Source organism: Candoia aspera, chromosome 4 (assembly GCF_035149785.1).
Source record: "Candoia aspera isolate rCanAsp1 chromosome 4, rCanAsp1.hap2, whole genome shotgun sequence".
Taxonomy (NCBI): domain Eukaryota; kingdom Metazoa; phylum Chordata; class Lepidosauria; order Squamata; family Boidae; genus Candoia; species Candoia aspera.
The window spans coordinates 43,803,009-43,905,840 of record NC_086156.1 but is presented as its reverse complement, the minus strand read 5'-3'; the positions used below and the strand labels follow the sequence as shown (position 1 = coordinate 43,905,840).

Sequence of the window (102,832 nt, the reverse complement as noted above, 5' to 3'; positions counted from 1 at the left end):
TGTGGCTTCTGTTTCAGCACTGAGAAGCTGACCTAATGGCCCTGTTGCAATAAGTAAACTGTGATTATATCTGCCTGTAACTATTACTCAATGAGTGGGTTGTCTATGCATTTACATTCTGCCAACCTCACATGTGCAACATTAAGCTTTCCCTTTTCCCTCTGCTGCTTATGCCTCCTCGGCACCTTTATCCATTATGAAGGTAAGAGTTTTTAGAAGCGTTGCACTCTTTAAATGACATTGTATTTTGAGATTTGTCCTTATTTTTAACAGAACTAAAAAGACAAAGTAAAGTGTTCCTCTTGTGAACTGTGTTTATTTTTGTTTTCTTCAGTGCTGCAAGTCTTTAACAATACAAAATAGGTTTGAAACTGCTCAAATGACATTCCTTTTGTGTCACCTACCTTGGAGAAGACTGTGATGCACCTGCATTCAGTTTACTAGCAAACCATATCCAAAGCCCAAATGATAGGTCTTTTATTTATTATGGGATTATGCAATAGCCACAGATGTGGGAGGGGAAAGTGCATATAAACTAAATTTTGGATGAAATACACCTAGTAAAGCAATTATTATTGTATTAATATCACAGAAATAAACAGCTGAAATTTGAAGTGCGGTTTGTAAATACTGATCGTGGTTTTAAAAAGTGCAAGGAAAAGAATTTGCTAATAGTTTAAAATGTCTGTATTTCATCAGATTTGGTCAGGTGATAAATGATGTACTGACAGAAGCAATTGTGTTAGTCATGTAATCAGAAAAGCAACTCATTTAACATCCTGAAGCAGCAGCTGCTGCAAAGAAGAAAAGGGGGTAGTGGTGGTGAAAGTCCTTTTGATCTATCCTTGCTGAAACAGTTTGGACCTCTAGTGTTAATAGTGTATTTTTTAATTAGGAAAGAGTCTACTCCATGCACGCTTTCCAAAACATATTTACTGCTCCAAACAATACTGCAGAAGTGTATTCCTAGCTTATCTGTCCATAATTCAAACTTTTGACCTCAGCCCCCAAAACAGCCAGTGACATTTGTTCTGGTTCTTGACCCTTTGAAACACCTTGAACAAAACAAAATAAGCTCTTTAATGGCATACCACCTGAAGAGATCCTCCTTTTTAAATGCTGGCAATGTATGTATGTGGTGTATGAAATGCTGATTGGCAATAGTTAACTCTTGAGAGTATTATATAGTAGTCTGCTCAGACTTTCTCATTTATTGCCTTTAGCATTCCAGCATGTGAAAATAAAGGTTGGCAAAGTGAGAGTCCACATATTGCAAGCTGTTCATTGCATTTATTGTGAATAGCAGTCATGTTCACAGAATGTGCATTTCACAAGCATACATATGAGCTGACACTGGAAAGCTCTCCTCTAAGGCAGTTTTAAATGTCAAGGGAACCCTTCCCTTTATAAAACCTCACATCTGGTATTCTTTTGCTGCCATAGCACTAACAGTCTGGGGAATTGCCAATTCCACCTTGTAGCATAGTGTGATTATGTGCCCCAACTACCTCTTTGTTTATATGAAGGTTCAATGGAAACTTCAAGCTTAGGAAAAAGGTAACTAGCTTCCATACTTGATTATGCCCTTGCTGTCCTATATGTATGGGTTAAAATAGGTGAAGCTTCTATAAATACTCTATTTCAATTATGGAATACTCTTGCTGTAGAATACAGTAAAGGACAACTTGTTCTTGCCAATGTACAATGGTGTCTAGATTTATTGAAGACTGAACTTTATACCAAATAATATATGGTATTATTTGGTATAACAATTCTCAATGAAGATTAATAGGGAAGCCTCAAAATAAGAGTTGCCTTCTCTTCTACAGTCTTTGGCTGCTCCTCTTGAATAATGCCCACATCTGGAAATCGATTTAACTGAGAATACTATATAGAAAGCTTTATTCCCAGTGGGGGTCCTGATACTACAATGACTTAAACAGCAGCAGTACATATATATTTAGGAGGAGGAAGGAGTATTAGGCATGTTTGCTGCCTTGAGCTATTAATAAAAAAAATAAAGGGATAAAAATAAAATATTTAAAGTTCAGCAATGATGCAGATTCTGAGAAGTTAGTCATGACAGTAAATGGATCTTTGCCTTCATATAATTTGAAAATACAAAGAGCAGTGAGAAATGTAGTCATTTTCTGAAATAAGGGAGGTGGTTTAACGTTTCCACTCGTGTTTCTAGTAAGAACTCCACTGATTCTGTTATCTGTATAGGAAAGAAATCCAACACTGGTGCCTGTAACACTTCTAAGATCAAGTCGTACTGTAACTGTACTCAGATTTGACTCCTTCCTGCTGCTATCGCTGAGCTGCTCTGCCCAAATTAACCCTCCTCCCCTGCAAAGTTACATTTCCCTATTTCATAGGATTTGTGGTAGTGAAATATGCAGAGGTAGTTTTCAGCAATAAATAAGCTTTCTTGGAGACATCCCACTATCTGGGATTATCATTTATTCCACTCAAAATGAGGCATTCAACTGCAGTTGGTTCTTTTGCCTTAAGTTCTGTTTACTACCATTAAGTTCCTTGTTTCCTATTCAGACTCCTCCTGTTAATTTCTCCACTCCAGGACTAGTCAACCTCATATGTTTTATAAAACTACTCTCCTTTACTTCCTCAACTTCCTCTCCTTTACTCTCCTCAACTTCCTCCAAGTGATTCTCTATCATTGCCAGCTGGTTTTTGATTTAAAAAAATGCTGCACTTCTATTGTTTTCAGTGATACAAACACATTTGTAAGCTAGTTATCCAATTAGACATTTCCTGTCAATGGAGAACACAGATTCAGGGCAGCATTTTCAATAGGTGTACAGCATGAAAGGAAAATGTTAAATCTTCCTGCTTCCCAATAACATCTATTTATTTTAAAACTATACACAATTACATGTGTAAATCATATAAGAATAGTTTTTTCCCCAATTCCAGTTAAACATTCACGGAGAATTAATGCAGAATTACATACGGAATGATGTCTAGAAATAAAACAGCTGCATTGGCTTTGTTTTAAGATGCTTCAAGTAAAATTGTGCTATTTGAAGTCTTACACAATTCACTTCATTTCAATTGCCCAAATTACAAATCTACAATGTCAGAAAACACCTATTTCTAATGATACGTAATTAAATTTCCTGTATGGTAGGAAGTTTGGCCTATTGTACTGGATTTGTTAAATCTAAAGTGTAATTTATTTATTTTATATCCTGCCTTTTTTTTTTTATAAATGTGAACATACCTAATACTCCTTCCTCCTCCTATTTTCCCCACAACAGCAACCCTCTGAGGTGAGTTGGGCTGAGAGAGACTGACTGGCCCAAGGTCACCCAGCCAGCTTTCATGCCTAAGGTAGGACTAGAATTCACAGACTCCTGGTTTCTAGCCCAGCACCTTAACCACTAGACCAAACTGGCTCTATTATCATGAACCTGTAGTATGCTTGGCATAATTAAATCAATTATCTGGTAGGTTCCATTTCTTTTTTTCTGAGCTCAATTTCTTGTACATTTTAGATGCATCAAACTGTCAGGATGTATTCATTTAATTTCTAGTTAAACTTAGGTATGTGTGTGTGTGCATGAGTGAAAAAATCCTTCTCACCCCTATGGGTGGTGTGCATCTTCCTTAACCTTGGCTCCTCTACCAGAGGCCTGGGAGTTTGAGGGTTCTGCGCAGTATCTTAGCTGTTCGCATTGCACTCTTCTGGACAGAGAGCTTTGTTGTTTTTCCTGGAATCTGTTGGAGCCACTCTCCCAGCTTGGGAGTCACAAGTGCTCCTACCACCACTGGGACCACTTTGGCCTTCACTTTCCACATTCTCTCTAGTTCCTCCTTCAGGCCCTGGTACTTCTCCAGCTTCTCATACTCCTTCTTCCTGATGTTGCTGTCACTTGGCACTGCTACCTCTATTACCATCACTGTCTTCTGGTCCTTGTCTACTACAATGACTGGTTGATTGGCCAGTACCTGCCTGTCTGTCTGGATCTGAAGTCCCACAGGATCTTATATATATATATTCGTTATAAGCTTTTACCATTTTCATCCCTCTTAACATGTTTCTTCTATATGTACAAGGACTGTATATAATTGTAACAAAAAAGCCTCATGTTCTTGTTTAACGTGAAAAGTGGAAATAGCCAATAAGTCTGTTGATAATAGATTTAGGAAGCGTAATTGTACATGCTGAAATGGGGTTTTCCACTCTTCATCGTGATCTGTAAAAATGCAGTACTGTTTTACTGTATGATTCCACATACGTAGAATTGCCATATCTTATCTGCAAAAATCCAGTCTATTAGTTGGCAGCAAAATATTTAAACTACCCCTTATAGCATTTAGTTAACCTTAAAATGATTCTCCCCATTTTAAAGATAAATTGGAAAATCTTTCATCTGTTTAAGTATGCTTCCTACAGTGTGGTTTGCCTAGCGCTCCAAGATGTATCAACTTGCTGCATTAAAAAAAAATGCAATTTTTTAAAAAAATGTGGGGAAACACTACTTGCTGTCTTCTTTTCTGCCAGAGGACATTGCATAACATTCTGAAGCAGTGAATTAATTGAATCAAATCCTCTTTCCATCTTACTTAAATGGGGTCATTTTAACTATAATCTGAAGATGGTTGAGAGGAACTATGAGACCTCTGGAAGTACATTGCTCAGGATGTCTTGAATATGATATAGAGAAGAGCATATACTGTACAGGAAAGCACAAACCTGTGTATATAATATTATCTCTGATAAAAGCCCTATAGTGACATACTGTATATGCACATTCTAATATATAAAATACAAGAAATAAAACAAGCAGTAAAAATGAGAAAAATAAAGCTGGTCTCCAGACCTATGTGGTGTTTCATTACTTCCTGATCAAATGCAAAAACAGAGCAAAAATAGGTTCTAAGGGTATGAGAACCTGATTGTTTTACGCCAGCAAATTTAGCAGAAGAGGACAAATCCTCAGGGAATTCTTACATTGGGAATCAGCTAAAATTGGTGAAACATCTTGCAATGTGATGTGTTCATGGTATTTTCAGTAGTCATACCATAAAAAAAAATTAGATCTCACTGTAACATGGTCTTAATTAGGGTTGTGGTGTTGGGAGTTTAGGAAACTAAAATTCCATTTTTCCCCCACATTTACTGTTTTTACAGTGGATGATATGTATCCACCACCCTACTCTCCTTCTTTAAAAGTTAATGTAAGTTTTGTGCCTTTGATTTAGTCTTGACTCCTGGTGACTACATGGATAAGTCCATGCAAGATTTTTTGGCAACTACGAAGTTTAAAAAACAAATCCATAATCTCTTTTCTCCACATTAAGAAAACCGTGTGGTTAACACAGAACTGTTGGCAGGAGAAATTGGTATATTATATTGGGCTTTGATCATTATTAATACTGTACAGACTTTTCTCAGAGATGGAAGGAAATGTTAATAACTGTTGAGCTAGTTTGTTTACAAAAAGTTTTACAGAAAAGGAAGTTCTGTCTCAACTGTGGGCCATATCATAGTGCTGGAAAAAAAAATAGCTGTTTAAAAGTTGCTCTAAATTAAAAAAGCATTTGGGACAGACAAATGTGCCAGTAAACACAAGGGGAAAATGGGATTTACAACAAGCAGTTTGCTATAACTGCTGGGCAGATGAAATTATTCTTTACCACAGCCTACCTTTAATGACCCAGTAAAATAGATGCTGAGTAAAAAGAATATACAAGCAGGGTGTATCCTGAGAGTGAATCAAGTTAACTAAGCTTCATGCCAAATGGACTGTTTTCCAGCTCCTTGAAATTAGTAAGTTTAATAGGTAATAATAGTTCAAGTTAAAACAGCATATACTGTCTCATACATTTTACAGTACACATTTCTTCATGAAGCACCCATGCTTTGTATGGATCCTAAACTGGCAATTTCTGTATTATATTTTACAGAAGACAAAATTAATTTCTTTTTAAATGCAGATCATGTAGTGAGCTTTCTACAAAAAGAGACCAAATAGTCTTAATATGAAGATGCCACAGGAATATGACCTTATATATCACTGTTACCTTCCAAAGCTGCAGCTCAGATTTATAGTTATGCTTATTAAATTAGCATAAGCATCTTAAGAAATTGCAGATTAAGATGGTGTCTATGGGTTCTAACAAGATTTAAGAACAGCTTTAATCAGTTTCTATGGGCTGTATTGTAATATGCAAAAAAATTACAGCAACAAGGTTTTGTGATGAAGATAAAATTGATCATACAGTTCAAAATCATATGAGAGTATCAGGCATTTCTTGTTCTTAATACTGTATATTCTTCTTCAGCTGTTCTATTTATCATCCTAGGATTCTTTCAGAGACTCTGCTGCCAATTTCATTTGCTGAAAGGAAATCATAAGGCATAAACATTAGAAAAGTTATGCAGACACTGTCCATTTATAGATAAAGAGAAAAAATAGTCATTTCATCAATATTGCCTCAAATTATTCTTTGAGGTCACTGAAAAAAAATTAAAGCATCATGGTTTATAGGAATAATTTATGTATATGGAACATGCTCTTACCAGCCTCTTCCCAACATCAGGAATAATTTGATTTTTGTTTGAACCACTAAGTATCTGTTTCTTGTTTTCAGTAAGGACAATTTTAATTGTAAAATCCCCTTCCCACATGTGGACTATCAAGTATTAATAAAAGTAGGCTGATTGATAAACTGAAAGAAACTATTTCTCACTATGAACATATCATAATTAATAGAGGGCTCAACACAAAGGTGATGGAAAGCAGATGTTGTGAGTGTTCTCAGCTGCTATTTTATGCTATTTATGTTATTGACAATTTGGTTATTGTTTTTGTTATCTGCCCAGAGTCATGTATATGGGATGGGCGGCCATATAAACTTATTAAATAAATAAATGATATTAACTGCTTCATATAAAGCAGAGAGTTGATAAAAACCACAAGTCTCTGTATATGTATGAATGTAATTCAATTGCTGTGAAAGGGACAATTAAAACTAAATTCCAGAAGACTGTAAGGTTGCAAAGTGGCCAAGGTGCTTTTCTACTTCTCCTCTTGCTTGTTACTGAGTAACTGATTCATGGGAGGAAAAGAAAACTAGTTACTTAGGATGTTCCAAGTTTAAACAGCTGTCTGCCCAGCTTTGAATAATGATACCTCATCTAAAGATCTTTGTTAATGTTTGTAGGTATACTGCAGTTCTATAGTGGAATAAGAACAGGAAGAATGTTCAATTCATTTCTCTCTGCTGAAGTAACCCTCAACCAAAACTCTGGATATTGTGCTTTGAATTTCTTCAAAATTAGTAAGACCAAGTCCAAAGTGATAGCATTTGGCAAGAGACACATGAAATATGGAGTCCTTGGTGCTCTCAGAGCCTTGTTGTTTTCTTGCAGATGTTTCACTGCCAGACTAGGCAACATCTTCAGTGTGACAGTCTAGTCTGGCAATGAAACGTCTATAAGAAAACAGCAAGGCTCAGAGATCACCAAGGACTCCACAGTTCAACCCTGAGCTACAAATATTCTCTTCAATTGGTACATGTGAAATATAATTGGCATCTGGATGGGGAGCTTATAAAACAAATTAAATCCTTTTCACACGTAAGTGTGATACTTCCCAAGATGGGATTGTGGGTAGGCCACTTCAAAAGATGTGCAACGCGGGCTAGGGTAAGCTCTAACATGCTTTTAAAACTGCTCATTTGTAACCAGCCTGGCACATTGTCTCTAAACTTAATTTATTAAATTAATTACCTTTGGGGCAAACCTGTGGGGCCCATTAAAAGCTCCCTACTCATAAAAAAATAAAGTTGTTTATTAAGATCCACCTTGGGAACTGATAAAACACTCCAGCCCCTGTGATCAGAGCCAAATTAGGCATGCATTCTAATCAAAGCCTTTAATTATTGGTGGAGGACCCTACAAATGGATCTACATTCTTATCTATTTTTGGTTGGACAACCAGCCAAGGAAATCAACTGAAGAGTCCTGCATGTCAGTGCTCAAACTTACCCAGAATTACTTATAAGCACTAAATCCCTAAAGTGGCTGGCCAAGAACAAAAGGTCAATTAAAACAGGAAAATATTTAACTATGGGCCTGATACAGGGCCAAAAAACAGTCTTTAACCAGGGCAAGATGTGAACTGCTGAGCTCTATGGTAAAATACAGGCAATTCCAGAAAATACAGTATCAGGAAAGAAAATTAACAGTTATTGGTCTCAATTGTATATTAATCTTTAAAATCCACTGATTAAGATTAAAGATTTTAAAGATTAATATACAATTGAGACCAGAAATCTTCCTCCTGGGACTGATGGACAAACAGTTGGAAAAAGGTCATGGAACTTCGTTTTTGTATATGATAACTGCAGCAAGATCACTGTATGCACAAAGATGGAAAGATCTGGCAATACCTACAATGGAGGAATGGTTGATGAAGATGATGGAACTTGCTGAGGTGGCCAAACTGACTTCTTTGATTACACAAAAGACAGTATCTACGTTTATTGCTGACTGGAAACCCCTTATGGACTTTTTGCATAAGACAGAAAAAAATGAACTTATGATTTATGGTTTTGATGATTGGACAGGATAGATTATAGAAAGAAGAGTTATGCTGTACCCATAGGGTAAGAGATAAATTTACAATTGTACTGATAACTGCTGTAAAGATTCTTTGTATCTTTTTTTCCCTTTCTGTTTTTCTTTTTCTTTCTTTCTTGCACTTTTAGCTTTCTGAAGTTTGTATTTTGTTTGTATTAGTTTGTTTTAGTTTGCATTAGTTTTTACCCTTGTTTTTAAAACTTTTAATAAAATTATTAAAAAAAGGAAAGAAAGTTCAGAGTTATTGAAGGTATTGTGCATGCTCTGTTTGTCATTTATATGTCTCAGTGAGAACCTGGCATCTACATCCTTTACTAGTTAGAAGAGTTTACTGGGACCCAAATATTAGATTGTCTTACCTCCTTTGGGGTGTAAATGTAAATGTAATTAGCAGCATCACCAGTTCATAATTAAGGCTACCTAAATGAGAGACTGTTTTTTAGGGCAGATTGGGGTCGCTTGCAGAGGCGAAGAACTTATTTAAACGTATTTTAAAGTGGTGTAATAATTGTACATACAGTATTCTGTTTTACTGGTTTTGGTATGACATTTTTTTTTTAGTTTGATATGGTCTTTTGACTAATCAATTAAAACCTATTACTACTACTACTACTACTAAGTAGCAAATGAAGGGCCCCAATTCAGATCAGGATATTGGAATGGCATGTGTGAGGAACTGGAGTCTAATGCTTTGCTTTCTGCTGCAGTTCAAATCTAGACTAGCTTTTTCATCCTACTATTTGCACTGGAAAAAAGAGTCTCAATTGAAAGTGGGAACTTTGGGGGATACATACTCCTCTACTTGTACTGTTAAAAAAAAATTGAACTGAATCCTTTCTCCCCAAAGCAAACTGGGGGCACTGGAAAGGAGGCAATAGCAAATAGAGTCAGTGTAGGTAGTGGTTAAGGTGCTGGACTGGCACCAGGAAGGCCCAGGTTCTCATGTGTATACCCCCAACTCTATTTGGCAACCTCTGGAACTCTATTAGTAATTGTCAAAAATCAGCAGCACAGTTGCCCCTTATTTAAAGAGATGGCAAAACTCATTAAAAACAATATCCTAAAAATCTTGAATGCTTAAAAAAAGCAAAGAGGTCCATCCATTTTGTCCCCTTCCAAAATTGGGGCAAACTAGAATACAGACACCCTGCTCGCTTACATGATCTTCCTACCTACTGTGGCCCCTGCATCTCCCTTCCCAGTATTATGTATGGCTTCTGACAACCAAAAAGTTGCCCATGTCTGATTTAGTGTTATTACTATTTCTTGAGCACATTGTGCAGCACTAGAATCACTGACCTGGACAGAGTCACACAAACTATGGCCAGTGTCATGCATACATCTTGCCCACCCAATGTATGTCTAAGTTGCTAATTTCCACCACTATGTTTAATTAACATAGTTGTCAAAGTAAAGAAACTTAATGGGTTCAAAAAATCAGCAGTGAGAAGTTTTTAACTCAACTTTGTATCTGTTTTTCACAAACTCTTTTTGCTCAGTTCCACAGCTGTTCATTAGTTTTAATGAACCATTAAAAATGAATCAACTTGCATCTTTTTTAGGACTCAACTGAAGTTGCAGTACTATACAAATTTCTATCCATATATGGGTTTGGATTTGGCATATGACAACATATTTCTTGCTTTACTTAACATTTACTTAATACTCATCATTATAATCTCACACTGCCACATAACTGAAGCTTAAAAAGCCACTGCACTGAGCTGCTAAATCTCACAGCTTTATGACAGAATAACTATTAAAAGTAGATGATTTCAGGCACTGCTGAGTATTGAAATTTAGATAAAAGTCATGAAAATATGAATATAGATCCAAAATTGGAAGCAATCACCAGTAACTGGTGGACTTCAACTTCTTTCTTGCAATATATAATTGCTTAAAATTAACAAAATGTACTTTGAGAAACCACATTGAATGAAATTCTTGTGCCTACTAGAATGTAGACATAATAATTTGTGAAACAGGCAGTATTATATGTAATATACTGTAATGATCTTCAGCAAAGGATCATTACCTTGTGGTGCTGGAGCTTGAGCACCTCAATGATGCCATGAGCTAAACCGTGAAGGGCCACCCAAGACGGGAAGGTCATGACAGAGAGGTCAGACTAAATGCGATTCCTGGGGAAGGTAATGGCAACCCACCCCAGTATTCTTGCCGTGAAAACTCAATGGATCAGTACAACCAGAGATATATCGGTATACCATCGGAAGATGAGACCCCCAGGTCGGAAGATGGTCAAAATGCTACTGGGGAGGAACAGAGGATGAGTTCAACTAGCCCCAGACGTGATGGCGCAGCTAGCTCAAAGCCAAAAGGACGGCTAGCGGCCGACGGTGCTGGTGGTGAACGGCGAATCCGATGTTCTAAGCATCAACACACCATTGGAACCTGGAATGTAAGATCTATGAGCTAGGGCAAATTGGATGTGGTTATTGGTGAGATGTCAAGATTAAAGATAGACATTTTGGGCATCAGTGAACTGAAATGGACTGGAAGGGGCCACTTCACATCAAATGACCACCAGATCTACTACTGTGGACAAGAAGACCACAGAAGAAATGGAGTAGCCTTCATAACTAATAGTCAAGTGGCTAAAGCTGTGCTTGGATACAATCCAAAAAACGATAGAATGATCTCAATTCGAATTCAGGGCAAGCCATCTAACATCACAGTGATCCAAATATACGCCCCAACCACAGATGCTGAAGAAGGTGAAGTAGAGCAGTTCTATGAGGATCTGCAGCACCTACTGGGCAACACGCCTAAAAGAGATGTTATTTTCATCACGGGAGACTGGAATGCTAAGGTGGGCAGTCAAATGACACCTGGAATTACAGTTAAGCATGGCCTGGGAGAACAAAACGAAGCAGGACATAGGCTGATAGAATTTTGCCAAGACAACTCACTCTGCATAACAAACACTCTCTTCCAACAACCTAAGAGACGGCTTTATACATGGACTTCACCAGATGGACAACACCGAAATCAGATTGACTACATCCTTTGCAGCCAAAGGTGGCGGACATCTATACAGTTGGTAAAAACTAGACCTGGAGCTGACTGTAGTTCCGATCACGAACTTCTTCTTGCACAATTTAGGATCAGACTAAAGAGATTAGGGAAGGCCCACAGGTCAGCTAGATATGAGCTCACTAATATTCCTAAGGAATATGCAGTGGAGGTGAAGAATAGATTTAAGGGTCTGGACTTAGTAGATAGGATCCCAGAAGAACTCTGGACAGAGGTTCGCAACATTGTTCCGGAGGCGGCAACAAAATACATCCCAAAGAAAGAGAAAACCAAGAAGGCAAAATGGCTGTCTGCTGAGACACTAGAAGTAGCCCAAGAAAGAAGGAAAGCAAAAGGCAACAATGATAGGGGGAGATATGCCCAATTAAATGCAAAATTCCAGAGGTTAGCCAGGAGAGATAAGGAATTATTTTTAAACAAGCAATGCGCGGATGTGGAAGAAGACAATAGAATAGGAAGGACAAGAGACCTCTTCCAGAAAATTAGAAACATCGGAGGTAAATTCCAGTCCAAAATGGGTATGATCAAAAACAAAGATGGCAAGGACCTAACAGAAGAAGAGATCAAGAAAAGGTGGCAAGAATATACAGAAGACCTGTATAGGAAGGATAACAATATCGGGGATAGCTTTGGCAGTGTGGTCAGTGAGCTAGAGCCAGACATCCTGAAGAGTGAGGTTGAGTGGGCCTTAAGAAGCATTGCTAATAACAAGGCAGCAGGAGGCAATGGCATCCCAGCTGAACTGTTCAAAATCTTGCGAGATGATGCTGTCAAGGTAATGCATGCTATATGCCAGCAAATTTGGAAAACACAAGAATGGCCATCAGACTGGAAAAAATCAACTTATATCCCCATACCAAAAAAGGGAAACACTAAAGAATGTTCCACTATCGAACAGTGGCACTCGTTTCACATGCCAGTAAGGTAATGCTCAAGAACCTGCAAGGTAGACTTCAGCAATTCATGGAGCGAGAATTGCCAGATGTACAAGCTGGGTTTAGAAAAGGCAGAGGAACTAGGGACCAAATTGCCAATATCTGATGGATAATGGAAAAAGCCAGGGAGTTTCAGAAAAACATCTATTTCTGCTTCATTGACTATTCTAAAGCCTTTGACTGTGTGGACCATAACAAATTGTGGCAAGTTCTTAGTGGTATGGGGATACCAAGTCATCTTGTATGCCTCCTGAAGAATCTGTATAACGACCAAGTAGCAACAGTAAGAACAGACCACGGAACAACGGACTGGTTTAAGATTGGGAAAGGAGTATGGCAGGGCTGTATACTCTCACCCTACCTATTCAACTTGTACGCAGAACACATCATGCAACATGCTGGGCTTGAGGAATCCAAGGCTGGAGTTAATATAACTGGAAGAAACATTAACAATCTCAGATATGCAGATGATACCACTTTGACGGCTGAAAGCGAAGAGGAACTGAGGAGCCTTATGATGAAGGTGAAAGAAGAAAGTGCAATAGCTGGCTTGCAGCTAAACCTGAAAAAAACCAAGACTATGGCAACCCGCTTGATTGAGAACTGGCAAATAGAGGGAGAAAATGTAGAAGCAGTGAAAGACTTTGTATTCCTAGGTGTGAAGATTACTGCATATGCTGACTGCAGTCAGGAAATCAGAAGACGCTTAATCCTTGGGAGAAAAGCAATGACAAATCTCGATAAAATAGTTAAGAGCAGAGACATCACACTGACAACAAAGGTCCGCATAGTTAAAGCAATGGTGTTCCCCGTAGTAACATATGGCTGCGAGAGCTGGACCATAAGGAAGGCTGAGAGAAGGAAGATCGATGCTTTTGAACTGTGGTGTTGGAGGAAAATTCTGAGAGTGCCTTGGACTGCAAGAAGATCAAACCAGTCCATGCTCCAGGAAATAAAGCCAGACTGCTCACTTGAGGGAATGATATTAAAGGCAAAACTGAAATACTTTGGCCACACAATGAGAAGAGAGGACACCCTGGAGAAGATGCTGATGCTAGGGAGAGTGAAAGGCAAAAGGAAGAGGGCCGACCAAGGGCAAGATGGATAGATGATATTCTAGAGGTGATGGATTCGTCCCTGGGGGAGCTGGGGGTGTTGACGACCGACAGGAAGCTCTGGCGTAAGCTGGTCCATGAAGTCACGAAGAGTCAGAAGCAACTAAACAAATAAACAACTGTAATGATAGTGCTTTAGCTTGAACAGTCTTGAATGCTGACTATAATATTAACAGTTTGTGCAAAGTGCAAAGATAGATGGACTCTGTTACAGTGGCAATGGCTGTACCATTGGAAGACCTGAAGGACCAGGTTAGGGGTAGATCATCACGGAGAAAATCTATCTCTGGGGCTGCCAAGAGTCAACACCAACTTGATGGCACATTTATCAGTTAGTAAGCCAATCACGGTGCAAAGTGGATTATCCTCTAACCCTGTAAGTAATCAAACTTTTTACATTTTTAATAGGCAGGTGATTAAACACATTAAGTTTTTAAAGAAATCTACAAAGTCCTACTAAGATATATCTGCTTAAGTTTCCATACTTTCTTTTGAAGGCACATCTCTGGTTTGGCTAGATGGTTGTAGCATAACTCTTGGATGGAAAAATTCAAGTCTTTTGGGGTATGTGTAAGGGGCTGGGCTCTTACCACAATCTATGAAAAACAGATTGGCTGAGACAGATTTATACAAAAGGATAAATTGTAAAAGATCTCTCAAAATATTTTGATGACTCATGCCCCAGTAACCTCATGGCTTGACTACTGCAATGTTCTCTACATGGGGCTGCCCTTGAAGACCACCTGGAAGCTTCAACTGGTCCAGAATGTACAAGTATGTAACGCCCATGTAACACTTGGTATGCCCATGTAACACCTCTGCTTTGTGAGCTACACTGACTACCAGTTTGCTTCTGGGTGCAATTCAAGGTGCTGGTTGTTACCTATAAAGCCCTATGGGGCATAGGGCCTGGTTACTTGAGGGACTGCCTGTCTCCTGTAACATCTACCTGGCTGATTTGATTCTGCCGGGTTGGTCACTCCAGGTTCCTTCAATTAGACAATGCCATCTGTCAGGACCACAGAAATGCACCTTCTTTGTAGCAGTGCCTGCCCTCTGGAACAAGGTTCCCCCTAAGATCTGGACAGCCCCCACTCTGCTGTTTTTTAGAATTGCTGTGAAGACCTGGCTCTTCACCCAAGCCTTCGGCAAGGGAAAGTGAGATCCCTCATTTCATCATACTTGCCATCTTTTATCTTTATTTTTTATTGATTTTATTGTAATTTCTTTACTGTGAGTTGCCTAGAGTCACTGAGAGTTGAGTGGCATACAAGTTGATTATTATTACTATTACTGTTGTTGTTATATGTAATAATCTGGTTGGAAAATGACAATGTAAATTTTAAAAGTGCATACTATTTTATAGCTTACATCTGTAATAAATCTGAAAACATTCACAATTCATACATACACATACATACACACACAGATATTAACTTTGGTCATAGACCAGCATAGAATTAATAATGTAACAGTCACCCTAAAATAGAAATAAAAATAAAAAATCATATTGATAGAATAAAGTAAGATAAAGATAAAATTATTAACGTAAAATTAGAGTACAGGAATTAAAATGCAAGAGAATCCTGTAAAGCTACAATTAATTTTACAATGAATAATCTAAACACTATAGATAACTAAGATAGATAACTATAAAAGGACATAAGTAATACTAGAATGTAAAGCTACATTGGGGGAGAATCCACAATGGCTTAAGGTGGTACCAAGTACTTTTCGCCAAGAAGCCTGGAATTTGTCTTGAAGAGTCACAGAAGCCAGACAACCTGGGTTGAAAATTAATTTGAGCCAGTAACTGACATGTGCTATTTGGGCATAATTTTTAATTGGAACCATTCCAGCTTCAGCCAGAAGGGTTGAGTAAGGAACACAACGGGGAACCAAAAACAGACTTCTTAGGAAGTTTGTCTGTACAGCTTCTAATGGTTCTAGGTTCTTATATGCACATATTTGGAAGCTGTAGGACAGCTGTGGTATTACTTTGGCCTCAAATACTTTTAGTCCATCAGGTATATAATTATCTCCTATCGTATGAAAAGATCTTAGTATGGCAGCTACACTTTTTCTGACTCCTTCTTGGAGGAATCCAAAGAATAATATCGGCCATGGCGACTTACCAAAATTCTCTTCTGATAGTCTTTGAATAAGCATTTTGATAAATTAATTGAATACATGCATTGATAAAAAGATTCCTGAAATCCATAATTATCTCTCTCACATATTACACTTATTGTACAATTGGCTGTTCAAAACAGATTGACCAACAAAATGGATATGAATCAGTTTAACATACATGATGCATCTTATCATTTCGCCCCATTTTATAGAATGGGCATTTCATAAAAGTGTATAGTACAGTTTTGAGAACTTTATTGTAAAACAAATTGATATACAGAACAAGTAAGTTTTAAATCCACCAAAATTATACAGAAAAATTATTATTATATGTCCAGACAATGATGTTAAAAGCTATTTTGCCTGATGCCTGGCAATGTGATCATATATTTCTTTGAAATATAAAATATGGCAGTGTAATCATATTTTAAGGAAATAATCAGGCCTAAGTACTTTTATCAAGAATCTCCCTGAACACAAAACTGTTTCTTTTCCTATAAATGTTGCATTTTATAGGCCCACAATTCTTGTCCATGAGCATGGAGAGGAGGAATGGCACTGTCTACAATTAATATTAGAATAAAATGCCCTTAAACAATGTGATTTTAACAATTAGTCAAAGCCATAATCCATCCATATAATTCTCCATCAGTCCAGAGCATCTGTGCCTGTGTGATATATTTAAAATATTTTGGAAAAACAAATAAACCTAAACAAAATGTACCTTTTTAAAGGTTTGGAATTCCATTATGTGTAATTTGGCTAACTGCAGATGAGTTTATTTACCAAAAAGGAAGGCAATCCTACATTTAAGATGGCTCTCCACCAAACAGAATATTAGACCACAAAAACCTAGCTTCCTCTTTTACAATATGCTCAGAGTATCTAAAACAATCGTCCCATTTTATGGCTATCAAATTGTTTGGGAAAATTTGTTTTCATGTACATAAAGTATTCTAATTTATTTACTATTAGTAAAGTATAAATATTTTTAAACTGACAATTAAAAAATGAATCCAAAGAGACAGCATTTAAGGACATTAGCTTAGTTGGCTGAGCAAGCTGATATTCAAACAAAGGCTTCTGTTAGCCGAAAAGAAAATAACCGATAACAAAAGCTAACAAAGCTATAAAATACAAGGGAAGGTGGCCATTATTATAGTGGTGGGGAAATTCATGATACAGATTAAACATCTAATGAATGGCCAAGATGGCAGCAAGAGTGGTTGGTGGTGTAACTGCAGGCTCTATCAGACCACTTGGATGCTGTTTGGATCCTGTTTGAAGTTGTGAAGACATGTTGGCTGGCTGGAAGGATTGGGATTACCTGACTTTCTTTTAGACTGCCTCAAATTTGATCTGGAGCCTGTGTGTTGGACTCTGTCTTGGGCAGTTGATATTGAAGGGGTAGAGCAGCATGTTTCCCTGGCTCCCGTGGACTTAGATCTACAGAGGGAGCTTTGTGAGGGCCACTGTGAGGAGGTCTGTCAGAGTGAGTTTGCCACCATTTGTCCATCTAGGTTAGCCCCAACTCTGGCATGAAAATAGTACTTTCCTTGAGAAAATGGAAAAAGACTGCCCATCCAGATAATTCTTGGTGCATGGAAGAAAAGGTTTGTGACATAGTTGGGACCATGGGATTGTCAACCCATCCATCTAGAGCAGTGTTTCTCAACCTTAGCAACTTTAAGATGTCTGGACTTCAACTCAGAGGGATGCATGGATTGGATATTTTGGACACATAATGTGAAGGCAAGCGTCTCTGGAGAAGATCTGAATACTTGGAAAATATAAAAAGCGATAAAAAAGGCTGAAAGAAGCAAGATAGCTAGATACTATCTTTGATGGCACAAGCATAAGCTTACAAGAACTCAAAGGCAATTCTGGAAGAATGATGTCCATTGGATCACGAAGTGTCAGAATCCACTTAATAAATGAATAAATGAACAATAAATGTTCATTTTTGTTCAGAATAAATGAACAATAAAAGTCACAGCTTTTTGCAGCTGTATGAAAGCTCTATCCCATCTTATCCAAATGATGGCTGGAATGTGGATTATCATTCGTTTATAAAGAGGTATTGAATTGTGAGAGATCCTGCCACATTATAAAGTTCATAGGAATTCATTGATTTTAACCAATTGTACAGCAACAGTTGGATCTTCTGTTACGGTTTTATTCTGAGTAAATTTCTGAACTACTTCTTACAAGTTATTTCACCTTTGGTTTATGTTTGACCACATGCATCACAGCATCAGACGGCCAAAGCTCAAAGCAATTCTGTAGCTATAATAATATCTTGAATGGCTATGGCCATAAAATGTTTCCATTGCCTGTGTGGTAAAGCTCTCTGCATAAATATAGAAACAAGAATGGAAGTCTGTGATCTCAGGTCATCCTCACTCCTATTTTGACTGTGACTAGACTAGAAAAGTTGGAGTCATTCAATAATTTAAGCATACAATTGTACAGAGATCTAAGATAGGAAACACTTTTGTATCAAAATACCATTTTTACAAACAAGAGTATTATTAACATCAACTTAGAAAAAGAAGTAAAGTATTACAGGAAGAAGGCTCTTTACTCCAAGTGCAAAATGAACTTGACATCAACCCGACATAATTAGAAATAAATGCGAAGGTGCCCTATATTCAGCTCACTACAAGTTTCACTGCTATAGTAGAGCCTAAAAAAATGCACTGACCAGCCCTGCAATTTTCACTGAGAGAAGCTTTCTCTATTTGTTTTAGTGTGCTTTGGGCTTTCCTCCAAGATGCAATGCATTCTCTACCTGTCCATAAAAATCCTTGAGAGCCAGGCATTTTGAGTGTTCCAACTGAAACGTGAGGCATAAAGAAGACAAATTAAACAGTTCAATCTAGTTGGAAGCCCAAATCTTACGTCCACATAAAGAATGATGTTGATTTAAAAAAAATAGCATATTTCAAACAACTTGAATTCTTTATATATTCCCAACAATTAAATCAAACTGAATGTGTTCTCTGATAGGAAGGAGCACTTGTTAAGTCAATTCCTTTATTACATCCTATATTCTAGTACTTATAATAAAAATACATTAGAGTGGCATATAAATTAGGCTTTTGAAATGGTCACCAAATTCACAAATGCTCGTGCACATTTCCATATACATATAGCTGCCCATCTCACATACATGTATGAGACCTGCTTGTGGGTATCTGCTATTCATTCAGGAGGGTAGGAGGTACACAGACTCCGTATTCTGCTCTCCAAAGGTGAGAAGTACTGCCAGTTGTATTTGGGATATTCCTAAACATGATACTAAAGATTATTTATAATTGGAATATGTTCCAATGTATATAGGTTTCGAAAATATTTTTGTTTGGTCCTTTCAACATATTATGAAGTAAGTTTTTAAAACTACTATCAAGGATTATTTGGGGGTTACTGGGTTTGGCTGGAATTTCATATTCAGATTCTATGGTTTCCTGGAAGAACTTTACACATGCATTCTGAACCATACTTTCAAAATGGGAAATCAAAAGGGAACGTCCCAGGCGCTTATCGTAATATTTCATTCTGCAATCTACAGTTTATAACCATAGTAGAATATTTGAACATAACTCATTTCTAATCTCCTCATACAAGCCTTGTATTTGTATTATGGAAAGCATTCTTAGGTACCTTCCAAATGAGGAGATAACAAAGTAAGTAACTGAAACATATCGGAAGCTTATGATTTCCTGCACTGCAGCTAAAGCAGGCTACAACTTTTATTCGAGAAGCAGAAAAACGTTTATATCAGGAGTCATATTTTTTTAATTAATTCTGCACGGGATTGCAACTGTTTGCTCCTCAAGCACTGGATATATTATCCCAAAGGTGAAAATCTTTCTTGACAGCTACGAAACCTTACTCACTGATACCGTATGTGAGAAATGTGCCAGCCCCTTGGAGCTCAGGGAATTCTACTTCTGGAAGATGACTAACTGATATATGTGAAGGTGGCAGTCCAACTGTCAACTCTGCAGAGGGATGGAAAAATTAGGGCTGTCTTTCTAAAAGCTTCTGGCTTGCAGTTGTTCAGAACAACTCTCAGAAACCCAGCTAATAAGAGAAATGGTCAGGGATGATGGGAATCATTAATTCAGCACTTCTGGAGGGCACCAGGTTGGAAAGTTCTGCTTTAAGGCCTTCCACAGAATCACCCTAAGGCCAAACAGGCCAACACTGATCAAGCAGTAGAAACGCCTGCCTTCTCACTGGAACCAGGTCTGTTTATATACGAAATGGCAACAGCATTGCTAAATGCTGCAAAAGTAGTACAAATCAGAAAGAGAGAGAGAGAGAGAGACTGACCGGCCACAGTGTATATAATCCCCTTTTTGTCTCAGTATAGTCAAAAAGCTTTCAAAGGTTTCTAAGCATGAATGCTTTCTACCCATGCAGCTGTAAATTCTCTTTCCCCGTGTTATTATTGCTTTACAGCAATGATCCAAAGACTTAAAAAGCTTCAGCATTCAAACAAGGTCTCAGGAATATCCTTAACGCGAGAGCTATCCTGCATATTTAAGGCTTGCTTGAAATTACTGCACACACACAAGTAGACAAACACTTATTTTAACTGCCTGGGGCAAAATGGCTGTTGATAGTCAGATGAGCTTACTGTGAATAAAAAGAAAGCATTTTGTATGGAAAGAAACAGTTCCAACAGCACAAAGAAATAACACTATTCAGACAGTGTAGGATGCTGTGGTGTGACCACAACAGTGAATATATTATGACATTATGTAAGGGCTGAAGTCATGAAGTGCCAACTGAAGAGACATATAACTCTTCTCTCTAGCATATCCTGAAGTTAAGATTTTGATGTATTACTGAGTCATGCGGAACAGGTGGCCATCACGATTCTTTGTAGGTTTTAAAATTTAAAAGGCCGCCTGGCATGGACACAAGTTAAAGATATTTATCTGAGATCTGTCTAATACAACCACAAAATAGAGAAAACTGTATGCCACCTGTCCTATGCTAAAGTTGTTAAATTCTGATTCACATTTCAACACATGAATTGACTACAGATGGTATGATATCTTTCAATGATCAACTAAAGCCTTGGGAATGAACTTCACTGGAGGCAACAGCTAAGTGGGTTTGCATTAGAGGTCAGCAACAGCCTGACACACACAAATGCAGTTATCTCTCTGTTTTGAATTACTTTCTTCCAAAGTTTAAACAACCAGGGCTCTGGACAGCATTTCTGTAGTTACTCCTTCACTGGATTATGTGAACTAAATGGTTGTAGGCAATCACTTACTGGTTATTTAAATTTTTTAAGCTTCTGAGGTTCACACTGGACGTAGCAGTGCAGTAGTATCTAAATGGAGAACAGGAATAGGGTCTATGGCTTAAACTTGGGTTCTGATTTTTTTTTCTTTATTTTACTAGGGGTGGTGCTGATTAAATAAAAACATTTTGCCTATTATTATTATTATAATACAGGAAATCATGGTGCCTAATTTCAGAAACATGGTCTTATGGGGCTCTGGGGCTGCAACCAAAGTACAGGAGAGTAGTTGTAGTGCACGGGTTGCCCTCCTGCAATTTAGCAATAACAAATTGAAGGGCTTTTTTATGTGAGCACTGTTATTTGAATGACTATGGGCAGAATAGAAAAAGACTTGTATGATCTACCTCTAGAAGGCTCCATGAACTCCAGGATTGTTTGTATACCTTTTTGCTTCCAAATAAAAAAGCAAATATGATAACAAAAGGTTAAGGTTAAGGATAAGCAGAAGAGATTTGGCAGGCTCGTAACCCGGCTTAATAATGCCCACACAACAGTACTGTCTCTCAGAAGAGAAAAATTCACTGACTGATGTCTTCTTGTGAGCTGTCTACTTTTTGACATTGTGCTCTACCTAAGGTAAAGAAACAGTTGCCTCTAAGCTGACTTTGACTCCTGATGACCATGGTCAGTCACTTTGGCAACAATATGGAAGTAGTTTGCCATTGCCTTCCTCCAGGATGTTCTTCAATGTTCCAGATTAGCCTACAGCCCTGGCATCCTCTGGTGGCCTTCCACTGAACTACTAACCATGCCCAACTGTGCCTGGCTTCCAAGCCCAGACAAGATTAGCCATGTTCCGCCATCTAGTGACACCCTCCTTATTAAAAGCAGGTCTCATTTCCCCTGCCCTATGGATATTACCCTCAAACACCCTATGGATACCTGAAGAGCATGGGAGAAAGGCAGGTGAAGATAAAGTCAAAGCTGGATGTAACTAATTGTAATAATAATGAATAATTTCCCTTTGTGGTAGGTGGAACTTACAATACTCAGTGAAGGACTGGCAAACTTTGTACTGCATTATTAAGACCAATGCTCAGAGGATTTCTTGGAGGACTTTCTAGCATTCATCTTTAACACTGAAGGGCAAAGTGTATCATTAGAGTGAAACAACATTGCAGACCATGAAAATACATGATTTTTGTTTGCTTTTTCTCTCTGTTTTTGTAAATCTTGTACTCTGTTTCTACAACAAGCATTAAAGATTGTGCTGTTCTTCAGACTGGATCAGAGCTCTGTCTAGCTTGAAAAAAGAGAAGATGTCTCAAATCAAAATGAATCTCAATCCAGACACATTGGAGGAGGTATTGTTCGTGGGTGGCTCAGTTGCCTGTGTTCAGTATGTTCTAAAAGGTTGTAGTTTATACTGTTCAGTACTTGACAAGAACAGTATAACCAACCTCTACAGCTCAGAATACATATCAACAGCTATGCTGATAGAAACCATAAATCTATCTGTAAGGGATCACTTCAGGACACTCCCATGTAGCCACATGTTCACTCCCCAAACCTTCCAAGATGCTTTTAAGCTGTCCTGCAAGTATCTTCAGTATTCCCACCACAGCAAATCTCCAACCAGTACTCCCTCCAGCTGACTAATGGTGAGTCCGACAAACTGGCATCTAGCACCCTCCCCCTTCCCATGATTCTTCTCTGGGTTTGTCAACCAACTACTTCAACTGGTCACTATGAGGGAAAGCTTGAAACCTATCCTTCTTATCACTGAAAAAATGACTGTATGGGATTTTCTTCAGCAGCCCTTCTCCCAGTGTTCTCACAAGGTGAGGTCTGCTAAATGATTACAGTATTGGTGAAATAGAAACAACTTGTTTCATCTGTATCAGATTTTATATCAGGCAAAGCAACAACTCTCAACTTCCTAGATATTCAACTTCAAATTCAGAAACTTGCTTACAGTGGAAGTTGCACAAACACAACAGATATGCTTTATCGTAGAGAAGCAAGAAGAACTGCCTACTGCAAAATACAGAATCAAGCTCGCTCTCTATATGACTGCTCCAGGGTTTAAATTTCCTTTTCTTCGTATCTTTCAGAGTCACCAGACTTTTTGCTTTGCTTTTCCTGGTCTTGAAAGTCAGAGCCATCTTCCAAACGTTTACATAATGGTTCTGATTGGCCTGAGCCCCAACGGTTCCAGCCTCACCAATTGCAGCATCTTTATCATTTTGCTGTTTTCTGCTCTTCATGTTTTCTACAGCATCACAACTTGTTGTAGCTATTAATTTTAAACTAACTTGAAAATCAAATTCTGCCAGATTCTTATCATCAATCAATCAAAGATGATTATCTGCATATACACACACACACACACACACATACTATACCTACAATGATCTATTTGGCTTCAGTGTGATGAAAATAGCCAAACAATCTAAAAATAATTCCTAATTTTCTTGAAGGCTTTCTTTCCTTCAATTACGTCAACAGCAAATAACTGATTATGTAACATTCTCACCTATTTAATTAAACTTTTATGCATATGATGTTAATACTCAATTATCCCTCATTACAGAGCTACATTTATCATCCTGCAAAATACACTTGGTGTTATCTCACATTTCCTGTTATTACTCACAAGTTGCACAAAGCTCAGAAAAGAAATAGGTTACCTACAGTCACGTGAAAAAGTAAGTAGATCCCATTGAAATTTTTTACTTTTTCAACCTGCAGATATTTGATCTTCATTTCAACAATACTGATACATAAAGGGTCATGATACCAAGTTTTCAAAGATTTCAGTTAATATTAGTGATTGAATCTTCAGCCTTATATATGCTAAGCATGCCTCAACAAATGTACTTCATCTTTTAAAATCTATTAATTTTTGTTAGATGTTAATTATTAGCTTTGCATAAAAAATTATGACAAGCACTTCATTCTATGCAGGATCTCTTCTCCTGCAGTCAAAGAAAGAAGCAATATAAAACTTCTGATCAATATTGGTTGCTTCTTTAATACAAATTATTGTACAATGTTGCAAACGTAATGTATTAATGTAAGACTTAAGGCAAGCATCAAAAACAAATTCCAACTGCAGTGGAGAGTTGTTTGTTCCTTAACAACATTATTTTCCCTACACAGTATTTTAAATGATAAAGAGCTGCTGTATCTTATTAATAGACTGGGAATCTTCCAGATGACCTTGGGCATTATTATTCTTCAGCTACAGTTATTCATCTCTCAGGCATAGATATTAATAGCTTAGGTCAGAGAGCTGTTATGAAAGATTATAAAATACTTGGTGCACTCTACACTGATGACTGAAAATAATGTTGGCACCAGTGGGATGATTCAATATAAGCAGAATGGCAGTATAGTGACAATATAGCAGTCAATAATAGAAATGTAATGGATAACAATATCAGTTTTATATGGAGAAAGAAAAATGTGAGTACATGTCTTTCCATTATGCCCCTTCCTCTGTTTAACCTTCTCTTAATGTTATAAAAAGAATTTTAAAATCTCTGGGGATTTTTCATTTTAATATTGTGGAGTAAGATAACTTCTTCCAAACCAGTGCTGAGACAGTATTATTCCTCTATATGCCATCTATTCATTATTCATTATTCATTAAATCGTAGCAAGGAATAATTTAATATCCAAACATTGTGTTCTTTAAATGCCATGTGACAAGCCAAAATAATCACAAGAATTCAGATGAGAATATGAAACTCCTATGCAATTTTTATTTACAAGTAAACTGATTTTTAATTTGAGGGTTATGCAGACATCATCTAAAAGGGACATGTCTGACATAGTGTTTGTAAGTATCATACTGCTGATCTCTGGATTATGTGAAGGTTTTCAAAAGCTTTTAATTATAAGGGAATGATTCACATATAAGAAAAGACTGTGAAATGTTAATGTAGTCCCAAATTTATTTAAAAGCTTGTACTTAAGATTTAATTGGGGCAAGTTTTTTATGTCTTACCTGTGTGTGTTGTGTATAAGTTTATGTATATGTGCATTTACCTCATTGAATATATACATACATGCACACAAAGTAAAAGGAATTGTTGCAGTGTAGTTAAAATCTTCTCTGTATGGTATGTAAACTGCTGTCTAGTCACTATTTCTTCTCACTAACTGAATATGAGAAAAGCAAAATTCAACTTCAACACATTAGATTCAAGCTTTATTTTGTTGTGATGCTTATATTGTAGAAGACCTGGACAAAAACACACACCAAGAACTGCATACAGATAGCTCAAACAGAATCTTAATATTTGCCATATTATAATAACATTTTTCCCTATAACCAGCCTGACCATATTGGTGAGGGCTGAGATGGAAGAAATGTGTGTATTGTATTAGATGTTTATGATAGTCTTTTGTCCTATATGTCTTGTTGGATTAACCATGCTGTTACAGTTGTGACATACATGGTGCCCAATAAATATTTAATAAAAATAGCTAAGAAAATCAATGGGGCATTGTACAGCTATTAAAAGAAAGGTTAATGGGAAAGACTGTGGCATCAAATGCAGTTTTTATTGAATGTATCTTCATATGGAAAATACCATTCTGTTTTTGACCTAGTAAGGATACATTAAATGCCAAAGTAAGTAAGTTTTCTAAGCAACATCCTTAACGCTCTATATTAATGCATATGAAGGTTATGGTGTAGACACATACATGTAGACCTACAGACAGGCATGAAGACACATATTATAAGTTAAAACTATTATTTAAAAATTAAAAACTGAACAGTAGTGATCACTGTATAATTTTTAAACAAATGAATAATTAAATTTTATATAATGAAATTAAATTAATTATTTAAGAAAAACAACACAGTTCTCAGTGTTTGTCTTGTTCTTACCTGTTGTTTGAGTGCTTCCAGAGATTCAAATTCTAGCTTTGCCAATTTTAGCTCAATATCTTGGGGTTTGTCAGCAATGACATATGACATAAGAAACTTCACTGCTAGTGCTAAATGCTGGGGGGGAAAAAAAGATGAATAAAATGCCATTCAAGAATGAGGACTTAATATCTTGATCAAGCTGTTGTGCCAAAATATTCACTTTATAGTTTAACTGCTGATAATAAGCATAATTGAACCATCATAATTTGAAGAACCATCTTTCTGAGCTACTCCAGATAGTGAGAGAAAAAATCCACTGGGGGGATACCTCTAGATATTCATACAAAATTCTATGTAATTATTAGCAAGGGCAAAATGACCTCTTTTGGTACCGCTTGCATTAAAGAAAAAATATTTTCTACAATAGCAATAATGCTATTGCTCAATTAGACCATGATGACAGCAAATATTACACATAAGGGCAGATCAGCCCAAATAATTATTTTACAACTGTATTTTTAAAAGCAGACAACTTTTAAAGTATATGCATTCAAAACCAAATTGTAGAAGCCTGCAACTTTAGCGCTGGCTTATTGCTTCAAACTACATGAGTCACAGCTCCCTGTCATGGATTTTAGGCCCTCATTGCCCCTTACTATTGCCAGGATACAGTCTACAATCAGATAAACAAGGTGTACTGATACTATGGAAGTCACATTAATTAGGATTGGATTGATTTATTTATGCATTTATTTATTTATTCATTCATTCAATTTGTATAGCTGCCTATCTCAACAAGTGACTCTGGGCGGCAAACAATATTAAATAAAAATAAAAACAATTACAAACATTAAAATTCAGAGAAGCCAAGGAAATATCACAGTCAACAGATGCAAATACAGGCAGAAGACAGGTCTCTTCACACACCCAGGGCCCCAGCCTGAGCACAGAACCAGGTCTTTAAGGCCTTACATAAGGTTTGGGTCCATCCTAATTTCTGCTATAGTAGAGCCTAAAAAAATGCATGTAAGGATATATAACGTTTTGTAATTCACAGCAGTCTCTCCATTACTGCTAGTTGTTTCTAATTCTAAATTCTCTTGATATCTGGACCAAATCCTATTCTAATTCAGATGACCAGTCATGGCTATGATAAGGGAAGCATGTCTCAAAATGTCTAAAACCAGGACATAGCTAGAGATATCATGAAATTCAGAAGTGACAGTTTCACAGTGAACTCTATTAGGACTCTAATTCCTAAATATTTAAAAGTCTATATAAACAGACTAACAAGCATTATTAGCATTGCATGTCAAACTGAGGATAAATATGTATTCAGTCTCAGATATACACTTTGTATCTGCATGATTAAATATTGAAACTACCCCAAACTAAATTGGAGGATGGCAATAAGAAAAAGCAAGGTTGTTCTCTTGATCGGATTCAGCATGCTATTTCCTTCATCTCATCAATGGTGCTACCTTATCAATGATTTTTTTTCATTTTTAAATTATGATATGCAAAAGAATAGGGATAAAGGAAAAACACTCCAAAGCATACATCTCTTACATACTAAACAAAACTTGTTTAGTCTTACATACATGCTCACATCATGTCTCATGTCTTCATGAAAGAGACATAGACTGAATATGTATTCAGTCTCACTTTTGGGGCAATAATTATTTAAATTATTAGTAATACGAAAACAATACCAAAAATGGAAAATTTGGTGTTATGATCTCCTCTGACTCGAAAGAGTCAGAGGCTGAAAAGCCTAATCTAGGAATCTGTCAGTCTCAAGGGTCAGCAAGCCATCAACCACCTGAGGCTGACCCAGCTGACAATCAGCAGGAGTGGGAGGAGTCAGGGGATGTAGGACCCAATCCTGGCAGAACCCCAGTCTTAGGAGGTGTCGGGAGCTTCTGAGAGCCAAGCAGAGGTACTCTGCATGGTTCCTTGAGAGGCTGAGGCATGAACACTTGCAACTGAACCACAGCTGCATTGGGCTATTTAAGAGCAGCCACCAGTAGGCAGCCTCTCTGTGGAGAACAACCGACTTAACCTTGAAGATGTGTTCCTGTGTCCTTGCTTCCTCTTGGCTTCCTGAACCAAGGCTCTTCTACCTGGATCAGTTGACTCACCTCCTTGGTGATTGGATTTCTGGACTATGTATCTCCAAACCCGTGCTCAGTTTTTACTCTGGACTGAACTCTGTAACAGCCAGGCTCTTGGGCAAGGCATTTCCAGAATATGCATGGGATTGCACAGTTGTCTGTTTGTGTGTGACTGTTTGCTACTTTCCAGTAAACTGTTCGAAAATCAAGCCAGTACAGTATGTGCATACTTAGTATGAACTAGGACATTAAGCATGCAAACTGTATATACGATCTAAATCTCTAACCATCCTATAAATAGCACTTCCGGTACATAAATGCTTGCTCAAATGTAGAAAGAGAAATAACTTCCTTAGATCGTGTTACAACTGATGAAGAATGTGTGCCTTTCCATTATTATTACGGTTGTTGCAATCATAAATGCATGCAATATCTATTTTCACTGACCTCCTGTTAACTTCCAGGCCGCTGGTAAATAGTTTAAAAGAGCCTAAGTATCTGCAAAAAACAGTGTTCCAGGGGAAAATTAATATGTGAAATAACAACTGTCCAAAAGGAAGCCACGTTACCAATCATTTGAGCCAATGCTGTATTTTGAGTACCACGTTGCCAACCATTATCTGTACCCTCCAATTTCCTCCTTTAGAGATGCATAATTGTTCAATGGATGTGAAGCAATAATTTTTTATTATTTAATTATTTATTTATATTTCAAATTTCTGTCACTTTATATATCTAAAGAAATGTAACAGATACCAAAATGATCCTCTATTAATGTTTATGTATCAGACATCCCTTACTCCATGCTTCCCTATTACCTTGAACATTTAATTTAATGTATTCTAACAATACTTTTATTAGAGACTTGTTAAATCCTTTAATGCTAGAGAAAGGTTCAAAAATACTTATGGCTGCCAGTCCATACTTTAATGTCAGCAAGTATTTTAAGGGAAAACACTGCACTTTGGAGCAAAAGATACACTGTAGCTCCTCAAATAACAAAAATTCCTTGTTTAATCCTATCAAATTTTCTATACTATATCCTCCACTCAGATTCTCCAACAAAAGAAATGCCTTGCTATTTTCTTCTTCAGTGTTAATTAGCATGATTGGAAGAATTAAATATATTACAAACTGCTTTTCCCTATTAGCTAATGTAAAGAGAAGGGGAATCCTAGATTTGTAATGAGTATCAAACACGCTGATTCCAGGAAGGTCCATGAAGGTAAGTTTCCAGGAGGCAAAAATTGCCATTCATTAACCCAAGAAAGATTATCTGCCTTTCAATATAACCTTAAATCTAGAAAATAAATCTGCCTCTCTAAATAATGTCCTGAAAAGAAAGAAAGAAAGAAAGAAAGAAGGAGGGAGGGAGGGATGCATAAATTTCTAAAATAATGCATTCAACTTCTGAAAATATATTAGCAATGTTTTTTTTTTTCTTTTTTTGCCTTCAAGTCAGTGTTGACTCCTGGTGACTGCCTGGACAAATCCCTGGTTTTCTTGACAAGATTTTTTAAGAAGTGGTTTACCATTGCCTCCTTCCTAGGGCTGAAAGTGACTGGCCCAAGGTCACCCAGATGGCTTCATGCCTAAGATGCCCTAACCACTACACCAAACTGGCTTTTGTGATATAAATCACCTGTTGCAAATATTCATTTTTAAAATATTCATTTTATCCCAAATACTCAATTCAGATGTAGACCAGTTTATATTACATCCAGAGAAAATCCCCAAACCTTCAGTTAATACTAATTTTGTGTTGGAGTTTGCAGAGCATGTGCGGAGTGCTGGAAAGCGTTTGGCACAAGAGATCAGAAAGAAGACACCAGGCGTTTCAGCAAAAAAGTTGTATTCAAACAAAACAAAGAACATAAACAGTTTCTCCTCTAGATCCCTAGAGGGGTTCAAAAGCTCCTTAAATACAAAAAAGCATATTTACAACCTCACACACACGCGAGCACACGCACTCAAACGGAGCAAAAGAGAGAGAGAGGCTGCTGAATTCCAAAAGCAGAAGAAGCAAGCAAGAAAAGGAGCAGGCTCTGGCAGAGCTGGCTTATTTAAATGCAAATCAAGCAAGGAAGCGGAGGATGGTTTCAGTTTCCCATATAAGGTCATTGGACACTTAAACCTTGTTGACCAAATGAGGCCTGACCTTTTGACTCTGCCAAACACTTTAAGACAATGATTTGTTACCATGGATACCTGTCTCTGTGACTTGCTCCTTGTAGCAAAAACAGTAAAATACCAACATTTTGTTATGGAAGATGTAGGACGAACAAGAAATACCAATACATCATCTGCAAACAAAATTACTTTATGGTCTTTATCTGCTTGCATCGCTCCATGAATCTCACTACACTGTTTAAATGCCCACAATAAACACACACACATCGAATTATAAAAGAGAGGACAGTATCACGTTACGTTTCTTTCTAATTAAAATGGTTAGCTAAATTTTCATTAGTCCTCACTTGGGGTTTTTTTGGAGGGGGGGGGGAAATAAGAAACAGATATTGCCAATATTTTTTTTTCTCAAAGCCCTTTTCTGTATCCAAACAAGTTTAGCATCATTTATAACCATATGATTTACTAATAATCCCCAATTTTCAGCCTCTTGTTTATGACAAATGAATCTGGCTTATATTAGGATGTATCAAGCTTGCTAGTACTTTCTGGATTCAGTTCGCAAGAGTAAATTTTTAATATCTACATACCTTAATTAATGAAATGGATCTATAATGTATATATTGTATATGATACTACAATACCAGATGTACCAGATGTCACTAAACCACATCTGGAACGCCATGAACTATTTCTGGTTGGGAAAATTAGCTTCTGGAAAGCCGCCAAGTCAACCCTGGAACAGCATGGACTGGAATAAAAACAAAACATTCTAAAATTCCCCGGAGCAGTAGGCTTTACACATCTCCAATATTTTGTTAACCCGAATCAATGGAATAAAAGCTTTTTTCTGCTTTAAGCTGCTTTAAACAATGTGCCAAAGCTTTTAACTCATTTGTTCTCTAGATCCCCAAAACTTTTGCCGTAATTTTAGCAGAAAGCATTGTATACAATTCCTGCTTATAATTTTGCAATCTGTTGAAAAATCTGGGGAAAAATGAATAACAAGTAGACACAGGAAAAACGTTCTCTTCCTGTTCAATTTTTTCCCCCTGCAATGCCCTTTCTTTTTCATTATGTGCTAAAATACTTTCATTATATGCTAAAATACTTTACAAGTTCAGTAGCCATTTGATTTTTATTATTGTCATCATTTAGCAAGGAAGCATTCAAATGCCATGTTTATTTTATTTTACTTGTCAAATTTATATGGCCGCCCATCTCACACAAAGTTATTCTGGGCATACAACAACAAATGCATTAGGTGCAAAGAAAGCATATCTGGAGTATAGTTGCAAGTATACTTGCATGCAACTATACTTGTATACTTGTATAGTTGCATAAAGTATACTTGCAACTATACTTACATGGCAGTGTGTTACATTCCATTGCAAAATGAAGAAATTAAAGAAAAAATCCAGAGGAATGCATTTTAATGCATGGAAGAAAGTTTTCTGAGATCTTGAATTCACGGAGAATTTTCATCTGAACTTGTAACACTGGATGCATACCACAGTGAGCTTACCTATCACTATCTACCTATTTAAGCATAAAGAAAAACCAGCAACCCAGTGTATGGGGAGGGTGATATCTGCCAGTCGCACTGTCAGCTGTAATTCCACATTAGATACTGTTCCAAAATTCGGCCAGCTTCCAAGAATTTATGTCTAAGAAGGTACCAGAGAAAGCAGAAGGTAAGAAAGCTTTATGTTTTAAACAGAATTCCACAAATTGTTCTTTGGATACAAGATTAGAACTAATATATTACAAAAACTAATGTTGTAGACTTGCTGCAGATAAATCCACAATCAAGTATATAGTGATTATGCATAACTGTAGCAAAAATGAGTATCATACCGAAAACAACTTCCTATAAACTAAATGGGATTTCTCTAAAGAGGTAAGTTTCTAACCATTTATAACTGAAGATGCCTAACAAAATTTCATGAATTGTGTCAGACTTCCGGGGAAGAAATGGCAGACTTAAGATGGCTCTGCAAAAAGTGGAGCTGACAACAGCGACGGAATTAAGAGGCGGCAAGTAGACCGGCTCTTAATAATTCATCTCCAGACAAGGAGAGGAGTTGAGATTGCCCACAAGTGCTCCAGACAGCTGCTCCTCGCGAGAAGACCACAAGACAGCAGTCTCCGGTGGGTTTAGAGCTCTGGAAAATAAGGGAATACCCATCTTGCTCAAACCATGGTCGGCGTCTTTGAAAGGACACTAAGTTTGCATATTTCCTTTTCTAATCACTTTCGGAAATTGCTTGTTAATTGCTTTTCAGCTATTAGGAACCTTTGGATCAAAAGTTTTTATAGCACCAGGTGAGTTTCCTTCCATTCTTAGTGCAAGAAGTTTTAACTACAAGTTAAGAACTTAAAAAAAAATTTTTGGGAATAAGCAGCAAAAGGGTGATTAAAATTTAGAAAGTTACAAATGGACTAAAGGTCCAGATAAATTTGAAATAAGATTTTGGAATTAATGATAAAGAATCCTTCCTGTGGGACACATTTATAAAGGCAGTCAAAGCAATCTATATATTCCAAAAAGCCAAAATTGTGATAAACGAAGATACAACACAAGAATGCGTAATAGAAAAAGGTACCAGGCAGGGTTGTCCACTCTCTCCCTTACTATTCATATTGGTTTTGGAAGTCTTAACAGAGAATATTAGAAAGGAAAATCAGATTGAGGGAATAAAGGTAAAACAAGAAATATATAAATTAAGAGCGTTCGCAGATGATTTAGTTATTACCCTACAAAATCCACTAAAATCTCTTGACTACTTATTAAAAATACTACAAGAATATGGAGAATTAGCTGGTTTCAAAATAAATAAACAAAAAACGAAAATGATAAATATGTCACAAAATATTCAGAATATATTAGAAAATAAATCAGGATTCTCTAGTGTTTAAAAAGTCAGATATTTAGGGATAGAGATTACAGCTAAAACTAACGATCTATACCAAAACAACTATGCAAAAATATGGAAGGAAATTCAACAAGACTTAGGGAAGTGGGAAAAACTAAATTTATCACTTATGGGGTGAATCTCTGTAATCAAAATGAATATCTTGCCAAGGATGTTATTTTTATTTCAAAATATTCCAATATTATTAACTGACAAAACTTTTAAATTATGGCAAAAAGACCTATCAAAGGTCATTTGGCAAAGGAAAAGACCAAGGATTAGACTTAAATTAATGCAGGATGCTAAAGAACAAGGAGGCTGGGGTCTTCCAGATTTTAAATTATATTACGAAGCATGTGGATTATTATGGGTAAAAGAGTGGAATACTTTACAAAATTATAGATTATTAAATCTAGAAGGCCACAACCTGAAATTTGGTTGGCGTGGATTCCTATGGTATAACAAAGTGAAAGTAAATAAAGTATTTAATAATCATTGTATTAGAAAGTCCCTTCTTAGAATTTGGGAAAAATATAAATCTACTCTAACACCCACTCTACCATTATGGATTTCCATGCAAGAAGTGTATAGTAGGAGAGAAAAAACAGGAATTTGCAAATGGCTAAGATATTTGGACCTAATAAAATTTGAAGGGGCTATATATAAAATGAAAAGAAGAGATGAATTGGAAAATGAAGGACATCCATGCCAATGGTTTTTGTATTTTCAATTAAAGGAACAATTTAAAATTGATGCCCAAAGTTACAAATTCACAAAAGATTTCACCTGGTGGGATAATTTAGTTTATGCCAACATTGACTACATGATTTCCAAAATATATAAAATGTTATTACAAATAAGAATGGCAAATGTACAAATTAAACAATGTATGATTAAATGGGAGAGAAATCTTGGACATCACATTGACTATGATGTTTGGGAAAGAATGTGGACCAAAGGGCTGAAATTTACTTTAAATTATAATTTAAAAGAAAATTTTTACAAAATGATGTACATGTGGTACATTACTCTGGACAAAATATCCAAAATGTTTCAGAATACTTCAAATGTCTGCTGGAAGTGTAAAAAAGAAACAGGAACATTTTATCATATGTGGTGGACTTATAAGAAGGTGAAAAAAATTTGGACATCTATACACAATATAATTGTAAAATGTTGACTGAAGAAATTAATAGAACACCGGAACTCTATTTATTGGGCATCATGGACAAGGATTTGGAACATGAACATGGAAAACTTTTACGATATTTGATCACCGCAACTAGAATTACGTATGCATCAAAGTGGAAGAACTGACCCCCTCAATGGAAGAATGGACATTTAAATCCCTGGATCCGGCGCAGATGGCAAAACTTATGGACCAGCTAAATGATAAAAATGTGGAAGATTTTCAAAATGACTGGACTCCCTTCTTCAACTATGTAGAATCGACCCCAAAATTAACGTAAATGTGTAAAACATATGAATATAATACAAGATGTAAATATTATGTATTTGACTTATATAATCTCAATAGAACTGTAGAATTATTGTAACCAAATTAGTGAATTGTGAAAAGAAATTATTTAGTTAAGGTATAAAATTGTATTACTTAGGGAGTTGGAAATCCATTTCCTTTCTTTTAAACCTCTTCTTCTCTTTCTTCTTTATCCTTTCCTTTTTTCTTTCTCTTGTTTTTGCATTTAATGTTTATTGTTGATTTGTCATTTTATGTTTGTATTATTTGTGTAAATAATTTAATAAAGACTATTAAAAAAAAAAGAATCCTTCCTGTGAGAAAATGCTCTTGTTTTGAATTTAAAAAAAAGTAAGACTTTAAAAATTAGACACTAGAGGGAAATAACAATTACAATTAAACTCGACTTACAATTACAGATTGAAGTTAAGTATTTTAACATTGCACATACTGAAATATATTTTTGAACAGTGGACCCAGAAGTTAATGTTAATAGTGTCTGCCTCTATAGACAGACTGTGTCTAAAAGATGTTATGAAAGAACAAGTTCTACCTGACAAGATCGAGATTGAGTTGAAAGTGGATTTAAAAATGGCAGGCTACAAGAAAGACATGGAAAAAGATGTTACACTGGACATACAAAAGAAATAGGTTGATGTCTTAATAATTAAAAGGGATATACAAACCAATAGAGTAATCCAGATAATTGTCCTACATGGATTTACAAAAAAGGCTTAGTAAAGTTTTGAAGAATTTTGTAAGACGGAACAAAGAAAAAATGAAAAGAAATCAAGTTCTATGACATTATTTGAAGTGACTAAGGATTAAGACTGTTAGAAGTAAAAGGAAGGAATATAAAGTTGATTTATTTGATCAAGGTCAAAATAGATATTTTGTTATCTCTGGTAACCCAAATGGACTTTTGCTGACATCAGGACTGAAATGATGAAGCTTTATGGATTTGTTTATAGATAAAAGATAGGATATGGGAAGAAGAGATCATTGGTTGTATTTTAAAAGAAGGTGATAAGTTACTAAAATCGTTTATACTTGTGATGAAGGTGGGAAGTCACTTCTTTATATATTTTTTCTTTTTCTAAACTATATTCTTTTTTCTTCTTCTCTATTTCTATTTCTATTTTTTCCTTTCTTTTCTGTATCTTCTACCCTTTCTTTTTATTCTATTTTTTCAGTTTGTGTTAGTTTTTACTGTTGTAATTATAATCTTTAATAAAATTACTATTTAAAAAAGGAATTACATCAGTCAAATTAGAAATCTGTTAAATATGATAAATGTAATATAAATACTATAATACAAAATAACCCTAATTATCTAGAATAAATTAAGACTATGCTTGTCCTCTTATTTGTGAATGCACAACAACCTTAAAATATATGTAAATAAAGGATAATATGTACTGTATATCATAGGATTTCTTAACAATAAATTTTGTCAAACACCAGTTTAACTGTATAATATAATATACACAATCCCTATTTCCATTTTCAAGTCTTGGCATAATGATTATCTCAGTTTTTGGATGGCATTGCCAGAAGCCAAATTAGCTAGTACATTATCTAATGAAAAGAAATACTCTGATTAAGCTCTGAAAGAGAAAAATGAACATGCAAATCAACTTGACACTGTGATTAATAGCATGCTTAACTGATTGCTGTATTATTCAACAGACCTATATATGAATAGTATACTTTAATGGGAAGTCATTTAACACCCAGAAAATGTGGAGTTGATTTCTTCTATATGTAATACCTGCGATTTCATAATTTTTATGGTGACCAAATCTATACTAAACAATACCTCTGTAATAAAGCTTCCCTTTAATGTAATTCTTCCTTTCATATAAAGCTAAAATGTTCTGAACTTTGCACAAGCATTCATTTTTCCAGCTTGATATAAAACTTGAGTGGTGGGAAGTGGAAACAGATGACTTTGAGAAATAATTGAGTGATTATCTGCATAATTATTTTAATAATCCTAACATGACTGAAGAGCCAGTTTGGTGCAGTGGTTAAGGCATCAGGCTAGAAACTGGGAGACCATGAGTTCTAGTCACACCTTAGGCACAAAGCCAGATGGGTGACCTTGGGCCAGTCCCTCTCTCTCAGCCCTAGGAAGGAGGCAATGGCAAACCACTTCTGAAACACCTTGCCAAGAAAACTGCAGGGACTTCTCCAGGCAGTCTCCGAGAATTGGACACGACTGAGCGGATTAAAAAAAAAAAGACTGAAATACTGATTACACTACAGGGTAGAGGCACACAATTCTTTTTAGGCCAGGAGCTGCTCTTGGCCTTTGAGTGGCATGTTCACATCCCAACAATATACCTCTAACACCACTGCAAGCATTCCTTATAAATTTATACTTACATTAAATAACCAAAGGGACATTAAACATTCTTGTCTTATCTCTGCTCAGTGTCAAACCCTTTGCTAAACATTTTCTCATTCTCACAAATGTTCTACTTCCATCATATAGCATTCTTACCACATTCAGCAACCAACCAGCAATTCCATGTTCACACGAAGTGTTCAAGCTTATTCGTTTTATCATATGCTTTCTAGAAATCAACAAATCTACAATAAAATTTCTCACATTTCTTACTGACCTGCAGAACAGCAAAAATCTGGTTTCCACATCACCTTCCCAGTATAAAGCTGCACTCCACTTCCCAAATTTTGCCCAGTCACATCTTGCACTGTTTCAGTCAACACTCTGCCAATCACTTTCCAGGCACACTCAAACTAATTCCGCTGTAGTTTTAACATTCACCTTTCCCTTTGTATAAGGGAACAAAAGAGGTACTTGTTTTGTAGTGATCAGGTACAGATTCTGTCTCCTCATGTCAAACAAGTGGCACAGTCCTTCACGCATCCGTATTTTAACATTCTTCAGTTATAGTCTCTACATCTGCAGCCTTATTCTTCAACATGCTTAAAACATTTATGACAATCTTTTTCATCATTTTTTTCTTTGACAGCCTTTGTTTCAATTCCTCTTCAACATAATCATTCTCTTAAAAATCTCTAAAATACTCTGTCCAGCATTTGTCCCCTTCAGTTTTATCCCAAATGATTTAATCTTTTATTGTTAATGCCATTCATTCTGCTGGAAGCTCTGCTTTTCCACCTACTTTCAAAAGAGTAATTTCCATCAAAATCACTGCATTTTCTCTGCCCATTTTATATTAACTATTCCATGCTCTCTTTGACATTCTTCACATATTTTTACTTTCTATGCATACTATACAATATCTTTCTCTCGTCCTCATTTTTTTGCAGCAGTTCTCTTTAATGCACTTTTTCCTCATCCACCCCTTTTCACTTCTTTCTTCCATCAAGCATCCTTTTTGAAACTTCTCATTAGTGTAATTCCATATACTTCTGCGGCACTTCGTAACATTGGGTATTTTCATTCTATTCCAAGCAGCTTCCACGTTTTTTCTTACATCTACTTTCTTTTCATTATATCGGGAAATTAATCTATCTTCCAATAACTTCCCATACAGGACTCATACTTCCTCTTCCTGCATTTGTTCTTCTTTTACTCTCATTCTTTTCATTTCTTTCCTTTTCTTCCATGTTTGCTTTTTATAAGATCCAATCCTGACACTACCAAATAACAGCCTGTACCCCACTGACCTCTCATCACTGCTGCAACCTTCACTAATTCTCTCAGTCTTTCATCATACACAAACAAATCACCCATTCTTTTAGATTCATTTCTACATATGGACGGACGTCTGCATAAACCATGTATTCCATACAGCCCAGTTTCTAAGCAGATACTCTCCAAACATTATTCCCGTTCACTATTTTCATTCATTCTTGAGTCAATCATTTTTGTGCTTCTCACTTCTTTCCTTCATATCTACTCCCACTTAGCAGAGTAACTTTCCTCCCAGATCACATTCCTGTAGAATGGTGCACAACTTTTTCCTAATGTATCCCTTTTCTTTCATTATCACCATTCATAGGAATGTAACATGCAACTATCACCAGCCTATAAATTTTGTCACTCCATCACTCATCACAGCTTTGGTCAATCAAGGCTTCCATATAACACTGCATAGTAAGACAGAGAAAGAGTAGACTGAGTTACCACTCTGTCACAGACATGCAGCTTTCCCTGCTAATGGTAAGGACATAATACCAGTTTTGGCACATTTTACCTGCTATCCCACTAGTGCAAGCAAAACCCAGTTTTACTCCAAACATTCTCGCACTATTCTATGCATGCTAGGGTCCCTATTCTAAAGGGCAGCTTATGAGCCAATATATTGTTGCCCACATTCCACCAACTAAGGGGTACCTGTGGTGTCCTGACACACTCAGGGTATGCTGTAATTACAGAAACACTAATCCTGTATTTGCAGTACCAGAAGTTGTAGTCCGTCTCAACTAAATGATACAGCTTTTAAAACATGTGAAGAAATTTTCTTCTATAAATCAACCCCTAAAACAAATTTATTTATACAAATATCCATGGATATTACTTAAAGAGAATTTAGTTATTCTGCTAGCAATCTGAGATATGTAGGAAAATCTGAGGATTGCTTTTAAGCAGTAAGCTATCTAAACCAACAACAACAACAACAAAAAAGAAAAGACTAAATAAATTACATAGACTAAAACTGAGTTATTATTTTGCTGCTAAGCGAAGAGCTTCTCCCAATCGCAACCTTAAATCTTCCCCTGTAGTAAGACTGACCAATACCTTTAAAGAACTGCAGTAACCTCTAAAGTCCACATCAAGCTTTATTTTTCAAAAGTAAGCTACTCTAAATCTGAAAGGAATCAAACGAGACAACTAAATAAATAGCACCACTTTATTAAATCATGATTCTTCTTTACAGTAGCTAAAGAATCCTGAAGTATTAATTTAGATACAAGAGTTTAGCCATGATAAAGCTTCCCATTTTTTTTCAATAGCATTCAAAATATTAAATAATTATGATCATGTTATTAGTTCAAGACTTCAAAAATTATCTTCATAGAGAACAATAATCCCTTTAGGTCAATCAGTGAAAACAACCAATTCTGTTTATAAGTTAAACAGATTTTAAAGCTTATTAAAATATAAAATATATTTTTGCAATGCAATTCTTTATCTACTCAGATCTAAGATCCACTGACACTGAGTGCAATACAGCTAATTTTAAGTAAGCGTGAATTCTAAATCACTTATAGGAGTAGCCCACTGAACTCTATGGGATCTATCTTCAAATGAACTATAAAGGACTATGTTTCTGATTTCCAATCCTCAGTCAAATTTTAAAGCTCAACAAATAATCATAGATTTAAAAAGCTTTACAGTTTGTGGTAAAGATATTTGTACTGTTCTTTTTTCCATATTCTTTTAACTTAAAATTGCTTTATAATAATCTCATTTTGGAACTAACTTAAGAAATCCACCTTTATGGGAACATACTGAAAAATAGTGCCTCTGATTAGTATTCCTTGTAAAGGAGAATATATCCTTAAACACAAAACAAAGAATGGCAATGAAGTTTGAGACAATGCATAATTATTTCCATTTTTTCAGGTACAACCCTTTAGAAGAAGCACATGCTTTTAAACAATGTCTTTATGTACTTGCATATAACAGCTACCTCTAAATATATGATCAAACATCTGACAATATAAACATGGTCAAGTATTTAATTAATATAATGAACATAGAGCTGAATGGATTACAACTACAAGGAAGTTTTTGTGTTAGGACATGCAGCTTTACCCAACATCTACTGAAGTCTCAGGCAAAACTCACAATGGGTATGTAAAGAGGCATATGATTATGGCTGACACAATCACACTCTAAGATTCTTCCTTTCTCTCTTCTCTCTCCTAAGCAGTGCAGCTTTGAGCTACTTGCCCTTGATGTTTTGGGGTATCTGTGTTAGATTGCCATGCCATCTGAATAGTAACAATGGCACCCTCAATCCAAAATAATCCACAGAGCAGAAGGGTGTTTGTCTGACTTGGTCTAGACAAAAGAAGCTATCTTTTGCACGTTGCATCTGGTAACACCTTTGCTTTAAAAACAATCATGGGCAGTTTGTAGCCATACTGCCCATAGGGGAGAAGGCCGCATGAGGTAAACCACAAGCCAGGTTTCCCATATGATCTGGACATGGTCATTCTTTCCATGTCCCTGCACCACTATCACTTTGCTTATCCTCATGCTCTATGCAGCTGAGAAGCAATGTTTCACTATCTTCTCTGTTCAGTTTACTGGTTGTATGCAAACACAGAGATACTTATCTTCATTCTCACTTTTTGACCATTACGAACCTGTATGCTTATAAATCAGGGAAGAAACAAGTTATGGGCAGGCACACTCAATTTCAGATAACTAGGCTGTTTCTCTCCAACCCTATCAGATTACCCCAGTATGTTCTCTCTGGTTTCCTGACTTCATCAGGACACAGCCTATTTGCACATTAATAGAGCGTTCAAGGAGGCTGCCCTAAACTAATTCTTGCCATTTATTTAATTCTGCTTTGGTTCTGTGCAGGTACTGAAATATCACTGTGAAGCATGGGTTTTAAAATATTGTCCTGATTTCAATGCATTTAGCTTTTGTAGTACTGCTTTTAAATTATTTTTGCGTCTTAGAGATACATTTAGTATCCATAAGAGAAATGTGTTATAAATTAATGCAATTACTTGTTTCTGAATACTACATTAACAAATTCAGTTTGTATAAAATTATGTAGCGAGTTTTTCAAACTCTGTAAATACTTTATTTTCCTTACTTGAATGGACACAGGCATCATCTCATGAATTATTTAAATATGTATTACACTACTCTATGATGAATCATTCTGGCAAATACTGAAGTTGAACTTGAAACCAGCTGAAAAACTTTTGTTCTCTCCAATTATTTAAGTTTGTTCAAGAAATTACTGGAAAGTATGAGCCATATTTAAAACAACATATTACTAAGTAACAATTCCCTCTATACTTGAAATAGCAGAAATCTCTTCCACTTTCATTGTCATGTCATGATTTTATTTATTTTATTTTATTTTCTATCCTGCCTTTATTATTTTCATAACTTGGAGTACTACACAGAGCCCAAGTCAGAAGAAGTAATTGTTCTATCCTATTTTGCTCTGATCAAATTCCATCTGGAGTACTGTGTCCTGTTCTGGAGATCACAGTTTAAAAAGGACAGCAAAAACTGGAGCACCTTCAGAAGATGCCTACGAAGGTGATGAAGGATCTGACAACCATCCCAATGAGGAATAGTTAAAGGTTCTGGGTATGTTTAGCCTCCAGAAAAGCCAACTGAAGGGATAGCAGTGTTTGAATATGAAGGACTGTAGCGTAGAAGAGGGACTAGTCTTATTCTCTTTTGCCCCAAAGGGCATGACTAGAATCCATGGATTTAAATTACAAGGAAGCAGATCAAGCCAGGTATCAAAAGGAAATTCCTATATGAGTAGTCAGCCAGTGGAACAGCCTGCTACATGAGGGTTTTTTTTTTAACTTTGACTTTAAAAGATAAATTGGTGAGGTCTCCTTCATTAGAGGTCTTCAAACAGAAGCTGGATGGTCATCAGTAGTGCAGAGATGCACTAATGGATCATGAAAGGACTAGGTGACTTCTAAGATTGTTCTGATTCTGTAATTCTACATGGCTGAAAGAGGAATATTTTGAAGTAGATAGCTGCACACATGAAGAGGTCAACTTCACATAAATTCCAAATGAAGCTGATTCTGACTTAAGTATGCAGCTAATGGTAATAAGAACCCAGTAATCTCTTTCCACATGTCAACTAATCTAATTTGGCTGATAGCAAAATACTGAAGCTTTCTGTAATTTCTTGTCCATGTTTCTTTGTAGGTGGCCTTCCTATCATGATGTATCATTTCTCATAGGAACACTTAATCTAAATGCGACTATCAAGCTTCCAAGTGAAACCAAGTATCTACAAGATACAAATTCCTGCATTTTCCCCCTATCCTAATGCAGCTATCCTGAATCTAATAACTTTCAAATGTGTTGAAACTACAATGTTCAGAATTCACAGCAGGGCTATAGATTTTGGAAACTGTAGTTCCAACATTCTAGAAGTCATAAGGTTCGGGAAGAAGCCCAAAGCAGGAATTCTTACTAGCATCATAGCTTATGTTTTTCAGTAAGAAATACCAGAACCACAACAATAGAGAATAACATTAAAGATTCAAATAATGATTTTTTTTTACTATAGTGAACATATAAATCTAATTCCTTCAAAATATTTTGAATGTCTTTATTGTATTTCCCAATGAAGAAAAATGCAATTTAACATTTATAGCACAGACTTTTAAAAATTCTTGCTTGTGAAAATGAGATGATTTGTTTTCAGTCCACACATTTAAAATCCCCTTACCCTTGCAAAAAACCCTCACAAAGTAAAATACCAGTAATAACATATGAGTAAAATGGAATGCGAGGGACGCGGTGGCGCTGCGGGTTAAACCGCTGAGCTGCCGATCGGAAGGTCGGCGGTTCGAAACCGCGCAGCGGGGTGAGCTCCCGTTGCTAGTCCCAGCTCCTGCTCACCTAGCAGTTCGAAAACATGCAAATGTGAGTAGATCAATAGGTACCGCTTCGGCGGGAAGGTAACGGCGTTCCGTGTCATCATGCTGGCCACATGACCCGGAAAATGTCTACGGACAACGCCGGCTCTAAGGCTTAGAAACGGAGATGAGCACCGCCCCCTAGAGTCGGACATGACTGGACTTTACGTCAAGGAAAACCTTTACCTACCTAAAATGGAATGCATTGTATGTAATTTGTTCTCAGTGTTTGTATTCAGAAAAAAAATAATAAAGTGAAATGTAAATATACTACTTAACATGGGCAAATTATTTTTAAAATGTCATAAAAACTGGAGGAGAAAATGATCAGTATACTTAACCATATACAGTAATTCATTCAAGGTCATTTTGTACTTTCAAAGAAAATATTCTAAAATGTTTATTAGAACTGTATTTTGATGCTCCTGCACCTGCTGAGTATGAAATCTGGAGCAATACTACTGCTACTGTTTCATTACTGCAAAATGACAGCTGAGAATTATATTACTATTGAGAATAAATGGATAAGAAACAAAAATGGCATTTCATGGTAGCTATTGTCAGGAACACACATTCTAAAGGGACACAATCGTTGTTATGTTTTGCATATAGAAGTGCCCAAGGATATGTTACTAAAGGGTAGATTATTTTGTAGCAGGAGATCTATGATTAAAAAATTATGGAAGAAAATATAAAACTATGGAGGGAAAAACATGTTGGACAGTGAATTCTATAAAATGAAGTGTGTATAAAATGCACATACTGTATGTGAAAATCATGTTTACACATAGTGGTATAGTATAATACGATTTCTAAAATGATATAGTTCCAGGGGCAACTGTTTCTTCTTTTGGAGACCTTGTCCAAACAGATAATAGTGTAACACAATATCCTCTGAAATCAACAAGATATTTTAAATACAAAATATAACATGTTAGAAAGGTCTGCACAAAGATCACAAATGTATCTTTTTCTTAATAGTTTGAACCAAAACAGGGCTAATTTACTTATAATCATTGTCTGCAAATCCCTTCTCGTCAGGCCTTTTGAAGATGAAATTTAATTAGCAGAGTTCATTGGACAGAATAAAATTATAGTGAGTAGCTGAAAAGCAAAGCAATACATCAAAACATTTTCTCTGCTTATGTTATATAAATAATGTGATTGACCTGAGTGCTAAGGAAATCTTGAGTAAAGTTAATATACTGTACAATGCCAGCTCTATCCAAAATAAACACAAGATTGGCAAAGTTATTATTTTCTGCATTACTTTTGTATGAATTGTTGAATGGACCAGCTTTAAAAACAGTGGAGTCTCCTTCATTAAAGAGAGTTTGGATGAATATGTAACAGGACTTGGGAAGTATCCTGAGGTTTGGACTAGAGTACCCATCTGGTTCCTTAGTAAGTATATGCAAGGACAGTATATGTGCATCTCCCCAGTATAGCCAAAAATGCTGCCTAGTATTTCTTTATATTCAATACACTACAGAAAAGAGAGTAACGACAGATTAATATTGTGGGAAAATATCACATACTGGAGTTATTTAACCAAACTTCTTCCCACATGGTCATTCCATGATTTTTTAAAAAATCTAATTAAGCCAGGTGTTTACTTCTCTGTATTTCTATTACCCACTGGAATTTGCTTTACTGTTATTGATCTGCAACAAGAACTCCCTCATCTATGACTTAATTATGGATAAGAGCAAACCTGGGCCGTTTTAATGAAACCTGGGGTGGAGAGAGATCCTCTCTCAGAAATCTGTCCACCTGTGTTCCAGGTTTCATGTCAGCCATGGTTCGTGGGCAGAGGGGGGAAAACTGCTGTTGTCATCCCCAAGACTCTGTTGGTATCAAGAGGCGCCATTCTGCAAATAACTGTGAGATTTTGTTTGTGCATATGGATAAGGCAGGGAGGGCAGCTGGGTTTGCTGCTTGTGTACTATTACCCTGCTGGCATTTCTACCAGGGCTACTCAACCTGATTGCTGGGAAGATAATGGGGTTCTCCCAACTGACAGTATTAGGGAACTTGAACTGCCTCCCTTCAGTGAGTAGTCTGGAGCAGCCCAGGATGTCATGGCTGCCATGAGAACCATGGGTCTGACCCCACTTATTGAGGGTCCTATACATGAGAGGCCACACACTAGATCTAATTTCTGCCTTGCAGCAGACATGTGACCTAGAAGTGGGGGGCACTGAATTTTATCTCTTGTTATGGACAGATCACTCCCTTATTGATACGGAGCACTGTGTTTTGCCCTCCCCTCCATAGTGGGGAAGGACCTATTAGATTGGTCCACCCCAGGCACCTGATGGATCTGCTAGTTTCCAGAGGGCTCTTGGGTAGTTTCCCAAGGATCTGCTGGTTAACTTGGCTTAGACTACGGTCACCTACTGGAATAAAGGAGTATCTGTGTTATTGGACTGCATTGTCCTGGAGAGGCTCTATCTGTAGATCCAGTGTAGGCGGTTTAATAAGGAACCCAGGGAGATGAAACAACAAAGGAGATGCCTAAAGCAGTGCTGTATGAAAACCCACCTCTAGTGTGACTGGCCACTGGTATGATCTCATGCTTGAGCCTATACCTGTTGGGCTCATGGGGTAAACCAGATAGGAATCACAACCAGATTAGCTAATTCTACTTTACTGACAAAATCTTGCAAGTATGAAAGCACAATTCTCCCACCCCCAAATACCTTTGCAGCCTGAGAAACTAGGGAGCGTCTCTTCTGAGTCTCTTGCCCCACTGTCATGTTCCCCGTTGCAAGGCATAAGTGCATCACAACGGGGAACATGCACATCAGGAAAGAGGAAGGGATAACCATTATCCTTTAAACACACACATCATCCCTTAAACACCCAAACCCATAAAATCAATCACCAGGACAATAGGAGCGCACCTCGGACAGGACATGGAAACCATTAACAGATCGGGGAAACTCCCACCTGTTACCCCGGGGGACGCACCTGCACCGGACGAAGGCAGAGAGACAAAGGGGAACATCGGAGATTGCCCGAATCGCCCATCGTCAGACCCATACCAACTCTAATCACCCATCCGGACCCGGCTTGGGGGACAATGGGGGGTGGAAGAGGACAAGGTCCACCACCAGGGTATAAACAGAACACCCTGCTACCACACCCGCATTCCTGTCTTTTTTCTCCATATGCATTCTGCTTCAATAAACCCGGAAATCCTTAGACCCTCTAAGTGAGTCCGTGTCTTATTCGAAGTAAGGCTACCCTGACACCCACCCACTATCTAGCTGCGGGCTACACTGTCTTGTATCTGGTTGTTCCCTTGGCAGTGTCACTTTGCCCAATCTCCCAAGGTCTTTCTTACATACCATTACAACACTATGGCAATTCAAGCAGCAAAAAAGAAGCTAATTGTTCTGGATAACAATAGATCTATTTCCACCCTTCCTTCTCCATTAAAATTAAGCTTAATATTTAAGTTACAGTTCAAATCTACATTACACATAATATACAGGATATGACCCAAAGCTACAGAAAGATAATTCACTTAACATTTTACTCAAGCGTTCAGCATATTTCAAGTTTGAATAGGATATTTCTAATACATGCAGTGACACACATACATTTAAGTCATATTCACAATAAAGCCGCTACTTGGTGCTATTTTTTTTTATAGTCACCAATATTTGCATCAATACTATATTATGTTGCCATAAACTATTACCAAAATGGAATCAGTGTTTGTACCTATATCTAAGCCCCCCCTTAAATTGGCAGGATCTACTATTAGTTTCTGCTCTGGACCTTCAGTTTTCTCCCTAGCCTGACACTTGAAGAAGTGATGGGCAGTTGAATCTAGCTACCCAAATAGTCCATAATTCGCTGAACAAGCATTTCTTCAGGGAAAAAGATTTAAAGGCTGGTTAGAGCCAGTTCCTTAGGGCTGCTTGGAATGCCAGCATGGCAGGAATACCCACCAGGGCCTGTTAAGAAAGAAGAAAGCCCATAAGAAAATTATTTTGCCTAGAAGTCCATCAAACCAGGAAGCAGCCCTGAAATGTTTACTAGTTCTGCAAATGTCAGTTACATTAAGAAACACATTGGAAATAGCTGCATTTAATCTTCTGCATATTTCTTGCTTGTATTTAGAGCATGCTAAATTGATTGCAATGTGGCAATCTGTCAGGTAAGAAACACAACAGGCAAGACCTAGGCAATCAGTGCCTTAGTTTGCAAAATGTGAATCCCTGAAACAAGAAAACCAGTCATTAGATAAAAATAGATCAACACTCAGCCAGGAGGCTTCAAGCCTACTTGTTGGTCTGAATAAGCACAGATGAAAGGACGCTGGCACACGCTGCCTATTAAAGTATGTGAAAAAAGTACTAGAAAAAAGTACGTTCAAAGTGAAATGGATGTATGGTGTTCTCATCTGTAAGCACTGTTTTAGAATGAAAGATTATTGTATATAAGACAATTATCACATATTAACCGAAACAGAATCTCCAATTTAAAGATTCAAATATAATTGCTGTATAAATAATCCATCGAATATTTACACTGTTCTTATAGATTTTATGTTTTTAGGACTGGAAATAGGAGGATTTGTGCATGGTTTGACTCTAGCACTGCAGAGAAATGCTTCAGACTCATTCTCCAAGAAGATACTTTAGAATGTGCAGGAATATGAAGTAGCATCCGAGTGAAATAAAGTAACCGTGTCTTTTCTCAGGACCACATGGCTGCCAGCATTACATGGCAGCCACTTTGGGCAGCTGAATCCGAAGTGCGGTGTAGCCTCACACTCTTAACAGAATCATCACTTCTCTGGAGTTTGAAATAACAAAGAATCTTAGCACAAGGTTCTACAGTTAGTTCAGTCAGTGAAATGGTAGAAATGTGAGGCTTTTGATCGACAAGAAGGAAAATTGGAGCAAGCTTCTTTTATATCATATCCAAAAGGAAATGGTGCAGCAAGTGGCAAAAGGACTGATATAAAGTAAGGAAAGGAAATTGGAAAATGAGGCCAGACCTTAACTTGCAACTTGCCAAAAACATTTCATAGAAGGCTTTTTGCCTAAGTTGTAAGATAATTAGAAAGAGGGCAGAAAAACAAAACAAAACCCTATGACACAACAAGAAACTACGTTGGTATAAAAGACTATTTGAAATAGCAAACTTATCAGCTACAAATCAGCTTCACTAATTAAAATAACTCTGTGAGCATCCTGATGGTGCACCACTGCAGGAGCAAGACCCTTTAGCACATGCTTATTGCAAGGTCTCCAGTCTAAAAGATGGGCATGACTGAAGTGTAACAGAGTGAAACATTATTGTTAACATGAAACATGGCTTCCTCTTTCAGAGAAAACCTCTCATATTTATTTTTCATCTCCAGTTGCACCAACTGTACCATATAGAGATATATGTAAAGATAGTGAAGGCTGAAACTAGTGATAACGGGAAAAAGCAGTTGTTAGTATACAGAGATAAAAGTTTAGGTATAATATGACATACAGGCGCAACCTTGGGCTGGAATACTGGGATATGAAAACTGGAAATATGGAAAGCAAGATGGAAAACAAACTGACATGAAATGGGTTGCATGAAGACAGCAAACTCAACAAGTGCCAGTGGAAATCCTAATTATTATGGAAAGAAGGAAAACAGCTGTGAAGAAAAGGATACACAGGAATTACTAAGGACAAAAACAAAAAGCCAAATAAGAATGGGAAGGAGCTAGAGAAATGGAGAATGGATATGACAAGCAATGGACATAAGGGAATAAAGGAACTATGGCTACCGGCATTTCTAAAGGCAGGAATCCTTTACAGAGAAACTACCTTGAAAAAATTGTTTGAAGACCTAAGTGCTGCACTTAGCATATAGCTGACATACAGAAATTTCTATCAGTAACAGCTGGATCCATTTGATTCTTTCTTTTCTACTTTTTCTTTACAAGTACAGTATATATTATGAATTATGAGCCAGTACATTAAATATTTTTTTTTAAAAGTAATCATCAAATTTCCAAAGGGAGTTACATAAGTTTGCTGTTGGCTATGGAAAGTCATTCTAATTTATGATATATTTAGGTTAAATTAGCAATTTATTAATGACTACTAAATGACTCCATATATACTTATGAAACTAAGGTTGGAAATAAGTAAGGTTCATTGAACATAGCAAGAATTACGTCTGAGTAAATATGGACAGGACTGCATTGCTCAATGTTTTTATTAAGTTCTTCTACTTGAGACTATTTTTCTTAATTAATTCTGTTAACATTTTCATTTTGACACTCACAGTATTACCAGATCCTTGGAAGATAAGAATTCAATTAAGTAACAGCTTGTATATTCACATGCCCCCTTGTGGTAGAACTCAATTAGTCAATTGATTAAGATAAATGAACGAGCCAAGCTCAAAGCCTGGTGAGTGCATCCATGAAATTTTCCTATGAAAATATATTGTAACAATAATTATGAAGTGAGGATTAATCACTTTATAACAAACATTTCATAAGAACAATTTATAAACATATTATCTAAACATAACAATAGATCAGTAATTCAATTCAATATAAGTTTTAGAAGAATTTGTGAAATACGTTTAATTAGGCTTTACTCAAGAGGCATATAATTAATGTATTTTGAACCAGGTTTTGAAAAGTAATGCTATTTACCATATGCACCCCACCCCCAAACTAGAAAACTAGTTATTCTCTATCATCACAAACAAAAATCCATGTGAATTTTCTCTAACCAGGGATTTATGTTTGGTGGGTTTGTCTATTTTAATCTTGTAAGCTGCCAAGAGTCACTTGTGTGAGATGGATGGCTATATAAATCATATAAATTAAATTAAATTAAAATAACCTATTTCTATTCATAGCTTATATAATTCATGATCTCATAAAGAAATGCTTTCTGAAGTTTATTTTCATATATACTTTAATTTGAAGGCTCATTTTAGGAATCAGAGGAGAGCCCAGCAACTTCAAAATTTGGAAAAGAAAAGAAAATGTGGCCCCACAACATGACACAAAGTTATATTAGACTGAATCTTGAGAGACCCCTAGTGGGGACCTATGTCTACATGTGTAGCAAAGGAACAAAGACTATTTTATTGCTATTGATAAATGTATTTAAAAATACAACTGGAAAGGATCTCAGTCTTCTTGTCTCAGAGACTGTCATGAGTAAGGATGGCGAGCAGGGGGCTCCCATCCAGACTGTCAAGCGCATGCGTAGCACTGATGAATTGTTCAGCCATTCAAAGAGACACAGATCGGGACCGCCTTAACCCTTGGGGGTTATATGTCTGGGTTTTCCCACACTTCTTCAGTTTGTTAGGATTCCTGTTAAGTACTAGCAATAAATATTAGAGACCAGTTCCTTGTCTCAGTGTGTTTCCTGGTTGTTAGGACATCAATCCTAACAAACTCCTACTCCCATCGAAAGAGGGAGGAACAAGCAATTAAGGAGATACGTTTAGAAATGTCTTCAGAAAACCAAGAAATACTGCTCGCCATCCTTACTCATGACAGAGACTGAGTTAATGAACAAATATTATAATCCACGGACAACCTGTTCCAGTTGTTTTAATGCTAGAATACTAATCCTAGATGATTTTGATGAGAGCTGTTTGTTATTTTGTCACAACAAAGAGAAAAAACTGGGGCCTATTCTAACTAAAAAGACTAATCTGAAGGTGGAAAAGCTGTGTGGATATATCAAACCTTGATTAATCTTATGAGTGATGACTGGCATATACCTCATGGTCAGAAGACTGGTTAAAATGGCCCAATCTAGATGGATACAGATAGCTTCCTCAATGTGCTTGGGAAAGTTCCCACATCATTTATCAGTGATACTATTGACCTGAGGAATATAGACACAACCTGGGTGGTAGACACTATTGTTCCTAAACATTGAATGAAATGCTTTTTCCACTGAATCTGGACCATCTCCATCTGCTGAAATCCCTTGCAGAGTAGAAATAACATTGACAGATTCTAGTAATTCAATTAAACTGTTCACTTGAGCATAGGATATGCTTCACTATCATTATGAAATTCAAACTAATAGAGCTTTTTTAATAATACCACTAGTGAAGCCATGGATTGGACTGGTGGAAGGCCTGATAACTTTTAGTCTGAGCATCTCCACAACCTCTCTCTCTACACTTTCCTGCAATATACAGCAAGATGCTTTATGAGAAGCCTCATATCTTCTACACTCACACATTCACAGGGAAACCTCTCTCTTCACATTCCTTTTGTAAAGCTGCCTTAAATTGACCAAAATTTGGTGCCATATTTATCTGTTTGCCAGCTTTTATGTCAAGAACCTGTTTGTATCCCCATCTTTTCTAATTATAATTGCCAGCTAGGTACTTTTTGATACCCTTTACCTCACAAATTGTTTGATATTACTCACCACTGAGTTATCCTTGTTCCCTGGATAAAGGAGAACCCTAGGAATTACCCCGTGTCCTCCGGATGGCTGGTGGTAGCCAGAAGATCATAAATGGAGTTTATAGATAGAGCGATGAGTGATCAGCTGGGAGGTGGGACTGTTACAAGATGTCAAAGAATGAGGAGGCTAGGTTTGCCTGATTTGAAATTGTATTTTGTTGCCTGCTGTTTGTTACGGATGAAGGATTGGGTGACTTTGAAGGACAAGAAATTATTGGAATTAGAAGGACATGATCTCCGATTTGGGTGGCACACCTACTTGGGGTATGATAAAGCTAAAGTTAATAAAGATTTTAAAAATCATTTTGTTAGGCATGACATAGTGAGGGTTTGGAATAAATATAAACCAATGTATCTATGTGGTTGTCCCCTCAAGAAGCTTTTTTTAGAAGAGAGACAGCAGGCAAACCAAGCTGGTTGAGATATGAAGATTTGCTGAAGTTTGAAGAAGGAACACCTAAACTTAAAACAAGGGAACAACTAGAATTGGAAGCTCATATTTGTCACTGGTTTAATTACGCACAACTGTCAGCATGGTTTAATTTGGATAAGAAGGTATATAATTTTGTTCATGAAAAAACACAATTTGAAATGGAACTTTGTACAAATGATGAGCATCTTATTAGGAAAATGTATAAAATATTGTTGCAATTGAATTTAGAAGATGAATATGTTAAAGACTGTATGATTAAATGGGCTTAGAATTTTGGGTATAATGTTATGCTTGACTGAGCTTTTCCAGCGTTGCTGGCATTTATGCATTTATGCCAACAACACTGGAAAAGCTCGGTCACATCTGTAAAGACACTTCCAGGTGCCAATTGCAGCACAGACCATCAGCTATTAGTGGCCAAAATGAAACTCAAATTGTGCAAAGTAAGGAAAGGTATCATCCCCCAAAAAGTGAGGTAAGGTATCATCCCCAAAAACTTTAATGTAAACAACATTTCATCAATGTATGCCGTGGAAATTAAGAACATGTTTGATCAACTGAATCTAGATGGAAAAGATCCAGATGGACAATGGCGAGAGATCCGAGATAACATTACTGAAATTGCTGAAAAGCATGTGCCGTACCAAAAACCTAAGAGAACAAACAAATGGCTATCTGACAATACCATCAAAATAGCTGATCAGCGAAGGGTGGCCAAAGCCAAAGGCAACAAGGATGAAGTCAAAAAGCTGAATGCAGCTTTTTAACATGAAGCTAGGAAGGACAAAAATAGGCAACTTGAGGAGCAGTGTCAATATCTAGAAGAAGCTAACATAAAGGGGTATACCAAAGCCATATTTGCTGAAGTGAAAATGATGTGATCCAACTTCTCTGCACAAAAAGGAGCAGTCAAGGACTGCAACGGAAAAGTACTAACCAACCAACAGAAGATTAAGAACAGGTGGAAAGAATAACAGAAGAGCTATATGCCAGCTCGACTTACCACTAAGTTGATAATGATGATGGCCCAGTGGACAAAGAACCAAATATTCTGGAAGAAGAAGTAGAATTGGCCACAGCGAAATTGCCAAACAAAAAAGCCCCAGGTATTGCTATGATACCTGCAGAACTACTAAGACCGGTGCCAGCCAACATCATCACCGCCTTGTGTCAAGAGATATGGTCTACTTGCAAATGGCCTTGGGACAGGAAAAGATCAGTTTTTATCCCATTAGCAAAGAAAGGCGATGCCAGAGATTGCTCCAATTATTGCACAATTGCGTTGATTTCTCATGCAAGCAAGATTCTACTAAAGATAATACAACAGCAGCTACAGAGTGTCACCAATCAGGAGCTACCTGACGTTCAAGCTGGCGTTAGAAAGAGGCGGGGCACATTGCCAACATCAGATGGATTATGGAAAAGGCACATGAATACCAAAAGGGTTTCTATGTGTGTTTTGTTGATTACAGCAAAGCTTTTGACTGTGTAGAGCACAATAAGCTATAGGCGGCTCTGCATGACCTTGGTGTCCCACCCCTCCTGATCAGACTTGTCAGATCACTGTACACTGACCAGGAAGCAACAGTGAGAACACTCTACGGTGACACAGATTGGTTCAGGATCAGCAAGGGTGTTAGACAGGGATGCATTTTATCCCCACTCCTTTTCAACCTCTATGCTGAAGTGATCATGAGGAAATTAGACCTAGAGTTGCTCGATATTGGAGTGAAGATTGGTGGAAGAATCATAAACAACTTGAGGTATGCAGATGACACAACATTATTGACTGAAAATAAGGAAGAACTGGAAAAAATGATTTGAAAATCAAGGAAGAAAGTGAAAAAATCGGATTGAACCTTAACATCAGGAAAACAAAGATAATGACAACAGCAGGTGGACGTGACACTTAAAATTAACAATGAGGAAATTGAATCAGTCCAGGATTTTATCTTTCTTAGATCAAAAATTGTTCACGATGGCAAATCCACACCTGAAATTAAACACAGGATAACTTTAGGCTGCACTGCAATGGTCAGCATGAATAAGATCTGGAAGAGCAAAGACATCACCCTAAACACAAAAGGCAGACTAATTAGAGCAATAGTCTTTCCCATAATGATGTATGGGTGTGAGAGTTGGACAGTAAGAATGGACGACCGAAGAACTGACACATTTGAATTGTGGTGCTGGCGTAGATTGTTATGTTTACCATGGACAGTCAGAGTAACCAACAGAGAAGTGCTGGACCATATAAAACATGATGCATCATTAGAAGGCAAAATTGTAAGACTACGGCTGACTTACTTCGGCCATGTCACACGTGCAAACTCACTAGAGAAGTCAGTGATGTTAGGAATTGTTAGCAGAACAAGAAGAAGGGGCAGGCCAAGAATACACTGGCTCGACACCATCAAAACAGATACCAAGATGAACATCCAGCAATTGAAAGAAGCCGTGCTTGATAGGGCTTCATGGAGAGCTCATCCATAAAGTCACCAAGAGCCGGACACGACTGAATGGTTGAAACTAACTAACTTATTATGCTTGAACAATGGGAGAATACATGGAACAAAGATATGAAATTTACTTTGAATTATAATTTGAAAGAGAATTTTTATAAAATGATGTACTATTGGTATTTAACTGTGGCGGATTTCGGCTCTGCCGCTAGCTCTCAGGAAGGAGGGAGTGCATTCTAGGGAGATAAGAGAACTCTCAGTAGTCCAGGGGCTGTTGGTGGGAAAGCAAAGCGACTCAAGGTGGCCCCGCCCTAGACTCTCTCAGGTTATTTGTGCTTGGGTTAGTTAGAGTAGCTTTAGTCTGGCAAGATTCTGTCTATATGGTGAGAACAATAAAGAGCTAGAGCTGGAAGACACTGACTCAGCATGGTTCTTTGCCTGGTTCCAACATCAACTCCTGATAAGTTGTCCAAAATGTATGATGGAGTATCAAATGTTTGTTGGAAATGTTTACAGGGTGAAGGAACTTTTATCATTTATGGTGGACTTGTCGAAAAGCTAAGAAATTTTGGAATCAAATATGTATTAATCAAAAGTTTCACAAAGTGGACTTACAACTGAAATCGGAGCTGTTTTTCTTGGGTTTGATGGACCAACAGTTTGAGAAGCAACATGGAACTCTGTTCTTATATATGATAACAGCAGGAAGACTCTTATACGCTCAAAAATGGAAGGATGTACAAATTCCTTCAGTGGAGGATTGGATGATTAAGTTAATGGAATTGGCGAAAATGGCTAAACTGACAGCATTGATAAGAGAAAATGCTGTAATTGGATTTGTTTCTATTTGGAAGCCGCTTTTGGACTATTTGCTTGTAATGGAAAAAAATTAAGTTCTGATTTTGGATTTTGATGATTAAATAGTTTGATTTTAGAGAATATTACTACATTTTTAATTAATAGCAAGAGATTAACTTTTATGTGCTTCTCTATCTGTGTTGCAGAAGGTCGGAAGTCACCTGTCTTTTATGTTTTTGTCTATTCTTGCACTGTTTTAGTTTCTCTTGTTTCTTTTTTAGACTTGTATTCTATCTGTTCTATATTCTGTATTTGTGTTTTAATTATATCTTGAAAATTAATAAAGCTTTATGAAAAAAAGAAATGAAGTTTTCAACAATACCTCTTTTGCATTCAACTGTCACCTATCTGTATATTACTGTCCTTCATAAATCAAATTCATGGGCCTGCTATCAAAATAAATTCGTGCTTTCTATAACCTACTGAGATTCCACAGCAGAGACATATTATGGTACAAAGGGGTCGCTAAAACATTAAAATGTTAAAAACCACTCTTAGGATTGATTGATGGCCAAAGTAAAGGTAGTCAAGAAAATGTATATAAGCCATAACAACTTTTTCCACAATATGAGAAATATTTAAATCTTGACTTACCTCTGCCACAACTACAATTATGATAAGTTCAGATTTTGAATCTGGGAAGACTGCATTTACTTGAGGTGACATGCCAATCAGGACACAGTTGGTAATAACTGAAATTATAGTCATAGTTTGAAAAGCCAGCTAAAAGAAACAAGGAAATAAAAAATCAAATTTATTCATTACACTCCAATTATGTTCTGATATTCTTTTGTTTTATATTCATTGGTATAAATATCTACAGGTTGAAATGAGAATCTGCATAATTACAGCAGTGCTACACTTATATTCCTGGTACTGCTTTGGTTGCCAGTTGGCTTGTCTATGCAATTCAAAGTGCTGGTTATAACCCATAAAGCAGTGTTTCTCAACCTTGGCAACTTTAAGATGGGTGGACTTCAACTCCCAGAATTCCCCAGCCAGCCATACTGGCTGGGAAATTCTGGAAGTTGAAGTCCACCCATCTTAAAGTTGCCAAGGTTGAAAAATACTGCTATAAAGCCTAAATGGCTTCTAGCCATATTACCCAAAGAACCATTTTCTCCAGAAGGAATCTACTTGCCCTGTTTAACTGACCAGAGAGAATGCTCTGGGTTCTTCCTCCCTGGCAGGTTCCTAGGCTTTTTCAATGGTAGCCCAAGTTCTGTAAAATATACAGTATCTCCCCTGACATCTGTAGGGCCCTGCAGAGTCTTATTTTTCCATAATGCCATGAAGAACTGACTCTTTAGTAGAGTATCTGGAATCTGAGATCATGCCATGGACTTATAATTTTGATGCATTTGCATCTTTTTCTTTCTCTTATTTACAGTGTTGTCTTTTCTCACAACATTAGCTTCCCAGGTTCTTTGGAGCTGAGTGGATGGGATCAAAAAATGTGTGTGTGTGTGTGTGTGAGAGAGAGCGGGGGGGGGGGGGACAGAGACATCCTAGCTGTGACAGCTGAGGTCCAAGAAATGTGTTCAACTGAGGGCAGTGATCAGGTGATCTGCTTAACTAATTTCATGCCCACCCCTTTTTTTTTTAAGTTTCCAGAATTTTAAAAAGGGGCAGAAAAAATGGCCCTGCCCACTGCAGTGAAATCAATGTGTCACTGGCCACAGTTCCCCAGGACCTCAGAAGCTAAGAAACAAAAAAGGGAAAAGAAAGTAACAGTTTAGTTTTTGGGAAAAAAAGTTTGCTCAACTTCGACTGATATGCTTTTATCCAATTTCAATATCCACAGGTAAAACAAAACTGACATTTGACTTAATCTTCTCAATGCTAATAACACTGGCAAAGTTTAGCAAGCATTAATTATTTACATGAATTACCTGCCATACACCTATATTTGCAGCAGGCTCTGAAAATGGGCGTTTAAAAACACTGCACATTTTTAAGGCATCAGAGTACATCTCAGTGATGTTGTTTAGCACAGCAAAAATAGCAGCCAAAGGGTAGACACATGAAAAAAGGCTCACATAACCAAACTGTAAGAACAACTCCAAATAATCATCAAAAGTACCCTGGAAGGAAAGACAATACTTATTAGTAAGTTTCAAATTAGAAGTAGTTTTATAGCTCCTGGCAAATCTACATATACTGCTAATTAAGATTAAAGTGGAGAGTGTAGGTGGGAAATGAAGAGAATAAGATTAAAATAAGATTACCTATTCTAATTTTGTTTTGTTTGCAGTCCAATTAATCCTACTTATGCATTCATTTCACATGGAACATAAGTACCATTAACATACCACAGCATGAGAGAACATGAACATCATAGCACCATGCCCAATGTAAGTCATCCAATTCAATATTCCTCCCTTAAAGTAAAGCTATACTCAACATATTTTCTATTCCACCTTTGTTTACTACATTACTATCATTATTATTATGCACAAACCTAAATTAAACACTCTTAAAGAGCTAATGAAGAAAATGGCCTGAACAGGAAAAATGAAGTTTTCCACCAAATGAAAGCCACCGGGTAGCTCTTCTACTCTTTGTGACAAAAAAAAAAAAAAAAAGACTGAAGAAACAACAGAAAAACACACAAATATTACAAATGGAATATTGATGTTTTGGACTAATGAGCACCAAGCTACTTGCCAGGTTGAGACCAGACATGTAAACTTAACAAAAGCAAGTTAACTAGATGGAATTTTGGTTTAAATAAGTGGAACAGCTATTATATTCCACCTGAATTCTCCTGGCATAGCAAAATTCAAGTGTTTTTATAATCTACATCTCATAAATCAGATTAGCTTTAGGCAACAGTTAACACAAACATGGCCAAGCATTGTTTTATAGAGATACATGTTTCTGTAATTTTGGTGATCACTGACTGTAAATAAACTTGAATTAAGTCTAGTAAGATTAAAAGAAAGGAGAGGACATAGCTTACCAAGTAAGTATCCATTCCTTTTTCCAGATTAACTTGTTCAAATAAAGACATATCAGTGTCTATTTCCAGTGCTTTCACCTTTTTCTTTACCCTTTTATTCCTACTTTTTTGGAGCCAGTAAGGCAGTGCAGCTTCCACAAACTGATTAAGGACTTGTGAAGTTATTAGTAAAGTTGCCAAGCTCTTAAAAAAAATTAAACAAACCAAAATTATAACAGTGCTTCAGCATCTTTTATGTATCGCATCTGCCAGATGGGCAGCCATATATAACAATTTAATAAATAAACAGATTCTTAGAAATTATATAACACTTATAACTAATGAAATGATCAAGTGAATTCTAGCAAACAGTGCTGATATAAACATTTCATAATACACTGAATTAGCCCAGGTTTTTGTATTGAGGTTGATACCAAGAGATATGTGTAGCAGTAATAATACAAATAACTCATTTGCAGACCTGGTATCAATTATCTTTCATCAGCCTTACTGAATTAATCATTCTCTGCACAAAATGTCAATTAGAAGACAATGAAAAAAAATGCCTCAAGTTCAAATATTATTACTGTAACATTCTCTTGTAAGCAGAGCTTATTTTAAATTCCATTACATCACTTTTACTGCTTTTCTCCCATTCAAGCTGTCAGTTCTGAAGCGTGAGATCTGCATATATTTTAAAAGTTTATATTTTATGAAAGCACTGAACCCCACATAGATTCTGTGTTCATCAATGTACCATGGTGGAAATAATCTTAGCAAATCTTAATTTAAAAACAGGAGTGCTGGCAAAAAAGCAATATTTTCATGGAACATTGTTTAATAAATAAACAGCAGGTCTAGAAATTTGACATAAACTCATACTAAAACAGCTTTTATAACACACACTTCAGTAGTTCTTTAAGTGAGCAAATAAATCAGTGCAATAGAAAACATAAGATTCTTTTTTTAATGACAGGAAAATAGTCTTAGGAATTTCCTATCCCAAAACATTCAGCATTGGGCAAGCTACCTAAACTAATTTTGGAATGGGCTTCCAGAATAGTAATTATTTGAATAAGTTTGATATAAATTAACTACAGAGTTATAAATTAATCAGATAACGGAAAAAATTACACAACTCTAATTACTGTATGAAGAAAATCACATAAGTTGCCTTTTTAAAACAATTTTTTCACAAAACTTACCTGTCTCAAAAGTTTCATGTCAACTAAGACAAATGCGATGTAGAATAAAGAGGCAAAGCAGTTTAAGAAATTGAACTGCAAAAGAATTGAAACTTAATTAAAAAGGCATTTTATCAGTACATAATCTGGGATGAGTAAAGTATGATTCATAGCCAACCCATGAAGGCCTCCCCGCATATAACCTCGTTTTGCTATCATGTAGTGTTTAATTGATTTTAGTTATTTGGAGGAAGAAGCTTAATGCAGAAAAATCTTTGTATGTGATTCCAAACATTTATAATGCTAATCCAATTAAACAACTACAGGCCAGATTATAAGCTAAAATGTATGTTGTTTTATTTTTAATTGTCTATGCCTTTTCCATTTACTCTATTTACCCAAAACGAAGATGAATCTGAATTTAAAATAAGTCTCTCAAAAAGGAAAAGTCAATTAAATAAATAAATAAACAGATGCAAAAGTCCTGTGCAACGCCCCACTTCGTCAAACTAGAGAAAACAAATTGGATTATTAACTGATTAAAATTGATTGCCTATAAAAAAGATAACCATTTCTAAAATTAATGGTCTGCTTATACCAACCATTCTGCCTAAAGCATAGACCACATGTACAAACACAAACACACACATTCGTTTCCATTTGTTTTGGAATAAGGACGAGAAGAGGAGGATTGAAGGAAAGGGTAGCTGTACTGGGAAGAGAAGAGAAGCAAAAGAAGTTAATGGAATCAGGTGAAGGAAGGGTAGGGAAGGGGTAGAAGTCTTGTTACAAAACCAGTTCAAAATCACTGGGCAAACAGCGAACAACAATTAAACATGCAGGCATCCATGCTTTTTGGAATGGGGATCTGGAGTCATTTGCATTTGCACCTTCTTACTTCTTTCCAATAGCATCTTTAGTTTTTTCAGCAAAAGCCACCCCCACCCCATCACTGGTAAAAACCTAATAAATACAGTACGTATTCACAAACATGCTATATTTTTTGTATCTGGTTATATTTATTTTTTAAATACAGATCAAAATCAACTAGAGAGAGAACCATAATAAAAACCAAAAAAAAAAAAAGATTTAAAAATAAACAGACATGTACATTTTTATACATAATAAAAGCTTAAATATGAAAACTTTATATCATAGATTTAATCTATCAAAAATCAGCAAGATAGAATCCTTTTTTATTCATGTGGATTAAGCAAAATGACAAGACCAAAAGATCACTAGCTGTGTAGTCTCTTAAGGCATTATGTGGAATTATTTTTACTTGATAGGAAAGCAAAGATTTTCTCCCAAATAATTATCTTTGAATTGGAGGAGTGGAACATGCACACATTTTTTGGGGAAGGGGGATTTTTGTCTGGGTTTATAATTTTTTTCTAACTCCTTCTCTGGGGCAGGGTGTATTGCCTTCAATTTGGACTCATCTTCCTTCTAGATAAATACAGCAATAAAAATACTAATTGATGCTGCTTCTGCATATATTGTACAGCGTTCTCAGCTGGATACCATGAATTGATTTATTTGAAAAAGATTGCTTCTCAAATGGTAAATCTGATCTGTGGTGGTCAAGTCATAAGTATTTACTTCACTTCTCAGATCATGTCAATCTTTCCTGGAAACAGGATTTTTAAAACCAGCTTTAAATTTTTACTTATTACCTTCCCTAATAACCATTGGTATAGGAAAAGACAGAAACAAAAAACAAGTAATGTATTGCATGAACATGTTAACCAATACTAATGCTTCCATTATTAGCTTTTTTTTTTAGTTGCAACAAAGAGTTAAGCATAGTCCTTTTAGGTTCTCTTTAAAATACCAATCAGCATCATTACAGTAAATCAAACCCACTTTTTACTCTAACTTGAAGCAATGTCAACATTCAGTTTGAACTGTAATATTTCACAAAGTATAGCCAAATAGTGGAAGATTTTAGAGCTCACATTTCCTAAATGTGGAATCTGTGACAGTCCAGATATTGTTGGATCCCACCTCTTAACAGTTACACAACAATGTCAGGAGAGCTACAGATTCACTATTCCATCCTAAGGGGACATTTTAAGAACACCCATCGCAAATCCTGACCCACATCGTAACTGACCCTGTGACAATCCAACTTTCATACTGCAATTTTATGAATATACATGTAGAAGTTCCACTGAGCCTAGCAGAAGTTACTTCAGAATAATGAGCTTAGGAAGATTCTGTTAGGCTATCAGGAATAGACACAGGCCTTTGGAAAGTTTGTAGTTAAAATAGTGCCAACACAGAAGTCTATACTGGATTTCAAAATATAAAACACTTTTGCACATACACAGGATGCTCACAGTCTTGGTTGCAATTTCCCATCTGAGTTACATGCCATACAAGCAGGGCTACTCAGATGTTCCACAGTAGCTTTTTGGGAAGACTATGTGAGCTAAAATAGAAAATAAAATTGGCAATTCTGTCCTGTAGCTATACAGAAGTCCTCTCTGAACAAAAATAGCAATCTTTGGAGACAAACTCATTTCAATTGGCTTTCTGCAGAGATATTACCAAACATACAGTAATTCAAATGTCTCAATCATACCTACCACCAAGACTTTCAAAATTAAGTGATTCTGATATGAAGACTCCAATCTATGGTTTTCTGAAATTTAATTAAAAATTGTGATTAGTTAAAATATTAGATACCATATATAGTATGTGCAATATTTAGTCTTTCAATGAACGTAAGAGGAAATGAAAAGTATGAAAAATTGCAGTATTTATATTAAAATACAGAATATTTATATCATGTTCATGCTTGACTACACCGAGACAAAAACATGAAAATAAACTACTACATCTAAGTACAGTAAATGTTATTATTGGCCTATCAAAATACTGAGTTAAGTAAGATTTCCTTCTCACTAAGCTTTTCTGTTCATATTACCTTGAGGTTTACAAATTTATTCATAAAATGTTTAAACAAAACATGAAAAACATTACAAAGTTAACTTCTATTACTGAATCTGTCAATTATTAAAGACTGTTATCTAATCTGACTTTCAATCAATAGCCCAGAAAGTCTTAATCAAAGTACCTTTCTAAGAATATTGAAGCAACAGTTGTTTCCAAAGGTAAGAAAACTTTTTTCTTCTTCTTTTTCTTATTATAGAGTGATTTGAAATATGAGGCCGCCTAGATTTTAAGAAGATGTGCTCTCAATTTTTGTCATCTAGAGTCCATACTACTATAAAGAAAAACTATACTGAGCTTAAAAATGGTCTGCCGATCCATATGTGAGCCTTGGATTAATCCTTTAATAAATTAAAGTGCGACTAAAGTACTTAAAGTACTAAAATAGACTAAGCCATTTTAGAAGAAAAAGCCATTTTAAATAAAATTAGGTATATGGGAACTAGCAGGGGCAGGGCAATTACCCAGGAAGTAAAGCTTTCAGTATCAACTTTGTTGATCAAGTGGGGTTGGGATTTTTAGGATATAACTGCAATTTAGCTATACATTAATTTAATTAATTAAAGCTTTTACTTTAATTAACCGTATTTAAATTCAACGTTGTACTATTGTATTCCAAAATTTTAACAGGCTCAAATCAGTTTTTACCGTGCCAACATCTAAAAAGATTAGAGTGAGATAGTAACTTGCCAAAGGCAGTTTGCTTTGTAGCTGACTAGGTATCTGAATCTTGGTATTCTACCATTCTATGTTAAAACTCATAAATATGTTATAAGACAAGATTCAGTTTTCCCACATGTATCAGATGGCTCAAATCTTACTTTACAAAGTGATTGTTCTAGAATAATAGAACTGATATTCATTTCCAGATAATAAAGGAGTCTGTATTGGCTTTATATTATTGAAACTAACTGGGCAGTGTGGGGTTCTTGGATATCAACTATCTAGAATTAAAAAATCCAAACAAGATAGATATCTTAGCTGTCACAAACAAGAACACTGCATTTCAATGTTTTTAGCTTAGTAAATTTTGATCAGCTCTTAAAAAACAGATGAAACAATACAGCTGATTCTTGTTATTCACAGATTCTGTATTTGTGAATTGGCCTACTTGCTAAAATTTATTTGTAACTGCAAAATCAATACCACTGCTTTCATGGTCATTCGTGGACATGCAGAATGGCAAAAAAAAACTGGGTGGCCCAACACACACATTCCCAGCTGAGGTTTCAATATTTGCTATTTCAGTGTTTGCAGTGACTTTATTGAAGGTAAATACTGTGAATAATGAGAATCCTCTGTAGTTATGAATGTAAGATTCCTTCGTGCTAATTGTTTTATTGCAGGTTCTATCTTGGCATCTAACTTATGACAGTTTTGCTATCATATGACAGTGGAAATAATTGTATTATAAAGCATTTTAATATAATAGTAAAAATAAACACAGAAGTATGGAAAAAGATGGAAGAAAATAATCTTACCCCATGAGGTCAAGAACTCTGCAGCATATCTATAAATTCGATTTAGAATTTCAATCACAACAGCATAAATTATGCTGGGCATGTACAATATCAAGCCGCCTAATTCATCTTGGCTCTCTTCATAATATAAACGTGCTTGGAATTCCAAGTCAAAATAAATCATCATTATGTGAAGTGAGAGGTAGAGACAAAGGCACACAAATGGGACGGAAACAAAATAAATCCGTAACTTTCTTCTGAAACTGGAGTATATGGGTTCTTCTCTGCCAGTTACAGGATTGATACCTAAAACCCCATGAAATCCTGGTCTGGGTTCCTCAAACTGTCGCTTCATCATCAGTGTTCCCCATCTGTACGCCATAACAGCACAACATCGTTTCCAGAGTTCAAGGATTACAGTAGACCAAAGCAGATTGAATGCTGCAAACAGCACATACTTATCATAATCTTCCCAATCAAAAACATAATAAGGGATCCCAATGATTGCCATTGGAATCAAAGCAAATGTGATATATTCCAAAAAGGCAAAATAGAAAGCAAGTGTTTCACCAAAATAACAGCGAATTTCATCTGTGGGAGGAAAAAAAACATATAAACGTCATATTCAGAAAATCAGATTTGTGCCTCAGTGGGTAGCAATAACTAACCAACCTTGTGCAGGCCAAGAAGCTAAGTAGGCTTAGTCATCAGGGATTACAGGTATTTTATATACAGTAGCATATAAAGTATCTATGAATCTTCATCTCACTTTTTCCTTGCCAAGCCAAGCCAAGCCAAGCCCCCCACCCCAAAAGCACATTAGGGTCCTATTTAAAATATCATATTGATCAGTCCCAGGTATGTATTGCAGCTGTCATGCATATACAATTTCAAGCACTCTCCCACTATGTAGTATTTGTAGCAAAAAAATCCTTCATTTCCCTGTGTGAAATGTCCATTCTGTATTAGTTCATACTGATCATATTACACTAAAAAAATACAAACGAATATGCCAATGATGTATACAGTATATATCAGGAAAGAATATCACCCAAATCAAATAAGCCAGTATTCTCTGATTTTGCTTCCTACACATAGGCACTATATAGTCTTGAATTTGAATTTAACATGCAGTCTTATGGTTTGGGAATCTGAAGTCCCTAATAATTACATAATCCATGCAAATCTGAATCAAGGAGAGATCTCCTTGTTCTTTTCCAGGTTCAGTAATATTAACTTACCTAAAGGCTGATATCTAATTCTCAGTTGTTCATACCATATATGCCCAAGTTTTTTTAAATGGTCTGTGTCATGAAGTGGGAAAATCTGAAGTAGAATGCCACTGGTTGTTAGCCTCCGCACTGAAATAAAGAAAATGTTAAATTCTGAAGAGTTTTATAAACACAAGAAACATCCTTTGCCTGAATTTTCAGATACACAATATACAGGAAGATTATTTGAACACAAGTTTAAAATCCTTATTATTAAAACCCCTTTTCCCAATCTCATACAAGACTGCATATATCACCAAACATTCCAGGAGTAATACTGTATACTGGTGAGGCTTTCACAGCTGGTATCTGTTGGGCAGTGCTGGCCTTCAGAGTTTAGTGACCATGGTCTAGAGCCCTCACCAACCTGCACCAATTGAAAACCAGCTCAGCTAAAGGCCAATCAGAAAACAGGACACCTGGCTATAAAGACAGGAGCCCAATCAGTCCCTGTTCAGTTCTTGTGGTCTGTGTAGCAGACCACTTTGCCCCTGAAGATGCCAGCCACAGTTGACAGCAGAATGTCAGGAAATCTGTTCTCTACACCACAGTCACTAAACCCTGAAGCCCAATACCGCCCATTCCTGTAGCAATTATCTTAACATGACATTAAGCGTTTAAGACAGTGATTCTGGGATGGGGAGGAGTTCCCCTTCACTGAATGTCTTCAAATAGAGGTGGTACAGCTATTTGTCAGGGCTGTTTTAATTTGGATTCTTGCACTGGATGGAGTGTAGGGAATTGATAACTTAAACAACTCCTTCCAATTCTGTGATTCTAAAGAAACCATAATTATTCTAGAACCACATCCAAAATGTCATGCATGATGACAAGTCAATATTGACAAGTCAATTCTTATCATATTGTATGCTGCTATTTATCCCTCTAAATTTAAATTTGAAGTCTCTTTATTATAACTGATTAGCTCACAAATCAGCTCTGCAAGCATTTAAAGTTGTATCTTTCATATCTTTCGAAGTTTCTCACCCAATGCAATTCTGTTCAAAAATCAGATGATGTTTATCATTTCATCAAAAACAGAAAAACCGCACCAATACTATCAGGGAAATACAGGGAAACAATTTGAGTATATATTTAGGCTGTTACACCACAATTTAAGTATCATAATTTGACTTTCTTATTGCAAGGCTAAACATTAGTTTTCCAAATTAAAAAAAAAATCAACAATTGCTTTAAGGAAAAATGGAGTAAAATGATCCAGTCAAATATGAAGCCATTTTTTCACATTATGATTATGTCTAGCTCTGTTTTTCTTTTATTGTCAGTGTAACTGCACACATAAACACATTCTACCTGTAATTCCAGAATGGGGGAGGAAGGGGTCTGTTACAGTTAGTCTATCAGGCTTTGATCCAGTCTCAAGCAACTATGTTTGTATCTGAAACTATGGGAGGTGTATACACTGGCATTTCTTAATAATAATAATAACAACAACAACTTAATAATAACTCAATGTAAGTATCACATAACCAAAGCAAACAGTACTTACCATAGCAACACTTATACAATGTCCTAAATTAAGAAATATATACTTTCATATTCTAATTTCAAAATATAATTGCCTATACAATGCAAAGTTAGTTACTCACTAATGGACTTTCCTGGATAAAGCTTTGCCTGAGGATAGCCAGGGATCATCTTTTCATCTTTAGCTCTCAAATTTTCAAGTTCATGTTTGATAATGTATTGACATTCTGCCATTGTAAGGAAATTATGATTGTCCTCTAAACAAAAAAGAAAATATCTTGTTGAAACCTAGATTCATATTTTGAAAGGTCCTAAGCAAAAGTAATTACATGGAGATTTTGAAGACAAGGGGAAACAAGAGGATCCTTGAAAAAGTATCTAAGACACTCAAAGTAACATGCTGTATTCAGAAATAAGCTCTACAATATTCTCCAGAACTTACTTCCAAGTTTGCATAAGCCCGTAATCAAAATAATCTCCACTTTCCTAAAATAGCTAACTATTAATGGAGATCTATTTATTAAAAGTATAGATTAGAACCTCATATTAATATTTAATATGAATACTGAATAACTTTTACAATCACAGAAAACTTAAGCCTAAGCAAAAGCTTAACATTCAAGCATATTTACATCCCAAGTTCAGAAGAGCAGACATGAATAGAAATGCTGCTATTCCAAGCAAACTTTATCCACTGACATTATACTGTTTATTTATTTACCAACATGTTTAGCTCATTTATTGTTAAAAATTATCTACCGAAATGGTTAACAGTGTGATTTCTCAATAGCAAGCAACTTAAAATTATTTCACAATTAGTTCTATATTTTTGTACCTGCAAATTCTTTGAAATTTTTTCTAGACGTATAGGTAAAGGCTTTCATTGTATTATCATTACATTCTTTAACCAATCCTACAGTTTCAGCTCCTAGAAGCAGCCTTAAGTGAGATGCTCCAACAAGATATATGTTCTTGCTTCCCTCTATCTGTTTTCCTTCCTCCATCAATGGTTTAACCAAAAGCTGGGCTCCTTTAAAAAAGGAGAACAAACTAAGTAAATTCAGCTCATAATGAATACGATGTATCGATTATGTACACAGCATATGCTAAATCATAAAGCGTGGGAGTGCAACTATGTTAACAAAACATGCTTGGCTAAAATTAGACACATTACACTGTGATTTCATTTATTGGGTCACTCCTATCATGAAATTCTTAGCTTAAAGTCATTACTGAATTAGGGTAGATTAGAAATAAGAAGGCCCAGAGAGAAAAAAGAGAAAAAAGAAAAATCAGAGGAAACCGATTAGTTGTTGTTTATTCGTTTAGTCGCCTCCGACTCTTCGTGACTTCATGGACCAGCCCATGCCAGAGCTTCCTGTCGGTCGTCAACACCCCCAGCTCCCCCAGGGACGAGTCCGTCACCTCTGGAATATCACCCATCCACCTTGCCCTTGGTTGGCCCCTCTTCCTTTTGCCCTCCACTCTCCCTAGCATCAGCATCTTCTCCAGGGTGTCCTGTCTTCTCATTATGTGGCCAAAGTATTTCAGTTTGGCCTTTAATATCATTCCCTCAAGTGAGCAGTCTGGCTTTATTTCCTGGAGCATGGACTGGTTTGATCTTCTTGCAGTCCAAGGCACTCTCAGAATTTTCCTCCAACACCACAGTTCAAAAGCATCGATCTTCCTTCTCTCAGCTTTCCTTATGGTCCAGCTCTCGCAGTCATATGTTACTACAGGGAACACCATTGCTTTAACTATGCGGACCTTTGTTGTCAGTGTGATGTCTCTGCTCTTAACTATTTTATCGAGATTTGTCATTGCTCTTCTCCCAAGGATTAAGCGTCTTCTGATTTCCTGACTGCAGTCAGCATCTGCAGTAATCTTCACACCTAGGAATACAAAGTCTTTCACTGCTTCTACATTTTCTCCCTCTATTTGCCAGTTCTCAATCAAGCGGGTTGCCATAGTCTTGGTTTTTTTCAGGTTTAGCTGCAAGCCAGCTATTGCACTTTCTTCTTTCACCTTCATCATAAGGCTCCTCAGTTCCTCTTCGCTTTCAGCCATCAAAGTGGTATCATCTGCATATCTGAGATTGTGAATGTTTCTTCCAGCAATTTTAACTCCAGCCTTGGATTCCTCAAGCCCAGCATGTCGCATGATGTGTTCTGCATACAAGTTGAAGGGTGAGAGTATACAGCCCTGCCGTACTCCTTTCCCAATCTTAAACCAGTCCGTTGTTCCGTGGTCTGTTCTTACTGTTGCTACTTGGTCGTTATACAGATTCTTCAGGAGGCAGACAAGATGACTTGGTATCCCCATACCACTAAGAACTTGCCACAATTTGTTATGGTCCACACAGTCAAAGGCTTTAGAATAGTCAATAAAACAGAAATAGATGTTTTTCTGAAACTCCCTGGCTTTTTCCATTATTCAGCGGATATTGGCAATTTGGACCCTAGTTCCTCTGCCTTTTCTAAACCCAGCTTGTACATCTGGCAATTCTTGCTCCATATTCCTTAAGAATATTAGTGAGCTCATATCTAGCTGATCTGTGGGTCTTCCCTAATCTCTTTAGTCTGATCCTAAATTGTGCAAGAAGAAGTTCGTGATCGGAACTACAGTCAGCTCCAGGTCTTGTTTTTACTGACTGTATGGATGTCCGCCACCTTTGGCTGCAAAGGATGTAGTCAGTCTGATTTCGGTGTTGTCCATCTGGGGAAGTCCATGTATAAAGACGTCTCTTAGGTTGTTGGAAGAGAGTGTTTGTTATGCAGAGTGAGTTGTCTTGGCAAAATTCTATCAGCCTATGTCCTGCTTCATTTTGTTCTCCCAGGCCATGCTTACCTGTAATTCCAGGTGTTATTTGACTGCCCACCTTAGCATTCCAGTCTCCCGTGATAAAAATAACATCTCTTTTAGGCGTGTTGTCCAGTAGGTGCTGCAGATCCTGATAGAACTGCTCTACGTCAGCTTCTTCAGCATCTGTGGTTGGGGCGTATATTTGGATCACTGTGATGTTAGATGGCTTGCCCTGAATTCGAATTGAGATCATTCTATTGTTTTTTGGATTGTATCCAAGCAATGCTTTAGCCACTTGACTATTAAATATGAAGGCTACTCCCTTTCTTCTGTGGTCCTCTTGTCCACAGTAGTAGATCTGGTGGTCATTTGATGTGAAGTGGCCCCTTCCAGTCCATTTCAGTTCACTGACACCCAAAATGTCTATCTTTAATCTTGACATCTCACCAATAACCACATCCAGTTTGCCCTGGCTCATAGATCTTACATTCCAGGTTCCAATGGTGTGTTGATCCTTAGAACATCGGATTCGCCGTTCACCACCAGCACTGTCGGCCGCTAGCCGTCCTTTCGGCTTTGAGCTAGCTGTGTCATCATGTCTGGGGCTAGTTGAACTCATCCTCTGTTCCTCCCCAGTAGCATTTTGACCATCTTCTGACCTGGTGGTCTCATCTTCCAATGGTATACTGACATATCTCTGGTTGTACTGATCCATTTAGTTTTCACGGCAAGAATACTGGGGTGGGTTGCCATTACCTTCCCCAGGAATCGCATTTAGTCTGACCTCTCTGTCATGACCTTTCCGTCTTGGGTGGCCCTTCACGGTTTAGCTCATGGCATCATTGAGGTGCTCAAGCTCCAGCACCACGACAAGGTAATGATCCTTTGCTGAAGAAACCGATTAGAGTATTTCCTAATATTTTCAAGTTATACAAAACATTAAGAAATTAGTCTATTTTAATATTCACATCAAAATAAAATATAAGATCAAATCAAATCAAATCACATCACATCAATAAAAAGAGTAGAGAATCTTGAATATGCAAAACATTTTGTGCAAAACATTTTGGTTTCAACTGTTTCAAGCACAAAAATTCCCAAAATAGCCAGCTTCAAAATTCTGAAAATGTTTTACACTCAAAACAAAGCTTTTCTGAGTGCACAAAAATGTTCAGAACAGCCAATTTCACACTCAGAATGGTGTAAAATGAAACCTTTTGCACACCCCTAAAAACTGCATGGACCTGCTTTTCCTAACAAAGACACTACATTTCTTTGAGTTCAGCAGTTTGTAGCTCTATTTGTAATGTAAATTTAAAAGATTTTAAAGTAAATAAAACAAAACGAAAAATAGATCTGAAAGATCTATTATTTCAATTTTATATACCAACATAGTTTAATAGGCAAGGTAAGTTATATTTAATATATTTTAATAAAACGACTCAGTTACAGTGGTGCTGGGTGCACCGCTGGAAGACCTGAAAGACCAGATTAGGAACAGACTGTCATGGAGAAAATCTATCTACAGGTAGTCTTCACTTACTGACCGGCCGCTTAAAGGCCATTCAAAATTATGATGGTATCCCAAAAGTAGATTTCCGACTGGGGCCCGAAATTACAACTCTCACAAGGCCTCCATGATCACATAACCTGGATTCGCCATCCCAGAAGCAGCAGCCATTTTAGGTCACATGACCGCCCTTTAGTATCAGGAAGCTGGATTTCTGAGGCAGCAGACCCGGTCACTTGGTCGCACTACTTCCTGGGATTTAGCAGCCAGCAGAGGGAGCTTTGTGTGTGCCTTACAGTACTGTACAGGAAAGGTAAGTACTTTTTCCCTGCAGCACTGTGCTTATGCTTGCCTTTAATTTTTTCCCAGTTTTTCTTCAACTTAAGTAGAGAGTTGTATGGTGCCATTCATGTTCCATCCTCTGCCTGAATGATATTTTAATTATATTTAACAGTACTGAATGCTGGTTTACTGTTTTAAAAACAGTTGTTTTATAAAAATCAGATTTGCACACAGTACTGTATACAGTAACAAGAGCTGCAGAGTTTACTACAGCAGGAAAAAAAAGTTACAGTAATATACAGTACCTTTAAACCCAGTACCTTTGTTGAACTGTACTGTAGAACAAAGATTCCATTCCCCCTTTAAGATTCCCCTGGACGAAGTTCCTATATGCTTGTTTTGTATAATAAGCAATCATTTTGTTTATTAGTTTGTGGTGTGGCAGAACAAACAGGGTTGCTCTTGAAAGGTTTTCTAAAACTTAATTCAGTAAGTAAAAGGGCTGAAGCTGGCAAGATGGAAACTTCAGGCTAGATGGAAGTATTTAGAAAATATCTCCAGACTCAAGCCCAGAAAAAAGAATGATAACATTTCTGTTGATTCAAAAAGGCAGAACAGAAAAGGCCAAAACTTAAACCCTGAAGCAGGTGTACATACAGGACTTGATTTCTGCAGTTCTGCAGTAAGCAGGTCTTTTCTGTATCTGTGTCTGTATGTGCGCACGTATGCGTTCATGCATATGTGCATATTATACCTTCTATCTCACCTGCAATAAAGCAATTTATCAAGCCATATCTGAGAGATTCTGTTGTAAGCAAATTCCTGAATATGGAGTTAACTTCCTCAGGAGTAGAGACTTATTGCCTGCCTGCATAAATTCTGATAATACAGAGGAACAGACAGCCTAAGAATCTTAAAAAACCACCCTCCCACCACCGACACAGGCACACAAAAATCCCATGTATCTGCAGTTAAATACAAAATTTGGATTGTTTCCCTTGTTAGGTCCAAAACTATTTTCATTCCTCTCTGATTCATGTTTCCAAAATAGAACACAAACTGTCTTTGGAAAAGAGAAAGTTTTAAAAGTAGCCTGAGAAATCTTCTTTTTGCCTGAACACACTCAATCATTTCTATTATCTACCAGGAGATATTTTTACTCAAGATATTTTTACTTGTACAAATCAATGTTTAAAAGAAATGTCAATAGTTCTTATAAACTGTATTTTATAAAACTAAGGCCACTCACCTCCATCCTTCTTCTTTCCTACAATCTTCTGAATCAGCCACTCTTTGGTTTCATCTTTGGTATTCTGTGCAAGCTCAACTACTATCAGAGGCTTGAAATTAGCTTCAAATGTATCGTAAGCAGACCAGCTTATCTTCATCTTTTTGGACAACCAGCTTATCAAATAAGAGAGAAAATAATGAAAAACTTTTGTGGTTGTGAAAGATGGTAATATTCAGGGAAACACAGTTATAAAACTACTACTATTTGCCTGCTTTTCTGTTCTCTTTTTGGAATAGTAACAGCAAAATTTCACCATCAAGCTGAAAAAGACATTTCCAGTTTGTCCACATATTTTCAGTCAAGCTCTGTTGTTTATATTGAAATTTTTCAAAGATCCATATTTCCCTTCTTCAGACTAGTACTCTCTGAGCTCTAGAGTCTAAAGTTTTGGGACTTCTACATAAATAATCTGCAGGCTATACTGAAATTCAAAACATTTGGAGGGTACCTAACTGGAGAAACTTAGTGTATGCTAATCCTTGTATCAAGTATGGTAGAAATGTTAAAACAGAAGTTTTGCCCAATGTTTTAGCTTCTAGTCGTTATTTATTTTTTTAAAAATATATAGCTTCTCATATTTTCGGTGTAATCTTAAACCTATTTAACCTGAACTAAATTAATTGGGTTTAGAGAGATGTAACCCATAGTACATTACATAAGACTCTAGCCATATAACTCAAACCAATGCATGTTTATCATTAATAAGGTCTGTACAGTATGAGCTAATTCCAGATAAGCATATGTGGGACTTAATATTGTACATGAAGTATTTTGATTTTAATTAACAAATTTTCCTAATCTTGCAGAGGCAGAAATATGATATACATACAAAAATATATTCTATATTTCTCAATTCAGTCTTCAGCCATGTAACTATTATAGCAATAGGTTGTATTTTCTATCATCAGCATTTAAATCCTGGCTAAAACTAGCTATACTTTCTCTCAGCCTTGCTTATCAATTATGATGTGGATGTCATGGTCCCTGTTTCAATGTTCCTGTGAACATCGTAACTAGTTCCCATGCCATGCTGGTGTTGACACGTGTTACTGTTTGGGAGGGGGCTGCTCTTGTTCTTTGTACCAGGCGCTGATGTAGAGACTTTGGAATGTCTATCTGGGTTATCTCGCCTGTTCAAGGCCACTGTCCCGAAGACCGGCAGGAACCGCCAGGAACACCTGCAGGCTGCAGGGAGTGGACTCTTTCTGACTCTGGGGGGAGGGATTGGAACTGTCTAAGCTTTAATTGTTTGAAAGGCCTGCGCTTTTGCCATTCTCAGCTTTGCTCTTGAACTTGCATACTATGCAGTAATAACTCAGATATCCATAAGCTTCTTGTGTGAGTCTGGTTGGAAACTTGGGTAGGCGTTCATCACAGTGGATGGATACAGTAAAATCTGGAGTTAGTATGCTGTTACCTATTAGTTATAAAAAGTGCCCTTTTTTGAACAACTGCATAATGCAATGCATTTATTGGGCTAATGGCACATTTAAAACTAGGGCATTCGGCATTCTACCAATATGGCTGCCATGACAAACAAAGTCAATCACAAAATACCCATATATGAAAAAACATAGCGGTGAAGTTATTTCACCATAATGCTCAGCTCTTCTTTTTTCCTGGGCAAATCATCACACTTTCAAAGCAATAAACTACAACAACACACTGATTTTATTTTCTGGTTATCTATGAAGAACCCAGAGGGATTATTTAAAATGATGTTAGAGACTGGTGCTTTGCTTTGCAGCATGCCAGAATCTCATTTAATGATTTTTTTAAATGAAAGAATCTTTTTAAAAAATCAGGCAGGGCATGAAGCCAAAGAAGATAATACCAGATCGACTGGCACCCATGACAGTCACTAAGAACCTAAACTATTATGTGATGGTGGTGCAATATAAATAATAGTTTATAGCAGAAATTATTTAAATCGTATTGTAAACACATATATAATAAAGCAAAAATCTTACGGTCCATTAGGAGGGAAAAAGTTATCATACTATTCATTTTCTTTTAAATCAAGGGATGGTGACTTTGGCCAGCTCCTCTAATCATACAACAATACTGATTATGTTAAAAATGTACATTTAGGAAAGAAACATATTCCAAACAAAACCTCTAAAAATAAATCCGGATTAAGGCTTCACTCCTACATATTTATTTGGGAGTAAATCCTACTGAAATCATTGGGACTTAGTTCTGAGAAGATATAAATACAACTGCATTTTAAATTGGTTAGGATTTCCAATTTTACAGTACTTCATTTTAAATTTTAATAAAATAAATTAAATGTATAAAATCTATTCAGTGGTTACATCTGTGATTATTTACACATTTGATTCTGAATAAGTGTACATTAGACTGAACTAGATAAAATCCGAAACACACATGTCCTCATTTAATGACCACTCATTCAGCAACTGTTTAAACCTACAACGGCACTGAATGAGTGGTAGTTATGACCGGATCTCATACTTACAGCTGTTGCAGTGTCCCTGCAGTCCTGTGATCACAATTTGTGACCTTCCCTGCCAGCTTCCCACAAGCAAAGTCAATGGGGAAGCCAATAGGAAGTCAGAAGTCACAGTTACATGAGGTCCTCGCTCAATTATCCTCATGGTCCTCATTTAACAACAGCAACCGGGACTGCAGTCACTAAGCAGCGCAGCTATTTGGTTTTTCAACTCACAGCCACACTGCTTAATGACGGAGTTTCCGGTCCCAATTAGCACTATTAAACGAGTACTATCTGTATACTAACATAAGGCCTACTGAAATAAATGGACCTCATCTTTAATCAGTTATACATTTTTAGATATTTTGTTTCTGGGGCTAGCAAAGAAAATATCAAAGAAATCATATGTTCATAAGACTGAAAGCCATTCTTCCAATGATGTGCTAGTAATTCCCTTCATAAAGGATTTCCACTAATATCAAAGTCTATCCATCTCTGTGTGCTATGGCAACTAATTAGAATGCATGTCATTTGTTTCTCTGAACACACTCTACTGAATCTTATTCCAAGATCAGTAATGCCACTATTCCATGTCAACTTTATTTTAATAGTGCAAATTGTTCTATATAAATTTCCCAGCAGAATGTTCCTTCCCTTAGTCATTTCTTTACTATGAACAGGTTTGCAGGGAAAAAAGTACAACCCAGAAATAGTAAATAATAAAACTTTAAGCGCAAAACTTAGTATGAATTAGGAATACCAAGGATTTGCAGTGGTCCTTTTGAGGAAACAAGGGTGGGTCTAATCATGAACAACTATACATCAACAAATAGTACTTCAAGGGAAGCAAGATGGCATATGATTAAGATAACTGTTTTGAACTCCCTAATATACTTGCCTTATCTGTCTTTTCAGGATTTTTTCTAGCAGTATCTATTTCTGTTACTGATACTTAGGAGAGAATCAGAATAAAGACACCGCTTGTCACCTTTCAAGCATGGGATCATTTGCTACATGGGATCATTTGCTACCAGCAGTTCTATCCATCCAGTGAGATCTAGTAAAGGAGGCGATCTCTGAATCCCATTCTTGACGGATTTACCATCATCTGGGACCATGGGGGCATGCCTTTTGTGTAGCTGCTCCTTTCCTTTGGAATATGCTCCCCGAGGTCAGGTCAGCACCAATCCTGTTCACATTCACAAAAGCCACCAAGACGTGGCTGTTCTGGAAAGCCCTTGGGAACTGATTGTATGGTGGGTCCCCTCCTTGCACTTTGTGTCTGTGGCTGTTACGATTATTTCCCTTGGTGTGTCAAGTGCTGTGAAACTGACTGTCATTGGTTGGAGGGGAGGATTATACTTTCTTCTTTTAATTCTATTTTATTTTTATATTATTATAAGCCACTCAGAACTTTTGTGGAATTGAGCAGCATATAAATTACAGAAACAAAATAAATATACAAAATTAAAATAAAGGATATCCTCTTGTATAAAGAATTATACAAGACTAGCAAATTACTTGACTAGCAAATTACCCAGCTTCTTATGTCTTAATAATTATGCTGTGCTAGATTAAGAAAGGGAAGAGTTATTATGTCTGGAAGATGGGAAAAAATTAGAAGAGAATAAGGCAGAGATCTGGAAGCTAAACCTTATTTACTAACAGCTCAAACAGTCATTTCAATATCGGATCAATTAATGGCTGTTAATAATTAAATAATGAGCTGAAAAGTCCTCCTTGAAAGTGTGTGGTCTATCTACAAAAAGCAGCAGTGGAGAATAAAGTAAAGAAGGATAAACTAAAAGAGAACTAGAATGAAAAGAACTATTATATTTGTAAAAATGAGGTAGGCCAGGAAATAAGGTGAAGATAATGAAATTAACAAGGGTAGGCAGCATAATAGGCAAACAATAATTCATTCTTACCTAGCTTCTGTGTTGTCATGGTTACTATAGTGATCAGAAAGAATTCTCTGGCTTCCCAGTTGTAGTGGACATAAGAGAGTTCTAATAACTTTTAAATGCACCATTTTGCCACTGATGATTATCAGAATGAAAAGATTTTTGAATGTATAATTGCCCCACTCAATTTTTTAAAGGATGATCTTACTTGTCCATTGTTTAAGAATGGAAGACCTACAGATGTGAAGGACGCTGGTAAAAAAGAAATCACACTCAGCACTAATCATCATCTTAAGATAAGGTGCTGCCAACAGTTTTTCTCAAGGCCAAACATTAATAAACACAACCCTTCTCAACAGAGAAGGAAAGAGTCAGAAGAAAACTAGACAGGAAAAAAATGAAAGAGCAGTAAAAATAGAAGGTGGAAGAAAAAAGATCCAGTCTTTTAAAATTATTTCCCAAACTGAACAAAAGAAATCCTCCATGGACTAGAGCCATCAGAAACAATATTACAGTTGCAATGGCTACAGAATCATTTAAATGTTCATCCAGATACAGAACGAAAACAAATAGGGGGGCTAGATTTAGTAATTAATGAAACAGTGATCAATGTAGGGATGGATCACTGTTTTTAGGAGAGAGAATGAGGGGAAGGCATTGTGGTAAAGCGAAAATCCCAGCCTCCTTGTGAGTAAGGTTCCTTAGTAAGAAATGAGTGTTTGCAGACTCAGTGCCTACTGAGCATAAAGGCTACTCTGATGATGGGGAAGAAGGATGAGGCAGATGGTAGGCTTCAGCAACAAACAAAACTAAAGACAGAAAAGTGCTGCTGGGCTACCCTTATCAAGCCTGTGCAAACAACACCCCCACCTTCTACACTGCCTGGCCTGGAATCACCTTCTGCCCAGGTAGATAATAGGGCAGGTTCCTTGAGCTGGAAAGCCAGAGACTACTTATATTCCCACAGCAGAGGCTCAAGGCCATATGAAGGCTGTTAGAGAACAGGAGAAACAGCATCAAATGGGTGCAGCCCAAAGAGTTAACCTCCTGGGTTAGGCATTTTCTTTTGAATTATAGTTTGAGTTCTTAAATCTGGGCTGCTTAGGCTCCAAAGTGTGTTTTTATTTTCCAACCTCAATGCTAAGAGCTCAAGGGACCGGGAAAAATAAACCTCACTAGGTTTTCTACACCTTGGGGAAATCCAGTGTTTGCTTTCAATTTCCCTCTGCCCATAAGGGTCACTGTGTCATGTTCACTGTTTCACTGTGCACTGTACATCGTAATGTTTCACATGCCATGGTGCTGACGCGCGTTTCTGTCGAGAGGGAGCTGCTGTGAAACCTTGTGCCAAGCTCTGTATCTATGTTCATTTCAATGGAATGTGTTTGGGTTATGTGCTCTGCTCAAGGACTTTTCCTGCGGACCACCAGAAGCCATTAGGAGCACCTGGGACTGTGAGCCTGGGAAGATTCTACAGGGGGAGGGATCTCGTTTGTACCGAGGGTTTTTTAGTTTGCATTTGGCGCGCTTTTTCCATTCTCAGCTTTCTTTGTGATCCTGCATACTATTCTTTAATAAATCAGATATCTTTATGAACCTGTTTATGAGTCTGATGGTGTTTTAGAATAGGCAATCCTTACACACTGCCACACCAGTGTCAGAAGTGGGATCTTGAAGACACATGGTTAGAGCCTACCCATGAAGTGCAAACAACTGACCCACGAAAAGAATACCAGAGGGGATTCCTCAGGGTGCCAAATTACAGCAACGCAAGCCGGGTGCAGCAAAGCTATGTCTTAAAACCTGTGCTTGCTCTCAGTCGATCCAGTGACAATGAGTAGTCCTCAGCTGTCTGGTTGTTCTGAGGATGTTTTTGAAAGAGTGGCTTCGGTGTCCCACTGGCCAGAAAGAGAATGAGTGATGTGGTTGGCTCCCTACCTGACAGTTCTCAGGGGTAGCATGTAACATCTGGCAGGATCTAATATAGAGTAGAGAGCCAGTTTGGTGTAGTGGTTAAAGCATCAGGCTAGAAACCGGGAGACCATGAGTTCTAGTCCCACCTTATGCACAAAGCCAGCTGGGTGACCTTGGGCTAGTCCTTCTCTCTCAGCACTAGGAAGGGCAAACCACTTCTGAAATCTTGCCAAGAAAATTGCAGGGACTTGTCCAGGCAGTCTCTGAGAATTGGACATGATTGAACCGATTAAATATATATATATATAGAGAGAGAGAGAGAAGAGAGAGGGAGATTAAGCAATAATTACAACAAAAATGTTTATATTTGTATTTTTAGCTTTTTGTTATTTAATTCAATGATTCTTCAAAGTTACAGTTTAATAGTAATTTGGAAATGTTAGATATTATTTTAAAATGTTATACAATTACTAATTTAATTTAGGTTAATTTTAATGAGTTTATTGTATTATATTGATTTTGGATTATACATGCATATACATGGATTATACATGGATTATACATGGATTATACATCCATACACTTTAATCATTAAGATTCTAGTGCTTAAGTATTTTATAGTATTACATAATATTATAGTTATTTTTGAATTATTTATAGTTAATTTTTCTTCAGCATTTGAAACAGTTCATAAATTATGATTTTGTAATGCTTATGTTCTTCAGCAAAGGATCGTTACCTTGTTGTGGTGCTGGAGCTTGAGCACCTCAATGATGCCATGAGCTAAACCGTGAAGGGCCACCCAAGACGGGAAGGTCATGACAGAGAGGTCAGACTAAATGCGATCCCTGGGGAAGGTAATGGCAACCCACCCCAGTATTCTTGCCGTGAAAACTAAATGGATCAGTACAACCAGAGATATGTCGGTATACCATCGGAAGATGAGACCCCCAGGTCGGAAGATGGTCAAAATGCTACTGGGAAGGAACAGAGGATGAGCTCAACTAGCCCCAGACGTGATGACACAGCTAGCTCAAAGCCAAAAGGACGGCTAGCGGCCGACGGTGCTGGTGGTGAAGAGCGAATCCGATGTTCTAAGGATCAACACACCATTGGAACCTGGAATGTAAGATCTATGAGCCAGGGCAAATTGGATGTGGTTATTGGGGAGATGTCAAGATTAAAGATAGACATTTTGGGCGTCAGTGAACTGAAATGGACTGGAATGGGCCACTTCACATCAAATGACCACCAGATCTACTACTGTGGACAAGAGGACCACAGAAGAAATGGAGTAGCCTTCATAATTAATAGTAAAGTGGCTAAAGCTGTGCTTGGATACAACCCAAAAACCAACAGAATGATCTCAATTCGAATTCAGGGCAAGCCATCTAACATCACAGTGATCCAAATATACGCCACAACCACAAATGCTGAAGAAGCTGAAGTAGAGCAGTTCTATGAGGATCTGCAGCACCTACTGGACAACACGCCTAAAAGAGATGTTATTTTCATCACGGGAGACTGGAATGCTAAGGTGGGCAGTCAAATGACACCTCGAATTACAGGTAAGTATGGCCTGGGAGAACAAAACGAAGCAGGACATAGGCTAATAGAATTTTGCCAAGACAATTCACTCTGCATAACAAACACTCTCTTCCAACAACCTAAGAGACGGCTTTATACATGGACTTCACCAGATGGACAACATCAAAATCAGATTGATTACATCCTTTGCAGCCAAAGATGGCGGACATCCATACAGTCGGTAAAAACAAGGCCTGGAGCTGACTGTAGTTCAGATCACGAACTTCTTCTTGCACAATTTAGGATCAGACTAAAGAGATTAGGGAAGACCCACAGATCAGCTAGATATGAGCTCACTAATATTCCTAAGGAATATGCAGTGGAGGTGAAGAATAGATTTAAGGGACTGGACTTAGCAGATAGGGTCCCGGAAGAACTCTGGACAGAAGTTGGCAGCATTGTTCAGGAGGCGGCAACAAAATACATCCCAAAGAAAGAGAAAACCAAGAAGCCAAAATGGCTGTCTGCTGAGACACTAGAAGTAGCCCAAGAAAGAAGGAAAGCAAAAGGCAACAGTGATAGGGGGAGATATGCCCAATTAAATGCAAAATTCCAGAGGTTAGCCAGAAGAGATCAGGAATTATTTTTAAACAAGCAATGCGCAGAAGTGGAAGACGACAATAGAATAGGAAGGACAAGAGACCTCTTCCAGGAAATTAGAAACATTGGAGGTAAATTCCAGGCAAAAATGGGTATGATCAAAAACAAAGATGGCAAGGACCTAACAGAAGAAGAAGAGATCAAGAAAAGGTGGCAAGAATATACAGAAGACTTGTATAGGAAGGATAACAATATCGGGGATAGCTTTGACGGTGTGGTCAGTGAGCTAGAGCCAGACATCCTGAAGAGTGAGGTTGAATGGGCCTTAAGAAGCATTGCTAATAACAAGGCAGCAGGAGACGATGGCATCCCAGCTGAACTGTTCAAAATCTTGCGAGATGATGCTGTCAAGGTAATGTATGCTATATGCCAGCAAATTTGGAAAACACAAGAATGGCCATCAGACTGGAAAAAATCAACATATATCCCCATACCAAAAAAGGGGAACACTAAAGAATGTTCAAACTATCGAACAGTGGCACTCATCTCACATGCCAGTAAGGTAATGCTCAAGATCCTGCAAGGTAGACTTCAGCAATTCATGGAGCGAGAATTGCCAGATGTACAAGCTGGGTTTAGAAAAGGCAGAGGAACTAGGGTCCAAATTGCCAATATCCGCTGGATAATGGAAAAAGCTAGGGAGTTTCAGAAAAACATCTGTTTCTGTTTTATTGACTATTCTAAAGCCTTTGACTGTTTGGACCATAACAAATTGTGGCAAGTTCTTAGTGGTATGGGGATACCAAGTCATCTTCTCTGCCTCCTGAAGAATCTGTATAACGACCAAGTAGCAACAGTAAGAACAGACCACGGAACAACGGGCTGGTTTAAGATTGGGAAAGGAGTACGGCAGGGCTGTATACTCTCACCCTACCTATTCAACTTGTGCGCAGAACACATCATGCGACATGCTGAGCTTGAGGAATCCAAGGCTGGCGTTAAAATCGCTGGAAGAAACATTAACAATCTCAGATATGCAGATGATACCACTTTGATGGCTGAAAGCGAAGAGGAACTGAGGAGCCTTATGATGAAGGTGAAAGAAGAAAGTGCAAAAGCTGGCTTGCAGCTAAACCTGAAAAAAACCAAGATTATGGCAACCAGCTTGATTGATAACTGGCAAATAGAGGGAGAAAATGTAGAGGCAGTGAAAGACTTTGTATTCCTAGGTGCAAAGATTACTGCAGATGCTGACTGCAGTCAGGAAATCAGAAGATGCTTAATCCTTGGGAAAAGAGCAATGACAAATCTCGATAAAATAGTTAAGAGCAGAGACATCATACTGACAACAAAGGTCCGCATAGTTAAAGCAATGGTGTTCCCCGTAGTAATATATGGCTGCGAGAGCTGGACCATAAGGAAGGCTGAGAGAAGGAAGATCGATGCTTTTGAACTGTGGTGTTGGAGGAAAATTCTGAGAGTGCCTTGGACTGCAAGAAGATCAAACCAGTCCATCCTCCAGGAAATCAAGCCAGACTGCTCACTTGAGGGAATGATATTAAAGGCCAAACTGAAATACTTTGGCCACATAATGAGAAGACAGGACACCCTGGAGAAGATGCTGATGCTAGGGAGAGTGGAAGGCAAAAGGAAGAGGGGCCGACCAAGGGCAAGATGGATGGATGATATTCCAGAGGTGACGGACTCGTCCCTGGGGGAGCTGGGGGTGTTGACGACCGACAGGAAGCTCTGGCGTGGGCTGGTCCATGAAGTCACGAAGAGTCGGAAGCGACTAAATGAATAAACAACAACAACAATCAAGGAATACCTAAATTTTCATTGCCAAGCAAACACTCCAAAGAGGAAAAATGAAACATTAGAAAGATCTTACTATCAGAAAACATATAATGATGAAGCAAGAAACTATAGTTGATCGCAATTTCCCAACATTTTCACCACCAAGCCAAAAACCTACATGTGTTTATAACAGTAAAATAATTCTATATGTATTTTTCAAATGTTATGTAAAACTCCCTGAAGTTCCAAATTTGAAAACTTTTAAGATTGCATTAACATTTTAGTATTTAAGATGAATATACAAAGTGACATGCCCTAAGACCAATGCCTTGGAACGGACAGTGACAACTGTACCAAACTTCAATGATGTCAAATGACAAAACATGCAGGATGACATCATCATTGTGCAAATGCCATAATTACATACTGGCATCACAATGTTTGATGGAAATACACGAGTTGCATGATTGCAATGATGAAGTCATGCATACGTTGTCATTTGCCCCCCCCCTCCCCAAGTCGCCATCCCATGGATGCCTTTCCATGGATGGAACCTTTGTGCATTCAGGGATCTGCCAAGTTATCAAACGTTTAACCCGTTCTTCAAGTCCATTTTGCTCTCCTCCTCCATGACTTTATTTTGGGGTGTTGGCTCCTATCAGGAATTCTTTTAAGATTTACACCTTGGCGAGGATTTCCATTTAAGGCTGCAATTCTATACCCATGCCACGTGAGAGAAGTTACGCTGAATATACCCAGACCCGCACTCCGTCCCTGCCTGCTCCCCGCCCTCCTCCCCCCCCCCCCGCTATCTTCTCTTAGCGGCAGAACCAGCGCTCTGGAGAGGAAAAGGAAATCTAGCGGTCCTTTCCTTCCAAGGAAAAGGGAATTCGCCTGCTGCAAATCTACCCGCCCCATCCGGTTGCGCCTCTTGGCCCGAGCAGGGAGTGCCAAAGGAAAAACAGCCGGCGAGAGAAAGCAAGCTACTGCAAGCAGCCCAAGGTCCAAGCAACAAGGATGGCGAGACTGAGTTCGGGAAGGTCTACGCGCAGAATGTATGAGCTCGCAGAAGAAGTAATCGCGGATGAAGCGAGGACTATGCTATCAGCTGCATCCCCCCCATGCCTGCGTCCCTTCCTGAAACGGACTGTTCCCCCGACACGCCCCCCCATCCTTCCGTCTTTTTCAGGGAGCGGGAATGCGGAATAACGCGGAGGAAGACTCCGGCCTCTTCGATCGAGAGGAAGACGGAAGCTTCTCTCCCTTCAGGCTGGCCGCCTCCGCCCTCATCCATTCACTCACCCTCAGCCTGTCTTCTCCACGGCCGCCAGGGGGAGGGAAGGCCGCTCCACAATAGACCATGAGAGCCGCCAACGGGCAAAGCCGCTCGAGGAGATCTGAGCCTGACTGGACAGGCGGGACTCTCAGTCGCCCCGCCCCGGTGGTACCGAAGAAAAATCCTATTGGTTCCCTTAGCTGGGCGAGTCCCTTGCCAACCACGATATCGTGCGCGTGTAGAGAGACGCGCGCGCACCCTTGTGCCTCTTTGTTGCGAGGGGAGAGAAGCTTTTAACCGAGGAGGTTTTGAGTTGTTCCGCATTTATTTAGATCTAGATTTAGCTGTATTTCCTTTTTTCTTGCCCAGTGCCTCTGCTTTACTCTTTCTTTTCCTGTGCACCTAAATGCATTCATGGGCATGTATGTACTTTTCTCCCTGACTCTCTTAGTTTTTGAACTGGCAGGTTGATTACATAAACACCAAAACAAGAGAATTCATCCATATTCTGTTGGATAATTTCTTGTTTTTAAGCTACTAAAGTTGATTTATCTATCTACAGGAGCTTATGCCAGCCTATATATCTTAAAGACCAGGTTTGCAGGCACCATTAAAGGGCAGCAAAAATAATTTATATTGTATTTTACCATGAGTAGGAGCATCTGTGTTTTTAACCTCAGGCAGAAAAATCTGGGTTATATCTGCTTAAATCCCAAATCCATCAGAGGTGAAATGGAAGAAGACGGTGTGACAGGAATGAGGCAGGGTTTGAGAGGGTATCTATACTTGTTTCATAGATACATAATCAAACTTGAATTAAAGGATAAGAAAAAGGAACAAGAATAAAAGATAACCAAACAATAAGTACTTTATCACAGAGTTGCAAATCTACTGTAGTGTATATCTTTGTAACTTCAGGCACCTCCACGCATCCAGCTTACCCCAATGCAAGACACCCACCATTTCTGGAGGCCCAAAACATGTCAACTCACTCTCAATCACCAGGTAATGCAACCTCCCCCTCTGGCTCCATATCAAAACATGTGTTTTCTGTCATGTGCCAGCTCAAACTACGGTTTCTAGTGTGTGTGCTGTGTTTCAATTCTTATAAACAATCCCTCTACTCCACTCCAGTTGGCCACGGTGGCCTGTGGTGGGAATGCCCTCTTACCTCTAGTCACTAGTCACTGCCCTCCACTGCCTCTTTTTTTTTTTTTAACAAAACACAGTGTTCCACTCAACTCCTGGGCTGCCTCACTGGGGGGAGGGAGGGTGTTGTTCCTGGGAGGGACCAGCAAAGAATGCCAGAAATGCATGGTGAGGGTATAAGCCATGAAGGCTAAAGGAAGCAGGCAAGCTAAAGCATATCAGGCAACAGCAGTACAGAAAAATGCTAGAGGTGGATGATCACTTCTGCTGCACAGGCAAGATGATGTAACGTGCTGCTTTATTTTACCAAGAAAACCACATGGATAGGCAATATAAAGTGACTGGAAATGGCCCCTCAGGTTGGTTGGCACTCAACGTCCTACTGAGAAAGAGCTGAGGATCTTTTAGAGCACCAGTGGTGTTTATGACGTGGCTCACTTTGGGTATCTAGTTGCTGATGTTGCCATATAGGAAAGAACATCTGAAGTTGCAACAACAGTATTACAGTTGGAACATGGAAAGTAAGAAGCATAAACACAAGAAAGCTCAACACAGTGAAAGATTAAATGAGACTATATATTGACATCTTACACATCAGCAAATTGAAATGGGTTGAAATTGGACATTCCAGTCAGAATATCATACTCTGCTACTCAGAACATAAAAAGCCAAGAAGGAATGGTGTTACTTTCATAGTCAGGAAGGACATAGCAAGAACAGTACATGGATACTATGCAGTCAATGTCCAAATAATATAAAGTAGACTTCACAGACAACCCTCTAATATGGTGATTATTCAAATTTATGCTCTAACCATTGATGCAGAAGATGAAGTTGAGAATCAACTGCAATGTGAAATTAACAACGTGCAAGAAAGATGTGCTGCTTGTAGCTGGTGACTAGAATGCCAAAATTGGAAATAGGAAGGGGAAAAATGTAGTCAGACTGTATAGCCTGGGAAACTGAAATGAAGTAGGAGAATTGCTTATCAGTGTCTGCCAATCCGCTAATTTCTTCACTGCCAACATAGTCTTCCAATACAGAAAAGAGGTTATATAGAGATATATAGATGGAGTATACAAAAATCAGATTGACTATATTATTGGTACAAGGAGGTAGAAGCACTCAGTTATAATGACAAAAACAAGGCCAGGGGCTGACTGTGGAATAGATCACCAATTGCTCATATGAAAATTCCAAGCCAGGCTAAAGCAGGAGAAAAAAGTCAACCACTTTTCATCATAGGATCTTGAGCATATACTCACCACTTTCAAGGAGAACATGAAGAATCACTTTGAAACCTCATTGACAGGGAAGCAGAGAAATGGTGGAATAAAATCAAAGAAGTTGTTAAGGATGAATATGAAAAGAGATTTCCAAAGACCAAGAAACAGAAGAAAGCAAATTGGATGTCAGAAGAAATGGTAGAAATTGTCAAGAAGAAAAGAGAAGCCAAAGCCAAGAAGGTTAAAGATCTCAGGAAGCAAATTAACAAAAAAATTCAAAGACCTTTTACAAGAGACAAAAATCAGGATTACAATGACTTCTGTAAAGACATCAAAGATGTAAACAGACACAAAAAAGCAAGGAAAGTCTTCCAAAAGATCTCCAGACTCAGAAGGAGGTTCCAGCCTCAAATTGGTATGCTACAGGCCACCAATGGACAGATAGTAACTGATCAAAGAAAATCAAACAAAGGTGGAAGGAGTTTACTGAAAATCTGTACAGTACAGATGACAATATGCAAGATACTTTAGGCAATATACCCTGCTTACAAGAACCTCTAGTTGTAGAAGATGAAGTTAGGTCAGCATGCCAGTAATTACCATGTTGGAAGCCTATAAGAACTGATGGAATGTCTACAGAAATATGGTAAGCAACAGAATCTGTAAAGGTTCTAATCAAACTATGCTAGCAAATCTGGAGAATGACACAGTGGCCAACAGAGGTCAGTCTATAATCAGTACCAAAGAAAGGAGATTTAAGACAGTGTGCATACAATATCCTTAATTTCACATGCTAGCAAATAATGCTTAGGATCATCCAGCACAGATACGAACCCTAAATGGAAAGCGAAAAGCCAGATTTCAATCCGGTTTTAGAAAAGGCTAAGGAACATAAGATATTATTGCTGATGCACACTGGATAATTGAAAAAGCCAAAGAAGTTGATACGTTCTTAATTATAAAAAGGCCTTTGATTGTGTGAACCATGTCAAGCTATAGAATGTACTTAGGAGAATGGGAATCCCTGAACATCTCATTGTCCTCATGCAAAACCTAAACAGAAGTCAGGAAGCCACATCCATACAGAATATGGTGAAACACTGGCTCCACATTGGCAAAGGAGTAAGACAAGGTTGTAAACTCTCCCCTTATTTATTCAATCCATATGCTGAATATATATTGAAGGAAACTGGATTGGAAGAAGATGAGCATAGTTTTAAAATGGTGGATAGCTTCTGTCTTTTAAGATAAACTATCAACAGTAAAAGAATCAGCAGCCAAGAAATACACCACAAACTAGCACTTGGTAGAGTAGCAATGAAGGCCTTGGAAAAGATACTGAGATGCTATGACATGTCTTCACTTAGAAAGATCAGAATCAGGCAGATAATGGTTTTGACACCTATGGAAGCAAAAGTTGGACTATGAAGAAGCAGTATAGAAAGAATATTGACACTTTTGAACTTTGCTGTTGGAGAAGACTCCTGAACATACCATGGATAGGCAAGAAAACATGCAAATGTTATAAAACAAATCAGAATTCTCACTAGAGGCACAAAGACCAGGCTTCAATTATCATATTTTAGATATATTATGTGAAGATCTATATCCCTTGATAAGGTTATAATGCTGGAAAGGTGGAAGGAAAGAAAAAAATAGGACAACTAGCCGCAAGGTGGAAGGACTCAATTACAGTGGTGATGGGTTCACCACTGGAAGACCTGAAGGACCAGGTTATGGCTGCTAAGAGTTGACATCATTTTTGTGGCTCATCATCATCAGTCAGTAGAACAGTGAAAAACTTGTGTTTTTCCCCCCTTTTTTTAACAAGTTCATTGATGGAACAGTGCAAGGATGGATCAGTCTTTGTTTTGTCTTTGAAGCAGATGAAATCAACAAAATTCTGCCACATTCCTATTCTAACCAAAGTGAAAGGAAAAATTATAAAACTGTAGTGTTTCCTTCCTTCCTTCCTTCCTTCCTTCCTTCCTTCCTTCCTTCCTTCCTTCCTTCCTTCCTTCCTTCCTTCCTTCCTTCCTTCCTTCCTTCCTTCCTTCCTTCCTTCCTGGAAGGGTAAAGAAGCAGGGAAAACCACCAGTCAGGACCTGTGATAAATACAGACTGGACAGAATATCAAGCCATCTTTAAAATCCAGAAATGGATTTCTTAAGCCAGCTTCATTTCCAGTGGAAGGCTGCAGAAAAGCCCTCACATTGCATATAGCATCATAATGAATTATAGTAACGAACTGGCTGCTATCTGTTTTTATATCAAATTTATTTAATATCAGCATAAAGTTACAAGGACTCAGACACACATATAGTTTGGTTGAGAAAATAATATTTTTTTTCTTCACATGACAAAAGCTTGGAAGCATATTTTCATAATTCTGTTTTCATTGAGAAGATTTTGTTGTACTCCTGTGTAAATTAGAGCATTATCAAGGGATGAAACCCATCAAATATGATAGAAATCACTGCAGGGATTTACAGGTTACATATTTTGACCATACTACTTGCTCAGATCATTTTCATACTGTTCCAGTAATCTTTTGCCACCAAAATTTAAATGAGACTTCTACCCAACCAACCTCAATCTCTTTGGTGACACTGCCTAATATGCTGCCAGAGAGACTCTCAAACTGATAGGGTCAAAATGCGGCAGAGATAAAGAGCTAATAAGGACAAGACAGGCACAAAATATTATTTACAATTATTTTATTTATTTATCAAATTTCGTCACCACCCATCTCCCCCAAAAGAGAAACATTTTATAAAAAAAAGCTAATAAGGAAATAATTCTGGTAGGTATATATAAACAAGGAAGAAGGGGACCAAGTTAAACAAAAAACTGGTAAGCCTATACAAAGTATTTGAACAGGCACTTGGTGAAGCATGCAAGTGAACCACCCATCTTTGAAGAAATGAAGGAGCTATGTCATCTTGAAGCTTGGTATTGCTGTTTCAAAGGCCTTCACCTCCCTATGAGGAAACCCAGCTGCAAACCTGGAATAACGCTGTAGCCACAAAACACTAAATACAATGTTGAAGCACTCAACCAAGCACTGTATAATTATATCATTTAAAAATAAGAGTGCTGAGAGCAGCCCTTTGCAGGCACCCATGGATTAGATGACATCAAAGTTCTGGCCAAACCCTATACTAATGTCCAAAGCACTGATACTGTATTACAGACATTTTAATTAATATATTAATAATTAAAACAATGTATTTATCACATCAATTACCAAAGCAACTCTAGTCAGGGCACAAATTTAACTATAATAAAGAAAAAGAAAAACATCAGCAACCACAGTCAGGCATGTAACACCCTATATCATGGACAAGAACCCTTGTGTGGAATTGATAACAGTGATACCTCAGTCCAGAAGGGGCCGTATCAGTTGGAACAAGATTGATCCTTGATAGCTGGAATCATGAAGTATAGGGGAAGACTGGCCAGTGGTACATTTTGTTATGTTTTCCCATAGAAGTTAATTCTAAAATGCTTGGGGACTGCTGTGGAATTGTATATAAAACCTGCCCCTTTCATTGGCTCTGAGCTGTCAGCCCCCCCAGTCTCTCAGGAGGGATCAATAGTTACATACAGAATGCATTACCTCACTGGTTTCCATTCTCTGCAAACAGCTGGTCTATTCAAATGTCTTATTGTTGTTTTATTCTTGCACATGAGTTCAACCTTACCTGTTCACAGTAATCTCAAGGCAGTTTACTGCAGCAAAACTTAAAACAGTACAAATATAAGCTACAGGTTAACAATGAAACTGTCTGACAATATATATATATGTGTGTGTGTGTGCGCACGTGCATGCACACATGTGTACATGCGCACACGTGTGTGTGGAATGGAACCATCGTGAACTATTAGTGGGGATAGGAACACAGATTCCCTATTCCAAATCCTTTTTTTTTTCTGTCAATTGATATTTTATTACACACACACACACAAATTCCCTTCTTATCCCTATGGGTGGTGTGTGTCTTCCTCAACCTCTACCAGAGGCCTGGGAGTTTGAGGGTTCTGTGCAGTATCTTAGCTGTTCCTAGCACTGCACTCTTCTGGACAGAGAGCTCTGATGTTGCTCCTGGGATCTGTTGGAGCCACTCTCCCAGCTTGGGAGTCACAGCCCTGAGTGCTCCTACCACCACTGGGACCACTTTGGCCATCACTTTCCACATCCTCTCTAGTTCCTCCTTCAGGCCCTGGTACTTCTCCAGTTTCTCATACTCCTTCTTCCTGATGTTGCTGTCACTTGGCACCACTACATATATCACCACCACTGTCCTCTGGTCCTTGTGTACTAAACTGCTGCCTTCTGGTCCTTGTCTAATATATTTTTATATTTATATCTATATAAATTATATACCTATATTTATAGCTATATCTATAAATATATCCATTGGCAGCAAAAAAAAAAAAAAGAGGATTTGGAATAGTAAATCTGTGGTCCTATCCCCACTAATAGTTTACTGTGGTTCCATTTTGCCCTGCCATCTCCCATTTTCCCTCTTGATTGTATTTTAGCTTCATCTTGTTCCCACTTGTGTATCAGACTTGGATCATCACCAAGGACTCTTCCTCATGGCTTAGTTAGAGTATTCTCCTGTGAGCCAGCAGAAAACTAAAATGGAATGGATTGTGTGTCCTATTGCTGATCCCGATTACTTCTGTGCTGGTTTGCATCTGGAGGATGGCGTCCTCATTTGTCATGCAGGGAAGTTCTCCCTCCCACACGTTCTGAACCTCATCAACTGGCAGGAAAAAGCTGGTTTGATGGTTCTGACAGATGGCCAGACCCATGTGTTTAGCCTTCTATCAGAAAAGCCTACCTTCACCTGCTACTTCTCCCAGCCTGGGGACCAGCTATCCAGGCTGGGAGAGGCAACAAAGCAGGTTCTTTACCTACTAGATCTCCAAGGTTTTGACCTATAAACCCATCTGGCTTGGAGCTTAGGTACTTGTAAGACCACTTTCTCCTACTGGATTTGGCCCATAGGAGAGATTCTTCCTGGGAAAAAATCCTAGTGGTTCCCTACTTTCATGAGGTAAGGTGTGGGGGGAGGGGGAGGAGCTGAGGCCCAGATATACTATTTTACAGATGTAGCACATATCCTGTGAAACAGCCTCTCCCCCTGCATGAAACCCGTCTGGAGAGCATTTGGGAAGTAATTAGATGATGCAATCTGTGCTTTGCTCTTTGGAATTTTTTTCTCCATTTTAATGTTTTTTTTATAGTTGCCATGGATGTTTTCATTTATTATTGCATGGTTGTTATGTTGTTATAATAATTAACTGCTGAGAGATTTCCCAGGACATCAGCAGAAACGGTTACCAGCACCTGGGGGGGGGAGGAGTTTGCAATGGCAGGGTGAGGGGAAGGATTACGTTTGAGCTGAGGGTTTTTAGTTTGTATTTGGCACGCTTTTGCTCATTCTCAGCTTTCTCTGTATTTGCATACTATTCTTTAATAAATCAGATATCATTAAGTTCCTGCTTGTGAGTCTGAGTCTATTAGGGTAGGCAATCCTTACATAAAGCTGAGAATCTCAAAAAAATTACCGTTAGCCCCTTTCCAGATTTATTTTGTGAGGGAGAAGTGCTAGCGATGAGCAAACCAAATCCCCAAACCACAGAAAGCGAGGAATCGAGCGAGGGGGAACCTGACTCCACAGTGATAAGAACAGAGAGGGTCCCTACTCGGGAGCTCTCAGAAATTCGAGAGGTGTCGAGCTCCAGCCTGGGAAAAGAGGAGGTTGGAGATAAAAGAGCCCCTGAACCGACCAGCGAGTCGCCAGGCGAACTGGTCACCTGGGATGAAACACAGGGACCCCTACCAGGGATGTCCAAAACGTCTTGGAAGCAGAGATACCCGATGTTCCCAACCGTGGTGAGGCAGGAGGGAAAGGAGGATTCCCAAACCCCTGACTGTATAAGACTGGTGGAGGCCAAATTGGAGTCACTAGAATTTATGTTTCAGAAAATGTCAATGGACTGGGGTCCCCGGGAGAGGAGGAGAGAGGAGTCTAGTAATAGGCATTCGTCTCCTTCTTCGCCCCCACCTTCTTCGGAGGAAAGGAGTAGGACCCGGCACAGAGAGGAGGCAAGGGTGCTGAGGGCGAGAATTTCAAGGTCCCCTCCTCGAGAGCGGAGATCCCTGGGAGCTAAAAGAAAGTCCGACCGCCCAGCTGTGGCGAAGGGACCGCCCAGAGTGGGGGTTAAGGACTTTACAGTTAAATTTGATGGAGATCCAACTAAGCTATCGTTCTTCCTTACCAGCGCAAGGAGTTATATGGATGAATGGGAACCATATTTTCATTCAGAAAGAGCCAAGATTAATGCCATTGCCACTAAGCTCAAGGGGCAGGCTGCTGATTGGTATGTGCAGTTATGTCAATCGGATGCCCCTGAGCTGGAGGAGTTCGAGGAATTCCTGTGGGTGTTGAAGCTACACTTTGAAGACCTGTTAGCTAAGGAAAGAGCAAAACGGGCATTGAAGGAGCCATGCCAGGGGCCACGATCGGTGGCAGACTATGCTCTGGAATTTAAGGCTCTGGCTGGGAAGGTTGAGGATTGGTCCCAATCTACCTTAATAGAACTTTTTAAGGACGGTCTGAACACGGAGGTCCTGAGGTGGTCACTCGGTAGGGACAACCCAGATACCCTGTATGAATGGATACAGTTGGCAGGGAAGGCTGAGCATGCCCATGAAACCTTCGCTCACAGGAAGGTGATGAGATATTCTGGGCTCAGCAAGGGTTCCCGCCCTGCTGTGCCTACTGGAAAGTCCGGTCAACGTGCCTGGGAAGAGGAGAGGGAGCGCCGCTATGCGAAAGGGCAGTGCCTCCGATGTGGAAAGGAAGGTGACCGAGCGGCGGCATGCCCAAAGGGCAAGACCGATGATCATTCGGGGAAGCCGATGGGGAAATCTCCCTCCCTACCCAGAAAAATGAAGGCAGCCATGGCTGAAACTGAAGTGGAGGAGGTTCCTTACTTCGGGGGCGAGGGGGAGCCTGATCTACACCAGCCAGTGGAAAACGCCAGCCACCTGCTCTAAGGAGCGCCTGTGGGCAGGTGGTGGAGGATGGGCGCGAACATGTTTCGGTGAGTGCCAACTATCCCACACTGAACGTGAAAGTGAAGTTAGGCTCCCGCACAAGAACCATTGAAGTTTGGGCATTGATCGATTTGGGGTGTTCGCATTGCTTGATGCACCCTGACGTGGTGGCTGCTTTGGAGTTACCCAGCTTTCCACTGCAACGTCCCATGATTTTCACCCAGCTGTATGGTTCTACAGCGGGGGGGAAACCAGTCACCCATTACATGGGCATGGTGGCGTTGCAAATGGGCAGCCACCGTGAGGGGCTGCCGTTTGTGGTGGCGCCTGTGGGGCATCCCATAGTCATTCTGGGAATTCCTTGGTTGGTCCAACAAAACCCCTATATAAATTGGGTACACAGGACTTTGACTTTTGGGGATGGTTTCTATCAAGCCCCTGGTGTCAGGCTCTGCCTGCTAACCAGTAAAGACACAGACGCTAGCGTAGGCTTAGGTTCGGGCTTTATTGGGAAAACAGAGTGCATGCCTTTAAAAAGCTGAGAGTGAGGGGAGCGCACCAGAACGGTATTTAAATAGCCCGCGCCGGTCAGCGCTCCACCCCACCTTATTCCAGGTGCATCCCACGAGTCCCACCGGTTTCGTCCTTGTCAGGTGAGAGGTTGTTCAGCCCCCCTGTGCCCCGGGGGTCACCTCGATCACCTTCCTGAATGGTAATGATTCATTGTTGGGCAATCAGGCTCTTGATCCCTTTGACAGCTCGGGTGCGCCTCTCCTATTGTCTTGTCAATTACCTTTTGGCAACTTTGTATCTTTGTGTTCCACGCCGCCGGCTTTGGTTGTTACTTAGTTTCCAGCACCTGTTGCTTTCTTTTTGCTTCATGGTTGCTTTTTGTCTTAATCCACCAGGGACCCATTTCCCTGTATTGTCATGCGAGCCGTTGCGATGTCACAAGCATCGCAACGGTGATCATGACATACTGCCCCCCTTTAGGAAGTCAAGCCGTGGGTTTGGAGGGATAGGCGGTATGGAAGTTGCGGACCAGGTCGGGAGCCTGGATGTCGCAGGCAGCGACCCACTCAGGGTGTGGGAAGTGTTTCCATTTTACTAGGTATTGGAGGGAGCCCCGCAGCTTGCGGGAGTCAAGTACCCCCTTCACTTCGAAGTGTTACTGTCCGTCTATCATCACTGGGGGCGGGGCGTCTGTGGGTGCCACCGGGAGGGGTCACTTGTCGGCTTGAGTAAGCTGCAGTGGAACACTGGGTGCAGCCTCTTTAAATTATGGGGCAGGTCCAAGCGCACTGTGACTGGGTTCACGATTTGTGTCACCTGGAATGGCCCAATAAATTTGCGGGCCAGTTTCTTAGACAATTGTGGTGATTTGATGAATCTTGTGGATAGGTAGACCAGGTCCCCTACCCAAAATGTTGGTTGTTGGCGCTGGTGTTTGTCCACTTGCGGTTTGTATGCGGTTTGTGCCTCTTTAAGCATGTCCTTGATGACAGTCCAGGAATCTGCGAGTTTTGCACCCCAATCACAGGCGGCCACTGCTGGGGACAGAGGCTGAGGTAGTTCAGGGATGGGAACGAACTCCTGACCCGACACCACCCCAAAGGGGGTTTGTCCCGTGCTTTGGTGTATCGCATTGTTGTATGCGACCTCTGCAAATGGGAGTAGGTCCACCCAGTCGTCCTGGTGGTAGTTTATGTAGGAGCGGAGGAATTGCTCCAGTGTGGCATTAAGGATCTCTGTAGATCCGTCCATCTGGGGATGCCAGGAGGTTGACAGGGCTTGCTGGGTACCTATCAGCTTCAAAAAAAGCCCGCCAAAACCTCGAGGTAAATTGTGTGCCCCTATCGGTCACCAAGCGGGAGGGGCAGCCGTGTAGGCAGTACACGTGTACTAGGAACAGTTTCGCCAGCTGTTGTGCTGACGGGATCGAGGCGCAGGGGATGAAATGGGCTTGTTTTGAGAAGTAGTCTTTGACTACCCAAATGACCGTTTTCTTTTGGCTAGGCGGTAAGTCTACAATGAAATCCATTGAGATTTCATCCCAAGGGTGGGAAGGTTCAGCCACAGGTTGCAGCAGCCCCTGGGGTTTGCCAGCCGGTCGCTTGGCCATTGCGCACACCGGGCAGGATGCCACATACATCTTGACGTCCTTCCTCAGCGAGGGCCACCAAAACTGTCTCCGAGTTAGGTGTAGGGTTTTCAGGAACCCGAAGTGACCAGCCTGTTTGCTGTCATGTGATCTGCTGAGGATCGTCTGCCTTTGTGAGTCAGGGACGTATAACCTTCCCTCCGCCCATGTGAGGTCCTGTTCCATAGTGACTTTGTTAGGGTTGGCGAGGAGCCAGGTGTCAGATTTTATCACTGTTATAAAATCTGCCTGTAACCCACCTGGCATTTGGGGTTGCCTGCGCCTGGGGGCAGGTTGCGCCGGAGTTCCTTGTAAGGGGGGGGCAGGCTGTCCCCGAGCGCATCCCCAGATGACAGCTGCCAGACCCAGCTGGGAACCAGAGAGCACAGTCCCTACGATGTCAGAGATAGGCTCTGCATCCTGGGGTAGTCGGGAGAGTGCGTCTGCCAGGAAATTCTTTTTCCCTGGGATGAACTTCAGCTGGAATTTGAACTGGCTGAAGAACTGAGCCCAGCGTATCTGTTTGGGACTGAGGCGCCGGGGCGTATGGAGCGTCTCGAGATTGTGGTGGTCTGTCCAGACCTCAAACGGGCAAGTCGCCCCTTCCAAAAGGTGACGCCAAGCCTCCAGTGCTGCTTTAACCGCAAAGGCTTCCTTTTCCCACACGTGCCAGTGCCTCTCTGTCTCTGAGAATTTCCTAGAGAGATAGGCACATGGCTTCAGGATTCCAGTGGAATCCTTTTGCAGCAGGATGGCCCCAATTGAGAAGTCAGAGGCGTCCACCTGCACCACAAAAGGCCGTTCGGGGTCCAGGTGGGATAGAATGGGCTCCGCTGTGAACAGCACTTTTAGCCTGTCAAAAGCGGTTTGACAGGCGGGAGTCCAATTAAGCACGGCCCCTGGGTTTTTGACCTTGCGTGTCTCCCCGACGCCTTTGGTCTTTAGTAAATCGGTTAAGGGCAGGGCAATTTCCGCAAACCCCCTCGTGAAGGACCTATAGAAGTTCGCGAACCCAAGGAAGCTTTGAAGCTGGCGCCTGGTGCGTGGGCGTTCCCAGCTCAAAACTGCCTGAACCTTCGCGGGGTCCATTTCTATGCCCTTGTCAGAGATTCTGTACCCTAAGTAGTCCAAGCGCGACTTGTGGAATTCGCACTTGGACAGCTTAGCGTAGAGTTTGGCTTTCCGGAGCTTAGTGAGAACTTGTCTCACTAGTCTCTCGTGTTCCCTCTGAGTCCTTGTGTAGATTAGGACATCGTCCAGGTAAACTAGTACGCCCTTGAACAGATGTTCATGCAGTACCTCATTGATGAGTTGCATGAAGACCCCCAGGGCCCCCGCAAGACCAAAAGGCAGTACCTTGTACTGGAAGGAGCCCAAGGGACAGTTGAACACCGTTTTCCACTCGTCCCCCTTCCTGATGCGAATTCTGTAGTACGCCTCGTGGAGGTTGAGTTTGGAAAACACCCTTCCCTTTGACAAGTGTGCCAGCATGTCTTTTACGAGAGGAAGGGGGTATTTGTTGGATAGGGAGGCGGAATTTAATCCACGGTAATCTGTGCATAGTCTCAGGGTGCCGTCCTTCTTTTCTTGGAATAGGACGGGTGCTCCAACCGGCGAGTTCGCCGGTTCGATGAAGCCCCTGGAGAGGTTTTTGTCCAAAAATTCTCGCAGCGCCGCCAATTCCCTCTGGGTCATGGGGTAGATTTTGGGCTTGGGTAATGGGACGTCCGGGAGCAGTTCGATTGCACAGTCTGTCTTGCGATGGGGGGGTAATTGGTCCACCTCCTCTTCTCCAAAGACGTCTGCGAAGTCCAAGTATTGCTCCGGCAGTCCTTCTGGGGGGGGGCTGCGTGGGTTTGGTTGACGGTCTCTGCCTTCCCCACAGTCAGAGTGGAGGATTTCTCCTTTGTTGGTGCTTGGTAGACCCCGTCTTCGAACGTGATAGAGCGGGTCCTCCAATTTATGCAGGGGTTGTGGCATGCTAGCCAGGGGATCCCCAGCACCACTATGGGCTTCCCCACCAGGGTTACCACAAAGTCTATGGACTCCCTGTGGGTGCCCATTTTCAGGGTGACCTTTCTTGTACCCTGGGTGGCCGGTCCCCCCCCCCTGCTGTAGAGCCATCGAGTTGTTGGAACACCAGCAGTTAAGGGAGGGGGGAGCAGGGCAGTTTTAGTGCGATGACAATGTCTGGGTGGATTAGGTGTCTGGAGCACCCAGAGTCCACCAGTGCTTCGACCGCGATGGCTCTAGAGCCATAAATCAGTTCGATTTGCCCTGCCAGGATGGAGCAATCTTCACTCACCCTGGGGTTGTCGCGCCCTTCCTTTACCACCTGCCTGGCGGCGCTGCTTAGGGCAGGTGGGAGGCATTTCCCGCCGGCTGCTCCTGGGTGTCAACTACGTCCACTGTGAGGTAGGCATCTGGTTCCTCATCCGGGGTTGCTAGCGCTCCTGTCAGCTGTCTGGGAGGGTTGGGTGGCTTGTGCAGCGCCTTCTGTGTTGGTCTGGGCGGGCGATCCGTCGTCCTGTCTTTGAAGCAGTCCGCTGCCTGGTGGCCTGTCTTCCCTCACCTGGCACATTGTCCACAGGCAAACCTCCATTGTTGCTCTGCATCCCAGGTCGGGCCCAACTGTGGGACTGGTCCTCTCGCACTGGGAGGGGTCCTGTCGTTTGCGGTTGCTAGCATGAAAGTGCGCTGGGCATGCTCTGCCTTTCTGGCCAGACAAATCCACCCATGTAGGGAGTCTGGGTCATCCCTATAGAGTGCCCATTGTAGCACCTCACGGTTGAGGCCATCCTTGAACATGTCGATCAAGGTGGCCTCAGACCATTCCGGGATTTTGCCCGCTAGGACCTTGAACTTGAGGGTGTAGTCAGCCACCGCTTTTTTTCCTTGGCGAAGTCCTTTGAGGGTACTCTTGGCCCTTTCCTTTGCCAGGGGGTCCTCGAAGTATTGTTTCAGCGCGGCCAGGAAGTTGTGAAAAGTGGCCAGGGCTGGGGCTCCGGACTCGGACATCTGGACGTACCAGTCCGCAGCCCTGCCTTTGAGTTTTGTGGCCACTGCCAAGATTTTGGACGCTTCCGTCCTGAAGCAATGTCCATACTGGGCCATGTAGTTCCTGGCGTTCGTGAGGAAGAATGACAGGTTCGTGGGGTCTCCGTCAAACTTTACGGGGAAGTCCTTGGCGAATCCCCCAACTTGTGAGACCCCCACCTGTGGGTGGTTAGGGATGACCCCCACCAGGCTGGGACCACGAAGCCCTGCGAAGGAGTCCCATGCTTGGCCCCTTCCTCTCGTGGTTGTCGATGGGGTGGGTAGGGTGCCCCGATCCCCTCTTGCCCCCTGTGCAGCAGCAATCTTTGCGAGTTCGCTCACCACCGATGCCATGGACTGGAGCATGTGTTCCAGGGCACATACCTTGGCTTCCAGGGTGCTGACCCTGTCTGGTATGCCAGGGTCATCCATCCTCGGTGCTGCCGGTTGCTGCCCGATCGGCAGTCCTGCGACTCCTTGCTCGGGCGTTTGGGGGTAGTGGAATCTCCAGGTGGTGTAGGATGTCCCTGTCCAGGGTCCTGCTCCACCGTCCCACGTGAAGAGTTGTTGGCCCCCGACTTCGTCTTCCGCCGGGGCTCTCCAATCTGGGCTGGAGCTCCAGGTCTGGAACTGGGGTGCGGTGTGGGCAGGGAGGGAGCCCGTGTCCCATCTCAGGTGCGCTGACTCTAGCAGCTGTCGGGTCGTCTCCTCCTCTTGCGTGGTGTCCTTCGTACCTCCGGTGTGAAGCACCGACTCCATGGTCTTCCCCGGTTCCGTCATCGCCGGTGTTTTTCTCCCGCGGAAAAAAAAATTTCCCTGGTGGAGACTGGCGAGGTTTGTTTTTGTGACTCTCAGCTTTATGTCAGGCTCTGCCTGCTAACCAGTAAAGACACAGACGCTAGCATAGGCTTAGGTTCTGGCTTTATTGAGAAAACAGAGTGCATGCCTTTAAAAAGCTGAGAGTGTGGGGAGCGCGCTGGAACGGTATTTAAATAGCCCGCACCGGTCAGCACTCCACCCCACCTTATTCCAGGTGCATCCCACGAATCCCACCGGTTTCGTCCTTGTCAGGTGAGAGGTCGTTCAGCCCCCCTGTGCCCCGGGCATTGCCTCGATCACCTTCCTGAATGGTAATGATTCATTGCCGGGCGATCAGGCTCTTGATCCCTTTGACAGCTCGGGCGCGCCTCTCCTGTTGTCTTGTCAATTACCTTTTGGCAACTTTGTATCTTTGTCTTCCACGCCACCGGCTTTGGTTGTTACTTAGTTTCCAGCACCTGTTGCTTTCTTTTTGTTTCATGGTTGCTTTTTGTCTTAATCCTCCAGGGACCCATTTCTCTGTATTGTCATGTGAGCCGTTGCGATGTCACAAGCATCGCAATGGTGATCATGACACCTGGGGAGGATGACGCTCTGGAGGCTGCAGTGGGGAGGGCGGTGGCAGCAGCCCCGCATTTCGCTGTCACACCACTGGAGGGCTTGCCGGAGCAATACCAAGGCTTTGCGGATGTGTTTGGTGAGAAAGAAGTGGACCAACTCCCACCCCATCGAAAAACTGACTATGCGATAGAGTTGGTCCCCGGCGCTCAACTGCCCAAACCAAAAATTTATGCCATGACTCAAAAGGAACTGGCGGCGTTGAGGGAGTTTGTGGACAAAAACTTGGCCAGGGGTTTTATTGAACCAGGAAATTCGCCAGTGGGCGCCCCCATCTTGTTTCGAGCGAAGAAGGATGGGACATTGAGACTTTGTACAGATTACCACGGATTAAATGCGGTCTCGATATTAAACAAATATCCTCTGCCGTTAATAAAAGACATGTTAGCACATCTGGCTAAGGGGAAAATCTTCTCTAAGCTGGATTTGCGGGAAGCCTATTTCCGCATCCGCATACAGGAGGGGGATGAATGGAAGACTGCTTTCAATTGTCCACTGGGTTCTTTTCAGTATAAAGTTTTGCCTTTTGGGTTGGCAGGGCACCAAGGGTATTCATGCAATTGATCAATGAAGTGTTACATGAACATTTGTTCAAGGGTGTACTGGTCTATTTGGATGATGTTTTGATTTATACTGAAACAGAAGAGGAACATGAGCGCTTGATGAAACAGGTGCTTAGCAAACTGAGAAAGGCTGAGCTCTATGCTAAGCTTTCTAAGTGTGAATTTCATCAGACTCAGCTTGACTACCTGGGGTACAGGATCTCTGACAAGGGCATTGAGATGGATCCTGTGACGATTCAAGCTATTTTGGGGTGGGAGCGCCCACGCACCCGCAGGCAGCTCCAAAGTTTTCTTGGGTTTTCCAACTATTACCGCCAATTCATCCAGGGGTTCGCCGAAATTGCATTGCCTCTGACTGATTTGTTACGTACGAAGGGGTTGGGGGACACACGCAAGGTAAAGAACCCAGGGGCATTGCTTAATTGAACACCTGACTGCCAGTTGGCTTTCGACAAACTCAAAAGCCTGTTCACTGCTGAACCCATTCTTCAACACCCTGATCCCACTAAACCCTTTGTGGTTTAAGTGGATGCTTCCGATTTCTCAATTGGAGCGCTCTTGCTGCAAGTGGATGCTGACAACCACCTGAAGCCATGTACGTATCTGTCCCAGAAATTTTCCGAGACGGAAAGGCAGTGGCATGTTTGGGAGAAAGAAGCTTTTGCAGTCAAGGCTGCTTTGGACGCATGGCGCCACCTATTAGAGGGGGCTAAATGTCCTTTTGAGGTTTGGACTGACCATAAAAATTTGGAAGCGCTCAGCACGCCCCGTAAGCTCAGTCTTAAGCAGATCTGCTGGGCTCAATTTTTCAGTCGCTTTGACTTTAAGTTGAAATTCATTCCGGGCAAGACAAACTTCCTGGCTGATGCGCTTTCCCGCCTGCCCCAGGATTCGGTCCAGGCACCTGACGTTGTGGGTACACTGTGGACAGAAGCCCAATTGGGTTTGCAAGCTGTCACATGCAGTCAAACTTGTGCGCAGCTGCCCCCAGCTTTAGTTTCACCAGCTGGGGGAAGGACGCCAATTCCTTCACAATTGCAACAACAGTTTCTGCTAGAGGTGCAATCTGATACTTGGTTGCAAGTGAATAGAGACAATGTTACATTTAACAGAAGCTTAGCTTGGAAGCAAAACCACCTCTATGTCCCTGACAGTCTGTGAAGGGAAATTTTGATTAGGTCTCATGATGATAAAGTGGCTGGTCATTTTGGGTTTGTCAAAACCTTGCATCTGGTACGCCGCCAATTTTGGTGGCCCACATTGAGACGTGATGTAAAAAGTTATGTTGCTTCTTGTCCTGTCTGTGCCATGTCAAAATGGAAGGGAGGTAAGCTGCATGGGCTGCTGCAGCCGGTGGCCAGCCCCTCCCGTCCTTGGGAGGAGGTTTCTATGGACTTCATTGTGGATTTGCCTCCTAGTCAGAGAAAGACTGTGATTTGGGTGGTAAAAGACTACTTTTCCAAGCAAGCCCATTTCATTCCATGTGCTTCTATTCCATCTGCTCAGCAATTGGCCCGCCTTTTTCTAATCCACATCTACCAGATTCACGGTAGCCCCTCCCGCTTGGTCACGGACCACGGGACACAGTTCACTTCCCAATTTTGGAAGGCATTTTTGAAGCTGGTGGGCACCAAGCAGGCGTTGTCCACTGCGTCGCATCCAGAGACTGATGGATCTACGGAGGTTCTTAATTCCACCCTGGAACAATTTTTGAGGGCATTTGTCAACTATCAGCAGGATAATTGGGTTGATCTGCTACCTTTTGCTGAGGTGGCTTATAACAACGCCGTCCATCAGAGCACAGGGCACACCCCTTTCCATATTGTTTTTGGACGGGATTTTGTTCCCATTCCTGAGTTGCCTCAACCCCCCGCGCAGCCCTGCTCTGCTTCTGATTGGGCTGCTCAACTAGCAGATTCGTGGCCAGAGATTCAGCAGGCGTTGGCTGATGCCCAATCTGCCTATAAACTGCACGCTGATAAGCGACGAGCCCTTCAACCTGCTTTTAAAGTTGGTGATAAGGTCTACCTTTCCACCAAGTTCATTAAGTCCCCTCAGCCCTCGAGGAAGTTGGCTCCTAAGTTTGTTGGTCCTTTTCCCAT

The 102,832-nt window shown here is 39.1% G+C and overlaps 1 protein-coding gene across 2 annotated transcripts; it reads right to left on the bottom strand.

The window, feature by feature from the left end:
* Positions 1-5,788: 5,788 nt before the first annotated feature.
* On the bottom strand, positions 5,789-84,214 carry ANO10 (anoctamin 10). Of its 2 annotated transcripts, XM_063303944.1 has the most exons (13): positions 84,131-84,214; positions 72,590-72,744; positions 67,582-67,776; positions 66,869-67,003; positions 65,229-65,348; positions 64,009-64,578; positions 62,161-62,216; positions 59,591-59,665; positions 58,407-58,589; positions 57,337-57,528; positions 56,039-56,167; positions 26,021-26,137; positions 18,561-18,687 (listed from the first exon to the last, which is right to left on the bottom strand). In XM_063303944.1, exons 2-13 carry the CDS (start codon positions 72,726-72,728, stop codon positions 18,598-18,600), a joined length of 2,001 nt encoding a protein of 666 aa, XP_063160014.1. In that variant the 5' UTR covers positions 72,729-72,744; positions 84,131-84,214; the 3' UTR covers positions 18,561-18,597. The 2 variants fall into 2 exon arrangements, with proteins under 2 accessions (XP_063160013.1, XP_063160014.1); XM_063303943.1 differs by lacking the exons at positions 18,561-18,687; positions 84,131-84,214 and adding an exon at positions 5,789-6,368.
* Positions 84,215-102,832: the final 18,618 nt, after the last annotated feature.

Coding starts and splice junctions, on each gene's coding strand:
- ANO10 (XM_063303944.1), bottom strand. CDS start 72,728: ATGAAGATAAGCTGGTCTGCTTACGATACATTTGAAGCTAATTTCAAG. Junction 62,217..64,008: donor AGAGTTCTTGACCTCATGGG/GTAAGATTATTT, acceptor ATTAAATTTCAG/AAAACCATAGATTGGAGTCT. Junction 18,688..26,020: donor TGGAAGCACTCAAACAACAG/GTAAGAACAAGA, acceptor CTCACGTTTCAG/TTGGAACACTCAAAATGCCT.